General features: G+C 39.1%; 3 protein-coding genes across 7 annotated transcripts in view; all 3 read left to right on the top strand.

The window, feature by feature from the left end:
* Positions 1–4,387: 4,387 nt before the first annotated feature.
* On the top strand, positions 4,388–25,204 carry CFAP300 (cilia and flagella associated protein 300). 2 transcript variants are annotated; one of them, XM_063148909.1, is made up of 7 exons: positions 4,388–4,506; positions 4,937–5,018; positions 6,587–6,659; positions 11,937–12,103; positions 14,321–14,493; positions 19,770–19,836; positions 24,802–25,204. In XM_063148909.1, exons 1-7 carry the CDS (start codon positions 4,397–4,399, stop codon positions 24,931–24,933), a joined length of 804 nt encoding a protein of 267 aa, XP_063004979.1. In that variant the 5' UTR covers positions 4,388–4,396; the 3' UTR covers positions 24,934–25,204. The 2 variants fall into 2 exon arrangements, with proteins under 2 accessions (XP_063004979.1, XP_063004980.1); XM_063148910.1 differs by lacking the exons at positions 19,770–19,836; positions 24,802–25,204 and adding an exon at positions 15,507–18,083.
* Positions 25,205–25,690: 486 nt separating this feature from the next.
* YAP1 (Yes1 associated transcriptional regulator) lies at positions 25,691–114,040 on the top strand. Of its 4 annotated transcripts, none has more exons than XM_063148904.1 (9): positions 25,691–26,223; positions 29,115–29,362; positions 74,857–74,972; positions 83,276–83,389; positions 95,606–95,799; positions 97,294–97,341; positions 104,427–104,557; positions 108,528–108,640; positions 109,252–114,040. In XM_063148904.1, exons 1-9 carry the CDS (start codon positions 25,900–25,902, stop codon positions 109,488–109,490), a joined length of 1,527 nt encoding a protein of 508 aa, XP_063004974.1. In that variant the 5' UTR covers positions 25,691–25,899; the 3' UTR covers positions 109,491–114,040. The 4 variants fall into 4 exon arrangements, with proteins under 4 accessions (XP_063004974.1, XP_063004976.1, XP_063004977.1 ...); XM_063148906.1 differs by having other exon boundaries at positions 25,692–26,223; positions 95,606–95,787; XM_063148907.1 differs by lacking the exon at positions 97,294–97,341 and having other exon boundaries at positions 25,692–26,223.
* A 23,422-nt stretch (positions 114,041–137,462) lies between these two features.
* Positions 137,463–144,179, top strand: part of LOC134414395 (inhibitor of apoptosis protein-like) — a 19,255-nt gene continuing 12,538 nt past the window's right edge. Inside the window, exons 1-2 of the mRNA XM_063148912.1 lie at positions 137,463–137,580; positions 144,098–144,179. The exon at positions 144,098–144,179 is cut by the window's right edge and continues 77 nt beyond it. The gene's annotated coding sequence lies outside the window, so the exon portion shown is untranslated. The remainder of the gene's footprint in view (positions 137,581–144,097) is intronic.

Here is a 144,179-nt window from a genome sequence, read left to right on the forward strand (position 1 = left end):
GAAGTAGTTTCTGAGACCCAACAACCCAGACACCTTGTAAGCTTTTGTACATAAACTGTGCAGGTAAACTGTGTACACAAGTATATGTTTGGCTTGTAGGCCTAGAAGAAATGGGGTATACTGCTGAACTCTCAAAGCATAAGGTGAATTTGAAACTGTGCATCTCAGTTGTAGTGTATATGCTAAACTCATGTATTGCTTGAAAAGAGGATTAGCAGCTCAGAATCCCTTTTTTTCTTGTGCTTGTTTTAAAAGTAGCAGCAGCCCATGTCTGATTCAGAGAAAGTGTTTAGACAGCAACCTTTGAAGAAGGCAGTGAATCTCCAGGAGAGTATATAAATTGTAATTGAAAGATGATACTTAAATGTGTGAATCCTCTTCCTTTCCCTCTTGGAGAAGGGGAAATAGGCCTGGATGGTTTCCACACACCCTGTGTTGAGTTTCTCAGGCCTCATTCTAACTCTAACTGCGCATCTCCAGCATCTCATGTCTCTTTCTTGAGGACCAAAGAAAATCTAGATGTTGCAATGCTTGCTGCTTTGACACCTAAACTCACATTATTATATCCTATTATTATACCTATTACTGTAGGTATTAAAATACTGTAGGTATTTTCTTTGCTACTTATTTCTAAATACTTTTTAAGATGCAAATTGTAAGCTATCCATATTTTAGATCTATACATTACCTGTTACATATATACATTAGTTTTGAATTAAGCCTCATAATAGGCTGTAGTGCATGTATAAAGCAATGTACCCCACACCCTTTGGAATCAGAGGTAATTAATGAAGCAGTCACTCAGAGATATGAAGCTGATTAAACTAACACAGACAATATGGACAAATCTGCCATAAATATAGCAACCTTTTAACCACACACTGAGTGTCAGGCAGCTGCAAGAGGGGATTGCTCTGTGAAATCAGCTGAGCTGGCAGCCAAGGGTGACAGTGAAGTTGGTAGGGCAGTGCCCTCCCTGACACAGCTCCATCCCACAGCACCCAAACAGCAAAGCAGGCCTGGCAACAGTGACCATGTTCAACCATGAGTCCAGATCATCAGACCAGTCTAAAGGGATGAGACAGGTTGAATCTGAGGTCAGGCCCAGGACTGGTGGGTTTATGGCCAGGCACAAACATGCTGTCCATGCAGCTCCAACAAGAAGCTGGGGCAACAGCTGGGACTGAAATGCAGCTCCCAAGCCAAGAGGATTACGGTCCCATTGAGGTGCCTTACACTTTTGTCCCACCCAGCTCTCTGATCCAAGGTCACAGTAGAGTTAGCCTTGAGTGCAGCAGGCCTACCACTAGCAAAAAGTGGCTGCTGAGTCTCTGTAGGGTCCTGACACTCATCCTGAAATGCACTTGCTAGGACAACAGCAAGTTAACTCAGGATGTGACAATAGCCCTAGTGGTTGAGGCACTTGAGATATAAAAGCTTTGAGCTTTACCATCTTTCCTCAGGCTGAAAGATGATAAAATCCTGAGCTTCCTCCTCCTGGGTGATGCCTCCAGTTGCTTGTCTTTTAAAAGAAAAAAGCAGAGCAAGCAGAGGTGCTAATTCCTGCCCTCACCTGAGGATCCAGAGTCTGACTCTGGAGCAGACAATGACTCCTGCCTTGCAATCTTGAATTATTGAAGAGTAATCTTTGGAGTGGTGGTGAAGAAAGAGAGAAATTCAGGTGTACCACAGAATTCTAATCAGACATTTTTATTTGGCTTCAAATTGGACTCTGTCTCTCATAGACTTGATCCTCTTTTATCAGTGTAAATGGCCAGAACTGGACATTGATGCCCCACAAAACTTCTGCAGGAGCTGAACTTCACTTTAATGTACAGTGCCTTCTATGCTGGGTGTTTCTAGTTCTCATTACAGACTGGATGCAGAATATGAACTTTAATTCACTCTCCATCAGACTTCTCCCACAGTATTTTAACACTGGAAACACTAATTTATTTCACGGATTAATATATAGACTGATAATTACCCCTTTCCTCCTATATTTGGCTAATTCATGTGGCTTAACTATCCCACAGCAATGCTGAAGACTTCTGCAGGAGGGAGAGAGGGAGGTGCTGCCATTCAGGTTCCTCACTACCACCCCAACTGGAACAGGCTGCTCCTCTGCCACCAGCTGACCTTTGCCTTAAAGACTGATGCACTATGCAGAGGTACAACAGGGCTGGTCCTCTGTAATTTGATTTTTGTTTGCCATGGAAAGGCTGGTTTGTTTGCTTTGCACTTAAGGCCTGCAGTTTATTCGGCAGTGTAAAACTCTTCACAATCACCCATAAGAAAATAAGTGAAAAACAAACAGTGCTAAAAATTTGTCTGCTTAAAAGGGAGTGACTACTATTGCTTAACAGTATATACTAACCAGACTTCATTCTACAGCAGAAAGATACATTTTCCACCCTCCAAATGTCTTCTGTGAGATGATAAAATCCTCAGTGTTTTTAAAAACCAGTTTCAATGTCTGTGTTTAAAAGAGTACTGTGCCTGACTTTCTTCAACAGCCATGAACATGGCTGTAGTTCATGACATCAGAGGATACTGAGGTCAGTGTTTAAACTGAAAGTCCCAATTTAGCTTTTATTATTGTGTACTGCTTAAACTGGAACTACTGAATCATAATCTATGATAGGTAAATGGCACAACATTAAAGAAATTAATTCCATAGTTTAGAGTTTCCTGTCCTGATCCCTCTGGGCCAGTCCTGAAGTCCTTGCTCATTTCCTTACTCCTGATTCATCAGAGTGTTTAAACACTCTAGATTTCTGTGGGGTTTTGAGCATATGCTAGTTGATTCAACACTTTAATCAGATAAAATCCTCACTAAAATCAGTAGGATTTTTTCCATAAAGACCTAATTTTTCAGTCTTTTGTTTGTTTTGTTTTTAAATCCTGCATTTGAGTCCACACAACTTGAAATTAAGAATTTATGTGTTTGGTAGTTGTTGCTACACATCACTCCCTGCCCAAACCAGTTCTTTCACTTTGGCTATTTAATCACCGGCTAATAATATTAGTGGCAAGAGGAATTTAACAGACAGGGTAGTGCTGGAGTAGGTGGAGACTAGTTGAGAAGAAGGTTATAATAATTTGTATCACATGCTACCACTTTACATTATATTTAAACACTGAGAAGAAAGGCACACGTTTTCTTTATCCCCTCCTGAGTTACCACTAAAAACATCTTTAACCATTTGACCATCTTGAAGTATTACCATAGTTTTATTTTCCCTCATTGCTTAGGTGTGAGCAAAATTTATCGGGGAACAAAACCACAGAACTGTGTTGCAAAATGCTTGGAGAAAACAGAATGGAGAAAATATAGGGGAATAGCTCCTTAAATCTCACATGCATAGCTGCTATAGAGCAACTTCGTCTGCTGAACTGCAGCCCACTGCACTGTTACAAAATCTAGTGAGTTTGTGGTGAGCAATTAATTCTACTGAAACTGTGTTAACACAGGGCTTCTTAACAGGTTTATGATGCCAATTTCTTCTGAATTCCTTTGGTACAAGCCTGCTTGATGAATGTTTCCCAAGTTAAATCTTTGAGAGCCTTTTAGAGGCTGATGAGACCAGGTGATGTGTGCTGGCAGTTTTGCCTTCTAATCAAAGATGTGGGCCAGCATAACTTTTAATTTTTTTAATTAATTTTTTTTTAATAATTAGAGACCAACAAAATCACTGCCAAACTTCTCAGACGTGGGAATGCTGCTAAGCCTGAGCAATAGATTAATGGGAAAATTACAGTTTTGGAAATTTGTGGCTGAGCAAGCACAGGCTTTGGAGGGGGGTAGGCTGCTGAAGGAAATAGCATGAGATGTGCAGCAGCCTTAAATTCTCACTGCTTTCCCTGCAAAGGGCAGGAAATTCCCCAACCTGTGCAAGGTGTCCCTTGCTTTACTAGACTTGAGGAAATAATTTCCTGAAATAACAATGGTCTTTCCTTTAATTTCGACTGGGAAGAGTTTGAAAGCACGGCTTTGCTGTTCCCAAATGACTTTGCATCCTGGGAAGCAAGCAGCAGCCCTGATTCCCCAGAAGCTCATCATTCAGAACTTTGGCCTTTCCAAGTTCGTTTCGGTGCTTCTGCGCTGGGCTGGCCTCGGCGAAGGCAGCAATGGCAGCCCGTGCCTCGGCCTGCTGGGCAAGCCTGAGTTTTCCTGGGGCAGAGACGGGGAGAGGGGGGAGAAGGCTGGTTTTGAATTAAGGGATTTTGTAAGCAAACAACGAAGAGAAAGGGGACAGCCGAGTCCCTCTTCCTACGAAGAGAAGGGGCACAGCCGAGTCCCCCGGCTCTCACGGGCGGCGGAACGCTGGCGAGCGGGGCCGGGCTCCACGCCGGAGCGGCGCCGTCTCCGCGGCAACGGCCGGGCCGCGGCAAGATGTCCGCGGAGGGCGGGCGCGGAGCTGGGCAGGTCGTGTTCCGAGCGCTGCCGCAGAAAACCTTCGCCTGCCTGCAGGACAGGGACATCGCGGACCGGCTCCTCAAATGGTGGGGGAGCGCCCGCTGCGGGATGCCTCTGTCTGGGGGCGGCGGGGAACACGCGGGCCGTGCTGAGGGCTGGGGCCATTGCCGCGCCCACAGGACGCCCGCTCCGGTGGCGGCGGGTCCGCCTCTCTTTCTCTCATTTTTAATTTTTTTTTTTCATTTGTTCCCCCAACCCCTGAATTTGAAGTCCCCTTGGTATTTTCCAGGCAGGCAAATTGCGCTTTCTGAGGTGTGAGGCGTGTGTCCTGGCCTCCCACAGCGAGCCGAGATCTATTTCAGCTTCGCAGCGGGGCTCCAGCGCAGCCCCAGCCCTCCAACGAAGGGTTGGAGGCGCTTGTAACTGAGAATTGGGATAAAAAAAACAAAGTATAATCGGTCAGAATAGGGCATTATGTATGTCTTCAGAATATTTAATCTCATTTTTCCATTTCAGGTCCATGCAAGGCAGGATCACAGCACAAGCGTTCAGTTTTGACCAGCAGTTCAAGCCCTATCAAAAGGATGAGTTTCTTATGGTAGTTCTAAATCCTTTGTGTTTTAAGTTGATCTCCCCCCCGCCCCCCCACCATGAAATTATATTCAACATTAACAGTGTTGAATGCTATTGGCCTGCTCGCTGTCTCCTTGAAAGGAGGTGATTTAGGTGTGGTGCTCAAGTCTCTGATTTGTGGGTTAACTGTACTGTCCAGTAAAAATATTTTAGTCTGTACTAATGTTACTCTGCTTTAAGAGGGAACAATTTAGCCTTTCAGGATTCCCAAGAATGGAAATCTGAACTGGATGCTGATGTTGGCTGCAGGGTTTCTTGTTGGGAAGTCCACCTAGTGTGAGACTTCAAACAGTGTACATGGTCACACCTATCAGTAAATTTCTCACAGTAAATTCACAGTGCAATTAGATGTGCATGTGCACCACATATCTGGACATATAACTTTTGAAATTTATTGAATGCCATTACTTTATACTAGAATTTTGAACTCCCAGCTTTTTGAGACTCAAATCACTTGCTGATTTTGTGTCCTCCATTTCTGTCATCTGCTAAGTCAAAACTCTTCATCTGTTTGCAGACAGAACCTGTGGTTTTAAGAACTATGTGATTTTTACATCTGTTGTTTTAAAAACAACTCTTTGGTATTTTATATGTCTGCTTTATATTGTTATCCTGGATAAAGAATTCAGCCTCTTTATATCTTAAAGAAATTCACAGAGAGATACACCAATATTTATTTAATCTTCCACTGATAAACATTTCAAATTATTGAAGTTTACAGAATACCCATTTACCCTCTCGATGTTTGTCTCTTTTGAATTAAAAAATGTAAAGATATTGCTGTGAAGTTATGAAATCTGAAGAGCTGTAAAGTAATTGGGGAAAAAAGGACCATTACATGTAATATCTGATCTCTCTGTATCCCAGAGGCGTGATAAAGAAATTTAGTGATCCAGAAACTGAAAGATCCATGATTTCATTTTCTTCACAGTTTCTTCAGTGATTATTCACTCTGTAAGTAGGGGTTTTCTTAGTTGGTTTACCTATTCATGGAAACTTGTCAGCTATCAACATTACTATGGATGTCTCCTTCTTTTAATTGATAAATCAATAAGTTGAAATCTTCAGATCTTACTCTGTATCAGTTTAATAATTTTTGTGTATCTCTACATTTCTCCAAGCTTCAAATTTATTTAAAAAGAGTAAATTTTAAAATCATACTTGGCATTTCATTTTTAACTTCAATGACATTGTATGCAGAGGTAAAACTTTCATCCTCAGTTTTCTGTACCTCCATGAATTTCATACATTTTTGTGTGTTCTTGTACTAAAACTGTTTTATTATAAAAATGTAGTACTACATATAAAAATATGCGCCTGAAGAGATCTTCTATGTATAAAAGACACTGGCTACACTGAGTTACAAACTGATAGATTTGGTGGTGTGATACTTAGTACACAAACTGGTAGATCATATGGGATCTACTTACTAATTGGAGCCTTATAATTTGTATTGAAAGTATCCAAGGCATTATGAATGATGATTTTCTCTTTCATTTCATTAACTTGTATTCTCTTATTTGAATATTACAGGCATTTTTTAATGATCAAAGTGTGAACTCCAGTTTAAAGTTGCTGTCAGCTTCAGGACAATGGACTACATTGGGTAAATTTAGAATAAATGCATCTTAAATAAAAAAGTCTGTATTTTAATGATTTTGCTCTAATTTACCACAATGACAGTTCATACATGTGTGCTTTCAGCTAGTTGAAATATCTTAAAGAATTATTTCTTTTACTAAGTAATAGGGAGAGATTCTACTTCTAGAATAAAATAACTGAATTGTCACCTTTTATGCCTTTTTTTCTTTTGACCCCTGCATTGTTTCATAAATCAAGCACCTGAAGCTGTTTATAAATGGGTTTGTAGCATCCAGTTGACCTGATCGTGTATCCAGACATAAACAACTGCATTATTTGTGGAATTACAATAGTACCTTATGCAGATAACATAAGGGCAGACTTGCAGCCTGACTTGGGACAGGTCTGAGATTATTGCTCTGTTACAAATAAAAGTTGAGAGCAGAGGATTGGTAGAGCACACCCTGAGCTCGTGTAAATCTGCTCTCTGTACAGCTGTGGTGATTGATGGAGGCACAGAAGAGCCCCATGGGACAGGTTGCTCTGCTGGCAGCCATGCCGTGAGGGTCACTTCAACTTTGTTGCCAAATCAGAAACTTCTGGACACGCTCCATTAGGCCTGGAGATGCAGATGAAACACTAAAGCAGGAAGGCCAAAAGCAAACAGCAAATTTGTGGCTCCACTTTGAAATTGCACACAAAAATTCATGGCAATTTCATGTGATAATGTAATGGTGTTTTATGCATAATGCGATCTCTGATATTGCCAAAGTGATTTTCCCTAATAGGAGTATCTTAGAAGAGGGTAGTGGGAATCCCTCATTTCTTTTGGTTTGTCTACAAATATTACTGTGTGTAAATATTTAACAGAGCTTTGGGAATTTTCTTACTTTTCCATTTCAGCTCTCTGGAATTGGCATAGGTTTTTCCCACTATATACAATGACACTAGGCATTGCCACTTTTTTGTCAGCAAAAATAGATTTTCCAAACACTTCACCCAACTGTTAAAACACTTGAAATATATATAAAATGCAAAAAATCTGTCAAGTACCCCTTCAGGTACCTCTTTCTCTGGCAAGCAGAAAGAAAATAGATGTATTTTAAGCCAGTAGTAAACCTTTTCTTGCTTTAGACAGGATTTGTTTTAGGCTATCTGTCTAGTCTGCAACTTGACAGTCCCTGTAGCGGAGGTCAGCAGGTTACATGCCTTGTGTTAAGAGTGGAGGGTCTCTTGCCAAGTAACCCAGCTTAACTCTTGGTTCTGCTCAATCTTCCTCCGCACAGAAGTGAAGCATTTTGTCCCAAGGACTGGAAGGGTTCCCTTTCTAAATCCTGAACAGCTGGTATACCCTGTTTGCTCTTAAAATTTCATCTTCCCATTCTTTGCCTATTTTTGGTGAGGAATGTTGGCACATTTTTCTATACTTAGTCTTCATGTGCATTTTTTGAAAATATAGTAAGAATGAGCTGTGAGTGGGAGGAGGTAAAAATGATCTTCTAGTATTTTCTTCTTCGGGCTCACTGATACGTTAATCCGGATATACCGTTTGCTTATCACTGTGGAGTAACTTTAAAGCAACATATCTGTTGGTAAAAAATACTGGAAACTTGCTTATTTTGCCCTTTGGAAAATCTGAAGAAAATACATAGTCTACATTGATTCAAATACTACATTTATTCTGTTACAAACAAAAATGTTGGGGTTTTTTTTTGTTTGTTTGTTTTTAATGGGGGAGATAATTTGAATGCATAATATAGGGGGGGTTTAGATAGATCCACAGAAAATTCCCTACCCCTGCCCTCCATGAGACTGGGCAGAAAGTATTTATGGACCTGCAGAAAGATGTCAGCATTATAAAGGAAATTAATAAAACATTACAGTAATGTTTTTTTTCATAATAATTTTTTTCTTTTTAAGGCTGTAGTCTGCTCTCACCTTTTTACTTACGTTTTTTGTCCTGGTAGAATTCCACAATAATACATTGTTTCAAGGACTTCAGCTTCAACATTGCTTGAAATAAAACATTTTAGGTAAATGATACACAAGGATATTCTCTAGTCTGCTTCTTCTGATCAGAAAGATACTTAATGACCTAGTCTCACACCAAACTTTTTTGCCTGTAGGGCAATTTTCCTAATAGGACATTTTTTCACCTTGTTCTGGCTGCATGGCAGAGTATTGGATATTTCTGATGTGCTTTAAGCCACCATTCCATCTGTTACTCTGATAATTCAAAAATAAAAGCAGCAAAAGGAACAAATTTGATGCATACCCATTTACGTATTGAGTCTTGTGTTTTTTAAATAGCTGCAATGAGAACTAAATAGTCATTTTTCCATGGATACATTGCTGTCCTTGCACCTGTCAGCAGTCTTAGGGAGGCAGGACTGTATCTGCTTAAGCTCAATTAAGACTTGAAAATTTATCTTCAAAGGGGTACAGTTACCATCTATTTGTGCAAATAAAATATTAGGATTTGCCTAAAAAAGGATTCTTGAGTTGCCATATGTGCTTAAAGCTTCAACAACTTCTGTCTTTAGAATGGGGTTTTAAAATCTGGAATATTAAATCAGCAATTTTTAAGGTACTATTATAGGTTATAATTTGCAAAGAATTTTAGATGTCGTATGAAGCCATAAATCATCAACCTACACTTTTTACTTTTGAAATACCATATTTTTTAATACTGAGCACTGAACTTGCATTACATATAAACTGTTTTGTAAATAGTAAGTTACAAGATATTTTTCTGACATAAAAATTTTTCTTAGATTTTGAAGGAATTCTAAATATACCAAATCCAGGGTTTATCTGCCCCGTACTAGATATGTGATGTGTTAATTTAAAAGTATTCTGGGAGCACTATATAGATATTCCAGAGCACTTTATAGATATACCAGAGCTGGCTGTTATAATAAGCTTAAGCTGTTTTAGGATTTCTCAGCTCTTTGTTTTCCACTTGTAGAGTTGTCAAGGCATTTCTTCTTCCTTTTTCACTGCTTACTTTTATAGTGTTATTAAAACCTATCATTCTTGTCCAGGAAATTTTGAATTTCAAATCTCACCTCTCAAATAGAGAATAGGACCTTCCAGTGTATTTAAGGTTTTCCATGTGTAGTTTGGTTTTCTGAACTACTGAATAAATTACAAAGCTCTTGATTTTTTTTTCATTATTAAAGTTTTCATAAAACATTTTTTCAGAGCAGAAGTCTCCTTCCCTTCCACCAATAAAATCCTTATAACTGAAAGCCTATAAATATCTAAATTTCCTATACTTTTAGCTCAGTAATTGGACCTTTCATTTTTCTCAAGTCACTTAGCATCTGATGTTTGTTAGTCAACTCAGGTTTTAATGTTGATTTTAAAATAGTTAATGTGATAAAAGCTGATTTGTCTCATAATAAATCCCTTATAAAATAAAAATTCAATACCTGTGAAAGGGAGCTGGAGAACTAGAGGAAACTGGAAGTGAGGAGGTGGGAGGAAGTACAAATAAATAAATAGAAATCAGTTTGGTTTTTTTGCATAGGTTGTAAAGCTGTAATTCATAATTTTCTGACTTGTTCTTGGTTATGTAATATGATTATTTTGTATAGTCACTATCTGTATAGGTAGGTGAAGGCACTAAACCTTTTATTCTTTAACAAGAGGTGCCCTTTTTTCATAACCATTGTCGGTAGACAGGAAGCCAAGCAATTAAATGCTGTGCTTTTGTCTTTAACAGATTTTCTTGAGATCACAATGGTCCAATAAAATAATATTAAAATTTCCTGTTACTATATTAGCTTAAGTAGGCATATTTTCAAGCTATCAATTTATAATTTCTCTTTATTTTTTTCCCTGGTATTGATTGGTTGGGTGGTACAGTTTGCCCAGGCTTAGGTATTAAAATGCCAGCCCTACATAACCTATGAATAAGTAGTCTCTATGTAATAGTATATGGCAGAAATCCCAAGGTTTTCTGCAGGTGTGAGCAAGAGAAATTTTACTTTATGCTGAGCTTACAAATATTGAGATTGGAATGAAATGATAGGTGCTCTTGGAAGCGTCATGGTTCATGCATCCCTTTCTGGCATGTTTCTGGTCCTGAAATACTGTCACGTAGAGGCAAGTTTGTACATTTCCTGAAAAGTATTGCTTAGTATCCTTTAGTTTGTCAGGACAGCACTGAATTTTATCTTTAATTGTATGGTAAAAAGCCTTTAGATACTGTGATGTTGCTGGCCAGTCTCCCATCAAGGGAACCTACAGAGGAGAAGAGATAAGAATAAACTCATGGACAGCTGGAGTGTTGTGAATATTCTCTCTGATGAGACACAGAGCCCTTGTGTGAATGCTCACTCGTGCTCTCCTCCCCTCTCCTGTTCAGAAGTGCTTTGAAGGTTGTTCAGGCAGACTTGGAGATGGGTGGAGAACATGTTCTAACATTTGGGCTGAACGCTTGGACTGCAGAGAGCAGACAGAACTGGGCTGAGTCCAAAGCTTCTTACACATGGGGCCTAATGCTGTTTGAGATGCCATAAGTTATCCAACACCATGCAGACAGATGTGTAGATGTACCACTGTATATAGAGAAGATATGTGCCCTTATGGACTGATAACTCTTTAAGGAAAATACTGTAGGGTAGGCATCACAAATGGCACTAGATGTCTGTGAGCAACAGGATCCAGCCTTGGATGATGTGCAAGCAGTGGGAAAGAAATGATAGAAAAATATATTCTGTATTTAATGATTACAGAGGTAATACTCCAGATTCATGTAGGAAGTGCTGATAGTACCTCTTTCATCTTCTGAAATAGCTGCCTAATAAAGCCTACAGTGGCTACAAAATAACTTTTTTAAAAGTTCAATATAATACTTAAATCAAAAATTCTTTGAGGCCATGTTCATTTTGGTTTTCACTTTGTGGGGTGCTGTTAGCAGCTATTGACTTCTGTACTTCATCGTGCCAAATTTGGCAGATGTCCTCCTATGCTTTAAGGCTTAAGCTGGGCAGTATGATTTTCTAAGGGTGTGATCTACTGCAATGCTGGGTTCACACGGTGCTCCATCTATCCCAGTTTCGGTTGATGGTATTTACCAACAGGGGGAGCAGACACATGAGCCTTAATGGAAAGTAGTATTCAGATGAATTTAATGTTTTCTTTACGCTTATTTCCTTCGTAGCTTTGTTCGGCTTCTTTTTATGCCTTTTATTTTTATTTTTTTTTAAGGGACTCTGTGACTGAGTCATACTTACATGATGTGTGGTTTTTTTTTAAAACATGAAACATGCAACCAGCTTCCTGTATCTTTCAGGTTCCAAAGTGACAAAAATTGAAGCCACAGTGGTACCCTGTACACAGATTTCCATGTCATTTTTTGATCGGCTGTACTCTGAAGGAATCGTTAGAGAAACTGGAACTATTGTGAAATGTTATGATGATTATTATGATGATATTCTTATCTCTGATGAATTAAGGAAGGTCAGTATAGTAATGAATAATTTATTATAAGTTTTGCTACTCTGTTAGGTGCTATAAGGACACATTTTTCAGGCTGTTTTTTTTTCTGACAGTGGTAAAGCCAGGCATCAGTAGCCATGGTTTGCAAACAACTGAGGCACTACATTGCCTGAATATGTAAAAGCAATGATTTATTTTCCAGGTGAGCCCTCTTTCATTTTTGGGTGGAAGAAAAAGGTAAAGCCTTCTTCTACCCACCTATGTCTCAGGCAGTCAGTGCTGGGGGGTGTGTGGGGAAATGCAGCTGCTCATTTGCTTAGGAGGGGGAAACAAAGGGTTAGGTCCAAAAGAAGATGCTGTGATACTCAGAGCTGTAGGTTCACCCAGCCTTCCAGGTAGTGGATGAAATTGAATGTATTCAATAGCTACATCCTGAAGCCTTCTTGGACAGGAATGCTGATCATATCATATCTGAAGGCATTTAAAGAAAGCCATCTTAATACATTTTCTCCAAAGCAAGAGGAACTATGGAAGAGGAAGTTTTTCAGTATAATACTGGAAAATTACTAAATACAACTCCTGAACAGGCCTGCAATGTGAAACTGTTTGTTATACTCTAGTGGAAGTGTCAGAAAGCAGATTATCTGAAAAAGAATCTCTAACAGTGGCACCCTTTTAATCAATGTACGTCTTTACTGTGTTTCTTTTGACTTCATAAGCTAAAACCATTTTTTAAACTTATGTTTGTGTAGCATTAGCAAAGCATAGTGTGGGAGAACTGGATTTTGCTCTTCCTTGTATATATAATCAACATAAGTACTAAATAATTATAGAGTTGCACTCATTTGCACTTGGCAAATCCTTTGAAGGCAATGTATTTGAACCAGTGACACTGGTTACAGGATGTGGCCTGAAATACTGGTCTGTCTTGTAAAGTTCTGGGAAAAGGTGAGTACTCAAGCTCATGTTTGAATTTCAGACGTAGTTTGTAGCCTAGCAGTTCAAAATACTGTATATTTATCTATAAGTTGTGTACATGTGAAATGTTTTCTCAAAATTAAATGTATTGTATGTAGGAGGGTTAGAGGCAATATTTACAATTAGAGATTGTTGGGGTTTCAGTGTCTTCCCAGTTTCCTTCCTGTGGAAGTGATGTGTGTGTCAGCATTTGCAAGTTGAGGGTTTAACATTGGTTTGAAACAAAGGTGATTCCTACTCCTAAGAACTAAGAGAGCAGAAAGAATAACTCAAAATCCAGGAATGGCTTAAAATTTCAAATTAATTAGTCAGGGCTTTAGGACAGAAAACTGTAGGGGGCACCAAACTGTCTCCTGGTGTCAGAGGGTAGCCCTTGGCTGCAAGACTCCATGTTTCTTTCCTACCTGCCATGTCTTCATTTGCTTCAGCCAAGGAGGTTGGGATATGTATGAGGTGGCCATCCAGAACAGTTGTTGCCCTGACCCCTTTTTACTCAGCTTGTGTAGTTTTGTTATAAAGAGGGCCAGAGAACAGTGGGCTCATGTCTGAATTTGACCACTTTGCCTGGGCTGGCATCTGCAGTTTGGCTGACATGACTCAAAATGTCTTATAGCCGTTGTGAGTTCCAATTCCTGTCCACATTTACACGAACCAGTGTTGACACCAATCTAGCAAGTGCTCTGTGTTCACATAATATCTCAGCAAAAGGCAGGTGACACGCATGGAGCAGCTGGATGCACGGATGGCTAATCCAGGCTACAGATCAGGGCTCGCTGGAGTCAGCAGTAAAGAATGATGGGAGTTTGAGTGATCTCCTCTGGGAGGTCCTAGAATTCCTTTACAAATGTGAAATAACTGTGTCAATTTAAAAATGAAAAAGCAAATGTTACCAAAAACTGTTACCCCATTGATTAACAGCAATTGACATATCAAATATAGGTAGATTATTTTCAGATTGCTTGTTTCACTAGCATGACAGATAATTAACCAGTGAAATAACAAGACTTGAAAAATATTCCTTTATGTCTTTTGGGCATAAATCTGACAGTGATTCTGCTTTATATTATATGTAAGAATTTTGAACCAAATTGCATCAATGGAAGAAGGATTTGGAAATATGTATTTCTGTCCCTCATTCATATATTTTACATGGACATAACTCCTGTGTACCATAGACCATACTAGCTGCATTATTTATAAACTGAATGTTAAATAAATTTTTATCAATTTGACTTCCTTGTTTTTTCCTTGTTCCACAAGGTCTTGCTTCTGGAGGATTCGGACCATTATGACTTATTCACTCAATTGGATCGTGAGGAATTTCTGTTCTGTCTTTTTAAGCATTTTTGCATTGGAGGAACCCTTTGCCAGTATGAAGATGCAGTTGACCCATACTTAGAAACTACAAAAGCTTTTTATAAAGACTTGGTGAGGTAAGTGTTACTCACTTTTTGTACAACTGTGTACATGTACTATCCATATCCACTTAGTGTTGATTTGTGTAAATTTATTGTACATTACTGCTTCAAAAATGGGGCTGTTATTTAATCCACTTGCAAGCGTATTTGTGTCCAACAATCAAAATGCCATGGAACAATGGCAGTAGTTCTGTGGCAAAAATATAAGCAATTTTAATTCCATCAGTCCTACATAATAACATTTTTTATATTACAATTATGGACATTCACATAATATAAGTCATTCCCAATTTAAAGAGACTTTTTTCCATAATCATCTGCTGAAAACATAGCATAGTACTGCAAACAGACTTTTGCCACTGCCATTGATAAAATATCAACAATTAAGTCTTGCCTGTATGATCTTGGGCTACTTTCAATTAGACTGCTTTTAATTTAGGATTTAAAATTTGAAATAATTAGCTGAAACTTTCAGTTCCATATATTTTTATCTCTGCTGATTTTTAATTTTTTTAATACAGTTGGATTTTGGTCTTCCTAGTTCTGCAAATACACTTCTCACAGTGTAAAACTAAGGGTGACAGAATCTTGCTGTTAAGACAGTGTTTACCAGGTTTGGTGTATGGAATTGTTTGGAACTTTATGTGAGGGTTTTTTTTCCACTGAGATTAGAAGTAATTGATCAGAGGTTTAGATTCAGACTAAAACCACAACTTTTGCCCTGCTTTGATATATCCATATGCTGACTTCTCTGATTGACAAAACTTGTATGTTCTGGTTGCTGGGAAATGGAATGCAGTTATTGGTTATACAGACTCACTCCTAGTTAAGCTAATGGGAATATAAAGATTGTAAAAGATACTACTAAAATTTTTGTTAGTATGAGTAGTTTTGGTATTTTCATCTCATACATAGATGAGAATCAAGTGGGTTCTTCAGAAACACAGCATCTGACATAAAAGGATCCATCAGTGTTTAACTCTACCCTCCCTTTTCTTTTATATTGTTCATTCTGCACTTGAATCAAGCTGCTTGTTCCTTCAGTCCTGGGCCATAGGTGACTCTGCATTGACTGCAGCTGTTTCTGCTCTTCTGTTGTTGAATTAATCTAGGACAAAGTGCAAATCCAATCAGTTCCTTCACTTTACTGCTCCCCTTTGCTGTGGAGTTGTTTTATCCTAAACATGTTCAAGTTCTGTTCTAAGCCACTCATTTTCTTTACCTTCCTATCTCCTTAAACATCTTTCCATTCTTTTTCCTTTTCATGCTGTAAAATTGAATAGGGATGTGAAATAGTTCTTGTTACTTAAAACAGAAAAAAAGCCTCTGCCAAGATCCTCCCACAATTTCATCCTGCTTTCAAAGTTTACCTTTTCTGTATCCTCAACCTGTTCCCTATTAGCCCTTTGTATTTTCCTCTTGTGTGCGGTTTCTGTCCTTAATAAAATATTTAGGAGAAAATATTTCAAGTGTATATTCCTGTGCTGTTTGGGTTTTTTTGTTTTTTTGGGTTTTTTTTGCCAGTTGGCCCCAAGTTTTCAAGTGATGTAACTGATCTTCCAAATTTGTCTACCATGTGTCTCTCTGCTGCCTGTAAATGTCTGCTGGTCTCTCAGTGCCAGAGGAGCTGGTGTTAGCACTGGTTACCAGCTGAAAACAAAACTTACCATTTCACTGAATCTTTTATCTTTCTCCTTTGGTATTGAGTTCTTTGTCAGTCCCATGAGAAAAGCTTTTAATCTTGACATTTCAGACCTTTCCTCCTCCTTCCGAATCACAGTTGCCTTTTCCTTGGTTTCATTTCCCCCTGCTCCCAGTTTATCCAAAATTATGGTTCTGTTTTATTTCCACTGTGTTAAGAAAGAAAAAGGCAGTGACAGGCTCTGCATAGGGACGCTAATGACAGTCTTGACTTAATTTCTAATTTCTGGCCACTGTGTTACTTCATTCTTGCACAAATTACACCAGAAAATAAAGCAATTAAAATTACTTTCTTATAGCCTCTTGTTTTCAGTAAAAGACTGCTGATTATAGTAGTAATCTCTTAAATTTTCTTTACCAAAAAGTTCACCCTCAAATTCCTAGTGAATACCAAGTTTTGTTTAAATTCTTGTTTTAGACTGCTACCCTCTGTGTGTTTTCATTGTATCTTGAATTACAGTTGCATTGGACACTTTCTATTCTTTATAAAGTGATATTAAAAACTTAACAGTATTAAAAAATTTGTAAACTGTACTGTCCTTAAGGTTTAACTTTTATGTTTGGGGATCAGAAAGCTTGGTAAAAAAACAAGTGGATACTTCAATAATCATTAGCTGCTGGCTGAGGATGTGCGTTGAAAGATTAGCTGCCACAGATGAATTCAGTCCAATAACAGTAAGCTTATGGATGTATAAACTGCCACTGTTTAGTCCTGTTACAGTATTCCTCATGGGCCAGAGCCTTGGCATGAAGAGTTCCACATAAGTGCCTTTACTGCAGGGAGCAGCAGACCTGTTAAAGAGCTTTTCCCTACTTACCTTTATTACAGCTTTTTTTTTCCTGGCCATACCTGAGTTCTAACTCCAAGGCAGTAGCATTCAAAATAGTGTCAAAAGTTTTGAGGTTTCATTTTATTAAAGCATTTCTATGTACATTGCTTTATTATGAGAGAATGTAATAATTTTTTTGAAATTAACAACTCTAGATATTTTACAAGCTAGGGACTTGCAAATACAGCTACTAAATGGCAGACATTTTTTCTTTGCAAAAAGAGTGATATATTCTTACTAGAAAAGTAATGCACAACTTGTAGTCTGTTACTATCCCATCGGTAATTAGTCTGTGATCTGTTGAATCCATCCAAAATTCTAGTGTTTAGTGTTGTATCCTGTATAACCTAAATAATTTCAAATCACTATTCCTTGTTGTAGTATTTTGATTTAAAGGATATATTTACATAACAAAAACTCGTTAATTAAAATATAATCTATGAATCCCTGTTGGTAAATCTTGTCCGCTGTACTTAACCCCTGATTTTTCTGACTGTCTCTCCATGGTGACAGCTGCTGTAGCATGTAGTAATGATTGTTTTCTTCTCCTTTCTTAATCTCCATCTCCATGCCCTTTTCCCCATAATGAATGAATGTATGTGAAAGCATTACATTGTTCCTTTATTGTTTGGAAAGCCTAGTAAAATATTGCCAGTAAGGTTAGGACATAAATAAAGCCCAAAGTGAATAGAGTGACCATGAGGATGTTTGCTTTTCATAAAAAGAGAATAGATGCACATTAAAATGATGAACTACCATATCCAATGAATAGTTTAGAAGTTAACAATTTGAAAGAACATGGGACTATTAACATTATTTTTAAGGAAATACTATCCTCTTCAAAAGGACGAGATAGTTTTTTTCTAAAACCTTTCAGGGGGAAATAAAGAGATAGAGCAAATGAGCTTGTCAAAGGCAACCTCTTGGTTGTCTTTCAAGTCAGCAAGGGAAGAATCTCATCTGATTTTAACAGACACAAATTTTTTCCTTAAAAAATAACCAATACTGAAAATAAACATTTTGAAAAATTGCTAACAGGAAACAAACCACAAGGGGAAGATTTCTCAAGGTCATGGAATAAATAGGAAGACATTATTTTTCAACTCTTACTTTGGTATCCTAAATATATATATATAAAACATGAAAATTAAGAGAACAGAAATTGATAGCATAGTTTTCTGACAGAAGAATCTGAAGACAGAGTAACTTAAATACAACTGTTGCTTTTGGGGGTGGTGATGTATGGTAGAACGCAATAATGCCACTAATCCTCTATGTCTTGTTCTGAAAGTTGTCACTCTTTCCACAGAGATGGTTGAAGAGTTTCTGAACTGCTGCAGTTGCAGCCTGGTGTGTCAGCATAAAGTGACATCTGGGTTAGTTTGGCCTAATGCACTGGTCTGTGAACTGCAGTGGCTCAGAAGCTGAGTCATGAGGTAGCTGAGCTGTCCTGCTGGGAAGGCAATCATCTCTGGAGGGGTGGGAAGGCACACAACTGGGGTCACTACTGATTTCAGCAATGCTGTCTTCATCCACCATTGAGTATGTCAACAAGTCAGATGCAACAAAAGTTCTGAGAAAGCCTCATTACTGACTGACCACAGGGAAGATCAGCCTCACAGTATAGGTTCAAACACGACTGTGTCATTACTCTACAGATGAAATCAGTTAATTGTAGAGTCAATCTCTTTTATTGGCTGCAGAGATTGAATCCACAAAGGTGCTGTTGGTTGATTTGGGGCTCCTTTGTTCTTACAAAAAGAAGCTTTGCCAAAGCACTGGTAACAGGGGACTGCTGTCACAGCTTGGACCTGGTGTGGTGTTCAGCTGTGCTGTATTTCACACATCCTCTTGTAACTTGTCTATACTGGGACCTTTCTTGGGAGTGGAACCTATTTGTGACACGGCAGGTTTTGAGATGCGCATTTCTTGGAAGCGTGTAAGTATGGAAGTTTTAAGCCTCAGCTGTTCCACAGTGAGTTAATGTAAGTGGGAATCCGCAACATTAGATAAATTAATAGCAGTTGCGTTATCTAATTTCTGAAGAAATGTAAGAATCACTTAAAGCAGACTTGAGGAAAAATGATATATTAAAATACTTTAAATAGGTTGAGATGCCTGGATTCTTTGCAATAATATTCAGTGTTATTAGTAAATATGATGAAAGAAATGGCAATCTTCACAACAGTCTAGAAATAATCCCATCCCAAGTTGCATAGCTGACTACATATACAAAATTCCAAAGGAGAAAAAATAAACCTAAACTATAATTATATACAAATTAAAATGAGCTAAAGAATGTATTTCTTCACTAGTACTGCTGCTATTTCTTGTAGTCTGTATTAAGATGCATTTCACTTTGCAGGTTCCTTTCTCAAAGAATATATGAAAAGATTTTTATGAAATGTTTAGCTGCATAATTTTTCATATCTATCAAAATGAAAACTCTGTATTTGGAATCATCTAGGTCTGGGTAATATTGCTGTGATTTAGTAGCTGAGAACAGTGAAACCAGGTCAGATTACTAGATATATTCAATATTTTTCAGCAAAATGTCATAATAAGCATGTTAACTAACAATGACCACCTAACTTTTCATGCTCAGTATGACATAAGTTGAATTTTAGCTATAAATTTGACCTTCATAAAATTTGAGCAAGGATACAGTGTATATGTTTAGAATGAATTTACTAAATTAAAGAGTCTAATTATCAGTACTTATGATATATAATAAGTATGTATTATACCCCTGTATTTCAGCGTTCAAAAGAACCCTGAAACAAAAGAAATACGTATTATTTCTACAGTCTTCAGAGTGTCTGCATATGTAAGTATTGATAATTTTTATATGGGATTTTACAGTAATATACATAACATGAACATAATTAATGTACTTTTACACAAAGAAAATATAATATTCCATTGCAATGGCTTATTTTCCCATAGTTGTCACTTCTTTATTCGTGAACTCTTTCTCTGATCTCATCCTGTTTCTCATCCTCTTTTCTAACTGTTCATTAGTAACCACCAGCTAAAGTTTTATTTGGTAGCTCACTAAAAATAGGTTTACTGGATTACAGTGGAAGTCATAATAGTCATCCAAAAACTAGTTAATGGAAAAAATTATAGATAATAATAAAACTTGAGTTAACAGTAAGGATCAAGGATGCACTCTTGACTTCCCATGGTTCTGTTTTTTGAAATTATGCTAGAGCTATATGAATAGCTTGTATTGTATCTGGTTCTGTAAAGACTGCAAGGAAGTTTAGTATACAAAAAGGCTGGTGTAGTGGGATGACTCCTAACCTCTTTTCCCCTCCCTTGTCAAGTCTCATTCCTATCTGTTTCCCTTGCAAAATCATACATTTACCATCAAGATAAGTTTGAGAACTGGCACGTTTACTAGATTCAGCATATCTGTCAATTAAGTTGTTAGAGTAGGATGAACTACTTCAAATTCTTCTTGAATAACCAGAATATGTGATAATTAAATGTCAGATAATGTACTGACTTTCAACAGCAGTAGCTGATGTCATTTCAGAGTGCACAAACTTCCCTGCAGGTTGCCAATAACCCAGTTGTTCATCTGTTGGTCATCATCTTTTAAGTACTATGTATGATTCATAAAAGGCTTTTGAAAATAAACACTTTATGGGTGTATCAAAATTTATCTTTCTGCTAGGTTGCAAACTGTAATAAAAATAAAAAGGCAAAACCCTGGTAACTGGATGTTCTCCTGTTATTACTGTTCCTTTCACATCTCTAAATCAAATGCATTGATGGGAACTTTGCAGGTTTCTGTGTTTAGGCAGATGGACATTAAAGAACTCCCCTAACTGTGTTGGCCATACATTAAATATCATCAGTACTACAAAGAAAACAATAACAAACAAACAAAACCCCAACCAAACTTCAGCAAATTTTGTAAACAAAATAGATAGACAAAAGAAGATCCAGTGTTAATGCAGAGCAGGCTATCCTCCTTGTATCCTTGGAGGAAAATTGGGCATTACTGCACATTCTAAAAATTTGTGGGGTGAAGAAGAACTCTGAAATTACAGTTTCTATTAAAGAACATGCTGAAGAATTTTCTGTCGGAAAACAGAAAGGCTTAAACAGTGTGTCTAGACTTTTTGATGGTTATGTGGATCAAAACTACTCCACTCCACATGGCACTTACAGGAAGGACACTTACTGGAGCACAAATGTCTTATGTTTGTGATGAAAAGTTTCTCTTAAGGAATAACTACATTTCTGCAGTGGAGTTAGTTTCTGAGTTCATTTGATAAATAACTGTAGAGTATTATAATTCTTATGTTGAGCTGACAGTTTTTAAGCCAAGTTTTCTTGGTTTGTATCTGGAAGGAAAGGACATACCCTCCTAGCCTGATGTAAATAGATAAATAATTTTTAAAATAAATGTAATTTTAAAAGCTGGTCTTGTAAAAGTGACTTGTATGGCTGAACACAATTTTAAAACCGTATCTGAAAAAGCACACTATTAGAAATGTAAATATTTCAAAGTTTTAAGTTATAGTTCACACAATCACAGAATATGCTGAGTTAGATGGGACCCATAAGGTTGCTCAAGTCCAACTCCTGGCCCTGCAAACACCTTCCCCAGGAGTCACACCATGTGCCTGAGAGTGTTGTCCAAACATTTCTTGACCTCTGTCAGGCTGGTGCTGTGGCCACTTCCCTGGGGAGCCTGTTCCAGTGCCCAACCATCCTCTGGGTGAAGAACCTTTTCCTGCTATCCAGCCTAAACCTCCCTGAGTCAGCTTTGTGCTGTTGCCTCAGGTCCTGTCCCTGGTCACCACAGAGCAGAGATCAGTGCCTGCCCCTCCTCTTTCCCTTACAAGGAAGCTGCAGAGTGCAGTGAGGTCTCCCCTCAGTCTCCTCCAGGCTGAAGAGACCAAGGGACCTCAGCCACTCTTCATACGGTTTCCCCTTAAGGCCCTTCACCTTCATCATTGCCCTCCTTTGGACACTCTCCCATAGTTTAATGTCTTTTTTATGTTGTGGCACCCAGAACTGCCCCCAGCACTGGAGGTGAGGCTGCCCCAGCCCAGAGCAGAGCAGGACAATCCCCTCCCTTGCCCAGCTGGCCGTGCTGTGCCCGATGCCCCCAGGACAGGGTTGGCCCTCCTGGCTGCCAGGGCACTGCTGGCTCATGTCCAACTTGGCACAGACCAGGACCCCCAGGTCCCTCTCTGCAGCATCTCATTCCTCAGTCTGTCTGTACATCCAGGGCTGCCCCATCCCAGGTGCAGAATCTGGCACTTTGTTGAACTCCATATGGTTGGTGATTGTCCAACCCTCTAATTTGTTGAAGTCTTTCTTAAAAATGTCTGTAGAGCTCTTGAGCATCAAGACCTGATAGACCTGGGCATCACAAGAGAAATAATTTTAGATTTTGTGACAAAGTACTCTCTTGAACTCCACATACTTGAGAGCTTTGGAGCTTTGCATATAATGAAATACTTTTACAGCTTAAGTATTGGAGTGCTCACGGTTACTTTAGAACTTCCTTTACCTGAACCCAAACTGTGGCAGTTTTAGAAATCAGAATAATGCAAAGTTTTTTCAATAAGTATTTTTAAAAATTGTTAATTACATTATGCAGTTTTGAAAATGTTCAGCAGGATTTTTATTTCTGTTTTATGCTATGCATATGTATTCTTAAATCATCAGCTGTGTTGCTACAAAGAAAAAATAAAATGATCCTACTCTAACATCAGTAAATCAATCATTACACCCCCTGCATGTGTGAACCAAAGTCCACTGCAGATGGAATTGGTATGATTCTTAACTTGTGTACATGCATGAATGTAAATATCAGAGCCTTTATGCTCAAGCATTTTAGGGGTTTTATGACCTCTTTTACTGACTAAAATTAAGAACCTTTTAATTTCATTAGGTTATATTGAATATTTTCCTGATACCAAGTTAGGTATATTGCTCAAAATACCTCATTGCCAGAACTTATGTTGTTTTTGTTCTTGAGTTGTTGAACAAATTTTTAGTGGGCTTACACTGCATCTAAACAGTCAAAACCTCAACTGCCATCCATCAATTCCACACAGACTGCAGGAGTGGGATCCTTGGTAGCAATGGGAAAAGAGTTTAACTACCAATCACATCTTGATGTTGATTTTGTCTTTTACTTTTTTTTCTTCAGTTACATGCATGAGCTTAGGTTATTTTTGGATCAAATTCCAAAGGCCTTTTGATGCTGAGCACTATAAAATCTCAAAATTTGCTCTCCTTACTGCAGTTGAGAATCCAGTGTTTGTTACACGTGTATCCTTAGAAAACACCTGAAGAAAGCTAGGTATCCTACAATTGGAGCCGCAGAGCTTGTATGCTGTGCTGCTTAAAAATAGAATGCTATTTCTAGCTTGTGGCATTTGACTACCATTGGAAAATTCTGGGAATAAACTTAATCAAATCTCTACCTGTCTAAAACAGTACTTTTATGAGGTGCTTAGCTTAATTTATGATTTAGGGGTTTGAGTAATCCCTCAAAGGAAGACACTAGAACATCTAATTATGGATTCATTCTCTTCAAAACAGCAGGAGAAAATGGGGTGCCAGTAAAAGCTAAAGGATAAAATTCATAAATGGTCCTTGGTGCAGAAATGGGGACCCAGCTCTTTTCCTTCTCAGCTGACTGACTTAACCACTGAGTTACAGTTTTCATGTTTCCTTGGTCCAAAAATTATGGACCATTATTATTTTATGCAAAGGAAGACAGCTTCAACAGAAGAATGCAAGAGATGTGAAATCCGGAATAGTCTGTAGTCTGTGAGTTTAAAATTTTCCCGGAGAAAATGAATATATGCAATGTAGCAATTTTCCTCCAGCAGGAAAAGTGTAACAGAACCCACATCTCTTCAACTGTTGTACAAAGGTGTTGGGGAGCAGGAGGAAACTGTTACATGTTTTAAAAGAAAGGAAGTGTCAGCTACGTATTTATTGGTCTTTCACGTGTTCAATTACCACCCTGACTAAATAAAAAACCCCAACTAAATTAAAAAACCCAACGCTTTAAAAAGCCCTCCCTCTAGTTTCTGGATCCCTACTGGATTTGAAGTGTGTCCAGCTGTGCTGCTCTGTCAACACTGAAGCTTTTATTGACATGTGCACACGTAGGATGTTAACGTGAAGAGCCCAGTTCCCCTGCTGATTGTCAGCTTAATGTATTTTTTTCAGAACCAGGATTTTGCAGCTAGGTGTCCAGAATCCCTTCAAACCCTTTCTGAGAAGTGGCACACAAAATGTTTCCAATAATAGTCCAAAGTTGTTAATGTGATCTGTAATAAGCATTTTGCTTAAATGCAAATATTGCAACTTGAACAGATGCATTAGCAAATGTTAAGTGAAAAAAAATTATGGATGGAACAGCTTTATGTATTAATACAGAGTAGGTGATTATATTTCTCTTTCAAAGGAAACATGATGGGCTGTTGTATATTTAATCATTTGTATTTTAGGCTCTAATTGTGTAAACACATGATTACGTGTTTAATTTTACATTTTATATTAATATTATATTTACCTCAAGATTATTTGATACATCCAACCTGTGCATTTTACTGTGCATTTTGTAGTGTTGGGATCCTCATAGGGACATATACCATTTAAATAGACTGCAGTGTATTTGTTCTATTTTGCTGTGCAATGAACAGTTACAACTGGAACAAAATTATTAGCTTCAGATTTTATTAATTCTTTTACAGATATCCCTATTGTCCCTAATACTGTTTTGGTTTTTTTTTCTTCCTTTCAGGATGCTAATGGCCTGTGTTACCCTTCAAGCAAAAGCCACCAACAGACTTTTGCCTACTTGATTGTGGATCCCTGCAAGCGACACGTGAATATTCTGTATCACTGTTTTGGTGGAAGCCTATTTACAAACTAGTTATAAGCCTGTCTGGTCCCCAGTTTTATAATGGGGGTTGCCTTCTTTCTGTTGGGTTCAGGTATAGGTTGCATAGTTTTCTGACGAGGAAAGTTCAGCTCCTTGATGACGTGCTCGGAAGTGCTTCCCATTCACTCAGATGTTACTATGTGGTTAGTGACAAAAGTTTTCCGGTATTTAGAGTTCTTGAAGCTGTTTTCTTGGCCTTTTCCCCCATTCCCTCACCCGTTTTATCTAATAGAAACTATTTCTCCAGAGGTCTCGTCATTTTTATGAGCCAGCTTTACAGACCCGCGACGCGTAACTGCAGGGGAGGCTCTGCAGTCGGTGAAAGCTCTGCGGAACCGGGAGAAAGCGCGGGAGGGGACGGGCGGCAGGGGTCCCGGGCCCATGCTCCCTCCGGGCCGGGGGCAGGGAAGCGTGGCCGCCCCTCCCCACCCCCTCGCGGAGCGGCCTCCTGGAAGTTGGGATAGAAGTTGGGGAGAAAAAAAAGTCGTGGTTGGCGGCAGCGGGCGGGAGAGGCGCGGGCGGGCGCGGAGCGGGGTCCGGGGGGGCCGCGCAGCGCCCCGGGCGGGAGGCGGTGCGGGCGGGCGCGCGCAGGAGCGCTGCGAGCACGGGCTGCCTCGCTCGGATACGGTGCGGGCGGGCTCAGGAGGGGCGGAGCCGCCGGCGGAGAGTGATTCGGGCGGGCGTAACTGCGAACTTTTGTTTGGTGTGTTGTGTGAGTTAGTTTCCGCCGCCGGGACAGAGGCGCCGGCCGGGCTGGGCCGGGCTCGGGGAAGCGCCGCACGGCCAGAGTTGTTTTGCCAGTTGCCGCGGGCGGTCGGCTTCCCGACCGAGGGGTGAGAGGCACCGGCGACAGCAGGACGAGCCCGCGGCCCGGGGAGCGGGGCATGCGGGACTGGGAATCCGGGCTCTGAGCCGCCGAGCCCCGCCAGGGAAGCGCCGGGGGGTCCCGACGGAGCCATGGATCCTGGGCAGCCTCAAACGCAGCAGCCGCCGCAGGCAGCGCAGCCCCCGGCCTCGCAGCAGCAGCAGCCGCCGCCGCAGCCCCCTGGCCCGGTGACGGGGGCCCCGGCTGGCGCGGCGCAGCCCCCGGGTGCGGGGCCCCCTCCGGCGGGGCACCAGATCGTCCATGTGCGGGGCGACTCGGAGACCGACTTGGAGGCGCTGTTCAACGCAGTGATGAACCCCAAGGGCGCCAACGTGCCACACACGCTGCCCATGCGACTGCGGAAACTGCCCGACTCCTTCTTCAAGCCCCCCGAGCCCAAGGCCCACTCCCGCCAGGTGAGGGGGAGGGAAGGCAGGGGCCCGCGCCGCGGGGCGGGCGGGGGGCGGCCCGGTCGGGCCGTGCTCCCCCTCCTCGCCGCCGAGCTCCTCCCGGGGGAGGCGTGTGGGGGAGGGGGCCGGGGCGGGAATCCACGGGGCCGAGCGAGCGGGGGGCGCCCGGCCGGGGCTGTCGGGGCGCTCTCTGCCGCCCCCACACCCCTTTATTTGTTCTTCCCCTGGGGCAGGGCCGCCTCCCGCGTCCCGAGACGCCGCTGGGGCCGGGGCCGCGGCGGGAGGGCGAGCGAGCGCTGGCCCCGTCCCGGTCTCCAGCGGGGCCTCGAAGTCCACATCCGCTCCTTGGCTATCTCGGCCTCACCGGGAGGGCGACAGTGGGGGTGAGCCCCTAAAACTTGGGTGAAGACGCTTCGCTTTGAATGTCGCTTTGCGGTCCAATACCCTGCCCTCTGTGGAAGGGGTCTACCTACACCCCCTCGCCCCGTCAGACAGTAAATATGGATGTGACTTTTCCACCCTTTCAGCACGGCGCTGGGTTGAGTAGGATTAACCCCCCCACATACACAGGCACGCACATCCGAAGTTAATTCCCGAGCCAGACGCCAGGTCCGACGGCGTCCAGGGTCCGCCGGGCGCAGCGCCGCATCCCGGGCAGCGGCGGCAGCCTGCGAGCGGGGCTCGGAGCCGTGGGGCCTCCCTGGGCCGGGCCGGGCCGGGCCGGGGGAGGGAGCGATGCGGGCAGGGCCGCGCAGGGAGCGGGGGAGGGATGCGGGGCAGGGCTGGGAAGGGGCGGGGCAGCGCCGGGGGGAAGGGGCGATGCGGGGGCAGGGCCGAGCAGGAACGGGGTGGGGAATGCGGGGCAGGGTCGGCGCTCGGCCTCCGGGAGCTTTTGGTGTTTAAGCAGAGGGACTTTTGTACCTGAGTGCTGGTGTGAATACGAGGGGAAGCTACTGCTGTTAACCAACGTTTTGGATGGAGACCGTGCATATCTAGTCAAGTGTTATTAAGTAATGAACTTAGTTGCTAAGCTATAAAATTAGTTTTATTATTGGCTATTGTCACTTTATCTGTGTAGCCAGTAAGGGTGAAACTCGCTGTGTATTGGTGCGGTGTTGTTAAGGGCCTGTCAACATTTCCATTATTAAACTTCTGTTTTGAACGATTTATAACTTGACTTCAGAAGCTCATTCCAGGCTGAACCTTGGCACGTACTCTCCGAGCCTAGGAGTTAATTCATTTTCCAAATACTCGAAAAAGCAGTCTGGCCTTCATATAGGAATACTGAAAAGAAAATTGGAAGGGGTGGAGCTGATCTGCTTCTGTAGTTTTGCTAGCTTCTGAGTTGCAGACGTTTAATAACATATTGAAATCCAGCAAGGAATAAGGGGTTTATGTATAGTGTTCTCCCAGCTTGTGCAAATCTCATTGCGGTTCCATTGTGTAGACATTGGGTAGACATTCATCTAACACTATGTCTTGTTAAATATAGTAACTGCAGTTAAATAGCTATCGTGTTTGAAATGCACTAAAAGTGCATTTAGTGCATTGAAATGCACTAAAAGTACAAATTTTGGTTGTACTTTTAGGCTTAGCTGTATATTCCTTGTGTATGTTAATCTGGTCTGTAAAGCATATTTGGTTGGATCACTGTTCCTTGTACCACTCAGTGGTTCCTAAAACATTAAATTGAAATCCAGCTAAAGCAAGAGAGAATAATTTGCTTCATTGTGGATTGTTTTCATTTTTCCTTTCTGTTTAATTGTGCCACATAAACATTCAGCTTAAAGGAAAGGTCTCTCTTTTCTATAAATCTGTGATTCCCAGGAATTTAAATATTGCAAATCCACTCTTTTGTCTGGATGAAAGTGCAAACTGATTTGTTTCCAGTTGAACACATGGAACTTCATGTGTGGTTGCATACAGATGGAGCAAAGCAGAACTGTAAGTGTGTAAGTGGGGCCTCTTATGGTGTAATACCTTGTGTAGAGGGGTGTGACAGGGACTGATACATGCATCTCATTATAGGTGTCAGTGTTGTTCTGGTCTGTCTATGAAACCAGTTAATTGGTAAATATATTTTTTAAAGCAAATTTTACTTTAATCAGGTTTTCACAGCTGCCTTTTCTATGTTGGATGTGCATTTAGTACTGGCAAGGACTTTCTGTGTACTTATGAGTGGTGACTCCGGTGAATGGGTTTGTGAGTCATTTCTGGTTGACTGGTTCAACTGTTTGCTGAATCTTTGCTTTGGATAAAGCATGGACAGACTCTTTGTACCCTCAAAAGTTCTAGTTATTAGGAAATGTTATGTTCAGTCTTCTTGTTTAGGTTTTTTTAATGGTTGAATTAATGAGTCTTCCTCCATTGGAACTGGCTGCTGCCAGTTGGCATTTCACTATTGCTTTTCTCTTTGTGTGATCTTTTAAACCCCTATGGTCTGGGGGTGGGATGGTGTGTGGTGTGTGCATCTGCTTGAATCCCCACACCCCCACTTGCAAAGGAGAGTGGGAAATTAACTCCTCCAGCAGAAAGTGGGTGTGATGGTAGGGAGTGGGCGCAGTCCAGTCACAAACCACTCAGTGCACTGGACGAGATCTGCTGACTGCAGGCAGGTTTGTTCTTAACCCTGTGCTGAGGAGAAAGAACTTTAGTTTCAAAATAAAACTCAGGGCTCTCAACATGTACACTTAATATTTCTTGACTTGCACAGGGGTTTTTAACCAAACTGCATGGAGGCTTGCTTGAACAGTTACAACTGGCAAACAAGCAGAACTTTAAAACAACCTGAGCTGTGAATCTCTCCTGAAATGTTCCTTTAAAGCGAAATGTCTTCTGACAGCTGCACTTCTACTGAAATATAGGAATCTTAATAAAAATAATTTCACTCCTGGCAGGCCAGCACTGATGCCGGGACAGCAGGAGCCCTGACCCCACAGCATGTCCGAGCTCATTCCTCTCCAGCATCACTGCAGCTGGGAGCTGTTTCTCCAGGGACACTTACACCCTCTGGAGTAGTGACTGGGCCTGGAGCTCCATCTTCTCAACACCTCCGCCAGTCTTCTTTTGAGATCCCTGATGATGTACCTTTGCCACCAGGCTGGGAGATGGCTAAGACACCATCTGGACAGAGATACTTTCTTAAGTAAGTAAAATTTCTTTTCAATTAGCTGTATCTCTGGCTCTTTTTTTTTTTTTTTTTTTTTTTTTTTTTTTGTTGGGATATATACGTTTTTACCATCTTAGAATGTCAGTAAATTTCATTGTGTTTAGAATATGTATTTTTAAAAACATGCTTGTGATTTTAAATAGGGGACCCTACCACTTCAGTATTTCTCACATATCAACTCTGCTGTTTCTGAAAACTGTATGGTACTCTATGCATATTTGTCCTATCTTAATCTTATCTAAAGAATGTTATCCATTATATTGTGTACTAAAAAAATCAGTGAAATTAGCGTAGTCGTTCTTGAACAATGAGACTTTTGGATTTGCTGAATATTTTCAGAGTTGTCATGCAGGTCAAGATACATTTTACTTCATTTTAATAATGCAGATGTAAAAATACAGAGTTAACTTTAGAGAGTATTGTAGTGACAGTATGTCAGGACTTCTAATATTTTGATTAAAGACAATTGTTTAAATACACAACCAAAATGTTTTTTGCCTACTCTCTCTTCCTGAGGTAATTAACATATCTGTTTGATTACTGTATTTGTGTTTGTAAATTAACTCATCTACATTCCTGGCAATGAAGAGGAAATTTCAGAATTTCTAACATTGTTTCATGTTCCTAGAGCTGTATCTTTTCCACACACTGGAATTAGTATCACCTTTTCCATAGCTGAAGACAGTTAGATGTGCCATCCATTTGACACCCAGTCCATCAGGAATGACTTTCTTTTATTCTGTGCAGTTTTCGAAAACAGCAGGGACTTGTCCTTCATTCTGAAAATGTGCCCACCAAGACCATAACTTGCCCTCAAATACTTTGACTGTACTTTGAACTTTTTATTTAACAGCAAGTCTCTAAATAACCCATTGTATGTCATTTGCAGGGTGGCAAGAGGTAACACAGTGTTACTTATGGCAAACTTGTTTCAGCCAAGAAACATGTATTTATTACTACCTTTCCATCTCAAACCCTGTGATTAATGCCTGCATCTGATTGAAATAGTTGAGCTTGTAGCTTCAAAAACAATAACAAATTTACATTGTCTGCAATGAAAATTGAACTTGCAGAACTTCTTAAAAATGTTTCTTGTTCGTGTAGCTGTGGTATTTCCGTACAGAGAAATTAGCCTTTTCTTTTTCAACCAGAAAGAGGGTGCAGTAGTTGTCTGAAATTTTTTGAGCCTGGAGGTTCCCTTTTGAACACAGTCATTCTCTATTAGAAATGTGAAAATAAGCATTAGCTATAGATCTTGAAGATGTGATATTTTCTTTGGTGAAGTTTAACAGATCAGTGTGCTCTAGAATATGAGCTCTTCAGCAGGCACAAGGAGGTTTTTTTGAACTGTGTAATTTATGCCATTTGAGAAGTGTAGCTCATTGAACCTTGAGAAAAGAACAGAATGAGTTTTGAAATGAAAAGCAAACTTTTGTTTTGACTGTGTTAGTGAGAGCTCTTAAAGAGCACCTTATGAAGCATGAAAAATAGATATTTGATTTTAAAGTTTTACTGCCACAAGTGTTTGTTCTTGATAGCGCTGTCAATTTTACAGAAGATGAAAGAGTTTAAGAGACAAAAAATGTCTTCCTGCTCTTCTAATGAATTTTTTAATTGTGCTTGTTCAGGTGATTAGACTGAAAGATTTATTCTTGGAAAGCTTTTTCTGCAGTTTGATTATTACCACAAAAATCTTTCCTTTTTCTTTTGCAAGTTTTTTTGTCCTTTCTTGGTGTCCTGATATCCATTTCAAAGGGTCAGGTTTCAGCAAGAACAATAAAGAGCCTGAGACTGGAAAGTACACATAAGTCTGGCAAACTCATCTGCATGAGCAAGATCGTTTGTTCTCAAGCAGACATCCAAAGTAAATGATTGAAAGAGCTGCTAGCTGTGAAGGATGTGTCTTGAAGGGGAAAGGAGTGGAAACAAACCAGGTTGTTAGGAAAAAAAATAAAGGCTGTGCTTTTTGAACCTCTCCCTGCTGGGTCACATGCTGACCTCGGGAGATTTTAAACAGTGTAATGGGCTGTTTCCTTTTGGCTTTCCTTGGGTGATACTTTGGTATGGGAGAGTCTAATGAGGACAGCTCTGTTCACACTTGAAGAACATTTGTTCATAAAAGCTTGCTTAATACTATATGCAGGTAAGATCCACCAACTTCATTGGAGTTTTTTGAGATTTGTAAAAAGCATTTAAAGTACTAGCACAATGTTTGCTCTGTATGTATAGGAAGCCCAAAGAAATTTAAGACTAGTTTTGAGTAGCAAGTTTTATACTAAAGGTTCTTTTCAGTGATGAGTGGTAAGTTCTAGTTCACACCTACAAGCCTGGTAAAGCTCTCATCTTGCCTGGTTATACCTTAAACATTTGCTCAAAATGTGTGTACTAAGATTTCTGATTCTAAATCACCTTTAATGTGGTTCCTTCTACCATATGCAGATTTTTAGTGTCTCTTCAAGTATTCAGCTTTTTTTCTTCATTGGCTGCATCACTCCTTGTTTCCACTTGCTCCGTGAACAGTCTGGTAATCAGGCTCTAGAAACATCTTTGCAGAATAGGTAAATTAGATTCTTTCCAGATGTCAGTAAGCCCTATGGTTATAGTTATCATAATATGCTACAGTACAAAGACAATAGTACAAAGTTGAGTACCATACTTAATACACTCTGGAATTACAGTCACTTCCACTAATCAGTGGGTCAAGCACTGCAAACACAGTAATTTGTGCAAAGAAATGAAAATAGTGTATATGGGAGAGAAAATACTTAATTATCTGTTTGTATGTGTATTTATAGAGATAGATGCACAGAGTTGTTTGGCCAGATATTTTATATATACACCCCATGTAGCCATGCACATTAAAGAAGGTGAGGGCAGTACTGTATGGTTTGAACCAGAACTACTCTTGTAAATTAGACAATAATCTGGATAAATGGACCCCCTTATGTATGAATGCCCAACATATGATTTCCCAGAATTCCACTTATTAGCATTCATCTCACTGTTATGGGTAGTAATGCTGAGTTTCATTTTCCCTTAGTGATGATTTTGAGCAGTGGGTTAAGGCCTGCTAACTGTACAGCTGGTAAAACTATTTTTTGGTGATACTGCTCCTTCAGTGGAGCTCATAAGTTAAGACTTGCTGGTTAGTAAGTGGTCACATCTGAGTCATCTCTCACTGATGTAGCCCATTCTTAAACATACAGTAAAGAAGCCGAGCTTGGTTTGTGTGGTGATGTCAATTGCATTGCTTTTTAACCACTTCCTGTTAGCCAGCTGCTGCTTGACATTTCGGTGAACTGTGCAGAAAGATAGGGAATCGCTCTCGAGGCAAAAGATAATGTGCAATGGGAATAGCAGACAGCAGTTTGCAGAAAGAATAAACAAATTTTGCTCAGTTTTAGAATTACTCTTGGATCATTTTAAATTAGAGTTATGCTCTTAATTCTTACAGAGCTTGTGTAATACTTCTTCTGTTGTTGTAGTGTGAGGAAAAGTTAACTGATTGTCCAGCAAACAAGTCTCGTAATTATTTTTCCTACAGGAAGTAGTTCTTGCAAGCAGTTTATCAACAACTTCCTATTTTTTCTGTGAAGTGTTGAATGACTTCCTGAAGGAGGCCAAGGTGGTTTTCATTAGTATTTGTGGGTGTGTTTGAGGTGTTTATCCATCTGGCAGAAAAAAAGATTACTGTTACACATTTCTCATGTGCTCCATATGGAGGTATGGTTTTGGGTGTTACAAAACCAACTAGTGTTAAGACAACAAGGAAGTTTGTTGCTATGATTTTTGGTTTTGTCTTTTTAAAATTTCCTTGTGCCACACATAAAAAATATCCAGTGATGATAAATTTCTCTTGCATCCTGTTTTTACCCTTGACTGGTACTACCCACTACGCCAATATCCTCTGCTCCCCTTGGTCTTCCCACCCCACCAAAGTAATCCTAGTTTTCAAGGACAAAAGGTGTTCATTGGAAAAGTGGCAGCCACTGCTGCATATTTTATTGAATACCTTAATTTAGTGAAGTGCATATTCAGAGTCATCAATATGATTTATGCTTGTAGTTCTATAGTTCAAGCAAGCTGGTCAGTAAAATAGCAACATTATTGGAAGCCAAAACTGTAGCCACTGCTTTTGATGGGCTTCTCTGCTTTTGAAGATCTTTGGTTGCTAAATTCTATTTGTAATATGTCAAGTCAGTTGCATTTTTATATTGATGATTTGACTGTTTAAGAGAATACTCAAAAGATCAAAGATCTCCCTAGATAATCCATGAAAAAATGGTACTGGGGGCACTGTCAGTTTCAGAACATTTCGACACAGTGAAATTAGTGTCACAAGTACCATTAGTATCAAGGAAAAACATTAGTTAAAACACTTTCAAAGGAAAGCTTGCTGTGGTATGTTTTTGCCAATTTAAGGGACGGCAGTCACAGTACTGCGACGTGTGTATTCTTCCTTCTGCCTCTTACTTTGAAGAGTCCTATGAAAGAAAATAAGACCATTTTTTTCAAATTCGCAGTTCTACTGAACATTTCAATACCTTTGAAAGGGCTGAGGAAGAATAAGGGCAAATGTGCCTCATTTGTGTTAGCACTGAGACTGGGCATCAGTGAAAGCAGTGGCACACATTTCCTTCTGTTTGGTGAAACAACGTTATCCATGCATTCAGTAGTACCCTGCTGTACCATGGTGATTTTATTAGACTGTTCCAAAAAGCACTTGAGATATGATTTCCGGTAAACCAAAAACATATCTCATGGTTTTCATAAATAGGGTATTTTTAATTTATAAGCATATTGACATTTATTATCTTCAGAAGAACATAGAACTGGGGAAAATACAGCATCTGTGGCACCTGGTTGGAAGTTAATTATTAAATCCTTTCTTAAGATTTCTTTTTAATTAGTTGTTGATCTGAACCTTTCTTCTTCCCAGGACTTCTTGTCTTTCACATATCTCTCATAAAAATAGTCTTTGTGCGTTGTAGTATGTGATTTTGGGATTATGTGCTTTAGGTATCTTGTACTGCTTTGTAGCACTGCTTTCCTATCTCCTGAATCAAATTTGAAATCAGTTTTATCTTACTGTTTATCTGAAAATTTTTTATTGTGGTGAAAGCTGTAATTGTGACTAAGTCTTAACCAGTCTTTTATAATTAAAGTACTAAAGTATCTCTGATTAGTAATAAGAAGAGTATTTGAATACAGGTTTAATCAGAATTTCATATTTACAGAAAGATACTTCTGCAATTTTACATATTAAATATTTCTTCTGGTTAAATTTGAGTTAGAATTGTAGCATTAAGCTCTATGAGTATAATTGCACTGCTGTGGAACTACTTCTGTTTTCTGAGGTCTTGACTTCTAAAGACAAACAAGAATTTGATATAAAACAAGATGAGTGTCTTCTGGATTTTTATCCTTTTGCCTTTTTTTTCCTGTATGCAGAAGATGGCAAAGAATTACAGTAGTGGGGTTTTTAGTAGTCATCTGGCTTGTAGCACAAGGTAGTCTTAACCCTTCAGTTACATGATGGAAATTCCTGCTTGATAGAAAGCAGTAAAATAATAAAAGCATCTTAATTTGAAAATTCCCATGAGGTAAGAGCACTACTACATCATATTTTTGCAAGAAGCTTCCAATATGTAAATGCTGTTGAACTGATCGGTGGCATGTTTGGGTAAAATCATACCAACTTTTAAAAGATTCATCTCTTAATCTCTTATCTTTCTCCTTCTGGAAATGAAAAAATAACAGTAGCTTTAAAATTCAAGACATAAAGCCACCATTTATACTTTGCTCAGTTTCCCCCTGCAATTGTGACACAACAGCTGCAAATTTTTAAAAGCTGACACAGCAAGCAAATTGGATTTTTCATTCTGTCTGGTTTTAGATTAAGCCCTCAGAGAAAGTAACTTATTAGCACTGAGAGTGCTGAAATATTTAACATCAGGACCTAAATTAATCACGTGTAAAAGTAAAGCAGAGTTCTTGTTGCTGTCAAAGACACATTTTCCCATATGGAATGTAAGCACTGGATGCAGGCGCTTAAGCTGGTGATGCCCAGGACAGCAGGAGGTGTTGCTCAGGGCTGAGGTACAAGATTAACTGTTAAAACTAGTCTTAGTTACAGGCAATCTTAATCAAGACTAGACACCTCTGCTCTGCAACCAACCAAAGAAAAGAAAAACAAAAATGTGGTAAACAGCAACAGAGATCTGTCATCCAAAACCTAGGGATGTTCGTCGTCTTTTTATATGTGGCCAGAGCACTGCATGTGTTTATCTTCATAGCTGGAAACAAATGCAGATGATGTAATTAAATTTAGTTTAACCTTTTAAAACTGATAGCTGCTCAGTTCTCATATAATTTGTGTCCTTGTGTTTTTATGTATTCCAACATACTTGCATTTATTGTTTGTACACTTCTCATATACTTATGCAGTAAAACTCAATAATGGTGGGTGGAACTTGCTGTCTTTTGCTATTTGAGTAAATATTCCTTTTTTAAGGTGTGTTTTTTTCTTTTTATTTTTCCCTCTCCCCATGACAACAAGCTGTGAGTGATTATGTAAATGCTGTTATTTACCTGACTCAGTTTCTCATGTAAATTATAAAGAAAATTTCACTTGCTTGAATGCAGGAAATTTATGGTAGATTTCTGTGAGTAGCAGTCCTCTGGTAGGTGCCCGTAGTTGGCCTCAGAGAATGGCTGAATTGTGTCTAGGGGGAATTTAACAGCATGGGGGGGTTAGCATGATGTGAAAAAATTCTTGGAGGAATGTTGTATTGGAATGTTAATAGATAGTGCCAGGTACTGGCTGGACACTGTCCCCCAAACAGTTTGCTGAACCTGATTTTGATGTCAGGCTCTTTCGGGAAATTTACCAGATGAACTGTATTTTTTGTTAAGCATTTGAATGGGCATTTACAGCATGGGGGAAATTTGGTTTTAATATGAAAACGGTACCTCATAGTTGTTTTTTGCTAAATAAAACTGGAGTTTTATTTGGAGAACTAAAGTTTTTGTAAGGCGTGACTAAGCTGTGTCGCTGTTTCATGGCCTCCTGAAGTGCTTCTTGGAGTCTGTTTTCTGGGATTCACTCTGTTGCTGTTTTATTTGGCTTTTAGCTAAGTTACTTCAGGCAGTGTTTCAGGCAAGTATTCTAAATTACTGGTTAAGTCAAAGTAATAATACAAAGCTGCCTTGTAAAGTAAGACTTTTACCAGTGTGCTGCCTGTCGGTCATGTCAGTTGCTAAGGAGACGAAGCTGTCTTGAAAACAGTCTTGGACTTTGCTTTAATTTTGCTAACGAGGCTTTGCTGCATCACAGTGAAAGACCAGATCTCTTTTGTTGAGTCTCTGACATGCTGTTTGGTAACTTAGATCAGTGTTAGGGGTTCAGTGTAGTTACTGATTATTACACCGAGGTTGTGAAGCCAGGTTTTTTAATGCTGAATTGTTTTATAGGAAAGTCAAGTAAAAGTCATTAACTATTGCTAGTTTATCTCCAGTGAGTTCTGATTTGCTGAGAGCTTTGTTGGAATTCTGTCTGCACTACACAGATTTGTTTTAAACTGTGTTACAGCTTCAAGGTTGCCTTACCTTTCTGATTCCCTTGTTGCAAGTTAACTTTTTTGTTTTTACTGGATATGTTATCAAGTTAGACATCTATGGTTGAATAAAGCATCTGAAAGGAGAGAATCATGGGTTTGAAGGCAAAATTGAATTTTTTGATTAAAGGAAATAAATGCAACTAACAGGTATATTTTCTTTTTGGATCTTACTTCTCAGTTATTTTTTCTAATTCGTTGTACTTACTTGAAAAGCTTGGTTGCCAAGTCCTCTGCAATTACTGTGATTGCAGCATTTCATGTAGTCTCTTTAGAATGGTGAAAAATACAGTAAAAGAGAAATTTCTTCCTGTGTTGCTGTTGGTGTAGTTGATATGATTAATAGACCTAAATGTCCAATGAACAAATAATTCAGTAGTGATTTTTATTTACAAAATTTTTATCACTCTCAGAGCAGCCAGCTTTGCATGAGTCAAGGATATGAAATATATATCCTTAAAAAGGTATCATCTGATGTATTAAAGGCTGTGACAAAGTTGCTTTGAAGTGTCTTCTATGTCATCTTTAGAGACTGTTTTTTATAAATATAAGAAAAACATATTTGCAGAAAAAAGTAATACTGTGCTGTAACTGGATTTTAGGTGTCCATTGACTTCAGTGATGGTTTTTGGGTCATGATGAATTGTACTCTTTTAACAGTGAAATATTTTAAATATTTCCAGTTTTCAATGAAAACAGTTAATAGCAGATTCTGTGGTTACATGGATTTGTACACAAGTACCTGACTAAGCTAAAATTGCCTGTGTGCTAGTTTATGTGTGGATAGATTTTTGAGAGCTTTTTGTTATGCTGCTTTTGACAGAATTATGTTATCATCAGCATGCACCTGTGCTTTATTTTTATACCTTTGGCCTCTAAACACTTGCACACTTAATTTCTGACCATGTATATCACTTACTTTTGGCCAGTGAGTATAACATTTGAACTGAAGTAAGCATTCTCTTTCATAACTGGTATTTCATGTTTTCACTTTTTATGAGATTTTAATTCTAAAACTAAGCAGACCTAAGATTTTGGGACCAAATAATTAGTAAGTAACAGAGGGCAGGAATTTCCAGATTGGTAGCATTAGAACTGTTAATCATTATGATTGTGAGGGTTTGGCTTTGTCTTTATTTTTCCTGTAATGACTAATAACAGGAAAGAGATCTATTGGATTTTTAGCAATATCCTGGTAATTTAGACATTGGTTAGGCATAAGGAAGAGAAAATGTGAAACAGACTTTAGCATAAACAGTTAGTTAAGAATTAACATTTTAGCATCCTTGTTAACAAGGTCAAAGGAAGTCTTAATTGCATGCTTTTAAAAATTGTTTGCAATTCAAAGTTGTCCCCATTTTTTATTACTCTGTCAGACGGGTCCTGACATGATCAGCTTTGAGTTATGCGAATTTGTTGAGGAAGTTGGAGAGTTCATTGTTTTCTTAATGAATTAAATTTCAGTTTTATGTGGTAATATATCCAGGAAAAAAGAATCAGTCAATCAGCCTCATCCTTGTGGTACCCATTTTCCAACTTTCCATTTTAGTGTTGTGTTGGAGTAGGGAGCAGGGGAGCAGAAGGGGGATGCTTTTGTTTTCTTCTGGTGCAACTATTTGTGTAGCTTTTGCTGACAGCTACAGTTGGAATCCTGTGTATACTGTGATGGTGAGCAACTCAGAGATTGTGGATGAACTGTAACTGATTCCTTTGCCCTGCAGTCTTGTTGAAGTGTAGGCTCCTGTCTGTGGCAAACTTGACCTTTTAAAAATGGCCTCAAAATGCTTGCTCTCTGAAACCTAAGGGGGATTTTAAGTGGTTTCCAAGCTAAGGTAACAAGTAACTTACCAAATAATTGAGGTAGTGGCAATAAAGTGAAAATTTCTGGCTTTTGTCATGGATAGAATTTATATAAATCAGTTTATGGGAAGGAGTCTTTTATATTTGCAAGAAACAGTTCAGTTCTTGTTCTGTGCATTCGTGTTTGTATGGAATTTATTTGAAATACAGCAGATTCTGGTGTTGATGCTTTTTACTTTGCCATAATTTGGATGCAGGATCTTTGCATAATTTTCCTATAACTTTGTAAAATTCTTTATGTGAGAGATAAAGGTGAAGGTATAAGTAGACCTACAGTTTTGCTGATGCCTGGTGCTTTTTCTTCTCAACTAGCTTATATGACTTCTTTCTGATTTTTCCTGATAAATATATTTAATCATTATAGCCCTTACCTGCAGCTGGGACGTGAACTTATGAGACCTTAGAATATTTTACTGAAGTATATAAAAACTGAGTGCTACCATTCAGTTACGTGCCCACTGTTGATTAAAACTTTCCAGCCTCAACTACTGTGTGCAGGTATTTATGCACGTACTGTGTCTCTTCATCTAGTCAAACTGCAAGATACACTTTTGATAAAAGGTGTTCTTCTCTTGTATAGGATGCAGTTCAGTTCTTGACTGCCAGCTAAAAATCTTGTCTGTTCTTCAAGCTGCAGAAGAGTAAAGAAGATGCAAATTGTAAGCAAACACCAAAGAGTTATATTAAATTAATATATACAGCCTGCAGTGCAGTAGCAGCTGGTGCTGTCACACTGTACTTTATACCACAGTCCTTTCATTTGCACTTCATTAAGACTAGTAGGTTTTCATTTAGGTTAGTATAAATCTTGCATACCATTTGAGGCATATTTCTGCTGAAGAAGAAAACATTTATTTGTCAAATCTATTAGGCTCTTTAGCTTGTGTTGATGCCCAGCATTTTAGATTAGGTGAATCTTACAGCAAGGCTGCAATGCAGAATCAGATGATCGTGTTGTGTTGTTTATAATAGAGGTATCTTTCTGAATAACACATCTAAACTATACTTAAAATTATCAGGTGAAGGAAAAAAATCAGAAGATGATACGTGATAGAATTGGAGATAAAAACTAGCAGTACTGGCAGTAGGGATGCAGTAGAAGTAGCTATGTTGTTCTCCCTAAGTCTCTTCTTGCTGTTCTTGAGGTGTTTGAGATGTTCAAGATGTTCAGTTTTAAAACTTAGTGACTGCTGGGCCCTTCTGACATTGCTTTTGTAAGAGAGCTTGTTAACAGCATCACTTGAAAGCTCCCTCATTTATACAAACCGAGTCCAGGTGCCTGTCCAGGTAACTGTCCTGTTGCTAGTAGTGGTCAGGAGCAAATTCCTTGCAAAGACTAAGCAGGACAAGCATATCTCTTTGCTCTTCTAGCAAATACTCTTCTCTGAGAACTCTGCTGGCTTCCAACTGTCCTCCAAGACTTGTGTTGTCTGTGCCTGAAGCCCCCTTTAGCACTGGCTGCTTGCTTTGGCAGGGAGTCTGTCTCACTGGTTGTCTGTCCACTGCTTGAAGAAAACACCTTCCATCTCTACTAAGCTTGGCCCCCATTAGTTGCATTCAGTGGTGCTCAGTTCTTACTTTAAATGTGACAATGAACAGTTGGTACATATTTCTAGTTCTATTCAAGATTGCTGTCTTTTTCTCTGGAAACTACTTCTTTTGAAATTTGAAGATCTGCGGGATCTTCCTGGAATAGAAGCATTTTTTTCAGTTAACCCTGCCATCCTTTTTTTTTCATATCCTGAACTCATGCATTTTCTAGTTTGTTATTTTTCAAGTGAATGGTTAGGGATGTTTTCCAGCATTCACCATTCTGAGCCTTCCATCTAAAAAGTACCCATTTGTCCTTTTACTCTACATACCTGTTTTTTCTCCCCAGTTCTTTGCAGTTAGCAGTTGACCAAAAGTAAATTTGTATCATTGGGGAACTATGGTGCTGCAGCTGCTTTCTTTTGGCTGGATTCTGGTGTATAGGCCCCTGTGGAAGTTAGCAAGAGTCCCATCTCTGGTGCAAGAGCTGCTGATTCCTCCTTCCTCGTGCTGTGTGCTTGCTTTATAGTTTCTTACTGGTATGTTTCTTCGTGTCATATCAGGACCTATCTGCGTCCTGTGCTTTTTGTTTGTTTTAATAAAAACCAACAATACTTGCTGTTCCTAATTAGATTGTGTAGTCATTTGTTTCTGAAGCTGTGATTACTTGTGAAGCCCACTGTGATTGCTGTGTCTGCAGAAGGGGAGCCGTCTGTATAAACGCTGGGATGCAAATACTTCCGTTGGTGCATTCACCTTGAAAGAGAAAGGTCATCTGCACTTGTGTCTGGCTGGTATTTGGGAGCTGCTTCCTCCAAATGGAACTATGCTGGTTTGATAAAATGATGTGTATGTGCTTTAAAATACCCAAGCAAGATCCATTTCTAGAACAAAATACTTTGTGGATGATGGGACACATGTACTAAATGATCTACTAGATTTACTGAACCTACTCAGTGTATGTAGGTCTTGAATTGAATGGAAATGTGATTAAAGAAGTGAGCAGTGGCAGTGTATTTGGAAGATGGCTTATGTTTCTTCATATACTCAATTTCAGTGATGCTGAACAATGTCAGTGTCAACCATGCTTTGAAACTGTCATTTGATATTCTACTATATTTTCTGCAAATACCATGCTTTACTTCCTAGTATCGGAATGCCAGATGCTTATACCATATTTTGCTCTGTCATACAGTATGTGCTATGCAGTATGTCTGCATGGCACAACAGTTCAGTAACCAAAAGAGAAGTATTTGGCTCTTCAGAGTTGTGATTTCTTTAAAGATTGTCAACCATCTGTAACTGATTTTGTGATTCGAATATGTTGTTTCAAATGTAGCAATTAGTAAATAAAGAATAAGAGACAGTTTTTTGAGTCTGGAAAACACCTGAGTAATTAGCTCAGGGGAAGCTTTCTTCTCACAGCAGTAAAGGTTGATTTATTCTGCATGGACAGCTCAGCACTGTTTGGCTCTTAAGTTGACTGGAAGTACAAAGAATCATGAATCAACAAGTAATCTAGACATGGTTTGGGTTTTTTCTCTGTTTTCCTCCTGAAGTTCACAACCATAGCCATTAGTGTAATTAGTATTATCTATCTAACCTAGTACTTAGTGGAGGTTGGTCATCCCTCCAACCATTCTGCTGAAAGCACACAAATGTTGCTAAAGCTTAATCAGGTCAGAAGTGACCTGTTGAGCCAAGTCTGGAAAACATCCAAGGCTGGAGATACCACATCCTCCCTTCCTCCTATTAAAATGATCCTCCATAAGATATTTTTTCTGCAGAACAGCAAAATATCTAATGTAGCTCCTGATGGACACAGTGATTTTGTAAAGAGGCTGAAGTTTCTCTATTACCCAAAACAAAGTTTATTCTTTTGATGGAATCATCTTATGATTAAAAAAAAGAAGCAATTAAGGAAGCTGCTATACTGGGTTTGCATAGCAGGCTTTTGATAGTGGGGGGGGCTATAGCGATGATTTCTTTGAGAAGTTACTAGAAGCTTCCTCCATGTCTCACAGGGCCACTGCCATCTGGCTCTAAGAAGCTGGCAAAGGCCAAGGCCATCAGTGACAGAGGTAGTTCTTCTGGAATAATGTATTTAAGAAGAAGGGAAAAATACTGCTGCAGAACAGCAATAGCTGAAGAGAGGAGTGAGAGTATGTGAGAGGAACAGCCCTGTATACACTAAGGTCAGTGCAGAAGGAGGGGCAGGGGGTGCTCCAGCCTCTGGAGGCAAGATTCCCCTGCAGCTCCTGCTGCAGCCCATGGTGAGGCAGCTGTGCTCCTGCAGCCCCTGGAGTCCATGGGGATGCAGAGATTCACCTGCATCCCCTGCAGGACCACATGCCAGACCAAGAGGGTGCCTGAAGGAGGCTGTGACCCCGCGGGAAGCCCACACTGTAACAGGCTTTTGGCAGCACCTGTGGCAGCATGGAGAAAGAAGCCTATACTGGAGCAGGTTTGCTGGCTGGACTTGTGAGCCCATGGGGCATCCACACTGGAGCAGCCTGTTCCTGAAGGGAGCCCCATGCTGTGGGGAGGACCCAGACAGGAGCAGTCTGCAGCCTATGGGTAGATCTCATGTTGGAGCTGTTAGTGAAGGGCTGCATCCCATGGGAGAGACCCCACACTAGAGCAGGGGCCCTTCCCCTGAGTAGACAGTGTGTGATGGACTGACGGCAGCTCCCATTCCCTGCCCCCTGCACTGATGTCGGGGAGAAAGTAAAGAAATCAGAAGTCAAACTGAGCTCAGGGAGAAGGAGGTGTGGGGTAAAGGTGACTTTTAGATTTTGTTTTTATTTCTCATTATCCCACTCTGGTTTGAGTGGCAATAAATTAAACTTGTTTCCCTGCATCACGTTTTGTGTGTGACTGTAACTGGTGAGTGATCTCTCCCTGTCCTTACCTCAGCCCACGAGCCTTTTGTTATATTTTCTCTCCAGCTGAGGAGGGGAGAGATAGCACAGCTTTGGTGGGCACTTGGTGACCCACCAGGGTCAGCCTACTACATTTTTGCACTCTGTTTCATTTACTTAAGTTAGTCCTGTGTTGTGATATTCCACAACCTTCTTACATTGAGTAAGTTCTCCAAATGTCTGTGCTGTACTCTACAGTGTGGTATGTAGTCAGTAATTCATCCAGGGATCTGCCTTACTGGAATACCTGGTTAACATATATCAGTTTTCTTGGTTGTTGCTTACAGTTTGTGATCATATTTGTGCAATTTCTTTTAAATTTCATGAAGCTCTGACAGGTTACTGGATGTGTAATACAGTAATTACATTTCAGTCAGTATATGACAAGGTTTCTTAAATGTATATGGTGAGTGCTAAGTCATAATAGCAGGGAATCCTATTCAAAATAGAAGAAATTGCTCCTTGTCTATGAAATCATCCTGTATATTTGTACTCTTGGTGTACTATAATTATGGGTTTCTGAGTAAGCTAGAACTGAGAAGAGGAAACTAGACAGAACAGAGAGAAGCTTATTTCCATTGGGAAAACATGTCTTATAATGTAGTTTGATTTTGGAAAGGAGTCTTAAGAGCTGACTTCTCATCTGATTCCAGAGTGTGGCTGTAATGTGAGCTCATCACACTGGTACATAGGGATTGTGTTTTGTCAGCAGTGGTACTCCCCAGTTCTTGGTGCTACAGTCAGTCTTAATTTTTCCCTTTCGGTTGTTGAACTTGTCATGGCAGATGGAATGTGAGTAAGGAAGACAGCAGAGCCTAATGAGGTTAAGGATGTTAGAAGAGGTGGAGTTTGAAGAGTGAAAGCAAGCTTTGTTTACAGATTTTGTTTGAAACAGTCTTTCTGGGTTTTGTAGCTGAAGCTATGCATAGTTGTTGTGGAGTTATGTTATAAGCCATATATCAGCTTTTTCTGTGATTATATGTTTTCAGCTAAACTCATTCTCTTATCCAGGTCATGGTGTGGCTGCTCAGAGGAGGAAGTGAGGTAGATGCTTCCCAAGAGTTAATTAAGCAAATCAGTGATGGAACTAAAGATAGATGCATGTGGCATCATTCCATCTGACATCAGAATCTAGTTGTACTTTTTTGTCAAAACAAGCCTCTATTCCGTGAAGTATTTTGTTTATGCTTGGGATGTACTGAATGGGATTGGGGTTTAGAGGAGTTTCTTGGTTGTGTGGTAGGTTATGGATTTTAGTTTTCGGTTTTTTGGGGGAAGTGTGGATTAGTTTTTTGTTGTATAGTTTGCTTATTTTTTACATTTACTGTCAATACTAGTCTCTGCAATTCAAAATCACATTTCCTGTGGACAAATTAGTGAATTCTATATTGCCTTGCTCTGGGCTGCTTTAGTGGGCATTTGGTCCTTTTGTTTTGTCTGCAGTAAAAATATCTTAGGTTCAACTGATGCTGTTTTTACTCTTTTACCCTATGATGCAATCAAACAATATTTTAATGAACTTCCCGGTGGGTGAACATAAACCTATATGTACAGGAGAAATAACATAAAATTTTAAGGCTTTATTGAAATGTTACTTGTAAATTTTTGACTAAAGCTTCTAAGCAGTTTTCTTCTGATACTCTTCTTCATAGTAAGTTCACTGTGTGTGTGTGTGTTCACTGTGTGCAAGAATAATTGAGTAATAAGACATAATGTTTATTCTTATCTGTCTTGAATCTAGATTCTCTTAGGAACCTCCAGAAAAGGGGCCCTTTAGGTTTTTCTGTTAATCTTTATGCACATAATTTCAGCTATGGTGATGCTCAAAAAATATAACAATCATAAATATAAAATCCAGAAAGTTGATTGACTACAATCCTCAAGAAGTGAGTTTAAAAAGTGTACAAAATTTCACTTTTTAAATTGTATTTTGAGATATTTGGTTCAAAAACCATGAAAAACCCCCAATCCCCCTTGTGTACACTCCTGTAGGTATGTGATCATAATCTTCTGTTTGTGGAATTTGCATTCTTGTTCTGTTTATAGAATCACAGGTCTCACTGAATGGAGTAGCCTGAAACAGGATGTAAGACTGTGTACTTTGGTGCCTGACTGAAAATGTTAGTCTTCTGGTCCAGTATGTGGTATATCAGAGGGGGACAAAGGAAATAGTATAGATAAATTTGTATAATTGTTTAGTTTCGATGGGGGTTTTAGGGGTCATTCATGGTGGTTTTGGTTTCTTTTTAGTAAATAAACCCATGCATTAATATTTAGCTTAATATGAACTTGGCAAACAGCAAAAAATATTGGGGAGAAGGAGTTTTTAGCAATCATGTTTGTCTGGCTTGTAAACTTCAAGGTTTATTGCAGCCATCTATGTAGAGTTACCACCTTTCTTCACTGAAACTGGACTAGGGTGGCACAATCTCATCAATACACATCTTAGTTAATTAGGACTGGCAACTAAAAATAAAAGGACAATCCAGAAAAAAGGCATACTTTGATGCTTGATAAGTATTGCGCTTTGTTGTGATCCAGTATGTGTTCTGTAGCTGATTCATTGAGGTCTGAGATTGGTTTTATTTTAACAATATGCATAAACTTGGCTTTGCTGCAGTTACACATTGATGTGTGAACTAAATTCAGCTGAAGTCAGCAAAGGGTGTGTGGTGGTTTTGTGGTTGGATTTTTTTTTTCTTTTTTTTGCTTTTGGTTTGTGGTTTGGAGGTTTTTGGTTTGGGGTTTTTCTTTTCCTTTAGTTAAAAAACTTGAACATTGAATTGAGCTGTTAGCTCACATGATATGTGCTATCAAAGATGATGTACTAATAAAGCTGAAATAAGATTTTGTTGCCTTTGTATAGAATGTTCTGTTTCCTTGTAATTTATCACAGTCCAAAACTTCTAGCCTAACTGGAAGATCTGAAATAGTGAGGGTTTTTGGAGGAGTGCTGGGAGGAAGACGGATTTATGTGACTGCATATAAGTGTTGATTTTTGAGCCTACAAGTGCTCAACCAAGTTTCAGCCTGTTCAAGCCATTAACAGGATCCAAAATCTGCAAAAAATGAATAATGTTACTATAGTTAACTTTCATTGAGGGAACAGAATATTAATCTTAGTTTTTTAACAGTGTAAGTTTTGTGCAGGTGGTATTAGAAAGTTACTGTGAAAAGAAACATATTGAGCTAAATTAATGACTGATCTACAAGTGACTTTTAATCCTGGAATCATTGAAGTTGGAATGGAGGAGATCATGGAGCCCAATTGCTAACCTGACACTGCTGTGTTCACCATCACAAAGTGCCATGTGTCCATGTCTTTTAAATACCTCCGGGGATGGTGATTCCACCACTTCCCTGGAAGTGGTTCAGGTTCAGCCTGTTCCAGTGTTTGACAGCCCTTTCAGTGAATAAATTTTTCCAGATACCCAACATAAACCTCCCTGGATCAATATGTGGCCATTTCATCTTGTCCTGTCCCTTGTTACCTGGGAGAAGAGACTGACACCCAGACCCCCCCCCACAACCACTCCCCCAGCTACACCCTCCTGTCAGGCAGCTGCAGAGAGTGCTGAGGGCCCCCTGAGCCTCCTTTTCTCCAGGCTGAATGCCCCCAGCTCCCTCAGCTGCCCCTCACAGCACTTGTGCTCCAGACCCTTCCCCAGCTCCGCTGCCCTTCCCTGGACACGCTCCAGCCCCTCAATGTCTCTCTGGCACTGAGGGGCCCAGAACTGAGCACAGGATTGGAGCTGTGGCCTCAGCAGTGCTGGGCACAGGGGGACGGTCCCTGCCCTGCTCCTGCTGGCCACACCTGGCTGAGCCAGGCCAGGATGCCATCGGCCTTCTGGGCCACCTGGGCACACTCTGGATCATGTTCAGCTGCTGTTGATGAACATCCCCAGGTCCATTTCTAGTGAGTGATTTTCCAGCCACTTTCCCCAGCCTGTAGCAGTGCCTGGGGTTGCAATAACCCAGGTGCAGGATCCAGCCCTTGGCCTTGTTGAACCTCAACAGTTGGCATTGACCAACTTTCATCATTGATCCAGCCTGTCCGGATTGCCCTGCAGAGCCACCAGCAGATCGACACTCCCACTCAACTTGGTGTCATCTGTGAACTTGCTGAGTGGACACTTGATCGTCTAATCCACATCATCAGAAAAGACATTAAACAGGGCTGGCTCCAATACTGAGCCCTTGGGCTCCCCCCACTTGTGACTGTGTACCAGCTGGACATGACTCCATTCACAATTCCTCTCTGGACTCAGACATCCCAGCAGTTTTTATCCCGTGAACGATGTAGCCCTGCAAGCCACAAGCACCTAGCTTCTCCAGGAGAATGCTGTGGGAAATGGTGCCACAGCCTTTCTGTCATTCATTAAGGGTCACCTGGTCATATAAAGAGATCAGGTTGGTCAGGCCAGACCTGCCTTTCACAAACCTATGCTGGCTGGGCCTGATCCCCAGGTTGTCCTGCATGAACTGAGTGGTGGCACTCAAGGTGATCTGTTCCATGGCCTTCCCAGCACTGAGGTTAGTCTGACAGGCCTCTACTCTCACAGCTCCTCTGTCTCTTCTTATAGATGGGAATCACATTTGCTGACCTTTAGTCAACTAGGACCTCACTAGTTCCCAGGGCTGCTGGTAAATAATGGAAAGTGGCATTTCTACCACTTCCCTCAGGACTCTTGGTTGGATCCCATTTGGACCCACGGAGACGTGTCTGTGTGGTCTAGCAGCTCGTTGACTGTTTCTTGTTGGATTATGGGAGTTTCATTCTGTTCCCCATCCCAGTCTTCTAGCTTAGGGGGCTGGGTACTCTGAGAACAAATGGTCTTACTATTAAAAGGAGCTGAGGCAATGAAGGCAATAAGGCATTTCATCATCCTTTGTCACTATGCTTCTCCCTGTTTCTCGTAAAGAATGGAGATTCTCCTCTGCTCTCCTTTTGTTGCTAATGCAACATTCATAGAAACATTTTTTTATCGCCCTTAGCAGCAGTGATCAATTTAAGTTCTAGTTGTGCTTTGGTCCTAATTTTCTCCTTGTATAATCTATGACATCTTTGTAGTCCTCATGAGTTGCCTGCCTCTTCTCCCAAAGATCACAAACTCTTTTTATCATTACTTCTGGCCAGGTCTGTCTATTCAGCCAGGCCAGTCTTCCTCAACAGCTTGTCTTTTTACCACATGGGGATGGCCTGTTCCCATACCTTTCATACTTCCTTCCTGAAGAATGTTCAGCCTTCCTGCATTCCTTTGCCCTTTAGGATGCCCTCCAAAAGACTTTCTCAATCAGGCTCCTAAACAGACCAAAATCTGCCTTCCGTAAGTCCGCGGTGGCAGTACTAGTAGTACTACATCAGCGATGCCTGTTGTTGTTTTCAGAACTGAAAACTCTCATTTTGTGAGTGCCATGATCAAGATGGCCTCTGACCATCCACCAGTCCTCCTCTGCTCACAAACAGCTGGTCTGAGGGGACCCTTTCCCTAGTTGGCTCCCTCACCAGCTCTGTAAGGGAAGTCTCTTTTGCAGACTCCAGGAATACCCTGGACTGTTTCCTCTCTGCTGTGTTGTACTTCCAGCAGACATCTGGTAAGTCTAAGTCTCCCATGAGAATAAGGACTCGAGATGGTGAGACTTCTCCCAGCTGCTTACAGAATATTTCATCTGCTTCTTCATCCTGGTTGGGTGGTCTATAGCAGACTCCTACCAGAGTATCTGCCTTGTTGGCATAAAACTGTACTCAATTTGATCTAAGTGCGCTAAAAATAAAATGGAGGGGGAAAAATGTTTTTGGTTTTGTTTTTTTTTTACAAAAGCTGACTGGTTTAGCTCTAAAGTGAGGTGTTGATAAATACTGTGAATTGTACTAAATCCAAGTGGGATATTTAATGCTGTAACTATTGAACTTAGCAGCTCAACTTTTAAGTAGGTCTGTTGCAACTCTGACTTCTCATAGTCCAGGTAAAATCAGAACAAGTATTTTCTGTTCTCAAAAGCTTTTTGTTGTAAGTACACCTGTGCAAGCAAAAGTCTTGGATGTTCTGAAGGTCTGTTTCAGTAGAATAAATCACAGAATGCAAGCTTTATTAAGAAGGGTAAATGCATAAATTTGTTCATAAGTGTATCCACACCACACTCTTGTTTCTTGGTTGGAGTTTTTGTTGCTGAACATGTTGGGGCTTTTTTTGTTGCTTGACATGTTGCAAGTTCTTGAAGCACACTTACCAGCAAAATTGAAATGTTGGGCAAGGTTCAAATTCATACAGCAGGTAATGTGAGGGTGGGTTTATAGGGAGACTGAAATAGAAAGGAACTTTAAAAATAAGACAGTTTTGGCATTTCTTCATTTCTTTTTCACGTTAAAGAAAAGCTGTTCAACAGGAGCAATAAAAGAGGTAATGATTTAGCTCACTTTTAAGTAATAATGACAGTTTGAAATTACAATTGCATGCTTATACATTACAATCTGCTATGCTTTTTAGTGACAAAATTAGCATGCTACTGCTTTATGTCCTATAATAAATTTAGGCTTGGTAGGGACGCCTAAGAGGAGGGATGGGTTGGGTTTTGCTGCAGTGTCTTTTTCTCTCAAAATACACGTGGCTGTTTTGTTGCCATAGGCTAAACAGGGTGATGAAGAGTACTGAATGTCAGACCAACAGGAATTGATGTAGGGAAGCAAGAAAACAAGAAACATGTATGTACCTGTTGGAACCCTGGATGCTGAGAATTTTACACTTTCTGTGCTGAAAGGCACAGACCCACAAGAGAGCACTGCAGTTGACCTAAGGCTGTGGAGAAGACTTCCAAAATTTATTAATAGCACTGGGATTATGGGTGTATAGTTGGTTAGAAGTGTGTAATATCAGAGAGTGGAAAACTTAGAGTTTGATGTTTTAGAATATAGAAATAAATATGAACCAAGATGGAAGTTTTAGGGAGGAGGCAGGTTTTTCTTTTTTACCTTATTCTTCCTTCTTCTTCATGGGTTTGGGTGATGTTTTGTAATTGGACAGAAAAGTCTGCATTACAGGCTTCCAGGGATCAGTTGTTGGGTTAAAAGGGCAAATAATCTAGGTATCATTTCTTAATTGGATAGTTTAGTCTTAAAAGACCTTGTAACAAGAGACAGTTAGCCATTTTGGTCCTTTGTGATGAAAGGGTGCAGAACTCATGGTTGTGAAGCTGTTTCACTGATAAGAAATAATAAACACCTGAGTCCGAACGTGAACCACCGTCTCAAGTGCCTTCAGTCCTGACCTCAAGAAGCCAATAGGTACAGCTCTGCTACTAAAGGAATTTGTCATGGTTTATTCCTGGAAGAACTGATACTAACACAGAATTCAAGCCTGTACTATTGTCTTCAGATATTTTACTAAACATTTAAAAATGTCAGTAAACAGTAGTGTTTTATAAATTTTCTAAAGTTCAATCCTTTTCTAAAATTTCTTGTTCCTTATGTAAATAGTTACTGCAGTTGCAGTTCATCTCAAACATCAGAATAAAAAATGACCCTGTTCCTTGCTACACATGGCTCCTTTTTGATTTTTGATTTTTGATTTGTTCTTCCAGCTGATCAGCTTGGTTCAACTGCTGTGCTGTGTAAAACTAAAGTCAACTTTGAATGCTTTAATTAATTCTCATACTATATGAGGATAGAGCAAATAGTTTCAGTGTATGTTTCATTACAGAAAGATGTATTCAACTCATCTGTGAACCTTTTATTCTCCCATATGTGTATAGTCAGATACACAGATCAAAATACATGCAATTTGATTTTAAACAGAAGTCATACTTGTACACAAAAGCATGTTTTAAGAAATAAGTGCCATTGAAATTCTCAGTGCCCAATACAGAACTTTAATGGCTGACACATCCTTGGAACAAAAAAACACAACACTCTTAAGTATTTTTTGTAAATTCAGTCAAGGACTTTGTATAGCCTGAAATTTCTCTCAAAGCAGAAATTATCAAGTGTGCCTGATATCTAAAGTTGGTAGTTCTGATTCTGGGAATTTTTGTATTTGAAGTGATTTCATGTGATTTTTAATAGTCTTTAAACAGTAACTATGCAGCTTAGCCAGTGTGACAAAATCAGAAAGAAATAAATCTCAGTTCTGAGTTACACACTTTTTTACACTTTGGTTTTAAGCTGTTTTTTGTTTCTAGTAGCACTAGATATGCCATTGGTGGTAATGTCACCCAGTGACTACAGGAGAGAGACAGTAAAAATGGATTACTTTGATTTCCTTTTGTAATATTTCTCTGCTTCATAGTACAAGCCTTTTGATTGTAGGATTAATTGAAGACAGTCTACAGATTTCTAGAGGTTGGATACTGCCTTCTTTAGTTAATGATTTGGTATTAATAGTATTGATCACCAGAGGTCTAGGATTTCAACTCTTTATTCAATCTGCTTCTGTTTGGTGAGTCCATTTTTATTCCAAGATTATGTTTTGCTTTATTATGAGAAGCATTGGGAATAGAGTAATGCAGTAAGGCTTCTTCTGAAAGAAAAGGGAGTCAAAAGGATAATTTCTTAAATTGATGCTATAGCCTGCTGTTCAGAGGCAACCAGGCAATCTATTGATTGGGGTAATTCAGCCATTTATAAAGAAAGCCTGTGTTTATTACTGGTTTGGATTTGACCTCTGATTAAGTCTATCAGTAGTTATTTTCTGGGCAAATATGTCAGCAGTGTAAAAGAAATTGGCAGTTAAGATTGCAAAAGCTCAATGTTGTGGTAGGTTTGAGTCTAAAAATAATTACGTAATCACAGTTCTATTTTTTGTGTGAGTGGTTTTATGTGTGTTAAATGGAGTTCCTACTAAATAACTTCATTTTTTGTTACATTGGAAACCTCAGAAGTCTTTTACTGGCTGCTTTTGTGAATCACAATCACAAAACTTGATGGTTTTGCTAGTTCATCAGATTTTAGACTAATCACACAAATCCAACCTGGCTAAAAAAATTCAAGTGATGCCCTTCCAGATAGGTGCACTTTCCAACTACTGCCAGGCAGTTTGGAAGCACTAGAGGCATCTGTCACCTAATTTAACCTTCTTGATAAAGGCTAAAGAATCATGCAGTCCTTCAGTTTTGCTGTTGATAAAATGTACGTTTATTCTTGACAAATAGTGGTCTACTTAAATGTTGATTTCCAGTAAATTCATGCAAAGACCGTGCAGGAGAAGCTGTTTGTGCCTGAAATGGGGACAGAATTCTGAAATTCATTTTGCTTTTGAGAGATCAGACAGAATATTGGATTTGTTTTATTAGAGAAATAAATGTAATGAAAAATATTTGGAAATAATGTTTGTCATTTTGTTTGTAATTTGTAACATTAATTTTTCCCTATGTTGAAGGCATAAACATACTGTTGCTTTTAAACATACTGTCTCAAACTTTGGAGAACTGAACCTGCTGAAATACAGAGACCACTTTAATTAAGGAAAGAAAAGGCACAAAGTTTGAATATTTCAGTGAAAGTGAGATTTAATATTTTAATTTCTTTTATTGAAAATGGTCAGAGAACATATGACAGGTAAAAATGAGTCCCTGCAGCATGTTTATTGACTTAACAAGTCAATATAATCTATCAAAACACCTTGTAAAGCCAATTTTAATTGACATATTAAAATTAGTTTGAAACTTCTCACCTTCTTGTGGACTTAGACAGTCATGTTTCATTAATTAGTAGCATTTAACCAAAAACTAGTTACTTCACAGCTGTTTGTGGTAGAAAGAGTCAGTGAATGGATTAAATTGAGGCCTGGTTTTCTTGAAAGGGATTTCATAATATTTCCCACCCATTACTGTACTTATCTCAAGCTTCAGATAAATACTTGTCTGTAGTTCCACAGCTTCAGTAATGGCCTGTTCACTGAAATTCTAGTCTGGAACTTCCTTTAGCATAACTTTACAGGTTTGAGAGGTGGGTTATGCAGTGGATTTTAAGAAGAAAAGTTGCACTTGTATTGTTTTACCCAGTTTTAGTGATCAGTAAATGGAATTGAAGATCAGCATCTTTTGACACTTTGGCAATGGTTTCAGCTCTTTTTAAAATGTACACAAAAAGTGTGTATTAACTACTTGAAAAGAAGAAAGATGTGTGCTGCTTCCTGAAAGTGATACTGGCACTTATATTTGTAAGGAAATTTGGTTCTCTTGTGGTTGTGCCAGTCTGATAGGCATGTAATGTTTCTTTCTTCCTGAGGGAAGCAGAGGAAAACAATTGTGCAAAGACGTGTTTTAACAGTGTCTTGCTCAGCATGGCAGGGGTTAGCCATATTTTGAAGCCTTCTGGGAAGCAAGGGCCTGGGCATTATCCATGAGGCCAAATGATGAGAAATTTTGAGTAAATGGTGTGGGGAAATACATGCTGCATACTGAAATTATTATAAAAGTTATTACTGCCTGAGGGAACACTTCACAACAAAAGCATTAATTAAAAGCAGTATTATCCTGGCAAGACGTGGAGAACAAGATCTGTTCTTATAACAGAAGCATAATTGCAGTCTTGTCAAAATATCATTAGACCCTGTGGCAATTGAAAGAGCGTCTTTCCAACATGGTTTGACTTTTTGGAGTCCATTTTTTATGCTTTAAGTAATTTAGCAGTTTTCTATCTACATCTTTTAATTTTTACAGTCAGCTTGAATAATGGTGTTTTCGTGAAGATCAGAAAAAAGTGAAAGAAGTGGGACCAGATGCCCTTCAGCCTAAAAACCCCTTCAGATTAAAGGGAATCATACATTGTTTTTGCAAAGCTGTTTTATCCTCCTACAGTATAAACCTGATGGCTTCTTGGTATGGGAAAATTAGGAGATGCATTATAGAGGAAGGCTATGATGGTTGTTAATTTAACCTTCCAGTGTTTTAGAAGGCTGTTTTCAGCTTGAGTCAATGAAACATGAGACATGGGAGACTATCTAAACCAGGTTTTATCAGCAGTGCTCACTCAGCATGTCATTCCTGCTGTCATGTTGTTCGAGAAACATTGCATATATGTAAATATATCCTTTTGGAGGCTGTCTTTTCAGTGGAGCAGTGTTGTTTAAAGAGGATGATTGTTTTGGTTGTTGAGTGCTATCCTGTTGAGATACTAGCAACAAAAAGAGGGAGTTCAAATACAAATCTTCATTATGTAACTATAAAAATTTCAAAGGTGAACTCATTAAACAGCAGGTCTGTACAGAGAAATAAAAGTACATGTGTACACTGATGCCTCTTAATGTTTATCTGGACTTTTAGTCTCTGTATTTTGGTAACTGTTAGGTGTGTGTTTATAGGCATTTAGAGCAGCTGATTACGATTGACTTAAAAGAACTCAAGAACTCTTCTCAGAGTTGCTTGGTGATGTTATGAAGACTTCAGTTCTGCTAATCACTTACATCTGGCAGTAGTTTGAGAAGGCATAGTTTTATTATTTTTCAAATTTATTTGTTATTTTTTCCTAAAGCTATTCATGAAATTTCAAGATTTAGTAGTGTTCTCTAAGTTGTTTCTTTTCATCAATTTCAGGGTGGGGTGGAGTCAGAAGGAGTATTTTAAAATGAAAATATCTTGATGGATCCTAAGATATCAAAATTCAGTTTTCTAAAGGTGGTTATAAAAGTGATTGAACCAATTTGCTGTTTCAATTAAATAGTAATTGAATCACTTAAATTCCAAAATTCAGCAATTATTTTGATAGTTGGTATACAAATGTTTAAAACCTTGAGTTTCTTTTCATGGCTGAATTACTTAATGAAACTTATTTACTGTGCAAAACTAAGGTTGTCTGCAATCTAGTCTGTCTGCAGCATTCAGTAATTTTTGTTTAAATTGGTTTTTAATTGTGAACTTGTTAGACTTTAAACTAATTAGAAGTTCCCAAAACCTTACTCTTGGTAAGTAACTTGAAACAAATACTTTATAAGGTGGCTTAGTCAAAATCTAGTGTGATGTGAGACCTGCTGCTCATGCTGATTTGAACACACTCCCAGGCTTTACTTCCTTAGTCCTTTCCATCTTGGATGTCTGAAATAGGAGCTTTAAAAACCCACTGGCTCCTGTGTTCTTTAAAGTACTTGCAGATTTTGATGACTCAGTTTGCATATGGATATGTGAATTTTAGCGATAGTTGCTGTTATACTGTGTGTGTCTGTATGTGCATGTGTATTTTGAAGTTTTCTGATTTCAGAACTGCTGGAAAAAAATAAAATGTATAAAAACTTCCATGGTTTGGAAACTGTAGCCTGTAGGAAGAGATTAGTCTTAACAATGCAGCATTGTCTGTTGAGTCAATTAAGCGTGTAGGTTTAGCTAGCTTGGGAACAAGTTCCAGCATGTGACATTGTAAATAGCACTCTCATAACAAATGTAAGCTTAGAAAGTGGGCCATAATTTCCCCTGCCACTTTACCGGGGTTTTTTGGGCAACTGTACTCACAAAGAATTTCAGGCTTTCTGATGACTGTCTTGGGGTGCTAATACTATGTGCCTAGGGAGTGTTGGATCAATTTTCTAAAGTGTTGTCTGTCTTCCTGACTTTGCTGGGCACATGATTTTTATTTGTTTTCTTCTGTTTATCCATATATAGAAATGGAACCTTGTGGCCCAATGGCTCAGAAATCACTAAGAGTATTGCTGAACCTGTCCCTCTTCTCAGTAGCTTGAATACACCACCTGATTGTTTGATCTAGCAAAACGTAATAGCATTTAGAAGAAGTATTTCTGTAAATTATCATAGCTCTTTTCTTAATAGAGCATCATCCTTCAAGCTAAAGTCATCATCCTCTGAAGTAATATTTTCAGGAGGTGATCAGTCACTATCTGGTCACCTTCTAGATGTAAATTGATGTTAAAATCATGGCAAACTAAAAGGTTTCTTGTCTGCAGCAGACAACAAAGAGAGGAACCTTGTCTTTGTAGTGGATGGTGCCTTTTGCATCAGGCCTGGTTTCATTGCTGCTTATGATTTTGTCTTCTGGATTTGGACGCAGCTTTGTACTAGAAAAATCTTTTTTTCTTCTTTCACCCCCTCTCCCAATCCTGTTGTATTTGGTGGAGAATTAATTCAGACTGAATCTCCTTCAGCATGAATCTCAGAACAGATTTATCTTTGCATTTATGAAAACAGGCAACAGAAATTCTAGTAGCTGTCAGTGTAGACTTATAATTTCAGGTAATATTTGTAATGTGCCTAAATGGATCCCCCAGTTGGAAAGTTGAAGCTATGTAACTTCTTACAAAACAGTATTTTGCACTGTTAAATGCTGCCAGCTTTGTCTTGTCTCCTCCCTACACTTCTACAAGTCTCAAAAACTTTTGGTAGAATGTAACAAATGTGATCCCTGTTAAAAATAAAAGTCTGTTACGATGAAAGCATTTATGATTTTAGCCTTGATTTAAAGTATAGCTGCCATCAGCCTTTCAATGTAAGTTGTTCTACTTACATTTAAAAGACCAAGCTCTGAAATTGAGTGCATTTCACAAGGATGACATTGAGTTATCTTGTAGCAAACATTTGGGCATGTATGTTTTTGTTGTGTTGTTAGTCCTGCTCCCCTTTCCTATTGGAAAACCTCTGCATTCTCTTAAAACTTTGTATTTAAAATATCAGGAACAAAGGGATTTTCATTTTTTAGTAGATTAGGTTTACCTCTACCGATATATGTCTGGTATGAACAATGAAATTATAGTAAAGATTGCTTTGGTCCAGTTGCTCTGGTATAAAAATCTTGGAAGTTGCACTAACAACAGAACTTCACTGGTGTTATAGGCTAAATCAAAAAATAAGGCCTGTCAAATTTTATGGTAAAAACCTAACTTTGGAAGTCATGTGTCATATTCATGAGTTGAGACATCCGTATTACTCAGGTGGAAAACATAAAATTGAATTATTTTGATCTTCATCCCCATTTATGTCTGTATTCTTTTCCTTTAATGTTATATGTCAATTTATGGAGGTTTGTTTTGTTAATTTGGAAATTATAAGCTTATTGACCTCTTGATTACATCGTAAGTTATAAAATGAAAGGAAACCAAGGTTAAATGAAATATTTAAGCTTTTTGCCATACATGAAGCCCTTTTCAATTCAAATTTTAAGAAAGATAGGTGTAAGTAGTAATTTTTCTGTAACTTGCTCAAAAAAGGCAATAGATCTGAGCATATTTCTTCTCTACAGTTGCAGGGTTGGTGTAAGACACTCGGTCCTATAAACACTCCAAAGATTCTTATATTGGTTGAGTCTTGTATCAGGGAATTACTCAGCATTTTCATAAAGTATGTTTTTGAAGGGTGTTGCTTACCCAAATAGTCTTGGATGTCCTTCCTGTATTACATACAGCAGAAAGAGGCTGGTTACAGTGCATCTATTCCTTGGCCCAGTTGTGTCATTATTAAAGCATTACAGCAATCTGAACCTTTAACATAAAAACTTACAAAATTGTGGTCCTAAACTTTAGCCTTTTCCCATGTTACAGATTTGAGTGGTATCCCTGTCTTACTACTGCTTATGGAGAGGGTTTCTTGTTCATTTATCAGTGTCTACTGTTGGCTTTTTACTTTTGGGTATTTTAGATATTTTAGACCAAAGCTGTTTCTTCTTAACTGTGGGGACTGTAAGAGCAGGAGGTGCAGTAAGCTGATGTTGCTCCACACTTTTCAGATAATAAATTTAATTCCTCAGATAGGAATGGGTTATATAATCATTAAGTAATACTTGTCAAAAAATGTGATTACACCAGCAGAGCCCCCTAGTGTGGTGTGGGTAGGTGGTGGTATAAGAAGGGGGTTTTGCCTTGTATTGTCTGAATGACAAAAGCAGGAGAAATGCCTTAATGTTACCACAACATGTACCATGGGAGGCTTCTTGTCTGCCTAGCAACATCAGTCAGAAGGATAAGAATTTCTGTTCTGTACTGAGAGAGTCAAAGATGTGCCTGGTAGCAAAATAGCATGTGTTATTGACTCTTGACCCAGTCCTTTCTCCTCTGGGGTTTTATTGTCATGGCAAGTTCGAAAGTTAAGTGAACTTTCAGTGTGTTGGTGTTGCAAATGTCTCAGGTGTTCTGGTGTCTGTGCTTTCTGTTGGCCAGCACATTGTGTACCCAGCATTTGTATGAGAGTGGAGGAAGTGTTGGGTTTGGTGAGTGTTAGGTGTGCTGACCTTTGTGGCCCATCCCTAAAGAGGCTAGAGAAGTTTGATAAAGCTTTTTGTCGAAGTGTGCTATGCCTCATTATACCTGCTGACAAAAAAATGACAAGTGTTGGTGGTAAAAGCTCTCCTGCAAATGAGGAGAAAAGGAATTTGGTATTGTGTTTTTGTACCTCTTTAAAAGTTTCTCCAGTAAATATTGATGATGATCAGATGCAGCTCTTTCCTACATATACTTTTTGCTTTTTATTACAATATGGCTGTTGAATGGATTTCTCCTTACATCTACATTTAAACTTGTTGAAGTAATTCTGGAGACCTCGTGAGGTGTCTCTACTTTGTTACATCTTCATCTTTTTACAGGTGAACAAGTTCAAAATCCCACTTCCATTTCTGTGCTTTTATATGAACTATAATATTCCTTCTTTAATTATATATTTTATTGTTTTCAGCTTAGGATTCTGGCATTCTCAGTATTTTGTTGTTGTGTCCCAATAGACAGGGTTTGTTTTCCTTAATGTTTTGTGAACAGAGGCAGCTGGTTAAGAAGAGGGGGCCTGTTGATTCCACCTAGGAAGATAAAACTGTAGTATGAGCCTCTCTCTTACTAGGTATTGTTAAATCTTGAGAGTACTTAAACAGCTTGAAATACCTAGTTAGTGGGGCTGTACATCTTGACTATTCTGGAAGTAGTTTTGACTCCTGGTAATGTAATGAACTCAAAACAGCTGCAGAGGTAGATTCAGCATCAGACACACTGGCTGAATTCTAATTGGCTTCATCTGTCCAAACATATGGGTGATGGCACTGCAGACAGAACTTCACACCTATAGTTATATAGAGAGGAAAGAGCCTGGCTTGCCTTTTGGGATGGTAAGAAAGCTTTTTGAGCAACACTAAGAATCCAAGTTTTATTGAAAGCGGTATGAAATTGTGTCCCCAGAATATGAGGCCTCAGAAAGTTCATTCTTCAAGATACAAAATTTGTACTGCTTTCCCCTACTTGGACCAACACTGAATCAGTTTTCTAGAAGTAGATGCTTTGAAGGGGCTTAGAGCTTTCAGTGTATACACTATGGGTTAAATTTTTTATGTATTAGAAAAACCTGAATAATTGTGGCTACCTGTGGAGTGGTAGGTTTGAATTTATAAAAATTGGGAAGTGTATTTAATCAGCCATCTAAAACACAATGATTGTTTTGTGTCTCAAAATGTCTTCATGACTTAACTTTAGGACCTAGGAGTAAAAAAGTGTCTTGGGTGTGATACTGCTCTGGAGCTGGAAAGTGCTACAAATCTGAATCCGGATTAGTTGGCTTCATTTTAGTCTTCATTAAGATGGTTTGACATGTGGGTTCCTCTTGTTTAAGTCCAGAGATGGGGCAAGTAAACATCTTAAACTCTTTCCAGACCAAGGCAGACTAATGTCTATGTATTTGAATGCCAAAAACCCCAAAAGTTTTGGATCTTCCTTTCAAAATAGAGAGGCTTCAGGCTAAAATTTTTGAGTTCTCCAGAAAGAAATCAACTGTTTTCGAATGCTAGGTTTCCAGGCTGCTAAAACAAGTAGAACTTGGGAGTGTTTTAGAATGTGTCTCCATAGAAATTCTTTCCTCCCCCACCAAGTTCTTTCATATTTAGTTTCCATAACCAGTGCACTGTTGTGAAGGAGGGGAAATGCAGATTAACTGCAGGGAAGCCAGCCAATCACTCCAGCATCAGAGCAGACTCCAGGTCTTGTGGAGCTAACCTTTGTGACCTTCACAAGGGGCCTCTCTGAGGAGAGCCATTTTTCCTGGCTTGTAATGGTAAAGAAAAACCTTGGCAACTCCTTTGATCAGCAAAGCAAAAGCAAGGAGCGCAAGGAGCAAATGGGCAGCTTTGTGCAAAAAACTGCTAAGTCAGTACTGGCATTCTCTGTGCTGAGAACAGTGTTACCCCCTTGTATAGAGTATGTGCACATTTCTACAGCATACTGGAATATTTGTTTCATATTTAGAAAGCCCTTCAGTTCAAAACTAAGGGAAAATCTTGGTTTTTACCAGTTATGGTGAAGTAAAAGCATTTCATCTAATAATTTGCAGTGTGAGAGTGAGGAAACTTTTATTTCTTGGAGGTCAATATTTTCAAAAGAGCATTGCACAATGCTAAAAAAAGAATTCTAACATTGGGAAGTGATAATTTTTTATATGCAGATGACATATATTTTTACTGTAAAACTTACTGCTTTGCAGCTTTTGATTATTTTTTTTCCATTTCTCAGTTGATGCTTACAGTGAATTTCAGATACGTGCTTAAAGAAAGAATTGTAGTTTTGTTTTGCAAGTATGTTTTGACTTGTACAGATTGAAAATCGAATCTGTTCTTAACATTGGGAGAATTTTAAATCAGCTTTTAGTGTTTCTTCTCCAGTACGTTCATTCACTCTTCTTCTGCCGCTGATACACAGATGCCTCTGTGTCCTCCTGTTACTCTTGGTATTCTGATATGTTGTGTTGCTCATATGTGGTAGTTTTATGCTCAACAAATTGGGTTCATTCTCCCACCTGAGATTAAGTGGTCTGTGTCCTTCTTCTGCCTGCAAACAGGAGAGGGTTCATAATGTTTTTATTCAGTACTTCCTGGTGAAGTCTGGTGAGAGTATGCCTCCCAGTTTAATCTCCCAGACCAGTATATTTCTGTCTGGTGGATTCAACAGTTGGTTCATTCTGAGCAAGAATTCTGCCTGTGGTTTGTAAATTTGCAGATTTTGACCTCCTTCCTTGGTTACTTCAGCATCTCTTCGTGCAGCTTGACTCCTCGGGAGAAGTTGATATTACAAGATTGCCAGATCCCTCTGCAAGACGTTTCTTCTTTTATGCTTACAGTATTCACTTTCTTTTGATGTTTCATCCTTTCCTCTGCCACTCCCTAATTAATCACCTCCAGTACTGTGCTGAAGTGTTCACAGTGATGTTGGTTTTTTTTACATGACCATAAATAAATAAATAGCAGTTACAGAATCAGGCAATGTTTCAACATCTGCTGTTTTGAAGTGTAGTCCTCTTCAATTTTATGAAAGTACAGAAATTACTTGAGTGTCATTATCTCACAGAATAGCTACCAGTGTTCAGTAATTAAACAGTTTATTAGATCCTTGCACAGTTCTGGATAGGATGCAAATTAATTTTTAATGGATGTGATTTATTTTAGTGCAAACTGCTCTTCAGCAGCTTTCACCTGCGGGACATTTTTACTTTAACATATCCAGTGATTTTCAGATAAGGTGCTAGATAACATCTCATGAAGATATTCAGGAAATTGATTCGTTTGAAATCCCTCATCTCAGATGATTTTCTAAGTATATTGTAGCAGCATGAGTCTGTCAGCAGGTTTAATTTGCCTTCTGTGTACTGACACTGATATGGTCTCACTGCAGTTACTGTGTTTAAGGGACAAATCCCCACTGATTGCATGGACAGAATCAGCCAGGAGCAGTTTTGGCTGCTCTGTGGGCGGGGCGAGAGTGCCCCAGGCCCTGCTCCTGCCGCATGTGGGAGCAGCGTTGGCAGCAGCAGCTCCCAGCCGGCTCCATGCATGCTCTAGCACAGAAGGGGATATTTGGCTGCTTGGGTGATGCTTGCTTTCCAAGCAGCTGTTCCTGTAGTGGAGTAGGAGAGTTACCAGATAGACTGCAAGATTACAGGACTAGTGCAAGTTACTTAAGATTGCAATCTTGACAAGCTCAGCATATGTGAGTAGTTAAGTTGGAGGTGAGGTGAAATGTAGCACGAAGAAATGGGTCTCTGAAATACAGCCAGTCAACTCCAGGGCTTGGTTGACTCTCTTTATTATGTCTTCTACATTATATTCTATGCTCTTGGAAGCATGTTACATTGTCAGACATGTAACAGTCCTTTTCTGGTCTATTTGAACATAAATATTTTGTAACAATTTTCTAAAGGAATAGATTTCTGAAAATATATTTAAAGGATAATAACATATCAGAGAAGAGTGACCAGAATGTTTAATGTCCCAGTTTATACAACTAGAATCACAGTATCTAGGAATAGATTTTTTTCTTTTTACTGTATAGTTTACTTTTAAAAGGTTTTGAGATAAAGTTTAAAATTATGACCTTTGTAGTGATAATGAAGTGATTGCAAAATAAATTTTAAGATAACATAAAACAGTGAATGTTTGCTACTGAACTTTGAGTGATAAATTCTGGAAGGAAGTTGCTGTGTAAGTACCTGCAACTATGAAGTGTTAAACCACAACTTAGAAAGCATTAGCCAAGTGAATGTTTACTTTTTGGTTTATTCAAGCATCTTAGTTCAAAACTAAGAAACTTGGAGCTGAAGAGCAGAGTGGTTTGTTTCCTTCTTCCATAATTCAGAATGTAAAAATTATGTGGAAAAAAAAGGCATCTGTTACAATAAGCTTTCTTTTCATGGTCACTAGAAGCAGTTGATTCACCTTGGTAAATACAGTTCAGACGTTTTATATGAATATCAAAGATTATTGGAATGGGGCAGACCAAAAGGATTATATTAGCTTGGTGTTCAATTTTAGCAAGCTAAGTGTGGATGTCTAAGAAGTATTATGAATTAAAAATATATTGGGAGTTTCAATCTCCTCTTTATATATCCTTCATCCTTTGCCTTCAGGTACTGTTCACATCCTCTGATGGGAAGATTACAGTTTAGAGTAGTGAGTTTAAAGGACAAGAGCGGATGTGTGCTGCAGTTTGCAGTGACAGTGAATCACTGAGGGTTGTAATTGTTCATGTGCAGTTTAGGCGCCGTGCCCCAGCAGGTGTGTATCAGGTAACCTTTATACAGGCTTGCTTCCTGAGAGCTTGGCATTAAACTGGCATCAATATGGTTCCATTAACTGTCTTCTCTAATCTACTGCTTAAATTTCAGAAAAGCTGTGTCTTATTACTCACGTGTTGAAATTACTGATATGTGATATGCACATTTGCTCTTCTGACATCAGGAGCATTATATTTTCCAAACATGGGTTGTGAAACAAATATGTTTTGTCTTTGGAATTTCATATGCTAAGGACTGAATGAGCTAAAACCAAGCAAATAGACAAAACCTAGACAACCTCCAGAGCTTGCAGTTAGAATTTTGTTTTAATTGAAAGTTTCAAAACAATTTTGGCTGCCTAGTTGATGGACAAAAGTGGTCCTATAGGATGGTGATAAGACACTTGACTATAGGAAGTCGATTTATAGAAGAGATTAAAGGAACTCAGTTTGTCCAAGAGTTCAAAGTGACAATACTCACAGGAAAAAAAGCTGCTTCACCCTCCAGGGGATTTCTGAAATAGTTTGTGAATTTGCAGGCAAATATCCCAAAAAGCTGGAAGCCGATAATGGCAGCTTTTGGAACTGAAAGGGAGTGGAGGAAAGGGATGGGTCATAGGGAAGTGCTGACTAATGGTGAGCAAACACTGTAGGGGAGTTCTTGTATTGAGAACTGATCTCACTTCCTGAAGAAAAATAAACTCTGTATTATCCAAGCATAAAATTTGGGCTGAGGAGGTCTCTAAGCTTCGACTGTTAGAAAGTGGGGAGAGGCAATGCTAGAAAGAAAGCTTGATTTTGTAATGATGTTAGCCATTAAAAAACCCACACAATTGTCTTCTGAGAAAGAAGTTAGTAGTAATCATTAGTATGTGACCTGTAGTCTGATCTCTTGTGTGAGTAGGATGTACTCACATCTTTAGAGAGGCCTGTTACTAGTAAGCATGATTTTAAATACTAGACATAAGAGTCTAGTGAGTACATGTTTTTTAAAAATGTATGACAATAATTAAAAACAGTGTTTATCCCCCTCTCTCATGGCAGCAGCACAATCCCTTCAACATCCCACTCCCCAATGACAAATGCTAATTTTCATAACTAGTAGATGGAGACTGCAGGGATTATAAATTTGGGATTAATTTATACTAAGGTATGGTGATAACTTCAAGTTATATAGGCTTCATTTGGAATCTCAACATTTACAATTCTGCTGAAATTTGGTGAAATTAGGATATCTGTGGTTTTTGCTTTGTGATCTGTTTTGCATCTAAGGGTTGAACAACATCTAAATAAGTACTTCGCTATGTTTATCATTAAAGCGTAAGAGTTGCTAATTTTGGCAAAGACTAAACTGTGAGTACTTTAAGAACTGTTAGTAATGTAAGTGATATGCTTTTAGATAAAATCATGTGCTTGGCATATTTTGTCATCCCTATTTGTATTTCCCTCTGTTCAAGAAGATAGTCAGGAAGTAAATTAAATTACTACAAATCAAATACATAAATGCTGAGGTATTGGTATTTATTATGATGATTTAATGAAATAATTTAAGGCTTTAATTGCTAGAAAGCCATGGTTTGTTTTGCTGATGATGATTTTACAGTCAAACTTCTAGTTTCTGTTTGATCCTGGACTCTGCTATTACTCTGTTACTTGCTCAAGGAGGGCGGTTGGGCTGGATGACCTCCAGTAATCCCTTCAAACTTTCCATTTCTGTGAATACCCAAATTCTTAATAATAAACCAAAAAGTAAATTAATATTTCCAGTTGATAACTTCTGAAACATACAGTGAAATTTGAGTTCAAAATTAGTTTTAGTTTCCTTTGCTTATTTTACAATGGGCCTTTGAATACTGTTTAAACCGATGCTCCTTAAACTCTTTCTGAAAGGTGAAGAGAAATGTAGAACCTGCAGCTTTAAAAGCCTCAGGTCAAAAACATTTTAAGGTCATTTTTAAAGATAAATGTAATAGCTATTATATTTAAGTATACTGTACATTTAAATGATAATTAAAATTATACACTAAGTAGTTTTGTTTATTCTCAGGCTTTTACTCTGTATTTCCTTTGCTACTATAGGTTAAATGTGTAAATAAAAATAACTTTTCAAAGCATAGCCTTCAGACAATATGGTGTATCTGCGGTCAAGAAATCTGTTGCCTCTGGTGGATTGCAACTTGTGAAATCTGTCTTCAGGGGGTTGAGGGGTGGGGGAGGAAAAAGAATATTCTGCTGGCAAAAACAGTGTACAAGATTGCCTAGGGTTGACTGAGCAGGTATCTTACAAGTACTGACTCAGGCAGCAACTTGCTGTTGGAAGATTCTCTTCTTTGTTTTACTTAGTATGCTGCAGAGTCTTTAGGGATAGGAATAATTGCCTCCTACCTCAGCAGCACGTGGTGGTTGTCTGAATTGTAAAAGTAAAAAGCTCTCCCTGAAACAGAGTCATAAGAAGGAAACAGATGACTGGGGTATTTTATGAAATAAAGTGCAGCCCTCAGATGAGGGAAACGATAATCCATAAGACTATTTGTATGAGTTAAACCGAGAGCATCTGAACAGACTTAAGGTGTGAAGTGTGAGCTCTGAAACATAAATTATAAAGAAAAGTCAATGTTAATGATTTTAATGGCAAAATAAAAACAGGTTCATTCTGTAGCAGAAAGCTGTGCCTTCATTTCCAGTAGGTCCTACCTAATGGTTCCCTAAGAGTCAGCTCATCCTGTCAAGGCCATCAGGGAGTGATCATTGTCTGAGCACTCAAGCAACCAGTTTGCACTGCCCTCTGAGACTTCCTACTTAGAGCAATAAGGAAACAACCTAAAGAATCTTTTTATCTTCATATTTTGTTTTCCTTAGTGGTGGGTAGCCTCAGGGTTAATCGACAGGATTGCAGGAGCAGCCCCCTTTAGATGCTGAGGCAGCTGGCTATAGCAGCTTTTATTGCAGCATGCTTAGGCAAGCCTCTCTGACTTGAAAACCTCCAGGCAACAAAAGCAGGGTGTTTTGAGAGGGGCATAAAATTGCCTGGCTTCTCTTCATGCAAAGAAACACTTGATTTCCCTCTTGTTTTCTTTTAAGAGAGAGAAATGAGATAGAATCTCAGAGATAAAAGTACACAAAGGTGATAAAGTATTCCATGGTCCATCACTTCTGAAAATCATCTGCGTTCCCTTAATAAATGTGAAAGCTAGTGTTTGTGTAATCTTGTCTTTAGTGTTAGAGAAGGCGTCTTGGGGAGGCCTTCTGCATTTGCTAAGCAGGAGTGTAGGAGGGTATCTGTAAAGTCAAACAAATACCGTAATTTCACTTGAAATAGCAGCAGAGACAGTTCTTCCTTTAGATTTGCCCTCCTTGGTGATGTATCTTTATCTCTTTCATTGAAAATTAAGGAGAGTAAAAAAGATTAATTCTTCATATGCTGAATGACTTAGCTATGAAAAGCAAACTTCTTAACTTTGGGGGTAGGGGAGAAAGAAAGGGAGGTTTCCATTAAAAGTAGCTTTTTTTTTCTGCTGGAGAACTGAGAGGGGAAGTTTAAATAAATCTGTTGACAGAGAATGTGATCAAAGCATTTAATCCTTTATAGACTTTGGAAAATAATTGAACTGGTAAAAAGACTGCAAAACAAGGACTTTTCACTCTTTATAATACTGCTGTGTCTTACAGTTTTCAAAGTAATGGAAATGAAAATGTCCTTTTACTCCTTATTTGTTCCTGAAACTCAGAAAATTATTTTATTTGGGAAATCCACAGTGGTATCCAAGAATTATACTTCTGGGAATCAATTTTAAAACTTGTAAGCATTGTGATACCAGCTCTACTTTTCTGTATGAGGTCCTTAAATACAGGGCAGGAAAGGGGCAGGAGGAAAAAGAATAATAAGTGCAAAAGTAAGCATGTTATTGCTTCCATTTTGGCTTTGACAAAAGGTAGTTGTTTCAAGAACACATTAAAATAAAAGTGGGGCTACCTTGGCAAACCTTTGAACATCATATCATGCATTCACCTCTTTCTGTTAATCATGCAATGTGTGGTCAGGCTGCCTACTGCCCTCGCATCCATTTTAGCATTACACACTCTGAGGTGAGGACCTGTCTGCAAATGCTTCCCAAGAAGTGCAGTGCTGTTCTGCAGCTTGGTGTTTATAGTCAGAACAGGGAGCTTAGTTTTTAAGTCCTTGGTGTATATATGTATTGTGCACTGTCTGCAGGCAGGCCAGTGCTAATGAAGGCTGCCTTTGAATACCTTAATACTAAATACTGTGTTTTGTGTATCTGTAAAAGCTCTTTATTTTGTGTATCAGTGTCTGCAGCTTTGTGGGCCATGCTTTCTGGAATTTCTGGTACCTCTTAGTATCTTGCAATATTCAACCACCTTAGGAATAAATTCCAGAGAGTTTTGTAGAAGAACTTGTCTGACTAGTAATGACTGTGTGCAAAATCTGTTTCTTCATGAATTAGACTTTGTCAGATGTATTTAAGTTTCCCTTACTGCATTGTTCTAGTTCAGATTCAAACCATTAATTTGCTGGAAGAATTTCTGCTGCCTAGGACTGTAATTTCATGGGATAGCATGTGGTTTTATTTCATACTAAAGTTAAGGAACTTAAGCTCTGACAGGCTCTTCCCACCTGGTCAACAGGATGCTTGTCCCCTGTTATTTTTGCTTTTGTTCTATTTCACAGTTAATGAAATCACAGCTGTGGCACCACAGGATTGCACACTGAGCACTTGCATGTCAATTTTAAACTATGCTTTCGCAAGCTGAATGAAGGTTAGAAATGTCTATTGTCATTTTACTGGTGTGCTCTCTGGCATTATATGCCTGTGGTGCAGTTTGGTGAGAACATGATAAGTGGTGTAGATGGAGTAGGCCAACACAAGCTTTGTTTAGCTAATGCATTAAGGCTGCCAAGCAGAAGGAAGAATAAGGAAAACTCAAAAATACAGCATTTTATGTATTGCAGGAATATTCAGAAAATTGTATGCGTGTTTCTGTTTCTTTCAGGCAATTAGACCGTGCCTGGAGACATAACCATCCTTAAGAGATAAACTGTTGCAAATTTTAGGGGCTTTTTCTGATGCTTTTTGGGAAACAGTGAGATTAGGAAGTTCTGAATTTTACTGCCATGTACTTTTGTTGAAATTGGACTGTAACAGTCCTGAAAGCTAAGGAAATATTGCAAATAAATGGACAAAACAAGTGGAGAAACAGTGCTTTCCCCAGCAATGGGTGGAATATAATCTCTCAGCAAATGAGATTTTCATTGCTCTGTAACCAGCCTTTTCTTTTGCTGGATATTGTTGGATTTTTTTTATTTTTTTTTTTTCACAAAGCCAGTTGAAAAGTCCTTAAAGGGTTTGCAGTCAGTTTAAGAGTGTATCCTTGTCTAAGAATGGTGCAAATTCAGGGAAAGGTTTATGGAGGACTGAACTAAGGGTAGAGGTAATGAGCTGTCTCTTCTCCCCTTCAGGCTTTTCTCTGTACTATTGCTGCTTGGAATTGAAATAATCTCAAATGATGTATTTAAAGTATAAATCTGTAATTTTGTTACAGCACCTGCAAAGTCAGCTACGCTAATTAAAAATGGCCCATATATCTGAAGACTTAGATTCATGTTTTAATCCTTTCCAATTTTGAAATCCCCTGAATAGGATAAAGATAATAATGCACAAAGAATGTCACGCCTTCTATCCTCAGGCAAAGCTGAATCCACTCCATTGTGTGTAAATATCCTAAGATCATCAGCGGCCATAACCCAAAAGTCTCTGCATGCTGCACTCCAGTTTTTGTGAGTGGTAATTAGACCAGTTCATGTCGAGGCTCCTTATACTCAAACCCCTCTTTTTCATCCCATTTCTAAATGCAGTTGTGGAAAATTTACCTAGCTCATCAGCCCTGCCAAACTGATCCAGGCCTTCCAGCCTTCCAGATATTGCCACTTCCTTAGGAGCATGCATCCAGCTCTATTTTTGAATTAGTGGATACTGCCACTTTGACAGCTGCCCTATGGTCAGACCACCACACTGGTATTCTGCTGTAGAGCTCAGGCCTCTGCAGAAGTAGATGCTCTGATTTCTTCCCTGCCTGCTAAAATGATAGATAAGTAGGTATCTTGGAGGTACCCTACACTGCCTCTGCACAGGACAAGTTTGTATAAGATTTGGTAAAGAGGTTAGTTGATTTTTTTGACAATTTGTGATAGTTTCAAGAGCAGAAATATACAGTTTCTCCTGGAATCACTAGGAAAGCTAAATTTCAGTAAACACATCAAGACCTGACGTGCTGAAATGTACTGATGAGAGCTCTAAAATAATTCTGGCATTTATGAGGAGACACTTTCTCTTTACTAGTCCTTAAAGTTAATAGACAAATATAAATAAAAAGAGAAAACCTTTCAGAACGGGATGCATTATGTGGATTAAAGAAGCTAGTTGGTTAGGAAAACAAAGAAAAAATGAAAGAGTAAAATCTATATCTCATTCGTTTAACTTAAAAAGAATCATAGGTGACATGCTTTTCAATGGAGCAGCTGACATTTGGGATTTAGTGAAAAGTTTAAATTTCACACTGAAAATAGAACATAATTAGGTTTAGTTTCATTTGTGCACTTGCTTATGTTGCACAAAAAGTACTCAATGGCACATCAACACCCTTGGGAGGTCTATCTTGATGTGGTCAGTGGTATGTGTTCCTATTTTGCTTTTCATAAAATGTGATTTCCAGTGAATTCTTAACAGTCCCAAAAATCTGAAAACCAAAATCCAAGGTTAGTCACCTCAAGTTCACTAGAGACTGAAAATAACTTTCCAACAGACATAAAATATAAGTCTTCTCTAGATTGTTAAAACACAAGCACTACATTATGGAGAGATGTTTGCATAGTTTTTTACAGTGATGCTTTTATACTTAGGAAAAACTTGTCCTTCTGTGTGTTTGAGACTAAATTTTTGAAATGTCCTTTCAGGAAGAGCCATATCCAAATGTACTGAGAAGCCATGGTTTGTTTATTCTTATCTATTCTTTTATGTGTCAATCAGACCTCTTATTTTTTTGTTGTTGTTGCAGAAATTTCATGCAGTATGATCATCTGTACTGAGGATTAGAATGTCTGTTCATTCTCTTTTGCTTTTCTTAGTAACATTACATTTCTATTCCACACTCTGGTAAAATAGTCTTGCAGTTCTGACCTGCTTATGTTAATAATGTCTATCCTAAGTCCTATTTTTGTGAAGAGGAAGTTCTAATTATAAATAATGTGGCATATATAAGGTGACTCTATGCTAATAAAGGCAGAGAGAGACATAAAGGGTGAGAAAGACATAATTTTGTAATGACTGGAAATTCTGTTACACAAATGAAGTTCTCAGCATACCCTGGAAAGTGCAGCTGCCAATGGGGACACTGTAGTTGCAGTACATACTACAGAATGTCAAAACTGAAGGCCTCTTAGATAAGCCTTTCTTGAAGAATTTAAGTAATTCTTTGAGTGTCTTAGTTTGTTTCTGGCATGGCTTTTGACAAAACAGTACGTGTCTTTTTAGTGCAGCAACTGGAGAATGAATGGGAAGGTATATTACACTTTGTACAAGGGCTTTGTTTTTAGAATGGTGTTATTTTATTAGTCTACTGGGATCCGAAGGGTTCTTAAAATAAAAAGTAAATTTCCTTTTCTTTTTAGATCTCTAGATATCCTACTTCTTTTCCAATGTACTTTAAAATTAAAAAAAAACACAAACAAAAATTGAAACCTAAGTCTTCAACACCCTTCTCCCTCAAAAAAAAAAAAAAAAAAAAAAAAGAAACAAACCACAAAACAAACCATCACTACAACAAACACCCAGACCTTAAATTCTAAACTTAGTTTAGAATTGGAATCTGACAAATCTTTAGGCATGTGATAGTGTTTAATGCCAGTAAAGATTTCTTTCAGTTAAATTCTGATTCTTAGTAACTGCAGAAATTCTCTTTGTGTACATAAAATAAGAACATTTTTCTTTTCTTTGAAGTTGTTAAAATGCAAATAATTTGTATTTGGCTGTAGAAGTTGAAGATGGGTGAGGAGATGCAGTTTGTGCTCTTCATAATGCACAGCACTTTGAAGGTCCTTTTTGGTGGAGGATGATGGGTGATGTGTCTTGGAACAGTCACTCTTCTTGATACTAGAATTCACATATGTTTGCTAACAAATGCTTAGCATGTGGTGGGTGTTTTAGTTTTGTTTTTCTAAGGCCTGTTACCACAGACCTACATTTATGGTACAGTCTGATTTCCTTCGTTTCTACTATGCTCGTCCAGTTTACTAAAGTTTTGCTTCTCCATGTCATAAATGAACAATAATAAATATTGCCAGATAGATGTTAGATTTGAGAATTCATTATGTGAGATAAAATGTCTTACATTGCTTGATTATCCTGGAGATGTTGACTTAATTCCAGGAATATTTACTCACTTTGTTCTGTTCACACAGTACAGAGCTATGTTTCTCATTCCTGAGTAGGTAGAATTTTAAGTTTTAGTTTGATAATACATGCTACATATAGTGGCTGATTTATAGGTTACATTGATTTCATATCATTTGCTAATGTTTTTAATCTTTTATTTGTGTTGACACTAATTGTTTATTGAGATATGGTAAACCTCATGTAAAATTGAAGATCTTTAATGTAAGGATTGGGGTGTTTTTCATTAAATTCAGGTACTTAGAGAAAAAAATCTACTTAATGTAGGGAAAGATAATGCAGTGTTGATGTCTGTTCTCGTTATGTCCATTGAGACCTTTTCTGTGCTGCTGTTCAAAACAGAGGGAAAGATCTTGTGTAGAATGTCCTGTTCCAATACTTAATTTGATAATTAAAAATACATGGTGTTTATAGTAAGTTACCCTGGTCCACGTGCTGTGCATAGGAACAAAATAAATTCCTATATTCCTCCATGTAGTATTAGGATTTATTTAAACATTTCATCCATATAAGTGGGGGCTTGCCTACTTCGTATTTCATCAGCTGAGCATTATTTGGAATTTATAGGAAAGAACTGATCTGTTGTGAAGTGTTTTGGGTGCTTTCTTAGTATATAGCATTCAAACACTCAGGATATGGAGCAGGTAAGGTATGAGGACTGTGATTTTATGGAGTTTGAGGAGAAAAGTTTTGAGGGAAGGTATGGAGGAAATGGATATGTAGATCATGAAGCACTGAGCTGAGTGGGAGGGAAAAAAGTTTGCCTTATTGAGCCAGTCATACAGTCAGTATGATATTAATATTATCAGCTTGCTTACTTTGAAGATTTTCCTCCATGGCTCTTTGCTCTAAGACTGCTGATTGTAGTTCAGCTGGTCACGTAAGGAACATGCTGACTTTTCTCAAGTGATACTGAGCTAGGGAAAAGCTGGAAGCTGCTACTGCCTAAAATAGCTATCCCTGTTAACAACTCCATATGAACATTAACTGTACGTTGCATGCTATGCTTAAGCTGTCTTGAGGAATCAGTAATGCTGTCCTTGTTCTCCAACCTGCAGGTACACCTAAAACTGCTTCTTCCATAGTTCATTCATCTGTCCCATGTTCTGACGTGTTTTGAAAAATTGATCAATGTTGTTTAGTGCATTCCTACAGTTAACTGTAGAAATGGTTCTGTAATGCAGAGAGAAAACATTTTTCCTTTTATTTCTTACTCTGCACTCAAATAGCATATAAAAACAAAGGCTATAAATTATGTACCTTGCATTTTATTAGTTCATAGTGCTACATGGATTTTTATTAGTTAAATGGAAATAGTTCAATGTGTTATTATGAGTACAGTCGTGTTTTCCCAGTTTCCACTGTTGCCAGAACTGAGTTGAGCAAATATAACAAATCAGAAATGTAAGGGAGGAGTAGCACATGCTGGTACAGTAATTTAAACACATGGTCTGTGAAGCATTACAGTGCAGTGTTTTTACATCTGTATTATCTTTACCTGTTTTCCTTGCTTTGCAAAACTGGCCAGCAGAAAAGTGAAAAATTGTTCCCCAGTATGAAGGTTTATATATAGTCCAGTATATATAGGGCAGTCTTTACTATGTTGCACCATGTTTTATAAATAAATAGGCTTTAAAAAGAAATAAAGAAGTCTTGCTCTATGTGGCATGTTTCTCAGTGAAGCTGAATATTTGAAAACCTGTGCTACCAAAGATGCAGTGTGCTTAACAGTATCTTGTTGAGGTTTAACTCCAGCCATCAAACATAATTTATTGGTGTGATGATCAGAGGGAGACCAGATTCATCCAAAACATAGCCCAGCACTAGCCATGGTAAAGAAAATAACCTCTACCCCAGACAAAGCCTGCACATACTGTATTAAATGAGCTACTACAGTGTGTCTGTAACTCTTTGGTCTGAAATAGCTTATGTGCATGGTTAGGCAGTGTTAATGTACATATGTTAAAGCTAGTTTGTGGTATGTCTACCTTGTAACAGAAGATTAGAATGTGAGTAGTTTGACATAAGTAATTATTTTGGTGACTACTGTTTCATTTTATGTCCTTCTGAATTTGTTACTTGTTGTGGTTTTGCTGAAGAATATGACAATGGGCACTCCATGTAATCCAGAAAAGCATAATTTTAAGGATAATTTATTTAAAGTATGAATGGTACCAAGTTAATAATGCATTGAATTCTAATTTATAACAATACTATCTGAATATGATTTTTAATTTGTACCGGTTCTAAATGATCAGATAACAAATTTTGTTGTCAGTGTTCATGTGCATATGGAGTTGTATGTTTGTCCCCATGTACTTCTCAGAGCAGTGTTGTTAAATGGCATCGAGACAATATTGATGCTTGTTATGAATAGACTGCATCTGCTGCTTATTAGCAAAGCATGCTAATCATATACTCCAAAAGAAAAATAATGATTGATTACACTTTTGTATTTCCATTGAATTGAATACTTCCATGAATGACAGTCGTGAATGTACTTGCCATTTTTTCAAAACAGAGAAATGTAAGCTTCCAGGGTTTTGCAGAGGACTGGGTGGGTTACTTGACAGTCCTACTGTCCTCATCTTTTCGCTTGAAGTTGAAAGGCAGCTGCACATTCCTTTCACATTACTGCTTTACTGTGACTGGTTACTTCAGCTACCACAGAGGGATTGTTCAGGTGTCAGTGGGGAGGAGAGTAGTCTGCCCGAAAATCTGAGGATGTGGTCTATGCACAGAAAGTTTGGGAACACTAATGATTGCATACTGGCCAGTTCATTACCACTCCCTAGGCCCTGGATGTGAACTCATCATGCTGAGGTACTGGACTGTGCTTGAGATTCCAGACATATCTGGCTTGGTTTGAAAATCTGTGAAGTCACATTTAAAAATGGCAAATAAGTGATCAAAGAGAGAAGGAATCAAATGTTGGTTGGGAAACTGGTGGTGGCCAGGGCAAGGGTTTGGGAATCTGACATACAGTGATGCTTGGAGAGAATCCAAAAAGTTCTTGTTTGGTTTTGAATGTGACTGTTGTTGGCAAGCTTAACCTTTTGTTGTTAAACTTTCTGTGCTAGCAGGTCATTGTTGTGAATGCATGACTGTCCTAACTCTTGCTTTGTTTTGTCCTAGTCACATTGATCAAACAACAACATGGCAAGATCCTAGGAAGGCCATGCTTTCCCAGATGAATGTTACAGCTCCCACCAGTCCTTCTGTGCAGCAGAACATCATGAATTCAGCATCAGGTAAGCAAAATTTGCATTTATGAGAAAGATCATACAAGTAAACCACAGGCTAATCTAATCAGGGGGAGAGGGAGTCCAGATTTAATAAATGTTCTTCTACTATTCCTGGTTTGAAACTTTAAATTTGTTGATGCCTGATTCATCAAGCAAGAGGCTGATAGTTGAAATAATAGAATTTGTATAATATTTATGTTGTCAATAAAAAGAACACTGTAGTTCTTTGATTTATGTTTTTATTTTTTCAAATGAATGGTTCAAAGTTGTAAGGAAGCAGAATTTTTCTCTATTTTCTTCTGACCACAAAGTGCTGTTAAATTGATGAAGACCAGAATTTCTATTCAGTTAATATCAATTTACATTAAAGCTTTTGTGCTTCACCGTGTTCTTCTGCCTCCCTTTGCTCACTGATTAGACATGTTATACCCCCATTTATTTACATTTCCTGAATTTAATATGAACATATAATTTTTTCCTGTTGTCCTTAAATGGATCAAACAAATACCTTGAAAGTCTTGTTTAGAAGCAGAGATGTTTTTGTTTTCCTCTTGTGTTTCTCTTACTTCCAAAATCCAGTATCATGGTCATTATTGCTCTAACTGGAGGAAGTCTGTTGCCTTTTCCTGGAATATAGAATTGTTTTTCAGCTGGCTGGGGGCAGGGGTGGGGAGGGCTCTCACTAGACAGCAGTAAAATGTTCTTGTTCTTGCTATAGAATCTACTGTGTGTTTTCAGAGCTCTCTCATCTGATTATGCAGAGAGCAAGCAGATAAATTTGGTACCATGCTTGTTTGAGTGCTTGGTCTTGCCCTGGCTTTGTCACCTCCTGTCTGTCATTGAGGTTCATGTTATATTTATTTTCTCACAGTCTGACTGTATTTTGTGTGTCTGTGCTGCTCCTGTACTTCCCAAGGGTTATTCTCTGGTGCTGCTTTTTGTGGTCTGTTTAGACAGCTTTGTTTCATGCTGCAATTCATGTGCTGCAGACAATACCAAAAGATTAACAGGCGTGACCAAACTGTGCTGTTCATGACTGAGTATTAGAGGGGAAGTTAATCAAACTTATTGCTGGCTAGGCCAGGAGGCTGGATTATCCTGAAACAAATGAGTCCTGTTCAAGTTCAGGAAGTCGTGATTCACAGCAATTAAGGTCTCAGGCTCTGATGTGAAAATAAAACAGTGTGATTATTTTCTGTGTAAATTAATCCCAGGAAACCTGCAGCAATAGAGATGGCATGTTTTTGTAGGGACACTTCTAAAGGAGGGAGAACAGGAGAAAGGAAACAATTCCCTTGGTCTGTCCTGCCTTTTTGCTTATTTGTGCTAAAACTAGATGCTTGCTGTTTCAATATTGACATATTTTAAGATAACTCCTCAAACCTTCCGCTGTACCAAGAATTCACAGGAAAAAATATTGATAGTAAAGTAGGAATCACTTTATGTACTTAGAAATGAAGGGTTCTTAGCAAAAAAAGTACTATTAAATTGTAACAGGGTGGTAACAAAATTGGAAAGAAGCTAGTAATCTGGACACAAGGATTATTTTTTAAAGAACATTTACATGTAATTGCCTGATGTAATTATGTGAGAGAGTGATGTTGCATAGATATTGTTGTTCATGCAGTAAAGAACAGTTGAAAAGTGCAAGTGGGTTGTCTTGTGATTTGAGAAAGCACTTACTTGGATACAAGTTCATTGAACATTTATTTTTAATATCACAGATGATACTATGTTGAATATCAACTGAAAATCCTGTGAAGCTTTTTTTCCCCAAGTGCTCTGAGTCTGATAAAGTGCATGAAGGACTCAGAACCCCTGTGTATACATCATATGTTATCTGGAGTTAGGTTTTTTTAAGCTTAAGTCAGTTGAGGTAGTATGACTTGGAACTGGCACTTTGGATGCACTTGCTTATTACCCTTATTTGCTATTAACGAAAGTCTGCTTTGAATTAAATAATACCAAATCTGAATTTATTGGATGTGATTCTGATAGTTGATCTGGCAAATGTTTATGTACAAACTTTAAATTATGACTGTTTGTTTGTTTTTACTAAAGTCTCTTATACCTAGCTTTGTTACTTTTTATTACTGAGTTCATGGTGGCTTATGCTTCCTTGGTAGCCTCTCGAATAATCTTTCAGAGAAATGGAAAAGTCAAGTAACTATGTACCACTTCAGCACAGTGGAACTTACAGTCATGATGTTGGCACTCAGATTTAAGACTACTTAATGTTCTAATTTGGGCATTCATCCTTGAGAAATCAAGTTGAGGCCTTAAAGACAGAAGTTTCCTGTTATGAAATATTGCTGGCAGCGAAACATACCCTAGTGCATGAGAGCCTTTCATGAAAGATATTGGGGAAAAAACGAGTGTGAGTATTGTGACAGCTGGAGATCACTGACTTGCAAAAAAGTGTCTGAAATGCCACAAAGGAGAATATTTTCCTTTCTGTATAGACCTTGTATGGTGCTCCTTAATTTTAGCCCTTAAAGTTACTGTCCAAATTCTAGTGTACTGCCTCAGGAGCCTGTGAGTCAAGTTACTGTGCTGAAACATAGGAGAGATTTCTGGGAGCTGTCGTGACAGCCTTTAGAAGCTTTAACCATTTAGTCAGAATTAGAGTTCTTGACATTAGCAAGGAAATTGCTATGAACAGGAAAACAAACTGAAGATGCAGAGAGAAGAGAACTGTGAAAGCTGATGTGTGCATATTGGAGATAAACCTGTTGTCTTTTTGGATAAATAGGGGAAGAAGAACTCAGGAAAGATGTGATGAGGGCAAGTCAAAAGATTTTTAAAATATAAAAATGGGAAACATGTAGTTTAGCATGAGATTGAAATCTTTAGGTTATCTGACTTAAGAAATTCCATCTCTTGAGGCACTTAGGTATCTTGCTGCAAATTACATTTCTTCAAAGAAGTTAATGGACATCTGAACCAGTTATATCTGTTCCAGGCATGACTTTTGTGAATGAGTTATTCTATGAGTGTTAGTTAGCTACATCCTTTATAGAAAGACATCAGTGTGTGAAAAGTGAGGGGGTTTATGTCTGTCTTTCTTAACTTAGTTGCTACAAGTAATCAACTAAAATAGTTTGGGCCATATGTATGCAGGGAAGGAGCACAGTGCTGTGTTAGATGGCATCTGTTGGTTAATATGTGAAATAGCATTGCATCTTCACTTCAGTAGTAGAAAGGAGACAAGCCTGTTATTTGTACATATGCCACATGTATATAAAAAGTCATTGTAACTGTTCTCATTTTTTTGCATTATGTTTCTAACCATTTTTCCCTAAAGGAAAACAGAAAGAACGGGAAAAAAAAAAAAAAAACAACAAAACAACAAACATAGTTTTTTCTGCCTTGATTTAAAACAAACAAACAAAAAGGTGGTAGTAATGGTATGCTGTTCTTCTTAGGAACATCTCCTATACATTTCCTACTGAGGTAAAGTTATACATTTGAAAATAAACAGTGGCTGTTTCATATACAATTACAGTTGCTACAACAGAAATGGGATAATTGTATTAGTGTATTTCTGTTCTTCAGATACTTTTACTTTCTGAATCATGCTTGAGTCAGGCTTGATAGGACTGCATGCTTTAGCCTTTTCTGCTTGCACATAGACCTTAGATAATTAGCTTTGGAGCAGATTATGTGTCTTTGTCCTCTTTTGTCTTCATTCTTATGTGGCAATTTTGAATTGAGTTTCCCAGTGAAAGTTTGTAGACCTAGTGTAATTCCATTGTCTCTTAAGGTAAGGCTGTAGTGCCATGTTAAATGTTGGTAAGGAAATGGACACTTGAATTCATAACTCTCAGGGGACAGGTGGGTAGGAAGGAATATGCCAATAACTAAAGCAAGTTCTAGCTCTTCTCTTAGGTTCTTGCTCACTTCAGTTGCAGATTGTGTCTGTGTAGCCATCATAGTGCTGACTACAAAATTCCATTTTGTGTACAGTCAGCACTATGGTCTATTCTGAAGCTTGAGTTTCTAAGTATCTGCATGACAATGTTAATTTCTTTCTTCATCTGCAAAAACCACCTCTTTTTAAAGAGTGTCTTTTTATACTAATTTGACAGGATAAAGGTGTACTTAAAGTAAATTTTATGGACTTTGACACAATTTTTGGAAGTTTTAGAACCACAATGACTGAAGGGAAGAAGTTCAGCTTTCACGGAGAAAGATTGGGAAAGATCTTGGAGATCAGTGTTTGTATGAGGTGAAGGTGAATCCTGTTGTTGAACATAGGTATTCTAGTTCCCAGGTTGTCCATGCATAGTCAGTTGGTAGATAGATACAGATGCCCTCTTATATGCATTGACCTGTTGATAAAATATGGCTTTGCTTACATTTGTTTTAAAAATAAGTGTTAGGAATAGTAGAGTCTTGCAAGATTCACTTCTTATCCCAGCACAGATTAAATCTCTCCTACATTTTTGCTTTTGTTACTCTTCCAGTTGCTTTCTATCTGCCAGCAGCAAGCTCTGCTTTGCATTCCAGATTCCATGGCATATGAGAAAGTTTAAAAAAAAAACTCAAAAAAAGTGGAGACATGCACCAAAGAGACATGCACACAGACTTTTGAAATTACATGTTATTTATATGAAGTTACACCATTATATAAATATTTAGTTACAGAGGTATGGCTTACCAGTAGTTCTGGAAAACTGGCTTACATTTGGAAATTAGAATTTAATTTTTTGTAACTTTGTCCTCAAAAGTACCACAGTGCAGGCTGAGTTCCCTGCCTAGAAGGGTTGTGTCTCCCTGTGCAAATTATTTCACAGAATTCTAAACTTGCAGTTGAGATAGGGTTCAGTTGTCATAGGAGGCACCAAACAGAACTAGTAGGGGGACCATGTCACAGGGATACTGTTTGTGCTAAATATTTACAATAGTTTGAGGGGAGACTGGAGAAGTACTTGAGAGGTATTTTGGCACTTAGTAAGCAGACAGAAATTGGCCCAAGGAATAACTTGTGATAGAATCACAGAATCTCCTGATTTGGATGGGACTTGCAAGGATCATTGAGTCCAACTCCTGGCCCTGTGCAGGGCATCCCCAAGAGTCACACCATTGAGAGCATTGTCCAAACACTTCTTGAGATCTGTCAGGATTCAAGCTATGACCATGTCCCTGAGGAGCCTGTTCCAGGGCCCAACATGCTTGTGAGGCCAAGTGACTATTCATAGCCTCTATACCTTTTAGGTCTCTTTATGTATTTGGTGCTTTATTTAAAAGTTTATGGAATGTGACAGTCCCTAAATGGGCTACTTTCAGCAGCCAACAGGATCTGTCCATCACCCCAGGCTAGATGTCTGGACTAAATGGACTTTTGGTTAGATCCAGTATTGTTGTTTCTATACAACATGAGCTACAGTAACCATGGAAATTTTAGTGAAAAGGTCTGAACAGCAGCAATATATAGGATTTAGCTGTTGTGACCTAGGTTATCTAACACTAAAAATTCTGTTCCTGTTCAGCCTTTTGGGGATAAATGGGCATGTTATTGCAAAGGACTTTTCCTAGATGCTCTGGGTGAATGTGTCCCCTATTCCTCAGCATGGGTTTAGTTCTTTCCTCTGGTAGTTGCCTTAAATACAGAGTTTGTCAAGTGACCCTTTAGAAAATCAGACATGTCTTCTAGCTCCACAATTACAAAACCAAACAGGAATTGCAGAAGGCAATAATTTCAATTTTTGAACTGCCTTTTCAGTATGTAACGATGACAGCAGAAACATGAGAGCAGTTTGTTGTCCAAGGAAGCAAGCTACATTATTAATGCCAGAAGTTTCCAGAGGTAAAAGCTCTGCTTCTACAGTCATTCATAGCACTTAGCAAGGAAGGCTTGCTGCTGTGATAGCCGGGTGAGCAGATGGACGGACCTTTTTGTCCTGTTCCACAGCTGTGCTTTTTATTTAGAAAGAGAACCTTGCCCAGGTTTGTTCTCTAGTAGTAATCTAGTACTCATCAGATCACTGAATCTCTTAAGTAGCATTATTCCACCAGGTGGATGGACTGATCAGCTCCTGGCAGCCTTCTTCAAAGGCATTTTGTTCTTACTTGCTACGAAGAAACATGCTGGACCAGTACAGATTTCAGTGCTCAGCAGGACTGACACCCCAAGGCTGGTTTTGTTATTCCTGAAGCCAGAGAGGGTTTTTCTGGCTTTGCAGTTCACGAAGCATTTCTTGCTGGGTTTCTCCAAGGCATGTATGGCTTAGCAGGACTCTGAGGAAAGTGGTAGTGAGGTCTGCCTGCATGGCTAGCATGCTGGCTCAGCAGTGAAGGAGTGGGTTTGATTCTTCATTGACTTCCACAGTTGGATGATGGGGGGCATGTCGCTGTGGTCCTGTGCTCCAGCTTTGTCAAAAAACATCTCACTGGTTAGCTGGCTGGTCTTTGGGTATGGTAACAAAACACAGCATTCAAAATACAGCACTGGAGCTCTCATTTCTCCATCAAAGTCCTTTTCTACAGTGAGTATCTTAGGCTTTAAGCATCATTTGCAGTATTGTCACCCTTTCTTGCCTGTTCTGTTCACTAGCTTCTGATGAAGCTGAGGTACTCGTTACTTGTAGAGGCAACACTTAGAGCAGTAGAGGTGGGAAGAAAATATCTAGAGTTCATTGTTTCTCCTCATTTGAAATTCATCTATAGCACTAATGATGGAGTAGTGAAGTTGTTAGAGAAAGGCTTTGTTTTTGGAGCCAAAATGAATGTTTAAATTAGAAATGTAGTTTGCAAGGGATCTTCAAAGACCACTGTAAGAAATTCTTGTCCTGATTATGCCTTGGGATATTACTGGAATGCAATTGAATTATTTTTTTACGCATTTTGACATTTCTAGAAGAACATCTTTTGAGATTAAGCAAATTGATCTATCCTCCCTACCTTTTCTCCCAGCTTTAGACTGAATTCTTCAGCAGGAGCATGACTTCAGGACAGAGTTACAGTCAAGAGCTAATGTAGTTCGAAGATGGATGTAGTAGACATTTACAGGATGGGCAGATATTTTTGGCTATACCTGAATCTCATGTGTGAAATAATGATATTTGTGTACACTTAGTGTATCTTACATCATACGGAATAATCTGTTCGTCCAAGTCTAACAGCCAGATGGCTTCTGCTGTTGTATTATTGTATTATGCTGACTAAGAGTAGAAGAACTTGAAATACAATGGCTTGCTGCTACAGCAGGTTTATCCTAATTTCTTTTGCATTCTTAACATGTGCAGTGAATCTTTTGTTGTATAATTTGAGGATTGTACTTAAATCTAAAATATGGGGAAGAGCTTCCTCTATCTAATTTAGACATTTTTAAAGGTTCATGTCAATGTGAGCATAAAAATTCAAAATCATGTATTTGTAAAGCACCTTCCAGATAAGATGAGATAAATATTTATTTTTTTAAATAGTTTTCAGTCTAAGCAAAGTATGAGTGACTGTATGTGATCATATAGAGATGGGAACAAGGGGTTTAAGATCAGTATAGGAATGAAAGGTAGTTTCTTGAAAGCTGCTGATGGGAGCATATGGGAACCATTCCTCAGGCTGTGTTCAGACCTCAACTATGGACTCTACAACATCATTATGTACTTCCCTTTGACCATTTCTAGAAGTAGTTTTTCCTGTGTGTGCCTTTCTGCTTGTAGAGACATTGCACTGCTGTTCATAGCCCTGTGTCTTTGTGACTGCTCATGGTGTTTCCTTGCCTTTGCTGTGTCATTGCTTGTTTGCCCGCCTTGTTCTTCAGGTTTGCATTTTTGTCTGCTTAAGCTTTGAATGCTTTCACCGAAAGTTAGAGTATGAGGTAAAGAGGAAATTAGTTTTGTTCACTTCTTTTTTTAATTGTTTGTGAAAGACAGGATCATTTCAGGATCTCCTCAGTGTTAGCTTGTTCCTGCTGCTGTGTCTTAATCACTAGATGAACTTTTCTGTGAAAGGTAGAATTATTCTGTGCTTCTTTTTCCTGGTGCACATGCTGGTTTCATTCTGGCAGGCTTGACTTATTGCTGGTTTTATACTAGAATGCTATAGCAAAATGATATGTCAAAAGCATATGAAAGGATGCAAACAAACTTGAAAATTAAAGTCCAAATCCTAAATAAAAATGATAGAAGTGTTTCCTGTTCCTTCGTTTTCCACCCAGCACTTTTTTGCCCTTAATCCCAGAAATAAGCTTGAAACTCTTCTGTTTCATGTATTGTTATATATGTAGAATGTTAAAATTTTTTTTAGATCAATTTCAGGTGGAGCAAGCAAGAGCCCGCCATCAACTCCTTCCTTCTATATTGCAGGCCCACTCCCCGATGGATGGGAACAAGCTATGACCCAGGATGGAGAAATTTACTACATAAACCATAAGAACAAGACCACATCTTGGCTAGACCCAAGGCTTGACCCACGCTTTGGTAAAAGTTCATCTCAATTCAGAATTCTTGATTTGCTTCAGTTCACTCAGCTTTAATTTTGCAGGCATATTTTGAAAACTTTTTATAGTATGATTAAAATATATTTTAAGTTGTAGAGGCCTTAGTTAAATAACTTTTTGCTTTTTTTGCTAAGATAAATACTATTAGCTTATATCCTCCAGGACTGTATGTTACCCAAGTTTCTAATGCTACGGGTTGGTATTTTGCCACATGATCCATACAGTTCCCCAGAGTGGTGACGTTCAGAAATTACTTATTGAGATGGTTTCAGACAAGCTCATTCATCCCTTTAAATTAGCAAAACTTTACTGCAGTAGAATCTTTTAATTCCTAAACAAATATTTACTTTCCTTTGTGCTATCTTAAGAGGGCATTGTCAAATAATAGTTCATGCTGTTTAAATACACTTGAAAATTATACCAGCTTATAATTCCAGCTTGTCACAGTGATTATCATGACGAAACTTTCCTGTATTAAACAAATTATGAGGAATTACTAGTTTTGTTGCTCCTACTATAAAAGGTAATAACTTTTTGTGGGATAAAGACTATTTAATTTTGGAAATAGAAATAGTAACTTAATGATCACAAAGTCTGGATGGAGAAATTAAACAAAACAGAACTTTTATGTAATTTTTTTCAATTATATTTTTGATCTATATGAAGAGCTGAGCTGCAAGCTTTTCAATAAAGTATTGGCACTGATGACTGTGAATAGAAATCACATATGATATGAAGACTCTAAACTACTTTCATAGATTATCCAAGATGTATTTAGTATGGCATTAAAATTTCTGGTTTTTTGTAAAGCCATGACCTGTGGGTGTCAGCCTTATTAGCTTGCCCTTGATTTGTTTTCCCAATTACTTACTATTTTCAACTCCTTTGGATTTTAGTTATTTTTCCAGAGCCATGGAAAAACAGTAGGAGTAAAAAAAAAAAAGAAGAGATCATTGTGGTTTTCAGGCTTTACTTTTGGACTCAGTGCAGCTAAATGAAAACAGTGTGCAGATCACTGAGTAGGTCAGGCTGAGGGGATGCAAAACCTTTGAAGCTTTACAGGGGTTGACCTAACAACAACTGTGGGCCCCTTCTGGGAGAGGCATTAACTCCATGAATGCCATATAAATACAGAGCTACAAAACTCAACAGTCACTGTTCTGTTTTGTTTTCTGAAATGTCTGCTAGAAATTCTGCATTTTGGTATGTAGGCTTGAGTGCTTACTTACAACATCCGTTTACACTTACGGAGAACACCAGATTGTCACACTTTGTTTATAAACTGCTCACCAGTTTGTAGACAGGTTGAACCACTATGCAACTTGAGCCCAAAGGTGGGGTGTCAGCTTTGGCAAATGTCCATGCTGGCTTTAACACCAGCCAGAGCTACAGACCTGTTTGCACATTGCAAGAGGAGTGTGTGGGTAATTTGCAACTTCACAATTACTTAGTATATGAGTAAGGCTGAAAAGGAAGCAGTCATTTTGAAAATCAGTGTTGCCTTTTGCAATTACATTTACTCAGGTAATCTTGCCAGGGTATAATTTTTTCTTTTTATGCATTACTTTGTCATTTCTAAAGATTAACTGGAATTAAAAAGGGGTGTGGAAAATGCCTTAATAGACAGAGGTTGTGAGTGAGACGAATCTTGCTTTTCACAACTATTTTGTATTCTGGTAAATAGAGTGGTCCAACTGTAAGGGCAAAAGCTGCTTGTCTTGTGTGTACTGAAACTCTATCAAATGTTAAGGCTGTGCAGTTAAACTGAAAGAAGTTAGAAATGTCCAAAAGACTGATTAAGGGTTTCTTGCTGCATAGCTTCCCTTTTTGGGCCCACTGTGTATGTGTATCCCAGACAGGCTTGAGTATATGCCAAGGCTCTTTATTTTGTGGTCGGACTTTTAATCTGTTCCAGACCTTTTCAGTCAAAGAGCTCAAGTGTAACTGAAAGGGACAGGAAAGGAAAAAAAAAGCTTGTGGGCTCTTCTGATCTAGAGTGACGGCAAATAGAGACAAGCTGCTAGTTGCTGTTGAGCTTGAAGGAGTTTTCCTTGAAAACCTAAGTTGTACACATTGTATTGTGGCTTATGTTTTTATAATTTGAGCCAAGAAAATACAAAATTCTTTTCCTGTTGCTTTCTTACTTGTGACCTCCTTAAGTCACTCCAGTCAAGAAACAAAAAAAATCTCTGACAGAGTTAAATTACTGAGCTTGCATTTATTTACTATGTGGAGATCCTCAGCAAATGTGTGCTGTGACCCTAAATAGCCTGTGAATGACTCAGAAGTTTACCTTTCTGTGCTTAATAAAGGTTGAAACTTCTGTTTGTATTTGTCCCCTGAGGATGACCAAACCCTTTTTTATCACCATGCTTTAATATAAGGGCTTGGCTTTCAATATTTGTGACTACTAATACTTCCAGAAGCAGGATAAATTCATCTTTGTCTTGTGGAAGCTTTTGGTTATTACAGTGATGCTAGCGGTGATTGAAAAGGAAGAAGGAATTAATGTCTCTCTTTGCCACTTTCACCAATCTTAAGAACCATTGAGGAAAACAAATCTATTCAATGGTATGTGCAAACATACTCCTCTGTTCCAGTACTCAGAAGCAGAAGGTATGAAGAGTTTTTGCCCTTACTGCTTCTGAATTCCCAGCTTCCAGGTAGACAGCCTTTATGTCTCTGTATGTTCCTCATCAGATGGAAGCTTTGCATTCATCTTTATTTTCTCTAGTAGGTGTGGATATAGCTCTTTTTTAAATAGTGCTTGGAATTTTCCATTATTGTGGCTAGAAAAGAGTGAGTGGAAGGAAAATCAGTTGGAAAAATTATTTTAGGTGGACTGATTTGGTGTGGAGCATTCTGGTATAGCATTCATGCTTTTAAACAAAAAATAAAGGAGTGTAATTAGTATGTATTCTTTCTTGCAGCAGACTTTTAGAAATAATGCATCAAAAAAGAGCCTCTGTCAGAATAGCTGTTGGGTAGGCTGGGTCTCAAACCTGAGCACTCCAAGTTGAAGATAAGAACTTCATTCCAAGACTCAAGTGTAACATCTTTGAAATGGGTTAGAAGTCCTCAGCTACACCATTTAAGTGTCAGTGAAGTCCTGTGGCTCAGGCTTTCATTCTCCAAGTCTACAAATACAACTTTAAAACAGTTTTGTGTTAGGGTAATTCACAAACTTTAATATCTAGGAAAGAACTAAGAAGGAAAGGAGGGTCTTCTGATGCCAAGCACAGGCAGTCGTAAAGATGACATGGGATCAAAGGAGTAGGGAGATGGGAGGGGGTTGGTCCTTGGGCTTGTGTCAGCAGGATTCTTGTCTGGTGGAGCATGTGGTAAAAACATGCTGTCCTACCTTCTCAGTGCCTTTGCAGGCCTCAAAGTAAGAGGCCTCAAATTGCCTTGGTTTTTCATTTTATTTAGAAGAGGGTTTTTCCCCTTGATGGAATTGGTCTGTCAGGTTGAACTTTTTTTTGAGACCGTTTTGTCTTTTCTGCTGTTGTTCATTGGTCAGTCTTCACAGATCCTACTGGATTTTTGAGCCTTTCAGATAACATAATGCATTTTCTTGATATTCAAACATCTGGATAGGAAACAGGTCAGCTATGCATTCAGAGTGGCTGGAGTTGGTGAAGTAGAAGAACATCTGCTTTTCCTATAAAATCAAATTTCCTAGAACCAGTTGAGGTTTAAAATTGTTTAGCTTTTTTACTGTAAGTTTCCAAGAATTGGCTTTTGTATCAAATACCATTAAATGTATTTTAAGTCTCATTTAAGTTTGCCAATGTTAGGACTTTGTTTTGAAATGCAACCTTAAGTACTTTGCCCTTTGAGGGTCCTAAATTCAAAGATGAAGTTTAAGTGGGAAAACACTGAAAACTGGCAATTGATTTCTGCTGGTTTAAGTTTGGTGTGGAGACCTTACTACTCCAGTAGAGTAGTCAGACAAGTGTCTCTAGGAATTGGAGTAAAAAAAGATAATGTTTGAGTTTTCTTAGGTTTTAAAGGCTTGTAACTTATGGTCATACCAATTTTGCACACTCCCAGTTTCTTTCCTTCTGGTTTTCCAATTCTTGGAGCTGTGATAATGGGGTATGAAGCAAAATATGTGACCTCAGGTTGAAATCACTGCCATGACTTTTATCACTCCCACTTAGAGATAATGTTCTTTGAAGTTCTGCATGAATTTTGGATGAGGGGGAAGGTAAGGCAAAACAATGTTTAATATCATTAGGAAAAGTGCCATAGGGGCCCTCTGTACAATAGCTGTTTGACTGCACAATTAGAAAATGAAATAAAAGTGATGCTGATAATATAATTATAGAGAAGGTACACCAGGTTTTGCAGCTTCCTTTTTTTTGTAGTATAAAAACTGTCTTTGAAAAAGTGAAAAGAACTTGTTCAGAAACACTGTAGTCAAGTATACATTTAATTGAAATATATATTTATCATTTTTGTTTAAAGAAAAAACAAACACACAACAAGGTTGAAATTCAATTAAAGCTTAAGCTTCAGAGCATCTGCTAATTTTTAAGTATCCGAAATTAAAAGGAGGTATTCCGTAGTGTTGCTTTCTTATTCCTTACCTATCTAGCACTTTGTTTAATATAAATTCCTTCAAATTAGTTTATAGAAGCCTTTCAAGATGCAGATTTTTGGACAGCATAGAACTGGAGCTCCAGATTGGAAAACTGGGGTTTGGCCTTTGTCTAGTCAAAAAAAAAAAAAAAGCCCAGACTTTGTGTCTGATCATAGTAGCATTTAAGACTTGTTAAGTTCCAGATCTGCCTTCAGTTTTTTGCGCAAAAAGCAGAGCATGACCACAAGTAGCTTTGGTCTGCAAATGCAATGGCATATTCTCTTTATATACCCTGTAAAACAAAGGAGGATTTGACTCCATCTAAAAAGGTCCAATGGTATTAGATTTTTCACTTGCCTGTCTCTGTTTTTCCAGAAGAACAGTTTCAGGAGATCACTTAGGATGGGGTAAAGACTTCTGTATTTTGTATGTGTGTCAGAGATGTTTACAGATGAAGAAGATCAGTTTTCAGTGAACCAGTGACTTCTGTCAAAGCCTGCTGCAAATCTGCAGAGGCAGATGAAATTTCACTGGTAAGCATCCCTTTGTAAAAGGCAGGTGATTCCTTATGGTAATGACAATAAATAATTATTTGTTGTGTATGATTATATCAGAAAGTGAAATCTGGGTTTGTTTGAAAGCAGGATATATTTCTACCTCTTAACTGAAGTTCACTGAAGAAATCACTAAATCTGTCCACAAGTGTTGTGTCAGGATGCAGTTATCTACTTTATGTAGAATATTTCTAGACTATGAAAGAGAGAGAAACCCACACTTTTCTTAAGAATTTATCAGGACAGTAGGTTTATGTAAGTTTACACCTGTTTTGTGGTTTGTTCTGTTTTGAGAGTAATTGAATCCTGTTTGGGAAAGGAGATTTATTGCTAATGATGTCTGGCTGCCAGTAAAAATAATGCATGCTTGTAGTGTTGTGCTAAGCAGCTGTGATAATGAAAGGAAACTGCACTCCTAACAGGGACACTTTTTCCTTCATATCCTTCTAACACAGCAGTTTGCACTTTCCTGTTAATGAGCATACTGTATTAAAAGTTGAAGGTGGATCGTTTTGAACATGATTCATTAACTGTAATCTAAATATATGTACCCACAGTAATTGTATAGTCTATATCTAATCATATATGATCTAAAATTCAAAGACATCAGGCTTTTTGTCTTTGAATTCAATCATGTTGAAACACGATGGTAGTTTCTTTTATATAGAAGTATTTCTTGACAGTATACTGTTGATTTTTTTTGGCAGTAGTTTTTACTGGATTTTGTAATTTCTATTTAATTATTTCTGATGGGCACATGACAAATTAAAAAAAAAATATGAAGATGTGCAGATGCGTATATATAGGGTTTGTTCCACCCTAACAAATTTAAGGAAACCTACATTTTAAAAAGTTATCACATTATTTTATAAGAAACTGTAAAGAAGCTTGTCTTTTGGTTAGTTAACCCAGGAAGTATTATGTGCTGATTAAACAGTGAACCTGTTCACAGCTAATAGCCTTATGTGGACTCTTTGCTGATTAAACTTTGGTCTAACCTGTGGACTAGCTTTCATTAAATATATTTTGCCAGAGAGTCAGTGGACAGGCATGTGAGGCTTTGGTTAGCTCAGATTCCTGCACTTGCTGTAGTCTTCAGTGTTTCAGACATAAAATTTAAATTTAAACAACATTAGTTCAGGTTTCTACTCATAATCTGTCCAGTGCACTCTGTCTTATATGGTTCTGTAGTGCTGATACTTACAGTGTCAGTTGCATTCTGTAAGTGAAGGAATTTAAAACTCGTTTAGCCTTCCAAAATTAAAATTGATTTTTTTTAAAAAAGTGAAAAAGAGTTATGTAGAGAGTTAAAAGATAATTCTAATAAGAGCCCATTATTTAAAGAGTTGTGTTTTATATGTGTGCACTGAAGTTCCTAAAAGCTACTTACTTTACTGCTGAATATAATTTATATTTGCTTTTCTGGCTGGCCAGAATATTTTGGTTCTTCTGAAACTGGCATACATTGAGTGAAAGTGGTTTATAAACACTGCTGTTTACTGCTGTGGGGGGAAAAGAACTGACACAGCTTTTTACTCCAGTTTAGTTACCACTGATTCAAGATTCTGTGCATGCTGTAGAGTCTTAATGGTGCTCAAGTCAGTCTGCAAATGTACATTTGACAATACAGAAAGACTTCAAAAACAATGGCAGATTTATCAAAGAAAAAGGAACTTAATTTATATTGTTTTAACCAGCAAGTGTGATAGTGGTATTAAAACAAAAAGAAAAATACTAATTTAATTTGAATGAAACTAGTTGATAAGTGCAGAGTAACCAGTCTGTAGTTTGGACATGATTCTGTAATAGTATTTTCATTGGATATATCTTGCTTTAACCAAAAGTTCAGCTCAGGAGTCTGTGAATATTTCTATTTGCCTAAGACACTAAGATTTGTTTGTACACTTAAAGCAGCAAAATGAGCCCAGAGAACAGTCTATTTGTGGTTTCCCCCATATTCTAAGACCCAGGATTGTCAGATTAATCAGAGACTGAAAGCAATGGAATATTTTATTTTGCTAATTTTTAGGTTGTTTCATAACAGCAGCATTATGAAACTGTGAGTGGAATTTCCTTAGAGTAACATAGCAATATATTATAAAGAATACAATGCAGAAACATGACTTACATCCTGATTAGACAACAAATTGTTGTAGAAAGCCTTTCTTAAAAATCCCCTCGGAACATGTTTTTTATTACTTCTGCGACTCTTTCAGATCCTACAGGTATTTTTTTTTTTCATTGCTCTTCTAAATGTAAGCAAAGAGGATTTTTGCCTTTATTGAAGTGTTGCAAACTAGCACCAGGTTAAAACCTGACTACAGCCAAAATTATGCACAACAGTTTCAAAATATCTAGTTTCAAAATGGAGCTGAAGGGGACAAGTTCTTTAGTTCCCCCAATGAAAACATTGATTCTTATTAGTAAGGACACTCAGCTATAGTATGGTCACATCCTGAGCTTTTTTTGTTGTTGTTTGTTCAGCTAAGTAGTATCTCTGAATTGGCTGATTAAAATTAGGTTTAGCTTTGAAGGGTGGAATTATAAGTAGGAAAGAAACAACAACATTCAGCTGTGTGTCCTAATCACTAAGGGTACAATCTCTGCATGTAATTTGCATAGGAGAGAGGTGCTGTGTTATTGCAAACTGTCACTGCCCTGGGACTTGGGATTTTCAACCGACAGAGGATCTTGGGAGAGAAATTTGCCTTTTATGCTTGAGTTGTTAAAAATTTGTTGGCCTTTTCTCTCTAACACCAGTGCCTGGTAATTGCTTCTCTCTCTTCATCCTTTTTTTTGGGTTTTGGTTGTTTGGGTTTTTTCATGTATGTCGACAGCAGTCTAAACTTTTTTCAGGAATTGTCAGGTATTGTCCAGTATAGTACAGAAGAGGCATTTCTGCTGCTGACAGTAGAACATTTAATGTGTAGCATTTAAAGACCAGTAATTTTCTCAAAGCTGTATTGCAGCAATTGCAGTTGACTGTATTCTGCAGATTGTGAAGCCATATTTTAGGACAAGATCTTTTTTATTGTCTTAAGTTGCCCATGTTTTTTAACTTGTCTGCCCCTCCTCCTCCCTCAAATCCCCCTCTTCTAGAAACAAAGACTTGTTTGTTCCTGCTCTGCCTGTGAGGTCTTTGCATCCTCCGCTGTGTGGGTGCAGAGCCCCTTATTTAAATGCTTTCCATAGCCATGGAAGGTAAGGAACAAAATGTATTAGAAACTCATAAGTCCTAGCTAACAGATAAAATGAAGCTCTTCACCTTTGAATTTGAAGTACTTCATAAGAGCTGTGCGTGTCAGGATCATTACAAATACATTAGGTGTACAAAAAATAAAATCTGCTATCTGAAATCACATTAATGAGCATGTTCTTTAGAGTGCAGATTTCTGCAGTCGTGTCCATGTAAGTAATGGGGAATTGGGAATGTATAAAGAAAAAAAAGCTCACCAACAAAACAAGCAAGCAAAAGTACCTCAACAGCAAATCAGCAACAAAAAGCTTTAAAACCCTCTGGTTTTTCCTGTCTCTTGAAACAAGATGTGTTTCTGCCCCACTTTTTCATTAAATACTGTGTTGAAAATTATAGATAATTACATTCTTCTTTGAGTTTCCCTTGAAGATAGCATGCTTGTGTAATCACCAAAGTGTATGAAAATCATTGATACTATTGTTGTGGTTTTTTCACTTGGATATGTTAAGTCAGTAAATTCAATTGGCAGCATCTTCTTCTAATATCCTGACTTTTAGTTTAATTTCACTGTTAAAAAGAATTCGCTCATATAAAAAATCTGAGGACAGTTTAAAATCGTATCAATTAGAAGTCTTTTGCACTTTCCTGAAATAATAAAATGTTCAGAAACATCCTTTCAATTATACGATGATGATGATGATGATGATAATAATAATAATAATAATAATAATAGTAGTAGTAGTAGTAATAGTGGAATTTTAGATTCAGTTTCCAAATAATTATCAAATTATATAATTAAGTGATCCCCTAATATTTATTGATGTATTTTAAGTATACACCAAAGTCTCAATATCTTACGATATTTCTGCTTTAGATATGCTTTTTCTTAGAAAGACTGCTTTCAAAGTGGACATTAGAAGACATTTGGGGAATCTAGTATGAGGGAATAAAATTAAAAACATCAGAAAAACGTGATTTCTTTCTTAAAGTTAAAATTGCAAAGTCAAGTAGATGAGAAGAATGGGGCAGAATGGTCAGAAATAAAAAAAGCAGAAAGTGGCATGAGCAGGAAATACAAAGCTGCCTCTTTGAGGAAAAGAGATACTTATATGGTGCATGCAGGAAAAACAAATTCATAACATGTTAAAGGAATGTTAGTGATACTGCACTGAAGTGTTTAACTAAGGTTAGACACTATTACATTTTTATGAGGTTATCTGTAACATGACTTGGCTGTGAACTGCATTGAGGTAGGACTCTGAAACCATGACTACATAAAGGGACTATATATATAAAAGGACTATATAAAGACTATAAAGGGAGTGTTTTTAACCAAAAGAAAATTGACATTTTCCAGCTTTGAGTACTTAAATTCTACAAGCTAGTTTGCTTTTAACTTAAATGTGCTCATTTCAGGTGATTGTAATTTTTGAATTTTTCTCCCTTTTGACTTTACACTGTAATTGACCGTCCATCTTGTTTATTAGCAGGGTTTGGATCCTGGAACATCTGAGAGGTAGCACAGACTTCGGATAGGGTTGCAGAATTAACTAACAGCAGGAGAACACTGTTTTCCGTTGTCCCCTATTAACTTCATTTCTGCTTATTTTGTGAAAGAGAGTAAGATATATAGAGCAAAAGGCATGGTCCTGGTTCCAGATTTGAAAAGAAATAAAGGAGATCTATTCCCCACTCCAGCAATATCTTGTCTAGCTTATCTAAAGCTGCTAGATGGGCTGCCTTGCTTTTTGCATTGTTTTCTCTAGCTTCAACTTTGCTTCAACTTTGATAAATGAAGGTTGAGTAATTGCTGTCAAGCTTCCAGCAGATATTGCCCAGTGGAGCTCCTGGTGCTTGTAGTTAAATGTTCACTGCCCACATCCTTACAGGGCAGGTGTTGATGGTGTTAGGACTTTTGCTTAAGTTTCTTGGTGGTGTCTTGGGCTGTTCTTCCTGCCACTGGCCCAGAGACCACAGCACGCGTGGCAAAGCTGGTTGATTGGCTCACTCTGGTCACATTCTGTCCTGAAGTTCAGTTCTGATGGTGAAGTGATGCTGGATGTCTTGTAACATCAACTGCTTGATTTTAGCCTTTGATCCACAGGAATGTTGTTTTCCCACTGGTTCTTTTTCATGCTGCATCAGTATGAGACTTGTAGGTTGGAACTGAACTGCAGCCTCATTGTTTCTACTTGGTACTGGGATCCAGTTTGTATTCCTACTTCACAGGTTCACTTACCTTACAGGAAGTTCTATCATATTAACAATTATATGTATGAAGCTCTTTAACTAGTAACTACATGAAGTACTGTTTCAAAAAACTGTAAGCTATTTTACAGCATTTTATGTTGGCTGGACTCATGAAAATATGACCCTTCTGCCCATTAGCACTGCTGACTCAGCACTGCTGAGTCTGTGCTGGACCAGTGGATTAGTTGAAAGGGTAGACTGCAGGGTTGGGTCTCTAATTGGTTTAGTATTATGTGATAAATATATGTTGGCTTTCTTGGAACAGAAGAACAGCACTACTTTACCTTAAATTGAACACGCAAAAGACAGTGGAAACTGAAGGGCTTTTCAGTGAAAAGATTATACAGATTTTTTTATGAGAGAAATCTCCTTTCTTATGGTAGTTAGAAATATTAGTATTCCAGGAATCCTCTACATGATGAAAACATTAATTCAAACTAATTCTATAGATTTTTTTTTTCCCGCTTCACCCTGTCATCCTAAAAGAACCTCTCTCTTTTTTTTCTTAGTTTCTGTAAACCATAATCCTCATTCCCAGAAAAAAAAAAAAAAATTCCTGCCATTCTCCCATCATTGCTTCAGCAAACGCATTCTGCAGAATACTGAGTGTTAGCAGATTCAGTCTGTTACAGGGAACACCATGGAGATGGAGAGCTAATTCCAAGCTGAAAGCCCCTGAAAATAGTGCCCTTGCAATACAGTTAGCTTTTCCCACCCTCTCTTTCACTCTGGGAACTCCAGTGCTCTGTTGACTTTAACCATATTGGTGTCATGTGAGGGAGAAATCAGGCCTCATGCATCCCAGTTATGTATTATTTTATAAAATAAAATTGTCTTAGGCCTTGCTTTTATAGGGGAAGGGAAGATGGGTTCTCATTGTGCATTATGCTTTCAAAGCTCCATTTTTAGGCTTCGCTGCCCAGGAAAAATGCAATGCGTAATTCTGGGGGATAAAAGAAAATGAAGCACTAGAAAAATGTTTTCTATGTTGATGTCCATATTTATGGCTGTATAATTCATCTGCCATTTCTGTACCAACTGTAATTTTGTCTATCAAGAAGCTCTAAATGAAGTCTCTAACACTAAAATAGTGATGTGACAAGGATGTGAATGCTGGTTGCATGACCTTGCACCACAACAGGTAGCCTTTAATTGTTTTTGGTAAAAGTGAAATGATCCATTTTGTTGTTCTGTGTGTTCTCAAGTTAAATGCACCTAGGATTCCACATGAATAAAGCAAGTTATTTACCATTCATGTCTGTAGTGAGAATAGTTTATTAGAAAGAAGAGAGATTTTTCTAATTCGACTTGAAATATTTTTTTACTACCACTTCTGAATTTTTCACCAGTTAGCCCATTAAACTGTTTTTAGAATCTTTTAGAATAAGTACATGGTCTTAACCATGAGATTGTTGTGTTAATTTTGCACACATCAATTGCTCACACATGAGCATATGTTTCACACTCTGAATATTAATGTACCTGCATGTTTTGTACTGTCATGCCTTGTAATTTTGTATTTTTTTAATGTAGACCTTTCATGAATACTACTTTCGTTGCATGTATTTGTTTGAATTTATTTTTTAAATGTTTATTGTTTTGGTTCCTTAGCCATGAATCAGCGAATCAGCCAAAGTGCTCCAGTCAAACAGCCACCTCCTCTGGCTCCTCAGAGTCCCCAGGGTGGTGTAATGGGAGGGAGTAGCTCCAATCAGCAGCAACAGATGAGACTTCAGCAGCTACAGATGGAGAAAGAAAGACTGAGACTGAAGCATCAAGAACTGCTTCGGCAGGTGAGGCCACAGGTTAGACACCTACTTCCACTATTTCTTTTGTATGTTATGTTTTGATTTTTCTAAGTTGTTGTTTCAGCGAGTCCTAAAGACCAGTGACTATACAAAAAGCTTTGAGATCTAAAAAGGTCTGAATTCATTCTCTTACTGGTATCAGCTTGGTGGTGAAAGTATTTAATTTTTTAAGACTGAAGAATTTTGCTTTCCTCCCTCATTCCTCCCTTTAACAAAACTCTTACAGAGCAGGCTTCACAAACTATAAAGACGACAGTGTGGACTATTGATATGATTGGATATTCCTCCTAATAATATATTTCTTATTCATTGAGTTCCAAGTCATGCAAAAAGTTATTTCCCACAGCTACTTTAGTTCTCCCTTTTAAGTGGAGGAAAATCTTCAGTTTTAGAACCTGTTGCAGTCTGTAGGATTTTGAAGTATTTTCAAAGTTTATATAAGATACATTGAGGAAACGCCTTGTTGCCAAAATCTTACCTCTTCAATAGTAGAGTGAGCATGAAACAACTGAATAACTTGTGCTGCATTTTGAGCCTGTGGCTTTCTTATCCTGAAGAATTTCAAACTTCATAATAAGGCTGCAAACTATGCCTTTCAGTGTTTTCTACTATATGGATATGGCTGTAGCAAATATTAAAGTGTAGGGCTGGACTTGGCAATCTCTGTATTGGAATTCGGGCTTGATCTCCTTTTTACTCTAAGCCTTCTTCTTCGATTGTTCAGTCTGAGTGTTTTAATAGTTATAACTATCTGTGCTAGATACTTAAGATATTTCTTTGGGTTTTTGACACTGGCAGAAAAAGCACTAATCTTTTCTTTGAGGAAAACCTTCTAAAATCTTTCCTTTTTCACTTTGGGTGATGGGTCTTGTTTCAGAAGAGGATAACATCTTAATGTCTTCAAAGACAGCTTTTCTCTTTCTTCATCACCTGCAGTATTCTGTCCTGGAATCTGATTTCTGTTATCCCCTTTGTAGTCAAGGACTATTTTGTAGGAATCTTCAGCATCTCTTGGTGTAAGATGGGTCATCTTTACAGCCATTACTTTTTATAGTGCTCTAGGTAAGAATACATTGCAAAGGTGGCATCAGGACTTTCTCTCTGCTTAAGCACCTGGGCTTCTGCTGTTTCTGCTTTGCAATTAATCCACAAACAGACATTTTACCCTGTGCTAGCATGTGTCTAGGTAGGCCTTCTAATTGTCTTCTTGCCTCAGTTGTCATTGAGAACCTGACTAACTTTGGAGCAGGTGACAACCGATTCTCTTCATGTTGTTCTCCTTAGTTAAGCTTGTCTGTCAAATATGCATCCTTGGTAAATCTGTGAGTTTTGTTTCACTGTGTCATGATTTTCACAGTTCTTAACTCCCTTATCCTGTCTCATCTGGCCTGTCTCGGGGGCTTGATACTACAAGATGGTGTTTATAAGACAGCCTGCATAGGTAAACCGTGCAGCTAAAGTAATTTTTATCCATCTTATTTTTACTCTTAGGCATTGCGGAATATCAATCCCAGCACAGCAAATTCTCCAAAACATCAGGTAGGCTCTAAACTGATGTTTCAGCGTAATTAGAAAAATGAAAGCATTAAATTAGGCTAGCAGGGAACTTTTTGCTACATGAAAACATTCTAAAAAAGAAGGGGAAGAAACCCAAAACCAGCAAACAAAAAACCAGCCTCTGCCATGCACATTTTTGAATCACTTTTCTGGTCACAGCCGTAACACTGTTTTTAGGAGTGCTCCATTACCACAACTTTATATCAATATTTAATAGCAAACAAGGAATTCATTGCACATCTTTTTACATTGAAAACAGCCTTCTTGTTTAGCATTCTTGAGGGTACTGCTGTTCCAGTCCTGATGTCATCAAGATGTTTGTTTGAAGCAAACTACCTAAGGTAGTAGTTGGTGACTTTTAAGTACTGTTCATATGAATGTTCTTATCAGTTCATTAAAGCAGGTATGATCTTAGAGAAGGATATCTGTTATCACTTAATGAAGAGTCACTTGAAATAGTTACGATTTTTAAGCACGCATAGTGTAACAGAATTACTTAATAGATTAGAGGAACAATATAATTGCTATGCAGTATAGTTTTTCCATTTGGATGTTTAACTGCCTCTTGCACGCATATAAGAAACAACTGTATAGTTATGAAAAGCTCAGACCAAAATAAAATTGTTCAAAATGTGAAGTATAATAAACAGCTTAATGTGGTCTTCTTTCAGTTGCTAAAGAAGTTGAACATAGAATGAATCTCTGGAAGGGTGGATTTATGGATATATTCAGAGAACTTCATGTTTACGAATGATAACAGTATTTTAATCTACTGATTCTTAGTACCAATATTTATATTAGCTTGTACTGTTCTTTGTTTTTTTAAGAAAAACCTCTGTATGCACTAGGCAAGAAAAATAGAATAAATGAAAATATCCTCTGTTTGGAAGCCATGAGTACTGATGTACTGTTGCATTCTGAGTACCACAACCTTGAATGTTACTAGTTCTGAGATACAGAAACCTCAGACCTTAGTGCTGACACCCTGGAATAAATGCTTTCTTGTTTGGCAATACCAGAGCTGCTCTTAAACAGAAGCATTTTAATTGAGATCTAGTAATTTGATTAATTAACAAAGCATTAGCCACATAATGATCTTATCAGTCAATATTAGATTCTGTTCTGGAGGAGGAAAAAAAGTCCTCAAGAATAATGGGTATACAAGAGAATAAACAAAGGTGAACTACTCCACAGTAGTGGAGTAAAATACCTTATCTTCTAGCATAATTAGGTCATTCATAGGGGATGTTTTTCTTACAGAATGCCAAAAGTCTATTCTGTGTTTTCTTCTATGCCTGAAGCCCTGTCATTGTTCACTCTTCCACTAATTTCTTCCTGTTGCCAACTCAAAAAAATACAGGAAATGGAGAAGTTTGTTATCAGTTTCATACCGTACTGTGTAAGATGCGGTTTTTGGAACTTCTTGAAATTATGGCTTTAAATCCTACAAAACAGCAAAAACTCAAAGGGGCTATACTGATAAGTCATTAAATGTATATGTACTGGTCACTCTGCTCTGTTTGGAGTGGAAACTGATGAAAGGAGCCATACAAAAATCAGGATTCCATTTATATTTAGACTTGCTTCCTACTGAACCTCCTGCCTGGCATCAGTTTTATTAGTCTGCACTTGCTAATGAGTCAAGGTGTGTGTGAGAGATCTGTTGGGAGGAAGAATGGGCAATCATGTCACCTTTAAAGTTCTGTAATACTAGACTATTTGTGTCACACCATCTAAATGTACTTTTTGTGTTTTCATATCACCTCAGTAAAGTAATGAATAGCCACAGGTGGAAGAAAGTGCTTAGAGAGCTGCTTCAGGGTTCTGGTTCTCTAAATGCTTCTTGAGGCCTTGGACTGTAGAGGCAAATGTAGTCTGTCTTCTCTGATGCTGCTGCTGTTGAAGTCCCAGTCTGTACATCTGATCAGATCACAGCTGACCTAGTTAATTTGGAAAATGTATAGGAAGAATTAAAATTTCTTTGGTCAACATTTTCTCTCAGACAGGTCTTTCTTTCTTTTTGATTAAAATTAATAAAGTTTGGAGGAATTACCTGCTTCCCTGATGATAAAGCTGTGCTTGGTGGCAGAGTAATTGCTTCTCTTGCTAACTTTTATATATTCTTTTAAGGAATAATAAAAATTAAATCTTCATATATTCAATGCTCTTAATTCTGGGACAGCTAAGTCTGTTTTAGAGAGGGATTGCCAAGGTCTTTCGTTTGTAAAGAAATTATGTAACACTGGCATTCTTGAAGCTTGCATCCAATGAAATCCCTTGTATGGATGGATTAAAAACATCTGAGAAATGTTCCTTAACTTTTAACTGTATCTGAACTTTTCATGTCACACAATCACTAGGTTAGAAGGGACTGGTGGAGGTCATCTAGCCCAACATCCTGATCCTTCTTGACATTTTTCCCCAGGTAGCCTGGGTACAGTACCATGGTTGTATTTATATCTGTGATCAGGTTTTTTGGTACTGGGTAACCACAGTGTTCCTGCCAGGTTGTGGTTGCTCTGCCATGGAACTGCAGTATCCTGTGGTGACACTAACATTCCAAGTGTTGTGTATGGAAGCCTTACCTTCTGGAAAAAGCAAATAATTGCTCAGCTTAATTTTTTATAGAAAGCACTGTAAGAGACTCTTCTGGTTTGAATGAGGATGTATTTTACTGAAATTCTAAAGGTCAAAGGTACCTGTAGCAAAAATTACAACTTTCAGACTTACTGTGTATCAGCAAGAACTGTTGATACATCCAGGAAATTTAAAAACACCAAGCATATGTTCAGTTACTTGTGCTTATCATCATCAGTTATTTGTGAAACCTTAAAAATGTCTGTCTGTCCTAGTAAAGAGACTGCATGACTTGACTTTCACTCCATCCCTACTAGCTCTCTTTCCATTTTCCTGCAGTTAGCATCTGATTGTCAGCAATTTCTAAAGTAGAGCAGATGTCAATCAAGTTTTGTATATGTCACAAAATTGAACAGGTAGTTAAGTAACAGATTTCTTCCCTTACAGTGTGCTGTGGAAAGAAATAGAGGCGAATAATGTCGAGGTACTGATGGCATTATTCTTGGATGTTGTGCAGATTATTTTCTTGTGCTGAGAATGGAAGATTTCTTATTTATTTGCTGCTAATATTAGAGTATTTGCTAATGAGATCAGCATACTACATATTTATAAGTTCCTCTTTATATGCTTGCTGATCCTGTATCTACTGCTCGTTTCTAGCTTGTTTCTAAGCTTTACAGATCAACAAAATAATTGTATTGCTTGCTCATGTGTGTAGATCTTTATGGATAAATACCTTGTTTAAAAGTCTGTATAGTAAATCAGAACTGCATTCACTGGCTGTGCTGGTTGTTGTGACTGAAGCAGTGAACGGTCCATTTCCTGCTCAGCCCTCACAAATTGCCCAGCTCCTCATTGCTGAGTTCATTTGTCTTCCATCAGTCCCCGTGTCTTCCCTGTTTGTGTGTGTGCTGGAACTTTGTGGCCCTCACAAAAATGCAGGCACTTAATCTGAAGAAGCAACTGTAAGTCTGCCCATAAGTGTTGTGGTCTCCTCTTTCCCCTAAAACTTCTGTCCCATCCCAGGAAAGCCTGTGGATCATTTGAAAGTCAAGTGATGGTTTGGGGCAGAAATGTTAAAATTGGCGCTTTTAAAGTAAATTTGCAAAACCAATTATCAGGATATACCAAGTAAAATTGAGTAGCATATCATAGGTTTAATACAGTAAGAATATAAGTGGGTTGCACGAGACATCTGCCTTTCCTCAAAAGCCAGTGAAGATAAAAATGCTCCTAAAAGGGTAGTTTTATAAAGTTAATTTGAACATGGTGTGAATGACCTGTAACTTAATGTAAAACTTAATCTGTCTGGAATTATGGAAAAAAAAAGTGCATGAGGTCAGCCAGATAAATGACACAGTGCTGACCTTATTTTAAAAATTATTTAAGGAGATGACAGATCATTTTGGTGTGTGTAATAACTAAAATTCAGCTTTTCTGCTAACAGTAGGAATGCTACTTTTTTTTCTTTTCCCAGAGGTACTTAAAACAAGGTTTGACATACTTAAAAAATAGGATGAGATCAATTCATGGAAATCTAAGCCAGGATTTTGTCATAGTTTTGTTTTTGCCTCCAGACTTTAAATACTTCTAATAAAGCCATATTTCAAAGCATGAATTAAAAGCCTTGAGTTCACATTGCTCTGTTTTGGAGCTGGGAGAGACTTGGACACTCCCATACATTTTTGAAGTACAGAAAATCTACAACGTTTTTTTATTGCAAAACAGGTTTATAAGGAAGGAGAAATGAAAAGACTGTTCTTTAAGCAACACAACTTCAGCTTCCATTTTTATACCTTTTAGGAAAAATAGTCTTAACATACTCTTTAGGCCTTTAGGAAACTCTGCTTGTCTTACAAAATTATTAAAAATTGCCCTGTATTTGTTTCTCAATAGCTTGTCTTTTTTGGTAATTCCTTTCTCTTTCAGACTCCCAGAATGACATAAATTTATTACTTAGATGAGTAATAACATTCTTTTGAAGGGAAAGTGCTTCTGACTCCTGTAAAAGTAGCAGTAATGCTACTTATAAATAGTTAAAAATAGTTGCAGTTTTCCATTTTTTAGCAATGTTGTTAAAACAGAGATAAAAGCAGTACTAATTTTAAAAATACTAGTTTCACTACATAGTACATGCCAAAGAATAGGCAAAATATAGTTCTCTCTCCTGGTTTAATACATCTCTATAGTGGGCCTTTAAAGAAATTAGATTTTTTTTGTTTTAGCTGGCTAGCATCTTGAGCTGCATTTATTTTTACCATACTATTTGAGTTTATGTATTGATGAAACTTCAATCTCTCCTACACTCTGAGGATTTAGAAAAATACAAAGGTAATTTCACTGTTTTTCTGAATTTCTTGTTCCTTTGTACTGATTTTTTTTCTCATAGTAACAGAAGAAAAATTGTGGGTTTTTTTTCTTTCCTGGTGTCAGTAGCTCTTGAAAAGGGGACATCTGGATTTCTTATCTTCCTCACAACTATTGAATCAGGAGGCAATTCCAGTTGGAAAGGCCACACAAAGGAGATAAAATATCACTTTAGTTCCTATACAGAAATGACTCCATGTAGACTTTGCCTTGTAACCACTCTTTGTGGCACTGGTGTGTCACGAAGCTGCTTCTGCAGTCTGCTGGCACTTTTGGCTCCTCCTCTTCATCCAAATCAGGGACTGCTGCCCAAAGAAATAAAGATGTAATGTACAGATCAAACCAAGAGGGAAGGGCAAAAGGACACGCCACATGGGTGAGCAGTTCTTGAGCTGTCTCTGGGATAGCTGGTCTAAGACCTTCTAACTTCTTCAGATCAGTGTTTGGGAAATTCCAGGAGAGAATGCTTCTTTCTTTCTTTTTTAGATATGGATGAGTCTACCTGTATATCAGGTAACTTGTCACTGATACAAGGCTGCAAACTTAGCTGTGAAGTAAGAGGTCATTATATAGGCTTCACATTTGGTTTTATTACATAACCAATTGAAAATCATGTGGATAAGCCTTTAGAATTATTAAAAGATGTTTAGTGTCCTGTGATCTGAAAATGGGGATGGAGTATTATTACTGTTTGTTAGAACAGTGGCCAAATAAGTGCTGATGAGCAGAGGGCTAGGTTTACTTGAACACAGTGATGAACACAGAAACCAATGGTATGCTTGTACACTTTCTGCAGAGATCTAATTAGCTGTAGTGAGAAAATTTTCTAATACAAGACATAAAACCTAAAGGAATATGTAGAATAGTAATCCACAGGAATGAGAGTGAAGCATATGAAGATTGGAAAAGAAAAGAGAACCTGTCAGCAGGGAAGCTTCAATACACAGTCTGCTGGAAATAAAATTAAATAACCTTAGATTTCTTATAAAGAAATCACTTGGAAAAAGAATTGGGGCAAAGTTAGTTTTATATACTAAAAGACTACAGTATAGTAGTCCTTAAGCTTATCATTGAAAATGGATGAAGATCTCTCATTTTACAAGTGAGAAATACTAAGTATTGTCAAGACTGACAGGATTGGTTTTGACTGAGATTATCTTCCTAGGCACAGCCTGGAAGTCACATACTACCAGCAATGGTGATTGACAGGATGGTCAATAGATTTATCAGTCTCTGCAATAACAAAGCTCAGTCTTGGTGGGACATTGATGATGTTTGAATAGAGTTGCTTGAAGAAAATTACTGTATTTTCACATGTGTAACTCATGTATTACTTGTTTAAAAAGGGGAGAAGGATCACTAGAAATAACATCAAATGTTGCTTATTTCCATCTGCCCTTAATGTGATGCATTTTATGTTAACACTTTCATCAATTAGTAATTACAAGCCTAGTGAATGGTTTGATTCAAGCTGGTGAACATTCAGATGGGTAAAAAATTATATGCAATTAGGTTTGTAGCTTCAGAAGTGCAGTGTCTGGGCCTTACTAAGAAATTACTCTGAATTTGAGGAGTTACGGAATTTACATAGGGAACTAATCCTGGATCTGATCAGTCAGAAATTTCAAATGCATGCCTCAAACAGGAGGAATGAATGGAAACTTTTAGGGAAAGACTTGAAAGTTTGCTTTCAAAGGTACAAAGGGAGCCAAGAACTAAATCAGAATTTAAAAGAAATCTGAAGAAATTTAGCAAAGCTATACAGGTTATATTAGGGGTCAGATAGTATTAACAATTCTTGTTTTGGTTTAAGTATAGACTTAGCAGAAAGATACTGAAGTGAACTAGAAAATCTTTGTGTAAGCATACAGATATTTATATCCATAAATACATATACAGCGCAGTCTCTGTAATGATGGTCATGGCTGCTGGAACTTGCGTTTTCATTGAAGCCAGTACAGATTCTTGCTTTGTCCTCAGAAACTTTAGTTTCATTTCATTTAACTCTTGTTACTGGAAGCAGTAAAAGCATCAATTATCTATAATGTCATGTGTTTATGTATCTAGAAAGTGCATTCAAATGCCTAACATGATCTCTCTTTCTCCCTCTCCTGCTGTTGTAGGAATTGGCTCTCCGTAGCCAGCTTCCAACAATGGAACAGGACGGTGGATCTCAAAACCCCGTGTCATCTCCTGGAATGTCTCAGGAACTGAGAACAATGACTACAAATAGTTCTGATCCCTTTCTTAACAGGTTTGTACGAATAGCTACTAGAGGAAAGAAATTTGATTTAAAATTCTGTTTGGTACATGTAATAGTTTATTTTGAACATCTGTCTGTGCCAAGAGCCACAGCTGTAAATGAATCTTTCCTTAAATGGCAAGTCTAGTAAAAGCTGAAGATTAAAAACTGTCTCCTGTGGGAGGAAGTAGTCTGTTCAGACTTGTAGGAAGGTTTTTATTCAAAGTCATAACATGTTTGCCTCTGCATAATGTGTTGACTAACAGTCATTTCAAATTACTGACTCAATTTGTGAATAGCTCGCTGTGAGATCAAATGAACTGTGAGGCACATTTAGGATTACAGCTTGAGGTTCATTTTAAGGTTTCCCCATTCACCCCTCCCTTCCACTTCAGGTATTTAGCAGTATTTTTACTCTGCTAATGTTAGGTCTACAAATAGTGGCATGTTTCATTTTAAATGCTGTATTATTTTGAAGTGGGTATTTTCATTCAAGATTTGGAATCTTACAATATAGACTAGTCTTTCATAAAACTTTTCCCCAAATCCCTCTGACTTGAAATGTTTATTTTGTTGGAAATACTGTTCAAATTTCAGCTTGCAAATGCTTCCCACCAAACATTACAACTTTAGAGACACTGTTGCAGCTTGAGATAAGTGATATCTGTATTTTAGGTAATCCCTTTGGGCAGATTTATCTCCTACACTGACAATTATGATTAGAAAACTTGATGTTTTTTGGAGGGATAATCCTACATGGAATTCATCCTGTAGGGTGTTCTTGGGTGAGCCTTGACTGTGCTGGCTTTGTCCTATGAAATAAAAGAGACAAGACAATTTAAACCTGACTTGCTCTTGTATGAGAAGCCTCTGTAGATAGGTGATGGTATCAATGTGGTGTAGTAAAATTCTAGCTTGAACTGCTGGAAGGCTGTTGCCATCATACATCATACAGGTCCTCACATCTTCAAAACCTGTCTTCTGACCTGAAGGAAATGCGCCTTTAGGTTTCAAATGGCTGATGCAGTTTATCCATTGTGAGTCTACACACATAAAATATAAAGTGATGGATCTTTGCCATTAACTAGAAACAGAGGAAAAAGCTAGAAGGGGCAAATTTGCATTCTGTAATTTTATGGCAGATTGATATTTACTGCAAAATACAAAAAGATACTGCTTGCCTGGTGGCATATATGTTTGGGTTTATTTTTTTTTTTTAATGTAGCCCTTACCCCATACAAAATACTGCAAATCTGTATTTGACTTGAGATTAACTTAATTTGTGTTTTGGTCTGAAAATTTGTCTCCTGGGCAGGTGCATGTGTGGCACTGCACTTAATTCTGCCATATGGGTGAGGGAAAGGGATTTTTAAGAAAGGACATCTGTGAATATGCATTGCTGTCTCAGAAAGCAGTCCAATAGTTTTGGACTATGACCTAAAGGTCTTGTTGATACTCCTTAAGTTAAAGTTCAGACTTTAGGAAATTCTCCTTTCTGTCCTTATAGGGTGTATATAAAGTTCCTCGTGAGACAGTACTAAATTTAGGCCCCGGAGTTATCTATTCAGAGTTTAGGTTGTTTGATATTTTCTGCTGCCTATATAATAGAAGCATTAAAAAATCTCAGAGAATCACTACATTGGAGCAATTTGAGATAATTGCTCAGTAGTGGTTAAAATGCATAATCAAATCTGCCTGCTATCTTCAGTACTTACCATCATTATGGTATATTTGATTTTTTATTTTTTTAATGGATATTCATCAATGCAGACTTCATTAGACTATTTCACCTTTTGATTTGCCACACTTGTTTATATATTTTTGTCGGTTAGATTTATACTGGTAGTGATGGTAGTTCTCTGTTTAACTCCTAAATTGGTATTTCTTCTTTTGTATACACATATTTTAACAATGATTATTTGAAGAAGAATCCACTCTATTTTGGGTAATGCTGTTTAGTTGCATGTGGTAATTTTGGGTGGTGTGACTACTAAATGAACAAATCCTTGCTGAAGAAAGAGGAAATGTGTATTAAGGAGCGATTTGAAGAGAAGTGCTGGATATTCCAAGTGTGAGACCAACAGCCAAAAAGCCTTCTCCACTGGAGTGATTTAGTTCAGCATAGTCTCAGTTCTGTTTTTAGTAGTTTGTCCCATAAAGTAAACCAGATTTTTGTTCACAGAAGTTCTAAATTGTTTAAGTTTAATTACTAGGATTGTATCGAATGTGTGGTGATTCAGTTCTTAAATCAGTCTAAAAACAGAGAAGTATTTATGATTTATCTATAAAGAACTGTTAGGTTCCTTTCTTGTAGTGCAAAGTTGCCTTCATGGAATCAAATATATATATTTATATACATAGCTGAAGGCATTCTTCTGGCATCTGATGTTGAATAGCTGTTCATAATTTTTTTGGTTATTCATACCTGACAAAAAGGCATATAGTATATACTTCACAAGTACATCATGAGGACGATTAGTATGTCTTCAAATGATAATTGGAACAGTAAATCAAGTTGATGTTCATTGAGGATGCCACATGGAAAATCAGTAAGGATTCTCAGTGAATCTCAGAATACATAACCTGAAGAAATACATATTTTGAAAACATTTTGTGAATACTAAATATTAGAGGATGCAGGGGGAGGGAGGTAATGATGGCCTTCAACAACTGCTTATGCAGGTCACAGCTCCTGCCAGCAAAGCTGCTCCAGCATGGGCTTCTCTCACCATGGGGCTGCTGGTGCTGTCAGCCTGCTCCAAAATGGGCCTCCCACGGGGTCACAGCCTCCTTCAGGCATCTCCCTGCTCTGGCATGGATCCTCCACGGGCTGCAGGTGGATCTCTGCTCCCCCTGGCATCTCCACAGGCTGCAGGGGCACAGCTGCTTCACCATGGTCTGTCCACCAAGGGCGGCAGGGGAATCTCTGCTCTGGTGCCTGGAGCACCTCCTGCCCCTCCTCCTGCCCCAACCCTGGGGTCTGCAGGCTGTTGCCCTTACATATTCTCACTCCTCTCTCCCATCTGCTGTTCAGCATTTTTCCCCTCTTCTTAAATATGTTATGCCAAAGTACCACCATCGTCACTGATGGGCTCAGCTGTGGGCAGCTGGGCCTCTTTGGAGACACCTGGAAGCAGCTGGCTGACATGGGATCAGCTCCTCCTGCTATGTCACACAGTGATCCCTGCAGACCCCTGCTCTAAAACCATGCTATATAATCTCAACACAGTGGCCTACTTCCCCTCCCCTTCCCACATTTTCCACTCTGGCTCTCTTGGTCTTGCTTGCTGCGCTGGCAAGTAAGAAAGTGAAGGCATGTAAGGCCCCATGCCATCAGTCTGGTTAACTGTTCTGTCAGCAAGATCATTCTGAGCAGGGTTTGTTTATAGGATGGCTTCTGTACCAGGGTTTGATTTATATTTGGGTGCTCTCTTGCCTTGACATGTGTGACTGAACAAGCAGTAATGCAGCAGTGGGAAGCAATTGAAGAATTGCTAAAGGAGTTCCAACTATTTATAACAGCAGTGACCTAAAAATACACTTCAGTGGTTGATTAAACATGGGAACATTAGTTAGAAGTATTTTTTTATCCTTATGGAAACATAAAAGGGTGCACCATAATTACTATTATTTTTATAATCATTATTGATTATCTGATATGCTTTGAAAGGTTTTAGCTGGGTGGGTGTGAAAAGACTAAAATTATGCACAACACACAGTAGGCCATTTCTTAAAGCTGCTTACATATGTTCTCATCAAGTTTCATTGAATCTAAATAATATGGTTTTCATTGGAAAAGGTCTGCATAAAATAAAACCCAGGTGTCTCATGCAAACAAATGCTTCAGTTTTTTATTAGAATTGGGGATTTCTCATGGTAGCAGTGTTTTCAAAGGCCATAAATTAGTTCAAAACAAGCATCTATTTTAATTTTTTTTCAGTGCTCTACCCTCATTTTTTTTCCTCCTTTTCTTCTGTTACAGTGGAACATATCACTCCAGAGATGAAAGCACAGATAGTGGCCTTAGCATGAGCAGTTACAGTGTACCCAGAACCCCAGATGACTTCCTGAACAGTGTTGATGAGATGGATACAGGTCTGGTTTGTGTACATTTTTAATGCATGTTTTCCAAATACACTTGTCTCCATTTGCAGTGAAAACAAGCAGTTCTGAAAAGCTCTGATACCCTTTGCATTGTTTTCTACCTTTTCCTGTTTCCCCTGTTTCTCTGATAGAAACATTAGATTTATGAAAAAATATATTTGTAATCAAGTGTATTGGGAGGATGGGGAAATTGCTCGTAAGTAGTATCACTTCTGTTTTTATAAGGAATTTAAGTGTGTTTGCTTTTTGAAGTAATGTTGTTCAGGGCTAAGAATAGTACCTCATCCAGGGTTGTTAATACCACTCCAAAACTGTATTTGACTCAGTATTGTCTTTTTCCTTCAAGTGTCAAAATTAAATTGTGCTAAATGCCATCAAAGATCTGTAAGATTTGGGTCAGTAGGTGCAAGTTGGAAACAAAGGCATGTTCTTTGTACGTCTGCATGCAGCCAAGTTATCTTTGGGGTTTGTGATGGATTTCTGTGAGTCACGCTGCTTGTATGATGCAAGAGGTACATGATTAACCTTTAACCAGTTGTCCTGATAAATTGTAAGCTTGGTACTTCCAGTATACTTAATATCCATCTTTGTGTTATAACTAGGTGACAGTATCGGCCAAAGTAACATACCATCCCATCAGAACCGTTTCCCAGACTACCTTGAAGCCATTCCAGGGACAAATGTGGACCTTGGGACACTGGAAGGAGATGGAATGAATATAGAAGGAGAAGAACTGATGCCAAGTCTGCAAGAGGCTTTGAGCTCTGACATCCTTAATGACATGGAATCTGTCTTGGCAGCCACCAAGCTAGATAAAGAGAGTTTTCTTACTTGGTTATAGGGGCCTCAGGGAGACTGAATTCTAAATCTGTGAAGGATCTAAGGAGATTAGGACATCTGTATCTGAAGTTCAGAACAAGCCAGTGTGATGCACTTTGGCTTGTGTTCAGAAAAAGTAAATGAACAAATACTCAGCAAGTTTGTTTGGGTTTGCTCTTCCTTGTCCATCGCTGCTGTTATATATTGCTGACTTTTTTTCACAGTTGACTCTGAAGAACAGACATCTTCTTGATCTTTTTCTATTGCTGTTGCAACTACTGTTGGAGGGGGGTGGGGAGGGATGATGAGCCTATTTTGGATGACGAATGCCATTCCTTTTGTCCTAGTGTGCGCTTGCGTATCATTTTATCTAAGTACTCAGATTTGAGAGTTAATTTCTGCATGTCACTGCTTGTAGTTTGCTCAGCTAGTTGTCTCCTGCTGCCTGTGGCAAGTGGTAAAACATGACATACTGGGGTGACAAGCCAAAAATGATGTATCTGGTCAAAAGAAGTCAATACTGATTTGGAGATAAGACGTAAAGGAGGGCTGAAGAGACTGTTTGGCATTAAGTGTTCCTACTAGTAGCTCTTGCATTAGCCACGAAGTGCTCTTGTTTGTATTTTATGTTATAGTAAATCATGAGTCATTTTACATAGAAACATATATGAACTTTGATTGTTGCCACATACTCTAGCCTAACTTCCATTTTTCAAAAATACTTTAATTATTTTTGTTAGTTGGTTTAACTGTAGCTGTAGGATGGGAAGTAATTATAGGTGTTCTGGGTTGGTTTTTTTAATAGTGAAATCTAAGGGTTTTTTTCTGATTTCACACAGTCTTATTTAAATCTAAATTGTCTGCTTTTTTTTATACTTAAACCATGCCTATTGTAGCCTGATAAGCTAGTGAGTACATAAACCAGTATGTTTTGCCTGTAACTTTTTTTATTTTTTTAAAGGCTAGCTTTGAATGTAATCATTAGATTTCATGACCAGTGGCTTATTTTTCATATGTATTTGCGAGACTTTGAATTAGAATCTGATTACAGCAATGTTAAAGAGTCCTTTGTCATGTGTACAAATTTTAAATGCATCTTAAAGTAGCAGAAACATTTTAAAATTACATCTAATCTCGCTTCTGGTTTTCAGTTTTGATCTTTAAGTGAGTTCAGATTTTAAAATCCTTAATGGGAAAAAAAATTTATGAAAAGTTTCTCTTAAGTTAACAGGGACAAAAATTCTGAACTATTAATATCACTGTGTGTTGCAATGAAAAGGCTAGAACACCAAAAAACTTCTCGATAAAAACTTATAATTGTAATAGTTGTCTAGTTCTGTTTGGTGAAAAATAAGCCCTGGACACTATATGTAGAAGAATGTAAAGATATGTGTTAGATGGTGACATGAGCAGGTAATGAAGTGTATATTAGTAGTAGAGCTTAGCATGGGGTAGAGGTGAATATGAATCATTTTTATTTTAACAGGAAAAGATGTATCACTAAGTTGTCTGCAGGAGTTGACACAAGTTTCCAAAGAGTATTTTTAAATGAACAAAATGAGCGTGAATCAAACTTTCAGTATAAGCTATGAATTTCTGTGGGGCTTTTGAGTTTTTTTCTGATGAAAAATAGTGTCACCAGTTAACACCTCTAAAATTAAGGGCCTATCACCATTCTCAACAGTGAGCCTTTATTTTCAAGGGTGTATAACATGACTATAAAGATACTGTTAAGTGTGAAACTTAGTTTTGGAAAAAACTCTCAGTTAGCGGGGACTTCTCTGAGGAGAGATTTTTTGGGGTTTACTGTTTTGCATTTTTTCTCAAGACACTGATTATTTTTTAAGCTAGGAACAAATCAGCAAAACAAATTAAAAACCCCATGATATTACTATTGCAGTTTGGATTTCTTTTATGCTTCAGAAATAATTCTGGTTTAGGATGATGTAAAGAATGAAAATTCTTAACCAAATCCTGTTTTAAAAACTGAAGCAGCAGAGGCAGAGATTTGAAATTTGCCACTAGAAATGTACATTTACTACTTTACATAAATGTATTAGTGTTTGAAAAACACAAAATTTTATGGCTTGTTATGGGATACAGGCAAGTTTTAAAATAATAATTTTTAAAACACATTCACAATGATATGTATTCTGCTACACCAATAATTCAGTGAGTAATAGGCCACTTATATTGTGCAATGACACAGTAGCTCCTAAAGCAATGTTATTGTGTCCAAGATAGGGATTTTAGTAGCATTTTTTTAAATTCATTATGAATTCCTCTCTCTCCCTCCCTTCAGGAAAAGAAAAAGACACTAAGTTTTCCTAACTTGAACGATCTGACATAAAACCACAACAGCAAGGAAATTCAGAGTTGATTTTATTTCAGCTGTCTTCCACAGTTGTATCCAGGTATCGTAGCACATACAGAATCACAGAATAAGCTGAGTTGGAAGGGACCCATCAGAATTATCAAGTCCAACTCCTTCCCCTGCACAAGACACCCCAAGCTTCACACCATGTGCCTGAGAGCGTTGTCCAAATGCTTCTTGAACTCTGCCAGGCTGGTGCTGTGACCACTTCCCTGGGGAGCCTGTTCCAGTGCCCAAACACCCTCTGGGTGAAGAACCTTTTCCTGATATCCAACCTAAACCTCCCCTGGCGCAGCTTCTGGCCATTCCCTTGGGTCCTGTCCTTGGTCTTGAAAGTGAAGAGATCTTACTTGTCCCTCCTCTTCCTCTCATGAGGAAGCTGCAGACTGCAGTGAGGTCTCCCCTTGTCTCCTCCAGGCTGAACAGACCAAGTGACCTCAGCCATGAAGAGTGGCTTCCCCTCAAGGCCCTTCACCCTCCTTTGGACACTCTCCAGTAGTTTAATATCCCTCTCATATTGTGGCACCCAGAACTGCCCCCAGCACTGGAGGTGAGGCTGCCCCAGCCCAGGGCAGAGCAGGACAATCCCCTCCCTTGCCCAGCTGGCCGTGCTGTGCCCGATGCCCCCAGGACAGGGTTGGCCCTCCTGGCTGCCAGGGCACTGCTGGCTCACGTTCAACTTGCCATCAACCAGAACCCCAATGTCCCTCTCTGCAGCATCTCATTCCCCAGTCCATGCACAAAACCAGATTTGATGCACTGAGTGCAAGCTCCTGATATGCTGTACCTCACTACAACAGAAATGAGTACAGAACAAATTCTCTTTCCTTGCTTTTGTGTGTTTGTCACAGCTTTAATATTTGAATGTTTTATTCTCATTGTAGAAACACTAAATGGCTTATACTGTACTTGGATAGCATGGCTTAGGGTAGATACTGATAAACTGGGAATCCTTGAACAGCTCTAACATTAATTATGTTTTGTGATACTTATTTTAATTAAGACATTTCCGTTCTCTCACTTATTAGGAAACATACCATAGAGATGCTGTACTGTTGGCAATCAATATTAATTCGGATTTTTTTTTAATTCTACGAATGCATTGTTTGATGAAGTGGTTAAAATTGTTTGAAATGCAAAAGTGTTTTGAGTAGTATTTTATACTGATGTATATATTGAAACAGAAATCATTGTAATAATTGTAGTAGCTGTTAGTTTTAAATACACTATATGCAGACAGATGGGGCTGTACAGAGCTGTACTGTTAACACCCGGCTAGGCTGCTGCTTGGGAACAGGTTGCAGTGTCAGTGAACCATATGGATCAAATATTGTACCATTCAGTGTTGGCGCTCACCAATGCAAAAGGAGAAGAGACAATTTCAACATGATTAACACTACATGGTAAATTAGTACTACAGTGACCTTTTCACTTACAAGCATGTTTTTTATACAAATTAGCAGGTGTGCTTGTATAAAACAATTTGTGTTCTGTATCATGGAAAAAGTACTCTCCACATTTAGAATCACAGAATCATGTTGTATGTTAGAGAATTATGTCCAAAATTATATATATTACTTAACAATGTTATTTTTAGATATGAGCATGACTGTAAGCTAGGTACTTAAGTACATTCTGTTACATTATTTTTCTTTATGTAATACTTTTTCAGTTGTTTTATTTGGTATAAATATATACTTTGTGCTTAAACATCTTTGTTCGTTTTTAACATTCAATAGTATGTAAAGATATGATTTCCTTCAGTAAGATAGATGCATTGAATTGTTGGAATGCCTATTGTAGTGCGTCTGTTCTTGTCCCCCTTTGTCATTGCTTTTGTAGTTGTAAACTCCAGTTCTGCAAATACGGTGTGCAAGCTCACCTGAGAGACAAATGAGTTCCACTGGCTTCAGTAAAGGCTTAACATTAAAGTGTACATATCTGTGTGCTTGCAGGAATGAAGAGACAGTGACTCTGGTGAGCATCATGCAGCTTGTGTAAAACAATACTTTAATTGCAGATGGCACTGTAGTGAGACCTGGCAACAGGACATCTGGGTATCTACTAGAAGAAAGCAACCACTTTTTGCAGATAATGCTTGCCATGTTCGGATGGCAGATACATTTTTGGCTAACTCTTAAGTTTATGCATTAATTTGTGGCAGACTATCAATAAAGACACACTATTTTCATTTCCAAGTTTTGACTTATGAATTGTGAAATATGTAATGATATACCTTGAAAGTGCCTGAAGATTTCAGTTTAAAATATCTTGACAGGTTTCATTAATTTTGACCTTCTGTATAACAGTCTGAAAGATGGGATTTTTTTTAATGTAGTGCAATTTGGAAAGGCCAAAGTCATACGCTGTTTGCATTTTGGCAGTTCCAGAGTTGTTGTGGCTCAGCACCAAATGCCCCAACCCTGTGGAATTCAGCAAATTTGTGTGTTTTCTTGGTTAAGGGTATAGCCCTTGATAGATTTATCAGTTTGTCTTGTACTTCTGAGTTCATAGCCAGCTTTAGTCACCCAAATCCTTTAAATTTAAATGTAACATCACACCTTCCACCTGGGAATAGGCAGCCAATACCAGGGAATGATAAGGTACCAATTTTGTTTGCTGATATCACTCTCATTTATAAGGTGGTGACATATTGCAGTAGTTGAAGTATGAGTGACCTTCTGAGGCAGCCCTAAATAGACTGTATTACTGCAAAACAGGATATTTGGTCCAGGTATTACAGGCTCACTTTGCAATTCTCTTTGAAATATTTTCAACACTTAGTTAAAAATAAAAAGTATTTGTTTCAGTAAGCCAGAAATAATATGCTTCCAAGGAAGCAAGTGCCAGTTATCAGCCAAAGAAAGCATTTTTCATATTGGATCATCAACAGAATAATTGAGATCAGGCTATGATCTGTGTAGCACCTCCTGTTTTAGAGGTTCATTCAGAGATAAACCAGGGCACTGATTCTGTTTACAGTATCAGCATCCAGAGTTTATATGTTCCTCCTAAGAGTAAAGGTGGGCTTCTTGACCTTTGTTGCCACCACTTCTTAATGCTAACAGGGGTTATCTGTTAGCCCCCTCTAAACTTAGGTATCATCAAAATAGGAAGATGTCGGTACGGGATGAGAGATCTTGGTTGCCAAGAAATGGTGAGTCCAGCTCTTAAACTGAAAAATCAAATTGTCTTTAGAACAGAGGTAGAGCTTTGTACCAACTACCATACCCAGTGCTGAATGCCTCTTAAATAAAACAGCCAATGTGTTCTTTTCCAGGCACTGAGGGAGCATGTTGAGTGAGAAACACATAAATACTGACACATCTGACAAAGCTGCCTAACAAATTTTGTGGAAAACTCATGGTTTTTACTTTTCCAGACATACTCTGTCTTTAATGCAAAGGTTGTAACAGTGAGTGCTATAGATCTAGGCTGTCACAGACTGGCTTAATTTTCTTTGTGTGGGAATACAGTTGGTCATGAATGATAGAATTTTATATATTAAATTGGCTCCACTTAGAACATGAGAGGCAAAGTAGTTTTATGGGACTTTCCTGTCTATTAGCAAGTGTGACTGGGGGGGGAGGGGGTTGTTTGGCTTAGGTTTCTTTTTAAGGGGAGGGATCAGGAGCAGCCCAAGAGGCTTCTTTTTCACTGTTCTGCAACAACAAACTGGAGCTCCAGATAAATGCTACATTCAATCTCACCTGAAATGCTCTTTCTCCTCCTCTCATATATGTCGATTCCGAGCTGCTCTGGTGTGTTCCAAATTATTTATTGTATTTACCATCTGTGAGCTTTGCTTTCCTAACACCTATTGACTGTACTGTAATACTAAGTGCAGTTTGTCCCCAGAGGAGAGCAGAGTTCTAAAATGCAGCTGCCATCGTGTTTCAAGTCTGTAATATAGCACAGAATTACAGTCTGACTCCAAATGTGATGCTGCCCAACTTCTGGTACAGGATGGTTATGAGCAAGCGTGATTTTTTTGAACCATAGTGGATTCCTCTTCTTGTTAGAGGTTGGAAAAGTTTGGCTGTGTCATTACTTTGACTTCTGCAGCCAGCTGTCCTAGCAGGAGCAGGGACAGCAGTCCTCCTGGGTAGGAATACTCCTACCCAGCATTTAACCTGCTGTTAGCCATGATGGGTTTTTTAAGCTGACGGAGTAATTCAGTCTTTCACAGTTTCATTGTTAGGTGTGCAATGCAATTGTCTCAGCTCTCTTGACTGACAAGGGGCCATTTTCAGGCTTTGCCCAGCGATGTAACCCTTTCATACCCATCATCTGCTGTTGAAGTGTGACCCAGAGACCTCGGAGAGGTTCAGCTGCAATCCTGGACTGTCAGAGTCTGCAGTGGAAACGAGGTAACTGGTTGTATTTGTATTTGACAAAATCCCAACCCACAGTGCTAAGAAATTGTGTGACTTAGGTACTGATACCTCACAGCAAATGGCAGTAACTGTGAGGTACCTTGTGGTTTGGCCAGGGGTTCAACCTGAAAGTGGTTATCAGTGGCTGTGTAGTCCAAGAAGTTGCTGGCAAAAGCAAAGCCTGTGGGGCAGCATGGCTCTTGCCATACAGGTGAGATTCAGTCTGTGGTTGAGAAAAGTGTCACTGCTACAGAAGGTGACAGCTGCTGGGCTGATTAAGGCCCTCCTACCAATGCAGCCTGTACCTGCCACCCCCTTCATCCCTGCCTGCAGGTGATTCAAGCACCTGCTCTAGAGCACTAGGGTTTAGATTTGTATTTGCCAGTGTGTGAAACTGTGACTTCCTTTATTTTTCTAATGTTTATATTTCACTTAAAACATGACTCTCCTTTTAAAGGTCTTTGTTGCTGTGAACAGCCTTTCGGGATCTGGTAATCTTTCTGTGAATATAGATTTTTCTAATTAATATTAATTTAATTTAATACTATAAGAAATAGAAATTTCTCTTTGCAGCTTAGTGGCAAGAATGCTAGAAAATCTGTCACCCAAACAGTAGTATCTGCATCCAAGTTCTTCTCATCCGTATGTGAGCCATGGTTTGGAAAACAAGCTGGTTTTACATGAAGATCCATGACTGCAGTAAGGCTCAGGTTCCTCACAGCTGTCATCTCTGCTGGTGAGCTTTGCTATTGCAATATGTGGATTTTACTTTATCATCACCTTGAAAAGGAAGTAATGGAGCCTGGTGAGGTTCATGAAAACAGGAAGGAAGCAGGCATGTACTGCTGCAGCATGAGGGCTGTGTTTCTGACCTCCTTTTGGAAATGTCTCAGTTTGAAGACATCTGGTGGTCTTGGCACTTCACATTTGCTTGCATTTTATTTTCAATGTCACTAACATCTAACAGATGACCACCTTATTGAAGTGATTGCACTGGCAACATCTGAAACAGGGTAAAGATGTTTTTTAAAATGTAGTCAGGTACAATCTACCTGGGTACACACTGCCCTGGATAAAGACAGTTCCCACCTTGTAATGGCACATCTGACTTCCTGCTGAGCCTTTGAGTGAGGCATTTTACCATTTCCCAGGAAAGCTGTGTGCATGGTTTTACTTGTGTCCTGGCAGTACTGAAATGTTAATGTTTGCAAAATGCTTTGAGGGTTAAGCATTAAGTGCTTCCTATTAATTCATTCTCAAGCTGTGCTATTCTGGGACTTCTACTCAGTGACATCACCACATATGAATATAATCTTTGCACTAAGGTATGCATCTGATTCTACAAGTTTAAACTCACAAATGCATTATAAGAAGGTCATACATTCATGAGTACCAAATGATGCTTTCTACTGGCATGTGAACACTCAGTAGGAAGGGTGAACTGACTCCAATGAGCCCTCCTGTGCTGCTCACCAGTTAGCTTCAATTCCCTTCTGTTTGGTAGAAAAGAGTGCACAGTCACCACTGACACATTAACATGCACCAGCTCTTCCTTCCCTGAAAACTTTTGTGCCTAAGTCCTTAGTTATTTTTTAGGTTGAGCTTTCTTTTTGAACTGCTTCTGGGAAGCCAGAGTGACCCTTTAGGTGTGGAAGTACATTAAATGATCATGAATGTAAGGGGGGGAAGTCTTGCATCATTGTACATATATACAGATATAGAGTATTGTCACATGTGTGTGTATCTATATATAGATATTCTATATATAAGCACTAATTTCCTGCCTAAAGGCAACTCAGTTTCTCAGGAGCATTATATTTGTTCTAGGCTTCACAAGGAAAAAAAAACAGTAAAAGTGTCATCTCAGTTACAAAGTCTGCATTGTTGTTGCTTATTGTTAAAAATTTAGAGTTTTAGATGTGACATAGAATAATTTCAATCAGAAAACCAGAATGAATAATGAGAGAATATGAACACATGTGTTATTCCATTGTGCTGCCTCTCAAGAAACCAGTCTTGAGTAGTCAGCTTCTGGGGACTTGAAGGCACCTTGCCAACAACCCCAAAGCAAAGAGCTGGGGTAAGAGAAGTTGGGTTGCCAGTCTCTGCTCCCTGTGAGAGAGCTTGTTTTGCTTTTAAGCTGGGACAGAAGGGAGGTTGGCTGCAGGTCAGGTTTGTCTACACTGATGTTTACCTTCACATGTAATGCATAATCCATGCTTTGCACCCTAGTATGTGTGCATTCTGTCACTGCACAGTCACAAAGAGAGGTGTGTGTGTGTCTATCAGGACACGGACTGGTACATTAGAGAGCAAAGAGTTTACTCATAGCAAGGATTAACCCCTAGTGGGTACCTAATACAATGGAGTGCCATGTTCCACTGATACACAGCACACACTGTGCTACTTGCTTGAGCTATTCTCTTTAAATAGAGATTAGGATTTTTTTTTTATTACTTCCCTATCCCTAAGATCCCATGAAGTTGCTGGGCTTTGTTTTGGTTTTAAAGATTTAAGATGCCTCCATGGGTGGGCCTAGACTGTTTTAAAATGTATTAACATGGATTTACTCTGCACTTGAGTGTAGCTACTTCTGTGCTCTGACTTTGTTGCTAGGTATGTCTTTGTTAGAGCAGCAGCACTGGAACATAAAATGCCTAGTAGATGTTCAGGCATTTGAGGCAGACTCAGGATACTTATGAAGCCAGAAATCTGGGAAGCATGGGATTAGGAAAGGCAGATCTTGCTTGATCAACCTGATTTCCTTTTATGGCCAGGTGACCTGACCTGCCTGTGGATGAGGGAAAGGCTGTGGATGTTGTGTGCCTGGGCTGCATAAAGATTTTGAACCCTTTCCCACAGCATTCTCCTGGAGGAGCTGGCTGCTCACGGCTCGGACGGGTGCACTCCTTGCTGGGTGCTGAAGAACTGGCTGGATGGCCAAGCCCAGAGAGGACCGGAGTTGGTGACTGGACTCACATCCAGCTGGGGGCCAGTCACAAGTGGGACTCAGTCCCTCACTCCCCAGGGCTCAGTACTGGGGCCAGACCTGTTTTTTGTCTTTATCAATGATCTGGATGAGGGGATGGAGTGCCCCCTCAGCACCCAGGGAAGCAGTGGAGGCACTATCCATGGAGGTGTACCAGAAATGGCTGGACATGGCACTCAATGCCATGGTCTAGTTGACAAGGGGGTTGGACTCAGTGATCTTGGAGGTCTTTTCCAGCCATAATGATTCTATGATTATGTGACCTTAGATCTTGAATCAGCCCTTTGGACTCCATGCTGTGCTTGTACTGGACCTAGCTTGCTACTGAAACAAACAGGAGATTTTTATATCCCATAATAGTCAAACAGTACTCTGACTGCTTCTAGAGCTGACTCCAGTGGCTGGAGTCAGAAGAGAAAAGAAAAGCTCCTAAGGCTTTTCTTTTGTTTTTCTTCTGTTTTTTTTTTCTCATTGTGTCATCTGTAAAAATGGATGGTATACTTTCTATGTTATCCGAATACTCAGATCTCAGATGAGATGTTTACATTTTATGCATTTATATGAACTAATACTTTGCACATATTTGGGAACTGTAGTTAAAAATACACAAAATTCAGAGGGGCTTTTTGAATGTGCCATAAGACAAGATCAGACAATGAAGTGTTTGGAGAAAAAATGGAGACAAACCAATTGAGACAGATATGCACATATGTACTAAGTAGTCAGCTACAGGAATCTTAAATTAGGACCTACTAGGTCAATAGAAAAAATTGTTTTTGTGGCTCAGGAGATTGACACAAAATTGACTTACCTGTTATTTAACTGACAAATAAATGTATATGCTCTCATGGGATGCACAAATGCCAGTAGAACAGGCAGAAGGGAATCCTGCACTGGTTCATATCAGTGAGCAGCTGGAGCGCTGGTCAGGCTTTTGGGTACAGCACTTGATGAAAGACAGGCACTGAACATGGTCCAGAGGCAAGAGTGATGATGAGGAAAATGTGAGAGAGGAAGATTAAAGTAGCTGGGCTGTTTTTCTACAGAAAACTGACTAAATGGGGAAAGATGAACTTCGTGTAAAAGGCAAGAGCTACTATGAATCTATTATCCATGGAGTAAAGGGTGAGAAGTTACAGTGGAGTAAAGTAAACTTTAGGTTAGGAAAACCTTCTTTTATTCTTCTGGCTGTTTGGTTGCAGTGCCTGAGGAGGCTGTAGTAGGCTCTTGTGGCAGCATTCAAAGAACAAGTTTGCTGAGCGTCTCTCAGAAACGGGATGGAGCTGACCCGGCCTCAGGGTGGCTGAAAGATCGAGCTGACCTCTGAGCTCCACTCCTGAGCACCAAGCCAAAGAGCTGGGGCCACTGCTAGAGCTCAAGGACTAGGTTAGAAAGTGCAGAGTTTCAGATCATTGGGCCCTTTCTTTATATCAGCTAGTAACTCCTGTCACTCCTGCAATTATACTGATAGCACAAAAATGCAAAAAATTACATAAAGAAAATCTTATTTGCTAAATAAGTTGCTAAAACTTTCCATTTGTCCAGCTTTGATTATTTCTCTGCTTAAGATGTCGTTTGGTACCTCCTCTTTTCTTCTATTGAAAATATTTGCATATTTAAATAAGGTCAGCTGCTTTAATAAACTGGACAAAATGTTTCCACTGTGGTAAGGGGTGCTTTATTGCTATCTGTCTTCTAACTAAATGTACTGCATGTGTGCAATTTGTCTGTGAATTAAACCAGCAAGACAAGTTTGAGTGTGGCCAAGATACAATAGATTGAGCACAGCTCCCACTTAGTAGGAGAAAAACCTCCTGCAGAGAAGTAAAATCATCCTGAAAATCATCCAGCCTTTGTGGAAAAGATGTATTTTTGGCTGAAACTCTAGGGGAGAAGTACTGATGAGCTTGAAGCTAAGCCCAGATACCAGTCTTGGCAAAAACAAAAGCATCAAACTGGGTAAGAGGGGAAAAAATCCAGCCAAAGAAGTGTGTGGTCTTTTCTAAAGGAACAGTCTATTTTGCACGTTCTCTGGTGTAGAGCAGTGTGGTAAAAATGATGGCCTGCAGACTTACACATCATTTGTTTACTGGTATGTATTTCCCTTAAGGGAGTGGCATATTTCCCACCCCCTTCACCTCAAAACTTTCGCTCTACAGCACTTTTTTTTTCTTTTTTTCCCAACTGAGGAAAGTCTTCCTTGTAGCTTTCTGCTATTTGCACTTCTACCCTTGAATAAATAAGCTTCAGAAGACTTGAAAGAGAACTCTGTGGAATATAAACATGTTTGGGAGCAATTTCAGTAAGTTGAGATGAAATGCTGTGTTTGGCTCAGGGTCATTAAATAATTCACTGTACTTGCTGCCAAGCAAGCACTGCTTCATACACTGTTTTCCTGGCAAAATTCCAACCTGGCTATTTCATGTGCCCACCTAAATTCCTCCTGTGTGCTTGAATAGAGATGATCATCTTCTCTTGCCTCTTCACCATGCTTGTTCCCCATCTGGCCCATGCAGCCTGCCCTGCCTTCCACAGGTGCCTGCTCATGGGTGGGTAGGTGATAACTCCTATTATGTAAAACACTGCAGGCTCTCTCAGGATGAAAGGTGCTAAATGTATGCAAGTCATTTATTATTTTGCTCAGAGCCTGAGTTGAAGACATGCACAACCTGTTGTGACTTCTCCAGAACAGGTTTTAATGTGCATTAAACGCATTTGCCAGCACTGCTGTGCTGCCTTTTGTTTCTAAATTTACCCTGTTGCACAGCTGATTAGGGAGACAGGAAGCAATGTATCTTGAAGCTTTCAGGAGACAGCCCCTCCCTGGAGATGTACTTCAGTGACCTAAATGTACAGCCAACAACATGTGAGAGGTGGGGTTTCAGGCCCGGGCATGCCTACGTAGGTGATACCATCAAAGAGCTTGTCACTTCCTACAGAAGTTCACTAACATTTTCCCCCCTCAAATGTTTTATTTCAAAATTCAGGCAAGATAATGTTGCTGTTTCTTGCTTGCTGCCCTGCACAGGTGGGATGGGACTGCCGAGAGTTTGGGATCGGCAGTGTCAGCACTGGAATGGGTAAAGCAGCATTCTGGTGAGCTTGAAGTATTGCTGGGGGTGGTTTCTGTTCATCTCCCTTATCATTTTGGCAAATGCCTTAAGGAGTATTGTCTCTCCCTTTTCTATTTTTGGAAAGAGGTTGGGAACACTTTGTTCTCTTCAAGTAGTGTTTGAGTCCAGTCAGCACCATACATGTCCAGCTTGCACAAAAGACACCATGCCATCTTTCTGAGGTTATTAACTGCAGCTGATGCCGGCAATCAGGATGCCTGATCTACAAAATGCAGTAATTCTCTCGATTCCCTGATATGGAAAATAAGATATTAATAATAGAGCCATTTTGTACAAGCAAGTTCTTCTAGTTTGCTTTCTATGGAAGGGCAAAGCAAAACCAGTCATTTGATCCTTCTGACTAGTGAAGTAGTCACTGTGAGTGGATGGGCTGGGGTATTACACAGGATAACAAACCAAACCCTGAACTGTAACAGAGCACAGACTTCTGGCAAACCTCCTCCCCTCACATGTCTGTATTAATGGGTGAAACGGGTATAGGTAGTTTACCACTGTGAAAGTAACTTGCTTTATCAAGCCATTTCAAGGTTTCTTTCATGTTACAAGCGAACAAGTCATTCTTGAAAGGCATCTACAAAAAATATATAGGGTTAAGAATTCCCCAAATATTTTCTGAAAGTGCAAGTGCCTTCTCTGGGAGCCTAGCTCATCCACAGTGTCATCTGGTTGCACTTAGCGATGCTTACACCTGCCATGAAACCCCGGGATGCCAGAACACTGCCCTGGCCAGGCTTTCATCTCTCATTTGTACCAGAGGGTTCATGAACTCGGCCATATTTTAGAAGCTGCAAAGATTTTTCTACAAAAAGCAAGATCAAAATGCTAACAAGTCAAATCACATGTGTAGAAGCAAGTTACCACAGGTAGTAAGGACCCTGGAAAATTCTGGGATGTTTTTGAGCTGCATTCGCTGTTCGATACAGACCTGTTAATGCCATTCTCTCAGGCCAGGAGAGGGGAACAGGAAACTCTGTTTCAGTCAGTCTCAGGACTGACAAAAGTGGTTGCAAAGGTGCCAGTAATGATGCAGTCATAGCCAGTGCAATTGACTTAAATGAGAGCACATTTACCCTTCATCTGTTATTTCCCATGAAGTTTACTAATCCTGTAAAGCTATCTTAAAGAGTTTTTGATGAAAGGTGAATTGCTTGATTCATCCATTCAGTAGGTATGTGGAGTCTCTACATCATTTACCAAAAAAATCATGATGTCACCTTTGCTGTGTTTTTTTAGTGGAGGGTGTGATAGCCAGGTGTCAGAAATGTATCCCATTCCCAGGGTGTAGTTCAATTATCAAAGCATGACCACAGTTAAAACTTAAGAAATACTGAATTAAGTGAATCATTCCAGTATGTGGACAGATAAAAGCAAACAGAGCCAGTAATCCAGCATCCTTTTGGACAGCTGTGCTATGCCATAAATTGCAAGTTAGTAATGGGATTGTTGGTTTAGGTCCTATCTTATTTTTCTGTCTGGGGAAAAAAAATTGAAACACAGCTGATGGGGCAGTAGGAGATGCAGCCCCTAAAAGAGATTTCTCCATTTAGCTGGATTTTTTCCCCTGATTTATAATAGTAATTCTTTTAAATCTTCTGCCTTGAAATTGCTTCTTCTTTTTGGCTTTAAATAAAGCAAGGGAATAACTACAGTTGATACCAGCAGAGCCTACCCTCAGCAGACCTTGAGCTGTCCTTGGGCTGTCCCCCTGCCAGTACAGGCCACGGGTTTTCATGTGTCTGAGTGAATCACCCTGATCCTAAAAACACCAATCATACTTGTCTGCTGCAACTTTAAATAAGCTTGGAGCTCTGCACAACATAATTAAGAGCTGTGACAGGGAACTCTAAATGTTGCTTCCAGCCTACGGTAAATCACAGATCTGTGTGCGGGGCCTTCAACAACAACAACTGAATCCACTTTTCCTTGATGAATACTTCCATGATTTTAACCTTCCCTTTACAGGGTAAATTCCACCTTTGCTTTAAAAGATCTGGGAGGAATTGAAAAATTATCCAAATGCTACAATGGCCAATCTGGTTGGACCATCTGTGTTCCTGCCAGGGGGTGTCAGATATTCCAACAGCCCCTTGTGTGCACTGTGCTTCTCTGAGCATGGATCCCCCAAACCACAGGGAGCTACCCATAGAGGTCTGGGATCTCCAGTGATTCAGTGACTCAGGCACCAGCATCCTTGCCTGAGCAAGTCCTCCAAAGTCCACCCATCCACAAAAAATCCTGTGATGATGGAATTGACCCATTAAATTCACTAACAACAGGGATCCCCTCAAAAAGCTGGGCTTCTGTGGCAGTGCTATATCTGAGCAAGGGAATTTTTTAATGTATCCATATAGCTTTAGGAAGTGTGTGCTGAGAGATTTGGCTTAACCAGCTTGGAGAAGCCACTAAGTAACTCCAGCAGGGGAGATGGTCCTTGTGACACTCATCCTGTTGAAACTGCCTGAGGGCTGTTGGTCTCCAGCTGAAGCTGACTTTCTGTATTTTGTGGTATTTGTGTGATTAGTTTTTGGTTTTCTGGGAGAGAGAGCTCATTAAACATCAAACTTGGGGTGAATTTTGCTGTGTTACCAGCCAGGAGAATCTCAGTTTTTCACTGACAGACACAGAAACCTAGGACTTCATCTCTTCTTCTCCTTCATAATAAATGAGTAGTCTACAAATTACAAATGATGTTTTAAAATTTGCTTTTTGTCCCTTCTCAATTTTTCTCCTGGTATAATTCTGCTACTTTTTCCAACCCAAAGGAATTTGAAACTGATAGAGCCAGTTTCCAGATGAAACTGAAGCAGTAGTCTTTCCCTTCCTTCTCCCAAACAGAATGGCAACTCAACCCACTTTATGAAAAATTGAGATAAATAAAAACTATCTCCCAGGAAAGAAGAAAATACTTGACAACTAATTTTTAAAGAGATGGAGTTTGCACCAGCTGCTTACATAAAAGAAGAAAAAGAGAAAGGAAATGTATCCTACATAGTGTTACCTAATTCAGAAGCTTTGAGTCTTTTTTATGGTAGGAACCACACTCATTTACAAAAGGTAAGATATAAGCATGGACCCCAAAAATACAACCTGAGTATCAGCTTCTTGATGTTTTGAAAATCAGAAGAGATTCTCATCATAGATTACATCAGTTATGCAACTGAATGATGATTTTACAAAGTGTGAAGTAAATGGCAGTGTATGTCTCTTGGTTTTCTTTAAAAATGTCATTATTCAAGCAAAATTCTCTTATGCAGAGCAGTGCTTAACATCTGAAATGGTTATGTCTTAAACTGAAGAATTTCCTTTGTCCTCAATCCTTTGCCTCCTGAAAAATGGTCTAGACATAATAGTCCATTTCTAAATGCTAAATAGCTTCTTGAATGCCTGATGCTGAACATTTGTAAAGGCCAGAATCTCAAACAGAAGAAAGTATATAGATTAAGCCTCAAGAAAATCCTAGCTTGGTAAAAATCTGAGTAGTGTTTATGATCCTGAAATAACTTTTTAGAGTCAGAGCAAAGTGACTCTATTTTAGCTCAACATTTCCTGGATCTTAAATATATTTGATTTCTGTTAAATTTAACTTCATTATTTTTAGGTTGTGTTTGGTTTGGAACGATTCAAGCATCCTAAGCTATTTTTATGTTGTTCACAGTGCATACTTACAAATTTAATGTGGTTACTTTAACTTTTTTTGTTAATTGTTAAACTTTCATGCCACCAGTCTTGAAACAGCAAAAGGATGTGTCATTTGTAGTGGTACAAAGAAAAGCATCAGCCTTCTAGGTAAATTGATTTTTTGATGATAGTTTAACTGAATCCTTGGCAATTGTATTCTGCTTTGCAGTAGTAAATAAAGAAGAAATCTCTCTGGCAGCTTTAACTGGACCTTCAGCTGCTTCATCCCCAGAAGCAAGCTCAGTTTCCTCCCTCATTCCCCCTTTCACTTGTATCTGAAGAAGAAGAAGGAGAGAATGAGCTGAGGAGCATTAGGAGATTTGCTTCTCTGCCAACGCAGGCAAACCACTGCCTGCCCCTTCATACAGGGAGAAGAAGCCTTTGCAAGTCCCTTGGGAAGTGGGTGAAATGCATTGAGGACTCTGTTCCTCCAAGGCAGTGGGGTGCTGCTGAGATGCCATTAGGAGTTTTCCCTACTCAGTGTTGCTGCAGGGGCACTTTGAGGGGATCCTGCAGAGCCTGCAGTGCCTTTTCACAGCGACCCAGTGACGAGAGGAAATGGCCTCAGAGGGGCTCAGATTGGATATTAGGGAAAAATTCTCCACTGAAAGGGTGGTCAGGCATTGGAACAGGCTGCCTGGGGAAGTGGTAGAATCACTACCAGTAAAAGGGTTCAAAAGGAGCACGCAGCTCTCTCAGGGCACCATGTCACCCTACTAAAGAGAAGAGAGAGGAAAACCTCAAGAGATCACAAGGTTCTCAGTCAGCCTCCAGACTGTGACTGACAACTCACAGTCTGGAGGCTCAACAACTTTATCTTGTGTAGAAACTTTCAGGAGACCTTGAAAAGTTTCAATAGTTTTTCATATCTTTGTAAAATAACATTGCCCCAGTCATCACAAGAGATTTAACAGCTCCATTTTAAACTAAACAAAGAAGATTTTGCAGTATGAAAAATCATATTGACTGAAACTCTAGCATTTTGACAGCACTTGGGACCTGAATGGAATTAAAAAATAAATACATTCAGCACTGTGTGGGCAATGAAAGCTTTACCTCAGGATTATTTGGTTTATAACTTGTCCCATGCAAATTGCCAAGTTAGCAGTCGAAGGAATGACAGATTGAAGGCTGCCAGGCAATTCTATCTTGCCTTCACACATACATTATTTATGCTTATTCATTGTAATATAGTCTTCAGGTGAATATGGCTACAAATTTACTTCCCTACACACATAATGAAAATATTCAGTGAATGAGCAACGAGCCTATTCTATGCAAAAGAATCTTGGAGCTGAGACTAATTTTTGAAAGACAATGTTACTTCAGACTTTCTTGTTTCGATACACACACACCAAAAAAAATCAGATTTCCTATTGTAAAACTTTGAAAACAACTGTTTGAGATCAACTGGAAAAAAAAATCTTAGATATATTTACCTACATATTTGTGCACTGTGTTTTCATTTCTTCATTTTCATGTTTAAATTCTATCTTTTTCTCCTAGAAACACCTAGGGCAAAGCTCTGCAGAGGCAGGTACCCCCTTGCCAGCTGTGGCCAAGAGCAGAGAGGCTGGAAGCACTGGGAGTCACACAGCACACACATCTGTTTGAAGGCCAGAGCACAGGAGCACTGTCACACACTGCACACTGAGTGAGGTGTAGGAGCTCTGAATGCTCTCCTGGCAGATGGTGAGCATTTCAGTACTCACCACATCATGTGGCAAGGAGTCACACACCTCTTTGCCTGATTGACTCTGGAGAAAATAGCCATTGCATCTTACTTGTCTTGAACTTGTTCTCTACAAATTTCATTTGATGTTGTCTGATTTTAGTGGGTTGTTTTTGTAATGAGAAAGGGTGAGGAGTAATTTCCTGTTCACTTTAATCCTATTTATATTTCATCTTTTTTTCTCTTAGTTCTCCCTATTCTTGAGCAGAAAAACTGTTGCTCATTCAAGTACTCCTTGTGTGAAATTGTTCCCAAACCTCAAAGCCCTTGCATCCCTTCTTGAAGCCTTTCCATTCCTACACTATCATTTTCAGCACAGAAAACTGATAAGAGAATTACAGACATGAGCCCAACCAGGAGTTGTCCAGTGCATGATGTTGTTGTTGTCTCCTCCATTCTCCAGTCTCTGTAACTTTCAACCAACTTTTCTGGTCAAGCTGATCAAACTGGAACATACTGACCTTAACAAAAGATAACACTTAAATGTGTTCTAAAAAATACCTCCCCAAGAATGGTGTGTTCTAGGAACAAGGGTGGAATTGGTAGAGAAATCATTCCCGGGACTTTCCCGGGACTTTCCCGTATTTCTGCTTTTCAATAACTTACCACCCTGGCATTTCTGTGCCTGACTGTGTTATGAGCAAAGAGCACATCTAAACTGAGATAATTCTTCTCTCCACCTAGAGTGATTAGAGAGTTAATGAGGCTTTTGGGGCAGTCCAAGTAAATATCGAAAGTGAGGTAGGTCAGTGGTACCCTAAAAGTATCCAGCTATCTCCATTCATCACTGTGAAGGAAACAGATACCCATGGACTGAATGCAGGTGTCCAAGGTCAGCTGGCAGGAACCCCAACCCTGGGGACAGTGGCTGTATCTAGAGCAGTCAGATGAGTGTTGTGCTGCTTTGCTGTGTCCACTTCCCCCTGCATGAAGGGGAGGAGGTGGCTGGAGAAGGTGTTCGGGGTGGCACTGGGAACTAGGCCTTGGAGTCATGGGCAGCAGCAGGGATGGGGGGTTGTTGGAGCAGGGTCAGTGGTGATGTGGGGATGACTGGAGAGTGTGTGTGTGGGGACTAGAGAATAAGGGTTTAATGCAAGAGCCAGAAGGGCTCCAGAGGGCTGTCACTGGATTTGAGTTATCAGGAGGCTGCTGGGATATTCACATGATACTGGAGCTGAGGCCTGAGGGATAATGGTCACTGGAGGCAGTGGCATTGGGAAGATGCTGAGGTGCAGAACAAAGACATGCTGGCATGATAGGGATAGAGTTTTAGCTTTATCTCGATTGAAAATATTGGGGTGAGGAGTTGGGGGGGTTGTGAGAGAACACTGACTGTGGACTTGGCTGAGGAAGAAAGAGATCATTAGGACTCAGGAGTAAGGAAAGTGTTAATGGCCATGGTTTCTGGCCTTTCTTCAATTCCTCCTCCTTAACTGCTCTGTGCTGTGTTTCAGGGCTGGAAGCAAGGCTTGGGCCAGATCTTAGGGCCTTTTGTCACCTCTGTGCAGCCTAGCTGAGGGACTGCTGCTCTTCTCTCCTCACCCAGCAGCAAAGAAGGGAGCACAGACAGCAAGCCTGGCTCTGCACCGCCTCTCACTCCTCATCCCCCCTGCAGCATTAGGGCAGAGTGGGCATGACAGATGGCAGGGATGTTTGCCCTGATCCCAAGCTGAGGTGCTCCAATGAGAAGTGCTAATCCATCTCTCTGCTTTAGAATTGAAGCTTTAGACCCAATCAAGGAAAAGTTACAAGTTTTCAGCCAGTGCAGAAGACCCTGCGAGCAAGCAGGAAAAATGACCCATGCCAGCTGACTTCCAGATTTCTGCTGGAGGTGACCTCAGCTCTGCTCTGGGCTCTGGAATGGACAGGATAGCTATCACCAAGATGTCTTTCATTTCCTCCTCATTCTCCTGCCCACCCTGCACCCCTTGTGCCACCAGTCATGCTGCTTCAGGTCCGGGGCCCTTGGCTAGGCTGGGTCATTGGTAGTTACCATTCCAGTTCCTTGTCTCATCACAGTCTGATTCTCCATGGTTCGTTATCCAAGTGCCTTCTTACCTTGGTACCATTCCAGTTCCTTGTCTCATCACAGTCTGATTCTCCATGGTTCGTTATCCAAGTGCCTTCTTACCTTGGTACCTCAGCCCCACCTCCAGCCTTGAGCCCCCCAAGGCAGGGGCAGAGGCTCCAGCCCTGCTCAGGGCCTGTGGCAGCACTGAAGGCATCGTCCAGATCTGCTGGGGACAGTCCTGTGAGGGCCTGGAAATTGGCAGGGGACACACTGTGCCCTGTGCTGACACAACCCTCTGAAAATTCATCTGCCAAGCTGACAAGTCTCTGCTAAACTACATGACCTGAGACTTTCTGAAAACACATTTATAACTTGGCTATGTCTTCTGGCATCGGGGCAACCTGCCCCCATTTTGCCAAATTTCAAGCTCTTGCTCAAATAAACAGTTGCCTAATCTTCCCCTGGAAACCACAGAACCCTTTTTACTGAAACTGCCTTCCCCTTTCCTCTTCCCAAAAGAAAATGGAAAGGGAAAGAATCAGCCTGAGGCCAAGCCTTGGCAAAAGACATTTCAGGCTGGATGAGTAACATCGAACAACTGAAAGCAGGAGCTCGTAACAGGAACTGCCAGGCAGCGGTAATTGCAAGCACTGCTACCAGCTCTATCTGCAATGTGCAGCACTCAGAAAAGGAGGGAAGTGCATAAATGGTAAAAATCATTTTATGTAACCTGAAGAATTGGATGCATGCCTTGGAGTGTCTGGTTCTGATCCTCCTTCATCTATCGCTGGCTTCCCTTCATCGCTTCCCGCAGCTGTGCTCTTCCTCCTCTGCAGCTCCTTGTACTCTCTTATCACCTCTCAAATGCCAGCTTTGGGTGGCATTTGTATCTCAGATCTCTTGTCTTTTGCTCTTTTCTCCTCATTCTGCTAATATTCATCTCTGAAAAGATGAAAAAGTTTGCTTAACTCAGCTGAGAAATATTTGGGGTTCATTTTAAAAAGGGTTATGAAAAGGAGGCAAATCTACAAATTCATGTGATCCTGACTACATTAACAATTATGATACTGAGTTTCATTGGGCAATTTATGTAAAGCTGCTTCCAGACCATGAACTATTATTTAAAGGAAGAAGGCAAAAAATCAGTGAGGAAGCCATGGACATTTTAGATTAGAGTAGCTCTTTTTAAATGAAGCACTATTAGTAAAATCTAGCTTCTTCCCAAAATCAGAAATATTAATGGATGCTTCATTTCAGTCCCTGCCTATTTTGTAATGATTTTTTAAATTCCTAATACTGAGAAAAATCTGCATGTGAGAAGCAAGGAAGAAATATTTACTTACAATTTTGCACATGAATGAGCTTCAGATAAAGGCAATGAAAAAACTTGAAAGTCTATAACACCCATCGACAGATGCTGATTGAATCTCTTTTATATCATCTTCAGATATAAGCTCAAAAATAAGATACTAGTGGCATATTTAGGAAATTTGCTCACAATGTCACAGGGTAAACTATCTACAGGACAACTTGGTTAGCCAGCTCAACTTGGGATTCACAGAGGGTTGTGTCTGCCCAGTCAGTTGTAGAAAGGATTCAGCCGTTTCACAGCTGTAAATCCAGGAGACATATTCGTTGTTATTTGATCTGATATCTAGCATAACACAGGTGGGGCTTCCCTGGATTGATGTTTACTCAACTAGACCATCATGTTCATGAAAAAGCAATACCCAGGCACTGTTTTCTGGTAGCTCTAAGTACTCACGCTGAGCCCCAGATACGAGCCCCCAGGTTTTGCATCTATAATGCTCTCAGATTAACTGTGGGGGTAACTTGAGAGTTACCTAAGTCGTTGGTGTCTGCTTAATGGTGATGAATCCTTGTGATCTGGAGCTACCCAGATGCTGGGTAACCCCAGCAGTTTAATCATTGTGGTACAAATGGACATCTCCATTGGGATGAGGAGCTTTTCACCAGCTGCAATGGTGGAACAGGAACGTTTGATTCAAAAATAGCCCGTAACATTTCAGTAGCATGTTCCTTTACACTATTTGCTGTTAAACTAATCTACAGTCTGTGCTAATCAATGCAAGTCCCTGGGTCTGCTGTGAATGCAAACCTCTTTTCCCACCCACTTGGAGCAAAGGGAGCACACTGCATTGATGAGGTGACTGCTTTGCACAGCTGCTGGATCCTGCTCTGAAGATGTTTGCAGACATTGTCAGAAAGGAGACCAAGACAGAAAATCAGAACTGCAGGGGACCGGCAGTTTTCTTTATCTATGGGTTCTATGACTTCAGCCTCTATTTACATGATTTGCCTTTCTGGTTTCTTCCTTCACTGTCTTCTGGAAAAGAAGCATGTAATCAGATGGTTTGGTAGGTTGGCACCATGGACTAGAGGGATGTGGCACAGTGTGGCACAGCGTGTGGGGTGTGAGGACTTGTGGCTGGGTCTTGTCCTGTTTCCTTTCCATGTTTGTTTTCTGTTACCCCATTATGGAATGGTGTTTGTGAGAAACAAGCTGAGAATGAGAATGTTAATTGATTACTGGTGCCTCCTGGGGAGGATCAGATGGTCAGGATGGGGGACAGAGTGAGAAGCTTGTTGGTCCCCAGGCAGGGAAGCGGCAGGGAAATGGTGAGTGCTGTTAAGTCAGACAGGCTCAGGTCTCTGGGTTGCATTTCCATGGAAGTTCAGTTGGGAAATAAAACACGTTGCCACAGCTCTGCAGAAAGTGAGATAGCCTGTGGGTTTGTGCCAGCCACGTGGCAAGAGGGGTAAGAGAGACCTGACTCATACACTCTATCTGTGCTTTTTAAAGCCCTTGTACTCCTAGTATGAAAATCAAGGCACAAAGTCTTTGCTTTCCTAATGTCATTGCCACAGCTGGGTGAGCAGGAACAATAACATCATTGTATTCAAATGCATTTGTGGTTCATTCATATCTTTTCCTATTTCTGTGAGGTACCAGGACAGCTGTGAGAGAGCACAATTCCCTCTTTAATCAGCCTTGTTCCAAAGGAGGCCTGGGAACTGCAAGGTCACAGATGCTGGCCTGTGAAACTGCTGAATGAACCTGGCAGCAGCAGCTCTGTTTACACAGAAAGCTGGTACACAAACAGCTGGGCAGTGCACGGTGAGGAGAGACAAAATGCAGGCCCTCTGCTCCAGCCAGAACCAAGATCAAATGTGTTTTCTAAAAAAGCTGTATAATAGATCTCCCAGATGTTGAGAGTCAGATGTTTAAGGATCTTCCTATTCCAAATGGAGGTTGGACCCTGTGTTAGGCACCCACCTTCCCTGTAGGCAACATTTAGGAGGACTCAAATGATCCAAAATGCCAACATTTAAAGCAAAGTAAAGCAAGAGTTGGGAAGTTTCTTGGAATGAACTGGCAAGAAGTTCTAGGGACACATATTTGTTAAAATACTACCTTTGAGGGATTTCATTGCCTTGCTTTACTTAAGTCCACAGCTCAGAGACTTCCCTTCAGCCCAGCTATTCGCAACTTATTTGTTTCAGAAGAGAAAAAGCGGTTGATGTTGTCGTGATAGGGGATATTGCACAGGCTCTGATACACTGATTGCCCATCCCTGCTGATTTTGAGTAGTTTCAGTGTCCCAGTGTGTTCAGGTCTCCAGCCCCCTGAGCTGTGCAGTGCCCAGGAGCAAGTGAGGACTGGTGTTCGTGTGGCTGCACTCGTGTGCCATCAGGTGAGAGTGTGAGCCCCCCTGGGCTGGTAGCCTGCTGCACAGCCCATGCTGTGCCCAGGCTGCAGAGGAGCTGCTGTGAATTCCCTCCTCACTCTCAAGTGTTAAATGAGTACAACCAACATGTCTGGGTAACAGATAACTTGCAATAATGCCACGATTTGCCAGTCTTCCTGCAGATGCTTCGACTGTCAAGCATCCAAAGATTATAGAGTGCTGAGGCCAAAGATGTAAATGCCATGTCTGGTATGGTACAGTGGCAGGTAGGTAGGATTTTCTTGCACCAAACTACCTTGACATGCCAAATACTAGTCAGAGTCCTTCTCACTTTCTTTAGGCACATTACTAGTTGTCTTTGGCTGCATTATTTTGGATTCAAGTATTCTGATGTCTTATAAAGAAATCTACCTGACCTGACTGAGCAGTTCACTTGACCCTCAGACCTGTGTGAGCAGGACAAAGGAGAAGTACATGACACAGATTAGCAAGAACTACAATTTGTACACTTTGAATCCCTGAAGGGGATTTTTTTCCTCCTTCATTCAAAGCTGAGAGGACCTGAGGCGTCAGCTCAAATGCTTCTATTTTAAGCAGGCGGGCTGTGTGTGATAAGCAAGCAGCAAACGTGCTGTTAAATGTGGAATTTGCAGAAAGGGTGTGTGTAGTATGCCCTGGAGCTGCTGCCAGGGGAGATCTCTTGGCTACAGCACTGAGGTCAGGTATCCCAAAGGATACTCACCAGTCACCCAAGTGTTACCCTTTTATAGGAGGTATTCTGGGAGCTTTGCCACTCCTTGTCTCCGCATCAACTTGAAGATCTCCCCTTGGCAAGGAGCCATTTCTGCCTGCTTTGCACAGGCCTGGTGAGGGGCACAGGGCCAGGGCGGGTCCTGCTGCCAGAAGGCCCCGTGCTGTCACCTCCTCGCTGGCTCTCTCAGCCGAAGGTAAGTGTCCCATACAGAGACAGCGTGTGCTTGCCTGGAGCGGCACAAAGGGCTCTCTGGGCTGCTGTGTAATCCAAAGAACAGATCCATAACAGATAAGTCACAGGGCACAGAGCTGGCCAAAGCTTTCTGCAGAAGTGTGCCAGTAAAGCACATAGGATACAGGTGGGAGGGTGAGAGCACTTTTACACTTAATTCAACAAACTGTCTTATCTGGTGCCAGGGGAAAGCAGCTCTTACCTGGCTACAGCTGCTACATGTCTTCATATATCTGCTGTGAGCAGCATTCAAAGCTGTCCAAGGCCAGCCACCCACAACAATTACTGTCCAAAAGCCCACAGAACAGTCAAGGTGTAAGAAGCACTTTGAAACACTACATTCAGCGGGGTTTTTTCCTGTAATTTAAAGAACCCACTCATTTACCTACCAGGCACAGATTTCAAGGCAGAAACAAAACTGGCAGAAAACACTGGAGAGGTATCTGATCAATATCTCAGCTATTTATGAGGTAACTGAAATTCTGAATTAAAAATTATAGGTCGTGTTTGTTTTCTATTGTGGTCATATTTATTACAGATACTATGTTTGTATTTGCAAGTCTGATGTTTTCTGGGAAGACTTTCCAGACTCTGGGATCACATGCAGTGTAACAGAAATGCCTAGTTTGGTGGAGGGATGTGGGAGAGCTTCCTGAGATACTTGTCAATACGAAGAACAGCACAGGTGAGGGTGGGACACTGCTCAAGGCTCCTGCTTCGAAGTGGGACTATTGCCTGCCAGGGCACCCATGCATTCTGTTCTCAAAAAAATGAACTTTTTTTCCCTTATTTGTCCACCCGGTGGTGCTCAAACACCACCAGCCCCCTTTTGGCATTTCCTCATCCTGTGGCAGGCTGAGTGTCTGTGCTCTGTGTTCAAGTCACTGCTTTAACAAAATACCTCTGCAAATCCGAGGTCAGGAAACCAAATTAGCTCCCTGGATGTCTGCTTTGTACCCGTTCCTACGTTTCCAATGGAACAGAGGTAAGACTTGTCATACCTAATTACATAGGATGAAATTAGCAAATGCATGATCTTTTTCTCTAATGTTTATCATAATTTAATTAATTTGGGATTTTGTGTTAATTTTGGAGAAAGTGAATGAAGCATGGTCACTACTTTCGTTTTCAAAAAGAGTTGACAGAGAAGAATTGACTCTGCTAGGCAGAAATGGGGGGATTTTTTTGCTTTTTCTCTTAACCAACTGGTTAAAACAAACAAAAAAAAATTGAAAACTCCCAAAGTTTAGTCTTTGATACCCAGTTCTCTTCAGGTTCAATTTCTTTTAAGCTAACGTGTAGCTGAGCTGAATCTCAGCATTCAGCAGAGAGCCCACTGTGTAGAGTGGAACACTATGAGAAGGATTGGCATTTGAACTGCCAGGAATGTTTCCTAGCCCTAATTTTCAGAGTCAACACTCAAAAAATGGCAAGTGGCTGAGTAAGACTGAAGGAAAGGGTTCTCTGAAGTTAAAGTTTTTGAGGAAAAACCTTTATGGCATGTGATGTTACTATAGAAGGTGGGCTTGGACATTAGGAACAAACTCTTTCCTTTGAGTATGGTGAGACACTGAAACAGGTTGCCCACAAAAGTTGTGGATGACCCATCCCTGGAAGCGCTCAAAGCTGGGTTAGTGGTGGTTTGAGCAACCTGGTCTAGTGGAAGGTGTCCTTCCCTATGGTAGGGGGGCTGAAACTAAATAATCTTTAAGATCCCTTCCAGCCTAAGCCTTTCTATAATTCTATGAAGTCATGTAACAGAACTCTGTACAGAAAAGTGCAACAGGACCTCTAAACTCTGGTATGATAAAAAAATTCCACGTGTCCTCAGCACTTGGCACATGGAGGTTAAATCCTTGCAGACAATGCTGTACTTTGTTCTTTCTATTTATATTAATTTTTACCTCATTAACTTCCTGTGACCAGAAGCAGCCTTGGAGGTTCACTGCCGAAGTCACAGCCTATGACCTGCTGATTTGCATAGACCTCTTAACCAAATTCTGTGGGAAAAGCCCAAGAACCACCTCCTGCTCCAGGAATGTGGCCACGTGGCAGGACATTACCTGCCCTGGTTGTCCTTTGAACTGGATACATGTGGGTAACGCTGAGTCAGTGCCAGTGTTGGTGCTCTGCCCACACTGGATCTTTTCCAATTCACAGGATGCCCAGGAAGCACAGATTTTACCTGAATCCTGGCTCCTCCTGTGCTGCAAGCCAACAAGGTCCTGTAAGTTCTCTTTGAGGGGCAGAGACAGCTGTTTGCAGCTGCCTTTTGGGGCACAGATGGGGAAGCACAGCCTTGTGGGCTCAGCAGTGGCTGGGTGCAGGAGGCGATGGGGAATGTCAACGGGGAGGTGATATAGTCTGGCTGTGTTGCTTCCCTCTCATCACAACAGCCTTCCTGTGAGGTGTGTGGGCTGCAGCTCTTAGGGTGACTGCAGCTAGCCCAAGGAACCTCAGGGATGGACTGTGCCTGCTGCACACATCTGGAACAGCAGATGTTCACCATAGAAACACTCCAGCCCTGCAGCAGTGATGTGCATCGCTCCTCGGAGTCCTTGGCTCCATGGACTGGGGAATTCCACATTCAATCCATGAACTCTCACATCCCTTCAGACTCAAAGGCAATTCCCACAAATTTTGAGGGTAATGCTGTCAAATATCCTGCCCTCTGGAAAGTTCATTTCCCAGAAACCAATCTGAAACCTCACTGAGGAATCCACTGAGGCCTCTTTGGCAATAAAATACCACTGTCATGCTGCATGATAGATCATACTCTGGAAAGCACAGCCCTTGGTGGGAGCAGCCAGATAATTCTGATTATCTTGACTACTTGTTTGTGAAATTTGGCCCCATGCCACACTTTGTAAGTATGTCAAAAGTTTCTATGTGTCTGAACCCGCCTTTGGACTGCTCAGCTTTCCAAAATTCTGACATGTGAAATGCACTGCTGTGCTCTTTTGCAGGACCATTCTCCCAATTAGCTGTTAATCCTGTGCTCCTCTCCTCCCTCTGGCTGCCCCAACATCAGTCACCTCCTGCATTTTATTTTACCTGCAGAACATACAGAATGAGGATGAGATGGCTGAACTGCTGCAATGTGAAAAGCAGCTGCCATGGCTGGTGAATACCTGGATTTTCATGTTCAGATGTGCTTGCTTCAGGTGCTTGCTGCTCAGAAAAGGCTTTTTGGGACCAGTGCATGTGGCTGCCCAGCCTAGGCCTCCTCAGGTGGGGTTATATGAGCTGAGGCTTGCCAAAGGACACCTACCGATAGTTATGTTCCTATCCCTAGGAATATGTTATTGCCATAGCTCATTATATGTAATTGCACCAGTAAAACAATGACCCTTTCCTGATTAGCTTCTAAAAAACCCCACTCCAAAACACTGCTTTAAAACAGAAACAAAAAAAACCCAAACTAGCTCTTGTTCTGATCTCATGCCTCAAAAGGAAGAATTTTAGTTTTGTTTTTCTGCAGTTTTTAATTAAATTCTGTCAGATGAAAAAGTTTTCGAAAAAGTGAAAAATGGACAGAAACAAAAAGAAAAAGTATCTGAAGAGCTGCTGTGTTTACTCATAATTTCCTGCTATAAAATTTCTTGTATTTTCTGTGGTTCCTAGAAATGACAGCAGATCACAGGTCTGGTTCATGAGAACAACTGTTGGGTTCCTGCCTTTGCTACATAAACCATGCACTAAAAGACAAATCTGGAACAACCATTGACTCATTTATAATTTTCCCTTATCCTCTGATTTTAGTTATGTTTGCCTCCTAATGATGTTACAAAAATGCAAAACCTTGGAACAACCTCCCTAGTGCCTTTAGACTCTCACCTCCTTAGCAATCAACAGAAAGAAAAATGCACTTTGGGGTGATGCATGTAATCCCTTTGAAATGTCTATTTTAGGATTTAATACAAAAACACATCCTAAAGGCATGTTCTTCTTTTTGTTTGACTGTAAAGACTGATCAGCTCAGATATGAATATCTATTTTATAGCCCTTACGCATTTTACTAGATGATTCTCTCTTGGCAATTGCATGATTGTAACCTTTGTCCCTCTCTTTCCTGACATTCAGATTCTGCACCCTTTTTTGGCGTTTCACCAGAGTTTTGTTGGTCAGCAGCTCTTTTTGTTTTCAGAGCTGCTGTGGCATTCCTGCCTTCCCTAGCTCACTGCAGCGCCTGCCATAGTGTTATGTTACAGAAGACAAACACACATCGCTTTGCAGACACTTGTCTTTTGTTCAACTATTTATTGAACAGAAGAAATTGGTTTGCAATGAATTTTTTTGCTTATTTTTGTCTATGAAAAAGCCATAGTCTTTCTCTCTGAGGCTGGGCAAGTACACTGTAATGTGGGAGGCCTGACAACCTGAGAACAATGCAGCTGACAACTTGTCAGCTGAAGAGTGCTTGTGTGTAATAACTAAAGGGACAAAACAACGTTTGACAAACAGGATATTGTATAAATGCACTCATTTTCTGTGTGCAGGAGATTAGCATTGGGTAGAAAGGAGTTGACTGGAGGGGAAAGAGATTTGAAAGGACAAGAAACAAAAGAATAGGGCTCACAATAACAAAGTACATGTATTCCAGTCTACCAAGTCTTGGCCTACAGGCCCATATGTCTGGATGCAGGATTGAGTAGCTTCGTATGTATAAGCAATGTTTCACTTTAAAACACATACATTTTAAAATTACTCCATAGGAGCCAGCAGAAGGGAAGTCACTGTGGTAACACTGAAGTATGCTGCATCTTTTATAGCGAATGCTGCGAATTGAAAAACACAGCCTCAGAAGCTGTAACCTCGTGAACTGCCTAGCCATGAATACCACTATTGTTTCCAAGCAAGAAAAACAGAATCACAAAAACCAGAAACTCCTACAGTCCTGGGCCAATGCCAAACTTTTGTGTATAATTTCAAAGGAAGATAACTTGCTTAATTTTGGAAATGTTCTCACAGTAGCTTGTTTTGTGCTTATAACTGTGTGGCCAAGTGAAAGAGACAGTGTTCTGGAGACCTACAGTTTGTGTTTGACAAAGTTCAGACACAAACATGTTCCTAGTTAGATATACATTCAAAACTCTATTAGGAAGAGCTTTGAGACAGGATAAAAAGTAGTTCTCCTTAAAATCAAACTAAGGAAGTCATAAGGAAGTGGCAAGAGGCCAGTATCAAGCCTCAAGACACTGGTACTTTATTCAGACCCTTGCATTTGTATTTCTCAACATGCAGGTGATGCTAGAAATCATGCTGTGTGCCTAAGGCTTGAACACATTTGATATTGAGACTTCTTCTGTGCCAGCCCTTAGATGGTAATTTAATCTCCACTATTCCAGAGCCTGAAGGGAGCACAGCACCTTGTGTCTCAGAACTGATGGTCTAGTCTGTTTTAAATATGTACTTTATTCTCAGAGCAGGATAAAATCCATCTTATGTCAACTTAAGACATTAATGATTTTTAAAGTAAAGACTTAAAGCCTCAGAGGCTGGAGCTTAATTTTCCAGATGCTGTACAAGCACATTTTATCAGGCTTTTTCTTTTTGTTCAAATCATGTTCTCACTGTCTCATGTGTTAGGAATGGGGTGCTGTTTCTTGAGTTTTGCACAATGGAAGGATGGGAGAATCTTACCTCTGCCTTTTTCACATTCTTTGATCTCAATGGTGTTTAGGACAGTGCTTTTTCAGAGGAAAAAGGTCTTTCTTGCTAGAAATAACTCAGCAGAGAAACAAAGGACCCTTTGCTTCTCCAAGGCTACTGTACCCTCTGTCTCAGCAACACTGTGGGATAAGGAACATAGCATCTAACTCCTGCTTCTCAAGGCTGCTGTGCTCACTGCCACTCTGAATTCCTGACCCAAGAATGTTTCAATTTGCATGCAAACTTCTTTTTTCCCAAAAAATCTTTGCTCATAAGGACTGGAGTGACCTTTTGGATTATCCCAATTAGTAACATTGACCTTCAGATATTAGGCCCAGATTATTGTACTAAAGGCTGAGACAGTTTTCATTACAGAAAGAGATTAGCTGATACCAGGGATGTCTGGTACTGGCTGGTACTGGGATAGATGGATTTTAGGTCAGTGCAGCCACTGGTTGATGCTGAATTAAGCCCTGTCAGTATACTCTTTGTTTTCTGAGTCTGAGGTGGTCCTTCTGAGCAAGTGTGCCAGGAACAGAGCAGTTTTTCTAGCTAGTCCACTAAAAACCACCAAGTGAGTATTCAGAATGACATCTCATGTCATTTTAGCCTGATTTTGGCATCTCATTTATGCAATCTTTTTCTTTTTTTTGTATAAGAAAGTACCTGTCTGTCCACTCCACCCCAATAACTTTTCAATTCTTTGAACAATTCAGCAACAAATCTGTCAAAATTTGACAGCACATTCCAGCTTCTACATACACAGTCTTCTAACCTTGATATAAATAGCCAATTATATGCACTCAATTGGCACTTGTTCCTCACCTGAATCCTCTCCTTGTTACATGTATCCATGTAACATGATTTGTAAGTTAATCAATTTGGAGCTACTAGACAAAAAATACGAGTGTATAAAGCTAGTATGCCTTATCAAAATATATAAAATCAAATATAAAAAATACATCAATATAAAAAAATACCCTTTATCAAAGACACACCACTCTTTTTCTGTTTTCACTGTTTTTCCTCTAATATATTCTCATGAAAGTATTACAATTTAACGTTGAAAACAAACTTTTTTTCAGTAGTGCACACTACATTACTTTTAAGTTATTTATTCCTGTAAGTCCTGAGAAGTGAAAGTGAAACCATTTTCAGTTCAACTATGATTCCTCTTATTTCTCTTCTGTTCTTTCTAAACGTAGTACTGTGCAGCAGAATACAAAAATGGAAAGCTCAGCTTCTCTCAGGCTGCAGTTTTAGTGCCATTTGGTACCAGGATTAACCTAAGCGGCCCCCACTCCTGTCATTTAACCCTGTGTCTGCCACAACTGCTTGTGCCATTGTTGTTCGTAGAGAGCTGATTTATGGCTTGTTCAGTTTGCACACAGGAGCTTGGGGTTTTTTGGCTTTGCTGTAAATCACAAATCAGTTCCCCATGAGCTGCACTGGGATCTCAGGCAGGCACAGAGATCAGATTTCTGGTTTTGCTTACAGAACAGGGGCCTTATTTTGCATGTTGCAACAGAAGGCTTAAGCTCCTCTTTGTGTGTGGGTCTGTGGGAGTTAGTGTGCTCCCACGTGTTTTGTGCCGTTTGAAACGGTGATGTAGAAACTTCGGGAAACTTCATCTTGTGTCTGTAGCCTCTGAATGGATGATTTGACTTCTGAGCTATTTGGCCTTGAGGTATTTGGCCTTTTAAACTCTTTGAACGCTTTGTCAAGGCAATCACCCATTGTCTAGGTAAAGTGTGATAGAATCACATCTAGCATGACTTAGAAATCACTTGTATCTTCCTGAGCCTTGCCCCAGTCCTGGTAGAAAACCTCCAGTATAAACCTCAGGAAACGAAACAGTGCCACATTTGATTCTCTTTCAGTTGAAGGAATATTGACAGAAAAAAATCCCCAAGAACATGAATAGCAACAGTTGGTTCAACTAAAGCAAATTAAACATCTTGGGAAGGTTTTAAAATCTGCAGAGAGATAATGAGGAATAAATGAGGGAAATCAGATCTAGAGAAATTTTCTTACTCTGACAGCAGGAAGTAACTTGGAGTCAAAGCAGACAATCTGCTGTTTAGAAAGACAACTCCTTTGGAAAAAACCCTGGAATGTGGGGCTCTCAACTGACACAATTTGAAGCAGTTGAATAGAAGCCTTTTTATTTCCCTGATATAAAAGCAGTCCTCTTTCCACCTGATTGCGGTTTATTTTAGTCAAGTCATCTCTGCTTTGGCATTCTTCACATTCCTATCTCCTGCTGAATGTATGTTAGTTATACCACCAGGAGAACAAAATGGTCTTCCTACAAGCAGACAAACTTTGAAAAGTGAGCAGATTCTCCAATCTAAAAAGAGAATTGAACGCAACATTTACCAAGACCTTCTTGCAACTTATTCTGATTATTTTTTATCTTCCAAGTAAATATTAATGAGAGTTTCTGACTGATTTAAAAGCCTCAGCTTATTCAGCGTGGCTCTGATATGTTCTTGAGACTACTGATGGCTCATGGGAGAATTTATCTGAGCACTAAGTGTGAGAAAGCCCACAACTGATTTAGGGAAACCTAAACTTTTGTACTCGTGATCCTTTGCGTAGGAGGATGTGAGAAAGAAAACTCTTGCCTGTGTGCAAAGGGAATGGAAACTTTTCAGACTTTGAATGTACTGACCTTCAGAAAGGGAGGAACAAGATGGTTTTATTTTTCCTTGAACATTTAAGGTTATCACAATGAGTCATGGATGCCCTAAATATCTAGATATTATATTTGTCCCTTGTGACTTTTTTTTTTGCTATATGCCCAAATGCAACTTAAAAAGTTTCATTTAAAAAAGAAAAAAACTAATCATTATTGCTAGTGTAGATGTAGATGCCCTTGTCACTGAAACTATGGGAAAAACAGAAACTCTACAACTACATCCCTTCAGTGTTAAGAGAATCAAGGCATTACTTTATTCTGGCCAGGATGTGCAACAGAAATTATTACATTGACACATGCCCATGTTGTGCAGTGAAAATCATTCACATGGTTCTTTACCAGACTTTTCACATATTTCTATATAAAAACCCCAAAGAAGTTCGTGTTCATTGGTCTTAAATGACTCAACTCTTAGTGCTTGATCTCCTATTGGTTATTGATCTTTGCCTTTGATGCTAACCTGGTCCTCATTCTTTGGTTCTCTTATCGATCTGTTCCCAGACCAGGTATCTCCGGCGACACCAGCGGTAATGTTCCTCAGTGTTCTCTTATCTCCTGTGCATCTTCTGGCTACTCCCAATCTGTGGATGTTAAACTCATCAGGCCTCTCAGCTGAAGAGAGGTTTTGAAGAGAAACTTCAATTCCCCTCTCCCTGGGCAAAGGTGAACAAACCTGTGACTAAAGTTAAAAAAAAAAAAAAAAATTGCTGTGTTTAGTCAAAACGAAGTGGGCAGCTGCACTCACATAGACTATCATAACATAGTTTATCTGATCTCATGTTTACAGGATGTTAGAGCTACTCTGCTCTTGGCTTCATTTGTAAATTGAATACATAATGCAACTTTATCTACAGCTAGTATTTTTTGCCTCAAGTCGGTTTTCCCAAAGTTTTCCTTAATATGTATTTTTTTCTTATTTCTCTCATCATTATCTTCCCCTACATCCTGAAGGAGTTGAAGAATTCCTTCTAAAGTTTTTTGTGGAACCCTAATCACCATCTTAGGTCAGTTTATAAGAGGAAACCTACTCCTTACTGCTGGAATAAGGGTTGATGGCTGCAGTGAAGCCAACACTATGGAGTTCAGAATAAACAGGTCATGTCCCATGGTGGTATTTGATACCTTTGTAAAGCTGAAAAATGTGGGCACTACCCAGTCATAACTGGGTTTACTTTTTAATACAGGTTCTACAAGGGGTTTTAGATTTTTGGGAGAGTGGATACAGGAGTCAGTAGCAAGGGAAAGGAAAATAACGATGCATGTTTTCTCCATCTCTCCTCTTCATAGATGTTTAGAGGTGTGTTACAGAGGCACCATTAAAGCCAGACGTTTTAATGTTGTGGCAGATGGCAAACTGGAGAATGCAGCA

This window comes from Melospiza melodia, chromosome 2 (genome assembly GCF_035770615.1).
Source record: "Melospiza melodia melodia isolate bMelMel2 chromosome 2, bMelMel2.pri, whole genome shotgun sequence".
In the NCBI taxonomy this organism is placed as follows: domain Eukaryota; kingdom Metazoa; phylum Chordata; class Aves; order Passeriformes; family Passerellidae; genus Melospiza; species Melospiza melodia.

Excerpts from the sequence above, each read along its gene's own strand:
- CFAP300 (XM_063148909.1), top strand. The coding sequence starts at position 4,397 with ATGTCCGCGGAGGGCGGGCGCGGAGCTGGGCAGGTCGTGTTCCGAGCG. Across the intron at positions 5,019-6,586 it reads AAAAGGATGAGTTTCTTATG|GCATTTTTTAATGATCAAAG; the intron begins GTAGTTCTAAAT and ends TGAATATTACAG. Across the intron at positions 12,104-14,320 it reads TCTCTGATGAATTAAGGAAG|GTCTTGCTTCTGGAGGATTC; the intron begins GTCAGTATAGTA and ends TTGTTCCACAAG.
- YAP1 (XM_063148904.1), top strand. The coding sequence starts at position 25,900 with ATGGATCCTGGGCAGCCTCAAACGCAGCAGCCGCCGCAGGCAGCGCAG. Across the intron at positions 83,390-95,605 it reads AAGGCTTGACCCACGCTTTG|CCATGAATCAGCGAATCAGC; the intron begins GTAAAAGTTCAT and ends TTGGTTCCTTAG. Across the intron at positions 108,641-109,251 it reads TGTTGATGAGATGGATACAG|GTGACAGTATCGGCCAAAGT; the intron begins GTCTGGTTTGTG and ends TGTTATAACTAG.